Source organism: Mirounga angustirostris, unplaced genomic scaffold (assembly GCF_029215605.1).
Source record: "Mirounga angustirostris isolate CCGP_5_RB_7025 unplaced genomic scaffold, mMirAng1.0.hap1 SCAF_1, whole genome shotgun sequence".
Lineage (NCBI taxonomy): Eukaryota > Metazoa > Chordata > Mammalia > Carnivora > Phocidae > Mirounga > Mirounga angustirostris.
The window spans coordinates 127,146,863-127,291,041 of record NW_026991709.1 but is presented as its reverse complement, the minus strand read 5'-3'; the positions used below and the strand labels follow the sequence as shown (position 1 = coordinate 127,291,041).

Here is a 144,179-nt window from a genome sequence, read left to right as displayed (position 1 = left end):
GGCACTTCTGGATTCCACTTGAGGTGTCAGCTCCCTAACTGGTATGTTGTTTTGCCTTGGGCAAGCAAGATGACTTAGCTTCCTTTTTTTTTTTTTTTAAAGATTTTATTTATTTAGGGTGCCTGGGTGGCTCAGTTGGTTAAGCGACTGCCTTCGGCTCAGGTCATGATCCTGGAGTCCCAGGATCCAGCCCCACATTGGGATCCCTGCTCAGCAGGGAGTCTGCTTCTCCCTCTAACCCTCCCCCCTCTCATGCTCTCTCATTCTCTCTCTCAAATAAATAAATAACATCTTAAAAAATAGATTTTATTTATTTGTCAGAGAGAGAGAGAGCACACACAAGCAGGGGGAGAAGCAGGCAGAGAGAGAAGCAGGCTCCCCACTGAGTGAGGAGCCCGATGTCGGGCGCCATCCCGGGACCCTGGAATCATGACCTGAGCCGAAGGCAGAAGCTCAACTGACTGAGCCACCCAGGCATCCCTGTGATTTAGCTTCCTTATGGAAAATGCTGGTATTACTACTTTACCTCCCAAATTTGTTGTAAAAATTAAGTGAATATGTGTGAAAGTAGAAATATAAGGTATTTTTATGCTTAATTTTTTTTATTTCTTCATTCAATCTAATGGGATTTAGGAAGGGAGAACAGGTAAAGAGGACTTCTTGGTCAGCCATCTTGAACAGAAAGTTTCATTATTAATATTATTGACAGGTATGAAAAAAAATCCTATACCAAGAAGACAGCAAATGGATAAAAACTACCCATTTGGTGTTCCCCTAAAATATAAATTACCACTTTCATGTGTTGAAATCCCAACTCCAGGGACATCTGGGTGGCTCAGTCAGTTAAGCATCTGCCTTCAGCTCAGGTCATGATCCCATGGCCCCCCGATCGAGTCCCGCGTCAGGCTCCTTCCTCAGTGGGGAGCCTGCTTCTCCCTCTGCCCTGCTGCTCCCCATGCTTGTGTTCGCGTGCTCTCACTCTCTCTCTCTCTGACAAATAAATAAATAAAATCTTAAAGAAAGAAAGAAAGAAAGAGAAAGAAAAAGAAAGAAAATGATAATTAAGGTTAAATGAGATCATTGGAATGGGCCCTAATCCAATAAAGCTGCTATCCCTATAAGAAGAAGATATGCATGCATGGAGAAATGGCTGTGTGAGGACACAGCAAGAGATGGGGGGCCATCTGCAAGCCAAGGAGAGAGGCCTCCGAAGAAATGAACCCTACAGACACCTTGATCTTGGACTTGTAGCCTCCAGAGCTCTAAGGAAATAAATGTCTGTTGTTTAAGCCAAATATTTGTTCTGGCAGTCCTAGCAAACTAAGATAAATACAACGTGAGAGGTGTTCGTGAGGATTAAACGAGAAAAGGAAGAGAGGCAGGGGGACATAGACACCGAAATACTTGTCTCCCCATCCCTTTCCTGATGAAAATGGTGCTTCACCTGCAAGTTGGCTACATTTGGGTAGAAAAGTGTCAACTCAGTGAGAGGGCAGGATGTGACAAAAGTCCAACCCCTGGGCCACTCAACTCCAGAAAACTACCGTTACAGATTCCAAATAACCTAAGAAAGATTAAGAAACATTAGTGCAGAGACCGTTTCAGAAAAATTATGTTCCAATGTCAAAAGTTATTTATACTAGAATTTACATGACCCTCCGAACTAGTTGTTGATTTGCTAAAGTCTCTCCAGAAAAAGAGGAAAAGAAAAGAAAAGGTACACGTATGCTATTTGTTTCTACAGATGAAGAAATCATAACTTTTGAACTATTCCAGCTGGTATGGCTGAATCATCCACACCGCGGGACCCAGACCCCACGAATTTTGCAACATAACCCATTCTATTTCTGCAAACATTGTTTTGTTGTCCAGGGAATCACACCTGTATTAATTAGCATTTAGTGACTACTAGCAGCTGACCCAATCTTGTGCTAACCTCTGGGCCTGTGAATTCAACATGGAAAGACATAGAAAATCGGTATTTCATATTATTCCCAAGCCTCTGGCTCCTAAAGCAGTAGAAGGCCCATCAGCTGCCCAGTATTTAGTCCTTCCCAGTAACTGAGTAGCCAGGTGTTTAACTTCTTGGTTATTCTGCAACATGCTCTTGGCCTTGATGGTTTTCCTCCCTTAAAGGACAGTTTCCATGAATAACCCATAGATGGCACCAGTTGGCCATAATGAAATAGTTTCTTTTAAAAAATAAAAACTTTTTACTATGAAAATTTTCAAACATATATAGAGGCAATATTATAATAAATCCCCATGTACCTGTCACCCAATGTCAACAATTATCAAGTGGCCCAACTTGATGACCTACTCCATTCACTTCCCTACCTACTAGATTATTTTGAAATCTTGGACATCGTATCATTTCATCTATAAGTATTTTTATATGTATCAATAAGAGGTAAAGGTATGAAGAGCAGTTTTATCAGTTTGCAATCTGTCTGGATTTTTATTTTTGTCTTTTAAGCCACTAAAGTTTAATCCACAAAAAAGTTTTCAAATGAGGCCTTTCAGACTAGCTCCATTTCACAGGCTCTTAGCTCTTTGCTTTCTCTTCCTCCCCACATGCTGCCCTCCCTGCTTGCTTCTCTCACCTCTACACTTATATTCATCTCTGGCCCCTCAAGTGACCATGAAGTTAAAAAGGATGGATTTTGCATAGGCAACTTAGACTTTTGTTAAAGTTTTATTACATCAAGTTTGCTTGTTATTTAAAGAGAAGCATTAGGAAGCAGGTCAGTGAAACAGTTGTATTTCAAACTAAAACTATAAGTTTTAGGGGCTCCTGGGGTGGCTCAGTCGGTTAAGCATCTGTCTCAGCTCAGGTCATGACCCAGAGTCCTGGGATCCAGGGTCCTGGGATCCAGTCCCCCAGAGGACTCCCTGCTCAGTGGGAGTCTGCTTCTCCCTCTCCCTCTGTGCTCTCTTACCCTCTCGCTCTCTCTCAAATAAATAAATGAAATCTTTAAAAAAAATTATAAATTTTATATGTTGTTTAAAAACAACATATAATAGGGGAGCCTTGGTGGCTCAGTTGGTCAAGCAGCCAACTCTTGATTTTAGCTCGGGTCATGATCTCAGGGTCATGAGATCAAGCCCTGCCTCAGGCTCGTGTGGAGCCTGCTTAAGATTCTCTCTCTCCCTCTCCCTCTGCCCCTCCCCACCCCATTTGTTTGAGCTCTCTCTCTCTCAAAAAATTTTTTTAATTTAATTTTAAAAATAGCAATAACTTTCCATCCTAAGAGCTTTATGATGTACTTTCTGTAACTACTTGGGTTTCAACTCAAGCCCTGACCATACCTTCAGGCTTAAAGAAGCAGGGCTGGAAAACAGCATGGCAGTGGGAAAAAAACAGAATTGGAGACTATGTGGATCCTATCACTTATCACTATGGAACTTGGGCAAGTCACTCAACCTCTCTGTGCCTCAGTTTCCTCTTCTGCAACAGCGGAGTACTTGTACCTGCTCACCCCGTCTCACACAATCGTAGCAGAGATGGAGGGAGATACATGGGAAGGTGCATTTCCATTCACAAAGTGCCTCATACACTGCATGAAGTTAGGTGGTTCAGAGCAGGAGCTCAGGTGTCAGATCTGGGTGGGAGTCTCAGCTATGTTTGACCTTGGGCAGGTGGCTTTACCTTCTTGATCCTCTGCTTCAACATCTACAAAATAAAGACAGTTATAGAACCCCCATTATAATAAAGAAGATGTGGTCCATATATACAATGGAATATTACTCAGCCATCAGAAAGGATGAATACCCAGCTTTTACATCAACATGGATGGGACTGGAGGAGATTATGCTAAGTGAAATAAGTCAAGCAGAGAAAGTCAATTATCATACGGTTTCACTTATTTGCGGAACATAAGGAATAGCATGGAGGATGTTAGGACAAGGAAGGGAAAAATGAAGGGTGGGAATCGGAGGGGGAGACGAACCATGAGAGACTATGGACTCTGAGAAACAAACTGAGAGTTCTAGAGGGAGGAGGGGAGGGGGAGGGGTTAGCCCAGTGATGGGTATTAAGGAGGGCACGTACTGCATGGAGCACTGGCTGTTATATGAAAACAATGAATCGTGGATCACTACATCAAAAATTAATGATGTATGGTGACTAACATGACATAATAAAATAAAATTTGAAAAAAAAAAAGAACCCCCATTATAGGGTGATTTTACAGATTAAAAGACAGTGCTTATAAAGCACTTAGCAAGAGTATTTGACACACAGTAAGCAATCGATCTATAGCAATTGTTACTACTCTTATTACTTCATTTGTAAGCTGAAGGACCCTAGGAATACATAACAGCCAAAAGGATGGTAGAGAACGTTTCCAAAGAGAACCCTTTAGGGTTGCTCATTCAAGTCGTACACAGCTCTGTTTCCTGGATCAAATTCACCCCAGAGCCTCCCTAAACCTCAGCTGGCTCCTTGGATCCTGGCATTCCCAGCATCCTTTGATGGAGCCCCCAGGCTGAAGGTCAGGGAATTCATGTTCCTCCCTCAGTCTTCTTATTATCCCACACATGATCTCAGGCAATCCTGTCCAGGGGTTGCTGGTCTGTCACAGATGGTGATGAGTAATGATGTGAAAAGGCAGTGATTCACTAGCTCCCTAATCGCACTCACCTAAATGTTGACCTATCTGTCTCCGGAGAGGCCGGAGCTGCAGGACTGGGGGTTTTCCCAAGCACATGTCCTCTTCACTCTTAAGTGGGAGGATGTGGGAAGGAGCAGATGCTTTATATTCTAAAGCCTGCTCTTGGTTCTCACAAAAACCTGTGTGATTAGCTGCAAGGAATTAACACCAACCTGATCTCATCCTCTCATCGGTTGTTTAAAATCAACTTCCCACTAAGGAGTGATGCTTTACACTGTAGATGCTCTTAAAACTGGGATCTTCATGAAGAAAAGCTTGTCACAGATGCATGACTACTGCTTACATCATCGCTGGGGCACTTGGAGACCCACAAAGGAGCTTATGTTTGACTTGTGGAGTTTCTAAGAGCAATGGAATGAAGGAAGTTTTCTTTACAAATCTCCTGTAAAGCTCCTTGTAAACAAAATGTCACCAATAAATACAACTGTCTACTCCCTTTTTAAACAACAACCAAAACTATTAACCTCAGCCAGAGCCTTTGCCATTTATAGAAAACCTAAATGTGACAGACCTAAGCACTGATGAAGTAGAAACAGGAAGAGAGAGGTAAATGCTCCATTATAAGGAGAAAAAAGACACAAAGGAAGTCACCAGGGTTAACAGCTCTCTCCCACCCACAGAAACAACCCCAGGCCAGCATTTCCCAAACCCATCTGATCAAATGATACAGTATACTGGTAAATTATTACATAAAAATGAGAGTATTCCTTGGTAAAAATAAGTTCAAGAAATACTGAATTCAATAAAATTAATTAGGTCACATTACCGCAAGATTTCTCAGAGCCTTTAATGTCCCTGTGCGTTTGTAACACTCCAAGCAGGTGATGGATGTCTGAAGTATTTCCTAAACATGTTTTGCCATAAAACCTTGAATTCACCGATTAAGAAATTGGGGAAAACTCCCCTAGACTAATAAATCATTTTTTTTAAATCCCATGTGTTCAAAGTGCTACATTATCCCACAAAAGCAAAAGTAAACGTCCAAATATAGAAAAAAGCAAACCTCTTATAAGTTAAAGCGTTTATGTTCTGGATCTACCACTGGCTGGTTGGGTGCCTTCCCTGCTTCTGTTCCTTTAAAACATACCCCCACTCCATTTGCACACACATCAGGCATTTGCCATCCTTCTCAGCTTCAACCTCCAGTGGCCAGTAAAGGAAGTAGCTTATAAGCATGTGTTAATTATGGGTTGAATTGTGTCCCTCCAAAATTATGCTGAAATCCTAATATCCAGTACCTCAGAATGTGACCTTACTTGGAAATAGGGTCTTTACAGAGGTAATCAAGTTAAAGTGAGATTATTAGGGCAGGACTTAATCCAATATGACTGATGTCCTTATAAAAAGAGGAAATTGGGACATAGAGATCTGCATAGCAAAGATAATGGGAAGAGACAAAAGGGGGAGAGGGCCATCCATAAGCCAAGAAAAGAGGCCTGAAACAGATCCCTCCCTCACAGCCCTCAGAAGGAAGCCACTTTACCAATACCTTGATTTTGGACTTCTAACCTCCAGAACAGTGAGACAGTAGATTTCTGTTGTTTAGCCACCCCGTTTGTGGTACTTTGTTATGGCATCTCTAATAAACTAATACACCACCTTTACAAGCAGCTTTCATTTCATTTATTTATTTATTCATCAAATACTTACTGAGAAGTTATTAATTTCCAAGACTGTTTTAGGTTCTAGAGACACAATGGTGAACAACTACAAACATTTTCCCTGCCATTATAGATCTTACTGCCTATTGAGAGACCCAGATATGGAATCAAATAATCACTTTGAAATGTAAAATTACAAACTATTAAGATCACCAAAAAGAGACAACGAAGATGCTAAATCATCCACATAGACAGGAGCCTGACCTATTCTGAGGTGTCAAGAAAGCTTCCATAAGATGAGCTGTGAATTAAAGGATTGACAAGAATCCATAAGGACAAGAAGGATGTGAGAAGAATGTACCCATTGGAGGAAGCAACATATGCAAAATCAATTTTTACACAAAAAATAATAATAATAGCATATGAAAAAGGTCAGCACATTTTGTAGAGTTGAATTCTCCAGGAAGAAATGACTCCAAAGTCTAATAAAATATTTTTCAATTATATTAACAAAAATTGAAAGTAAAAGAGAAATGGAAAAAAATCCCCATCATAATGACAGATTTTAATACACTTCTCTCAGTCATTGATAGATTAAGAAGACAAACAACACTAAGGACATAAAAGATCTGAATAAACAATAAAGACACTTGATCTAATGGGGACAAATAGACATATATAGACTACTGCTACCAGATGCTTTGAAATACACAAGCTTTCCAAGCACACAGAGAACATTATGTACTAGGCCAGAAAACAAGTCCCAAAACATTTCCAAGAATTAGTGTCAAACATACTACAGTCTCAGATCAACGTGATTACATTAAAATTCAATACCCAAACGAAAACCACAAAAATCCTTCTGTTTGGAAATAAATATATACACCTAAATAATCCACAAATTAAAGAAGAAATCTTACCAGAATCTACAAAATACTTAGAAACGAACAATAATGAATATATCTCACTTTACAATTTATGATATGCAGCTAAAATAGTTAGAGAGAAATATATAGCCTTAAATACACAGACTTACCAAGGGTGGGGAGGGACTAAATAAATGATCTAAGTCTCTCTGCTGATTGCTTTCTGACACCAAGGGCAACATCTATCAGTTGCCCTTCTCTTATTCTATGCCGCCAAGAATCTCACCTCCAAGGACCATATTACCCCGGGTAACTTTCAACTGGCTTCTAGTTGGGTTTACCCAATGGATGACAGTGGCAGACATCAGAGGGTAGGAAAAGAAACAGGGTTACTTATCCTCCATTCCCTCCTTACTGACCCATGGAGTTGGCAGAGGCGACGTTGCTCTGCCTAAGGTCATATCTCTTTGGGGGCAGCTCCTCTGCCAAGGCCACTTGTCTCATGGTGGGGGAGGGGGGTAGCTTCTGAAAGTACTGCACCTTCCCTCACAACCTCAGACTAAGGAGTAATAATGGCTTCCTATTGTAAATTCTGGGTGCTTCACCTCTTGTTGGTTTCCTTAACCCTGACACATCTGCATAAGTACTCTCCTCATTAAACTATCTTCAGTTAGGGGCACCTGGGTGGCTTAGTTGTTGAGCGTTCTGCCTTCGGCTCAGGTCATGACCCCAGGGTCCTGGGATCAAGCCCCGCATCGGGCTCCCTGCTCCGTGGGGAGTCTGCTTCTCCCTCTCCCTCTGCCTGCCATTCCCCTTGCTTGTGCTCTCTCTCCTTCTCTCTCTGTGTGTCAAATAAATAAAATCTTAAAAAAACAAAACAAAAAAACCACTATCTTCAGTTAATCCTTTCTTTAAGTATGCATCTATTGCGTGGATCTGTCAAGAACCCTGACTGACAGAGTATCTAACTCAAGAAGTTAAAAAAAAGTAATAGGGGCGCCTGGGTGGCTCAGTTGGTTAAGCAACTGCCTTCGGCTCAGGTCATGATCCTGGAGTCCTGGGATCGAGTCCCGCATCGGGCTCCCTGCTCAGCAGGAAGTCTGCTTCTCCCTCTGACCCTCCTCCCTCTCATGCTCTCTCTCATTCTCTCTCTCGCAAATAAATAAAATCTTAAAAAAAAAAAAAAGTAATAGAATAAAGCCAAAGAAAGTTAATGGAAGAAGAAATTAAGTAAATAGAAATTAATGCAATATAAAACATACAGTAGAGAGGAATGACAAAAACAAAAGTAGATGAACCATTAGCATGATTGATCAAGGAAAAAAGCCCCCCAAGATAATATTAAGAATGAAAAGACATAGTATGGAGCCTGCTTAAGATCCTCTCCCTCTCCCTCTGCCCCTCCCCACCCTAGCTCATGCATGTTTGCTCGCTCTCTCTCTCTCTCTCTCTCAAAAAATTATCCTGGAGCCACCTCACACTGGAATCCAGGGCCAATTATTAAATATTAAGGAATTTTGTAAGCCAATTGTTAACTGTTGATAGATTGCTATTAGCCATAAAAGGAGTATATACACTATAGAAACCAGTGAACACTACAACCAGTATAGAATTAAGTTATTAATTAAAAATCTACCAAAAATAAAAACCTCAGCCTCCAATAACTTTACCATCAAGCTCTGCCAACCATTTATGAAATGAATAATTCCAGGCTTGTACAAACTCTTTCAGGGAATAGGTAAACAGAGAATCATTTAATGAGTTTAGCATAACCTTGGTGTCCAAACTGATAAATTGTGGATAAGAAACATAGCAGGACAATCCCATTCATTAATACAAATTACCAAAAATGGTAAACAAACTGCTTGCAAAGCAAATCCAATAATGTGTTAAAGATAAATGACTACACTTGCTGTGGTGAACACTGAGTAACATACAGGCTTGTTGAATCACTATGTTGTATATCTGAAACTAATACCAACATTGTATGTCAACTCTACTTCAATTAAAAAAAGATAATGTAAAAAAAAAAAAGATAAAGTAAATAAAACAGATTTTACCCAGAAATGCCAGGATTAGAGAATCTTTTAATTTCAAGGTGATTCTCCACCTTAAGAATCTTAGAGAAAACTATGTCATCTCAACAGATAAAAAAGAACCTTTGATGAACATCAGTAATATTCATAATTAAAAATTTTTTTTCCTAACATCAAGAATAGAGGAAATTTCTTTCACCTAATAAAGAGCAGCCCCCTCCCCTCCAGAGATAAAAGCAAACATGATAACATATTAAGATCATTTTTTATAAAATCAGAAATAACTCAAGGACAGTCAGACTCTTTTACCATTTCAATACAAAGTTGTACTGGTGGTTCTAGCTAGCATCTTAAGGCATGGGAAAGAAATAGTGTGTATGAAATAACAAGGCTTGTTGCAGTGTAAATAGAGCGTGGGAGAAGATAGCTGGTGCCATTTTCATGGAGGAAATTTAAAGCCAATATCATATCACGACAACTCTTGAAGGTGTAGGAGCCAAGGGTAGGCCACCCCAAAATGTGCCACCTTTGCATATTGATCATTTTAAATAAAAGTTACGTAAGAAATAGCCAGTGCAAGGACACTCAGACCCTCCTCTGTCCCCCTGAAAGCAGGAAATAAATCTCCCATATGAAAGTACTCTCCCTGCCCTAAGTAAGAAAACATCCTCATGACCAGAGAGGAACTTTAAAGCTGAGAAAGCTATAGAAAGGAATCTTACTACTTTTTTTCTAATCTACTACACCTCAGCCCAAATTCCACTTAGACTTCTTAACTAATTAAACCTTCCTAACATCTGTTTTCTTTATCCTGTTAATTCCTCACCGATGTATCGTCTCTTTGTCTAAAAAGCATAAAATCTGCCTGCCTCAGTCATTTCTTTAGGTCTCAGTTTCATAATAAAGCACATAATAAAGCTTTGGTTTTTTTCTCCTGTTAATCTGTCTCATATAAATTTAATTCTTAGTCCAGCTTGAAGACCTTGAAGGGTAGAGGAAGAATTTTTCCTTCCCTACCAAGGCAAGGAAAGAAGAGTTAAGGAGAAGATCCAAGAAGCTAGGAGAACAGTTTTCCTCCTTGCTGATGGAAATGGGCTGACATTTGATTCCATAACGATTGGGCTGACAGGTAAAGCCACCACTACCAGGCAATTATTAGAGGTTCCCTAGGATATCCCCCCACTCCCGGGACCACACACTCTGAAGCACAATGAGCAGGGAAGTCCCATTCCATCTTAGCCCACTCCCGCCTCTGGGCAACACAAGCCCAGGGTGAAGCAATGACTCCTTCCCTCCCAGGACACTGAATCCCCACTCACTTCTCACCCTGCATGGCTGCATGGCCGGTGCTTCCAGATCCCAGCATCCTCTAGTGAAAATTTTAAAACAAAACAAACAGAAAAACCTGATCTTTCACCTGGGGCACTTTTAAAATTCTCACTGTCCAGACCACAACCTATAAATATTTAAATGAGTCTTATGAGTCGTACTAGGCACCAGTTTTTTAAAAACAAAAACAAAAAAACCCAGATTATTCTGGTGTGCATGCAAGTTGAAGCCTTTCTCCTCAAAGTGTGTCTATTAAGGAAGTGAAGTAAGTAAAGAAGTCTCATTTAAAATGGGGTTAGCTATCAAGACAGAGAACAAATGGATGGTTGCCAGAAGGGTAGTGGGGTGGGCAAAATGGATGAAGAAGAGAGGGAGATCCAAGGTTCCAGGTATGGAGTGAATGAGTCACGGGAATAAAAGGCACAGCACAGGGAATGTAGTCAATGATATTGTAATAGCCTTGTATGGTGTCAGGTGGTAACTAGACTTGTGGTGAGCACAGGATAACATACACAGTTGAATCCCTATGCTGTACACCTGAAACTAACATAACACTGTGTGTCAACTATACTCAAATTAAAAAGAAAAAATTTTTAATGGAATCAGGAAGCCCTGAAGAGGGAACTGTCATGCAGGTACCGCTCACTGCAGCCTACATAAGCAGCAAGAAGGAAGATCATTCTGGAAGGAAGGAAGATCTCTCCCTGCCCAGCAACAACGCACTAACCACTGCTTGCAGCCATTTCCACAACCTCAAACTCTTGTGCTTCAGTGAACTTTTGTTCAAAACCATCCTCCCCAATTTCCTCCTATTATCTACTAAAAGCTGACCTTCCCTTTGTCTCTTGGGACTTGCCTACGGTTTGCCATAATTTGCTCGTCAGGAATTGTAATTCCTCTGCTATTCCTGAGTAAAAGGAACTGGGTAAAATAACTGGCTTTTTTTAAGGTAGACAGCATGACTGGGGAGCTCTTTAGAACTGCAGAAACTTGGACCACACTCAGACCTACTGATTTGCGTGCCCATTCATATCTGAAAAGGTTATATTTAGGGAAATAGACCAAGAGTAGGAATCCCTATGGAGGCCACCAGGGGACAGCGATTTTTCTGGAGAAGCAGTTTGAGCTGGGTGTTAATCACCCTGTTCCCATCCATCTTGCCCACTGCTGCCAAAGCGATCTTTCCTAAATTCAAATCCTATACTGCTCTCCTGTGGCCTGCACTGTTAAAGTCCCCGATCATGGGGCCCACTCACAACTCTTCTCTCCCATCCCCAACATTTGGTCTCTTCCCTATCTGCCAAACCCCTCCACACACACCCCATCCACACACACACTCCTGACACACTCATGCCTCTGCTAATTCTGCTCCTTTTGCCTAGAATTCTCCCCAGTCCCAGCCCAGTTTGTCTCACCCTCTTGCTCGCCTAAAGAACTCTTTTCCCTGCTTCAAAATCAGCTCAAATGTCTCCTCTAGGAAACCTGGAAAAAATCAGGCATTTCCTCCTCCAATTTCCCACACGTCTCTACAACAGTTGGAATATAGCTGAGATTACTGAGGGGGAATTATTTGTTTTTCAAGTCTGTCTTGCTCATGGCTTTGTGCTCTTAAGGGCAGGGACAGTGTTCTCTTGCCTACTGTCTGCCTCTGACCTCTCACATCGACTCTGTAGCTAAAGGCATCACAAATTTTGCAAGGACCATTAGCCAGGGGTCTAACTAGACCCCCTATTCCTCCTCGTAGTTCCCTCACCAGCTCATGGGATTTGCCCTTTAAGGCTCACATTCAGTTAACCATATACAGGAAACATTTAGTAAATGCTGCCTTGGGAATACAAAGATGAAGACGAACACATGTTGGGGGTGGGGACAAATGTTCCTCTACCTTTCAAAGGTTCTTCTGGCTGGTCGAAGAATTAAATTGACATGAGACATATTCACAAGAAAAAATCAAATTTAATTTTGTACATTTGGGAACTGCACATGCATGAGGAGTTCAAAGGCAGAAAGGTAAACTGAGGCTTATATGCCATCCTGAGCCAAGGAATAACATAGGGGCCTGGGGTGTCAAAGAGGAGGATGGAGATTCAGGGAGCAGTAAAAAGAGCTGGTGTATGGTAATTAGATGTTTGCCCTGCCACACAGATGGGTCACTCGGATAAAATGTATCTCTGATATTAACTCTTATTCTCGGAAGTTAACCAATTTAGATTCTTCTAGGTAGTTAAAGGAGGGGCAAAAGTTTCTCTGAACGAAAAGGGTTTCCATTGCCTTCAGCTCAAAATAGTCTACATGCCAAAGTGGCACATTTTGAGGAGACTTGTTCTGAACTCCTTCACACACTTTCTTTTCAGAAAATATCTTTGCGGGCGCCTGGGTGGCTCAGTTGGTTAAGCGACTGCCTTCGGCTCAGGTCATGATCCCGGGGTCCTGGGATCGAGTCCCACATCGGGCTCCCGGCTCAGCGGGAAGCCTGCTTCTCCCTCTCCCACTCCCCCTGCTTGTGTTCCTGCTCTCACTGTCTCTGTCTCTGTCAAATAAATAAATAAAATCTTTAAAAAAAAAAAAAAGAAAATATCTTTGCAACATGTAACTATTCTATCCTCCATTCCCACCCAGCAAGTACTGTGAAACTGGCAGCCCAATGGGAAGGTAGGGTGATGGCCCTCTTTATATTTTCAGCAGAGCTATCAAGAGTAAAGAATTAGATTAAAACATGTATAGACCATACACATGTTTGTATACATTCACCACCGTGTTGTATACATTCACCACCATGTTGTATACATTCACCACCGTGTTGTATACATTCATTCCCCACAAAGGCTGAGTTGGTGAATATACCCAACCATGGCTTCTAGGGAAAACACAGGGTTAGGTTCCCAAAAGCCTCTGATCATAAGATCTTCATCACTCGGTGGATATGTAACCTTGTTTTATGTGTGTTTCTGTTTAAAGACACCTCACCTAATATATGTTGTTGATTCAGTAACACTAAACTCATGGCCAACAGTACTAGAACTCACACCTGGACGAAGCTTATCTAACACATGCTTTCTCTGAAAGCCCCTGACAGTCTTCTGCACTTACGAACACCAAACAGCACTTCCACACTACGCCGGGCGAGACATTTTAAACAGTGGAGTCACCAACAAAAAGCACAAAAATGTGAAAAATGTGCCACTAAATAGACCTCGAAAAGGACAGTTGTTTGCAAGAGGAGAGCTAAAAGAAGGCGGATCATCACTTTGTTCAACATCAGCGGGGAATGTGTCCATAGAGCAAGTCAACTATTTCACTACCCTGCACATGTCCACAAACTACTGCAAAAGCACTATGAGTATTGACCTGAGGTTACAAATGGATTTTAGCGAGAAAGCACATTCACAAATGTAGACGCTACACATACAGATGATCAGCGGTATCTAACAAGTGGTAGGGCAGGAGCACCAACCAAATCAGAAAAGATGCAAACCACATTATTTAAGGCCCTGGAGGATCCTGATATGGCAGGAAAGGATACTTTTAGAGTTGTTGGGCACTGGGTCATGGGGAACTCTAAGGAGCTCCCACAGAAAGAGCTGGGTAGCCAGGGGAGGTGTGGAAACAACAGCTAATTACCAATCTATTATAGAATTACATGGAATTATTAATCAAATTGGCTCTATTGGCCCTTCCTAATGTCAACATAGTAACAGGCTAAGAAATACCCAATTTTTCCCATTACTCATTATTTTGTCAGTTGGCTCGACTCACTTATGCTGGAAATTGTATTACCCTTGCCTCAGACAAAAAAATGTAATTGTATCTTAAGCAAGAGGAAATCTTCTGACAAATAATTTTAATAGCAATCTATTGGCTACTGGCAAACCGATGATCTTTTAAGCGGCACCACCCTCCAACTTTGTGGACAGGAGCTGAGCCTGCTCTGTGAGAAACCTTGGTGCTGTCCAAGCTTGCAATATGCCAGTTCATAATAGCATCACACCAGTGAGGAGGGAAGTGGAGTGGAGCAGCCTGTGGATGTGAGTGAGATGGGAGGAGACCTAGCCCGGCCCTGGTTCAATGCCCTTCAACATCCAACCTGGTCTTGAGCAGCGCTTCACAAATGTGATGTACATACAAATCACCCGAGAATCTTGTGAAAGTGCAAATACTGATTCAACAGGTCTGAAGTGGGACCCAACACTGTACATTTCTAACAAGGTCCCAGGGGATGCTGAGGCTACTGGTCTATGGTCCACACTGGGAATATTAAGGGTCTAGACTGAAGCGGTGGTTCTCAATCACGCCTGAGCATACATCAAAATCACAGAATCTGCTAAAGTGTAGAGTGCTGCCCTAATCCACCCCCAGGTTTTCAGACTCAATAGCCCTGGGTTAGGACCTATGAATTTGCCTTTTTTATTAATCTCTTTTTTTAAGATTTATTTATTTATCTGAGAGAGGGAGAGAACAGGGGCAGGGGCAGAGGGAGAGAGAGAAGCAGACTCCCTCCTGAGCACAGAGTCCAATGCGGGGCTTGATCCCAGGATCCTGGGATCATGACCAGAACTGAAGGCAGACGCTTAACCGACTGAGCCACCCAGGTGCTCCTTGAATTTGCCCCTTTAAACAAGTTCCCAAGTGACAATAATGCAGCTGGTCTGGGGATCACACTTTGAGAATTATTGGTCTAATCTAATATTGTTTATTTATACACACAATAATGCTAGCTTTTCATCACGTTGGCCAAGAATTTAAGGTTCCTATAAAAGGTATCACTCTAGTGATGAAGTTCCTGAGGTCAGGAACCACATCTTATATTCATTTCATACAATATCAGTATACTAAGAACAAATTAATACAATCTGGATCTGTGACCATTAAATAATGAATTTTACTATCTGATGAGAACTTTTACCCTTCTAAGTGCTTTCTATTTCAACTGGCACAAAGCAAATCACCAGCTGCCAACTCTTACTCTCAATTCATTTTTACAAATTCCAGATTCCAAGTTTTACAAATTTCTTCTGTCTTTCTCTTTTTGCAAATGAAAAGCCCTAGAAAGAAAGCAACCGGGGAGTAGGGGCTATGGCTCCTTCACTGTGTATCTCCTATGCCTAAAACAAGGCCTGTCAACATGTAAGTGCTCAATAAATATTTGAGGAAGAGGAAGGAAGGGAGGGAGGGAGGAAATGTATGCCCTCAGTTCAATCCTTAGTTCAATGTACAGTTGGTGATTAGCAGGTCTTCAGAATGACTAAACTGAAACCCTTTCTAACAGCAGAATTTTAAGTTTACTTTTAGTTGTGCTTTTATTCCGGATGAAGTCCTTCTGGCAATAAAAATTCAAATGATTTCTTAATAATAATAATGGTAATAAGTATTAAGAGCCACTGTGTTACAATACCATTAGTTTATACAAAGCAGTTGGCAGCCAGGTCACTGGGAGGGCATAACCATGATCTATTCATCAAGTAAGAATATTTTCTTTCTTCTAACCAAGCTGACTGATCAGCAGAGTGCTCTGTCCTGCACAAAGATAGCAGCCACCAGCCAGAGAAAATCACGGTCTATTTATACAGCTCAAAAACTACGGCCGGGTGTTTGTCCACAGCAAGTCCACTGTCCCTTCACTGAGGTGTTCCAAGAACTGGTGAGGCCCATCTGCCTCCCTAGAGATGAGACCCATGTTCGCAGACATTTGCCAGGTGCCTGCCAGGTGGTGACGACTCTTGAGAGTCTGGAGGACATGAAAGGAGAATCAGGGGCCGTCTGTACCTAGAGGAGGTCCCCATTGATCTGGAGGCAAGGGAAAGTAAATAAGTGACTGTGTTGTCATAGAGACGTGCACAAAGGCCATGGGACAGAGCACATAGTGGCAATCCAACTCCTGGGGGAATCAGAAAAGACTTCGAGAAAGTATCAGTGACCCAGGCTCTTAAAGGATGTGAAAACGTGGACAAGAGCTGAAGGCAGGACACAGTGCATTCTTGGTGGACAACAGCATGCACAGATGTATGGGAGTGTACGCTTAGAGAAAAACAGGCATTGTTAAACCAGTGCGGGGTGAGGGAGTGTTTATCTGGTCTCCCAGCTTTGAGCACCTGCCACCTGGGTCCACCCAAGTCGACTAAATAGCTATTTATAACACTTGTAGGTATTGTTCAATTCAGGGCTTGAAGACAACAGTAAACAATTGGTTAAGAATGACTGAGCCCATTCTGCTGGGTGGGGAGCCTGCTTCTCCCTCTCCCTCTGCCTCTCCCCCTGCTTGTGCTCCGGGCTCTCTCTCGTGCTCTCTTTCTCTCTCTCAAATACATAGATAAAATCTTAAGAAAAAAAAAAAAGAATGACTGAGCCCAAAGATGGAATGAGAAGCACATACAGTTTACTCCATGGCTCCAGGAGCAAGAGTGATAGATCTACCGAAAAAGGTCTGGTATTTATTTCCAATTTCTCATCACAAAGAAAATGGTGAACGTCCTTAGCCACTGGGGCTCTGTTCCTCCAGATTTCTTCTCTTTTCTCATTGTTTGAGAGGTGCTGACCCACTTTTTGGAGTCTCCTGCCGTTTCATCCCAGCACCACCGACACTGTTTTCTCGGATGGGAACTTGTACTCTGTTTGCCTCGGCACAGATTCAAGGTGCATTGTCGTACAGAGATCTGGCGATAGCTCTGCATGGGGAATTCTCCTGCTTACTAGGTGAGTTATTGGTCCATAAATGGCCTCTGTCTTTGGTGACAGGGCCACAAACCAAGAAATGCAGGGAACCTCAAGGAATGGAAGAGCAAGAAGAATGCAGTTTCCCACTGGAACCTCCAGAAGGAGCACAACCCCACCAGCACTTTGATGTTAGCAAATAGATGAGACCTATTTCAGACTTCTGACCTCTAGAACTGTAATAATTGTTAATAAATTTGTGTTGTCTTAAGTTACCAAAACAAAAGCTTCTGTCATTTGTCACAGAAGACATAGGAAACTGGAGCACCTGGGTGGCTCAGTCGGTTAAGCACCTGTCTTTGGCTCAGGTCGTGATCCCAGGGTCCTGGGATTGAGTCCCGCATCGGGCTCCCTGCTCAGCGGAGAGCCTGCTTCTCCCTCTCCCACTCCCCCTCCCCGCTGCTCGTGCTCACACTGTCTCTCTCTCTGTCAAATAAATAAATAAAATCTTAAAAAAAATACATAGGAAACTAATACAGTATCCTTTAAAGATAAGATGGAAGCACAGAGAAGTTCACTAACTTGCTAGTAAGTGGCTAACTCGGGTCCAAACCCCAGATTCGCGTTAACTACATTAGAGCGAGATTCTGGATTTAAGACATAATATTTGGCAGGATTGTCGACTATTTAATATGCAAGGATTTAGGCGGTGAAGAAATCCAGGGTAACACCAAGGTTTCTTGGACCACTGGAGGAAGTGACCTCATTCATTGATGGGATTTTAAGAATCAAATGAGCAATCATGGAGAGGACTGAAACATACCTGTATTTACTCTGCATACTCAAATCCAGATTCTGCCAGTTGTGAAGCTAAACTATGGTAGTTCCTCCTAAGGAATAACATCGTCAATAGGATCTTCTCTGTGGCTCCTCATTCAAGTGCAAGGGATGCAGAGTTGGGATAGGAGGATGGAAAAACAGCATGAGAGAGCTTTTGACAAACAGGGTAAGTCCCTATCTTTCAAAAGAGGACCTCTCTGTTGTGTGAGAATTATTATTGGATTGGCACCTCTCTTCAATGTCATGAACGTCCCTCAAAATCAATTTATAAACCAGCAGTCTATCAAACATTCCTAATTCACAGTCCATTTTTCAATCCGCAATACAATATGAAGATCTGAGGAAACTCCTTTGGAAGAAGTTACTTAATGTTCAGAAGAAAATGTCCTACTGGCTAATCTGATAGACATTCCCTGCCTGAGGGAAGCGATACTGTGTAAGTGGAAACCCATAGGCTTTGGAATCACAGTGACCTGGATTTCAAATGCTGGTCTTACTACTCACTATCTGTGTGATCTTGGACAAATAACTTAACATCCCTGAGCCTTATTTGCTCATTTGAAAAATGAGGATATAAATCCTACCTATTTGGGATTATTAGGAGGATTAAATGAGACACATGTATAAAGTGCCTTGCACATAAAAGGCCCTTAACATTTCCTTTAGTTTTTAAAATCAGAAAGATCGGGGCACCTGGGTGGCTCAGTCAGTTAAGTGACTGCCTTTGGCTCAGGTCATGATCTCAGGGTCCTGGGATCGAGCCCCACATTGGGTTCCCTGCTCAGCAGGAGGCCTGCTTCTCCCTCTCCCACTCCCCCTGCTTGTGTTCCCTTTCTCGCTGTGTCTGTCTCTGTCAAATAAATAAAAAATAAATAAAATAAAATAAAATAACATCAGAAAGATCTACGGTAAAAAAGAAAGGGGAAAATTTCTTTCTGAAATATGTCATTACCTATTGTGGGAGGTCGCTTTTACATGGTACATTTTTATCACCTCTAAGATGTGGCTCAGCCTTGGCAACTACTTGCCAAGTACAATGAAGATCAATGTCATCACCAAAGAGCTCAGCTGATTTATTACCCAGATTCAAATTCTGGGCTCACAAGCTCTGCAGAGCCTGCTGGAGTGAATGACAGCTACTCTTAACACAGGAGAGCAGAGCTCAGATTTCTACTCTTCTTCTAGGGTCACTCATCCGCAAGCATAACCCATACCAAATAAGCTCCCATGAGGTCCAGTCTAATTCCATAGTTGTACTCAAAGAAATGAAGTTCAACAGGAAACATAAAATGGAAAAATCAAATATTTTCCTCTCTTCTCTGGCTCATCTCCTTCCACGACTGTTTATGAGCTATGCTCTTTCTCAGAAGACCATGTTTCAATCTCTTACTTTATTCATGTCTCTGCTCAAGTGTCACCTGTTCAAAGAAACCTCCCTAATGTCTTTTTCTAATAGCATTCTCTGTTTCTTTCCCTTCATCCTGCTTAATTTTTTTTTCACAGAACTTATTACTATCTGAAATTATACCATAGATTTATGTTTATTTGAGTATGATCTGTTTCTTCCACTCTAGGAAGAAAAGGGTCTTTCTCTGTTTTGTTATGTTGCTATTCACTGCTGTATCACTAGCACTTAAAACTGGTCTGGGCACATAGCAAGTGCTCAATAAATTTTTGTTCACTGGATGTCAAAAGATAAGTTGTCGGGCGCCTGGGTGGCTCAGTCGTTAAGCGTCTGCCTTCGGCTCAGGTCATGATCCCAGGGTCCTGGGATCGAGTCCCACATTGGGCTCCCTGCTCAGCAGGAAGCCTGCTTCTCCCTCTTCCACTCCCCCTGCTTGTGTTCCTGCTCTCGCTATATCTCTCTCTGTCAAATAAATAAATAAAATCTTTAAAAAAAAAAAAAAGATAAGTTGTCTAGGATAATCATATGTATTATTTATATTATTTACTGAGTCAGACCCCCTGGAATTCTATGAGTTAAGCACTATTATTATCATCCCCGTTTAATAGGTGAGGAAACTGAGATTTCATGAGCTCAAGGAACTTGCCCAGAGACACACGGATTGCATGTGGTGGGATCAGGAGTCAAACCTCCCCCTGTGCTCTGAATCCCTACACCACATCCCTGTCTGCAGAGTTGGAGTAGACGAGTAATGAGATTAATGGACCTTTAAGGCCACTTCCAAGTCTGGGGTGATGAGAAGACACTCAGAAGACTGTATGATGTGGCAAAAAAGTGAAACATTATAACTATTAGGAAGTAAGTTTGGAAGCTGCTTCCTGGAGCCTTAGCAGGAAATGGGTATGTAACTCAAGTACAAAACACTGAAATGCAATTTTTGTTCCTCTGAAAAATACACAAAAAAGTGTTGATATTCACTGACTCCAGGAAAGGTAAATAGTGGCTAAGGGACAAGAGTACCAAGAAATATTTTCACACCTATTGAATTTTGACTAATAATGATTGACATATTTTTTAATTAGTTAAGTTTAAGAAACAAATGGAAGCAATCAAGAGGGTGTGTATTGAATACACAATACATAATCTGGACAGTGCTGGGTATTATCTAGGCCACAAGATAAATCAGGCTTGGAATATCTCCTGTTCTGAAGAAACTAAGAGTCTTTCTGGATTTTTCTTCCTCCACATTCCACATTTAAGTTCTAACAGTTCTGAACCAATTTTTTTCTCGTTCCTAGGTGATCCCATCCACTCTAGTAGATTTAACTGTCATCAAGAGCCTGACTGGTCTCAAACATATGTCTCTAGCTTTGTGGCCACCCCTCAGTTTTACCCATGTGTAATCTGATTCTAGTTCATCTGGACAGAGAGTAGTTCCTACAAGAATCAACATGTCTAATCAATCATCTTCCCTACTCCCAGACATGGCCCCTGGAAGCCCCAAACCTGATCTTCCTCTCAAATTTCCTGTCTTTGGATTTTTCGTTCTGTGCTTGTTATTTACTATTATTAAAAGTAGTATCATAAATCCACAAAAGAGTTAATTTTTTTAAAAAAAGAAAGAAATGCTATTTTTGGTATATCAAATCATAGAGAGAGAAAGAGAGGAGGGAAGGAAGGAAGGAAGAAAATATTAAGGTGTGGAAATTTCATGCTTTCAACTGGGGTTTTATATATGGCTGGTGGTGATAAAAATTAAAAGAGGTTTCCTAAAAACAGTTTGGCAATATTATGAAAGGCATTTTAAGAAATCACAGACTTGGGGCACCTGGCTGGCTCAATCGGTAGAGCGTGCGACTCTTGATCTCAGGGTCGTGGGTTCGAGCCCCACATTGGGAGTAGAGATTACTTAAAAAAAAAAAATCAAATTCACACTCTTTGATTCAGTAGTTGCAGTTCTTGAACCTATTCTGAGGAAATAATAAAAATGACATAATATGTATATGTAATAATGTTCATTTCAGGATAATTCAAAATAAGAAAAAATACAAATGTTAAATTATTACATTATAAGAAATGCAGTAATTGTGGCATCTGGGTGTGGCTCAGTCAGTTAAGCGACCAACTGTTGTTTTTGGCTCAAGTCATGATTTCAGGGTCCTGTGATCAAGCCCCATGTTAGGCTCCCCACTCAGCTGGAAGTCTGCTTGAGATTCTCTCTCGGGCGCCTGGGTGGCTCAGTCGTTAAGTATCTGCTTTCGGCTCAGGTCATGATCCTGGGGTCCCAGGATCGAGTCCCACATCGGGCTCCCTGCTCGGCGGGAGGCCTGCTTCTCCCTTTCCCACTCCCCCTGCTTGTGTTCCTGCTCTCGCTGTCTCTCTCTGTCAAATAAATAAAATCTTTAAAAAAAAAAAAAAAGAAGAGATTCTCTCTCTCCCTCTCCATCTGCCCTTCCCTCGCTAGCTCGCTCTCCCTTTCTCCCTCTTTCTCTCTCTCAAAAAAGTTAATTAATTTTTTAAAATTAAAAAAAAAGAAATGCAGTCATTAACATAACTTTTAAAATATTTATAATATCTTAGGAAAATACTTAAGCTAATACTCAGGGAAAAAATAGTGGGAATATTATGTTTTTTGGAATTTGAGAGATTTACATGGAATTTTGTGATTCTAGTTATATACATGTGTATGTGCATATATATATACTATATTTTATGGATTACAAGATATATATTCTCACATTGTGAAATTAGGATCCATCTCAAACCGTTTTATTAGATTCTGTAAAATACTGTGGATTTATGATACTACTTTCTCTTATCCTCTTGTTGATGATACTATGGGTAACCCTTCTTTTCTTCTTTATAGTTTATTGTTTTCATAAATACGTAATGAATAGATTTTACTGTTTTAATAATATTTAGCAGGTAAATAATAGTAAATAATTGACTGCCTGATCAACCACGCTAGGGAAGAAGTGCTAACACATAAGTAAAAAAAAAACAATCAAATAGTCAAAGGAAGAGGAAAGAGGTATAAAGCAGTGCTAGTAGTAAGAACAGTTAGAAGCCATAGTTGGGCTGCCAGAAAGAGAAGGAGGAGGGGGATTATGGGTTGCATTATGTCTCCCCAAAACATGCTGGAGTCCTAACCCCCAGTACCTAACCCCCAGTACCTTATTTGCAAATAGGATCTTTGTAGATGATCAGGTTAAGCATGGTGATGGGTATTAAGGAGGGCACATATTGCATGGAGCACTGGGTGTTATATGCAAACAATGAATCATGGAACACTACATCAAAAACTAATGATGAATGTAATGTATGTGATTAGCATAACATAATAAAATAAAATTTTAAAAAATGAGGTCATTAGGGTGCCCCTAATGAATATGACTTATAAAAAGGGGAAATGTAGACATATGGACAAAAACACACATAGGGAGAATGCCTTGGGAAGATTAAGGCAAAGATTGGAGTGATGCATCTACAAGCCAAGAGACACCCAAAATTACCAGGAAACAACCAGAAACGAGGAAAGAGGCATGGAAGAGATTCTCCCTCACAGCCCCAGGAAGAACCAATCTTAATTAAGTAACCTTAATCTTGGACTTACAGCCTCCAGAACTATGAGACAATAAATTTCTGTGGTTTAAGCCACATAGTCTGTGGTACTTTTTCACAGTCGCCCTAGAAAACTAATATAAGGGGCAAGAATGAGAAGAGGGAGAGAAGAAAAGACACTAACTCTTATCAGCCTGGTAAACTGAGCTCTGGGAAAAAAAAAAAGGAAAATGTCTGCAAAAACCTAATTTGGTATGTTAAAATAGTCAATATAACCACAAGTTCCTAAAAATAATTAATATATGTTACCTGCATAGTGTTTCATTCCTGAGGAGATAATAGATCAGTGCAGACTGTCTGGATGACATTGTGTTTCCTTCCTCTGCATTAGAAATAGACTTCAGGGGCACCTGAGAGGCTCAGTCGTTAAGTGTCTGCCTTTGGCTCAGGTCATCCCCAGCATCCCCAGGGGGATTCTTTCAGAACAGTTTTAGAGCCTAGCAGCCTTCTGGTCCCCGGATCATTCTGTTGCCCAAGTAACAATTTCTGTATGTTTGATTGGTTGGTTAGTTTTATAGGGAATACATTCCCTACATTCTACATTTTTCTTTATGCTAAGAAAGGATCTAGAGATATCTGGCATCCTAACAGTATAACTGAAGCTATGGTTCAGGATATAGAAATTATGAATTCAAGTGGCTGGTTTATTATGATATATGAGTTGTTTTACTGATGGACAGGCTCAAAATGGGGGGAAGTTTAGAATACATATTGTAATATGAAGGAAAGGTCCAGCCATGTAATAATTGGGGTAAGTTTGCCACTAGGGTAGAGAAAAAAAATACTTAAAAATGGCCTCTATATCAAAATAGCGGTACAGTCCACAAAGAAGATCTAATTATCATAAATTGTTATACAGCAAATACCATAGCATATAAATCCATAAGGCAACACTTTCAAAAAATGCAATGAGAAGTGAGCAGAAACACAGTTACAGTTAGAGATTTTAGCTTACTTTTGAAAAGTAATAAAAATGAACAAAGTGCGGGGTGCCTGGCTGGCTCAGTCATTAAGCCTCTGCTTTCAGCTTAGGTCATGATCCCAGGGTCCTAGGATCGAGCCCCACATTGGGCTCCCTGCTCTGGGGAAGACTGCTTCTCCCTCTCCCACTCCCCCTGCTTCTGTTCTCTCTCTCGCTGTGTCTCTCTCTGTCAAATAAATAAATAAGATCTTTTAAAATTTAAAAAAAAATGACCAAATTGCTCTGTCATCAAAAAAATTTTGGAACTCCCACTTCGGTCAAATGAAACAACATGAAAGAAAGACAAAAGCAGAAAGCAATGAATTAAAAGGAAAAGAAAAAAGAGAGGCAGAGCCATAAATAACCCAAGAACTGAATCTAGAAACAATAACAGTGAAATAGCTCACTGGTTAATATAGTTTTTAAACAGGAAGTGTACAAATGAAGCAGTGAGAAAAAATGTACACCTACACATAAATATAAACGGAATTTAAAAATATGGTGAGGGGCGCCTGGGTGGCTCAGTTGGTTAAGCAACTGCCTTCGGCTCAGGTCATGATCCTGGAGTCCCGGGATCAAGTCCCGCATCGGGCTCCCTGCTTGGCAGGGAGTCTGCTTCTCCCTCTGACCCTCCCCCCTCTCATGTGCTCTCTCTCTCTCATTCTCTCTCTCTCAAATAAATAAAATCTTTAAAAATAAATAAATAAATAAATAAATAAATAAATAAAAATATGGTGAGAAAACTGGATGAAATGGATTATTTTAATATAAATTATCAAATTTATGTAAATACCAGTGATATACTAATATAAATAATTAACAGAGACAGCAAAAGAGATGGGGGAAAAAAGGAAACCAAATATCACAAACAGAAAATTGTCAAATAACCACCCTTTAAAATCCACTAAATCCAGACAATTTCACAGGGAACTTCAATCACCTTCTGTCAAACTTACAAGGAGCAAAGATTTCCAATGCTATTAAAATAGTTCCAAAGCATAAGAGAAAAGGAGGATATCCAAACAGTATTTACAAAGCCAGTATAACTTTGACACCAAAACCTGAAAACACTAAAGCAAACAGCTACAGACCAGTATTTTATGAATATTATTTAAAAATCCAAAATAAAATCACAGAAATGGAACTCAGTTGTGCATTAAAAGAAAAATGCACCATGACCAAAAGGGATTGACTGCAGGCATTTAAAATTAAAACTCAACATATTAAGAGATCAAAGGAGCAAAAATAGATAATTCTTTTCATGGATGTTAAAAAGGAATTTGTAAAGTATCCACTACATATTCAATATTTGCTTCTCAATTTTTGGAGACTTCTAATAAAGCAGGAATAGAGGAATATTTTTAATTCTACAAATTTGGGTGGGGGGAATGTCTGTTCATATCTATGTGTGTATGTGTGTGTGTGTGTATTAATTAAAAAGTCCAGCTTCTTGTCTAATGGTGAAACATTAGTATTCCCTTTAAAGTCAGAAATGGGCTAAAAATGCCCATAGCACAATTAGGATTTAAAATTACATTTTATGGGGTGCCTAGATGACTCGGTTAAGCGCCCAACTCTTGGTTTTGGCTCAGGTCATGATTTCAGGGTTGTGAGATTGAGCCCTGGTGTCCAACTCCACGCTCAGTGGGGAGGCTGCTTGAGATTCTCTGCCCCTCCCCCATGCTCATGTGCTCTCTTTCTCTCTCAAATAAATAAATCTTTTTAAAAATAATAATAAAATTACATTTTAAATACTATTACAATTAGAAAAGAGAAATAAGAGGTAAGAGGTAAAAAAAAAAAAACTGGAAAGGCATTCTTAATGATGTTGTGCTGGATAAAAGATAAACAAATAAAACAATGGGAGTAAAGGAATGTTGAGATACTATAGCCAAGACCTCACATGGGCCCCAGCACTGCCTGTTAATAAGCCTGTATTTTCTTTCTTCTTTCTTTTTTTTTTTAGATTTTATTTATTTATTTGACAGAGAGAGACACAGCGAGAGAGGGAACACAAGCAGGGGGAGTGGCAGAAGGAAAAGCAGGCTTCCCGCAGAGCAGGGAGCCTGACGTGGGGCTCAATCCCAGAACCCTGGGATCATGACCTGAGCCGAAGGCAGACGCTTAACAACTGAGCCACCCAGGCACCCCAAGCCTGTATTTTCATTGCATGTTCATTTCCCCACTATCCAGGACATGCGATTCCCAACCCATTGCTCCTGAGGTCTCTAAAACATTTTCCACTCTCCTTGCTTCCATTTTCCCAAGTGATGTTTCTTACTTTTTGCTGAGAATATAAAAGCCCACAGAAGGAGCACCTGGGTGGCTCAGTTGGCTGTGTTTGACTCTTAATTTCAGCTCAGGTCATGATCTCAGGGTCACGGATTGAGCCCCGAGTCAGGCTCCAAGCTCAACGTGGAGTCTGCTTGAGATTCTCTCTCCCTCTGCCCCCCACCCCGGTGTTCGCTCTCTCTCATAAATAAACAAAATCTTTAAAAGCTCTCAGAATACAATCGAGCCTCCTCCTATTAAGAAGTGTGAATTGGGGGGGTGGAGCAAGATGGCGGAGGAGTAGGAGACCTGGCTTTCGTTTGGTCCCAGGAATTCAGCTGGATAGGGATCAAACCATTCTGAACACCTACGAACTCAACAGGAGATCGAAGAAAAGAAGAGCAACAACTCTCTGAACAGAAAAGCAACCACTTTCTGGAAGGTAGGACGTGCGGAGAAGTAAATCCGAGGGGATATCTGGGAGGATAGACGCAGGGGAGGGGGCCTCTGTTGGCCGCTTCTGGCAAGTGATAGAGGCACGGAGCACAAAATCGGAACTTTTAGAAGTCTGCTTTGCTGAGGGACGTCGCTCCAGTGGATAAGCGGGGGTTGGAACCCTCACAGGACAGTGTGGTCTCAGGACCCTCGGGGTCACAGAAAGACCGGGGGTGCCTGAGTGCGGCAGAGGTCCCGGGTATTGGAGCGGGGAAGCCGGCTGCAGAGACGGAGCCAAGGTGCGGGCTCTCAGCTTGGGGTTGCCATAAACCATGATCTGTGGCACAGTCGGGCCACTGCTCCCCCAGCAGGGGCCCAACAAGTGGCAGATCTGGGGAGACTCCGCTTCCTCCCCTGGGAGGAGCGGCTCGGGAGCGCACTGCAGGGATCTGCTGGGTTTGGAGACTCCACACCGGGTCTGGTGCCAGAGATAGAAACACGCGGTCACAGGCCGGGTGAGCACAGAGTGCGGCCGGAGACCGGGAAGACGGGAGTGATTGACGGCTTTTCTCTGGGGGTGCACTGAGGAGTGGGGCCCCAAGTTCTCGGCTCCTCTGGGCGGAGATTGGGAGGCCACCATTTTCTCTCTCGGCCTCCAAAGCTGTACGGAAAGCTTGCAGGGAACAAAAGCTCCCAAGAGCAAACCCGAGCTTAGCCCGGACCAGCAAGGGCGGGGCAATTCCGCCTCCAGCAAAGACATTTGGGAACCACAGCAACAGGCCCCTCCCCCAGAAGATCAGTGAGAACAGCCAGCCAAGACCAAATTTACCGATCAATGAGAACAGCAGAACTCCAGCGCTAGGGGAATACTGCACATAGAATCCATGGCTTTTTTACCATGATTCTTTAGTCTTTCAAAGTTAATTTTTTTTAAATGTCTTTTTTTTTTTAATTTTTCTTTTTCCCTTTTTTTTTTTCTTTTTCCCTTTTTCAACCAACATCTTATCAATCCCTTTTTTAAAAAACATTTTTATTCTTCGTTTTTGGAGTCATATTCTATCCCTTCATAGTAGTTACCCTTATTTTGGGCATATATATGTAAGTTGTTCTCTCTTTAAAATTTTGAGATACAGTTTCTTCTAACAGACCAAAATATACCCTAAATCTCTAGTATATGGCTTTGTTCTAGTCTCCTGCCTGATCACATTCTCTCCGTTTTTTTCTTTTTTTTTAATCCTCTTCTTTCTTTTTTCAAACAACTTCTTATCTTATCAATTCGTTTTATAAAATATTTTATAAAGATGGCCAGTGGGGGCCCTCCTGGGGAAGCCCAAAGGACCTTTATTATCAAAATGATTCTTGTGAACCCAGCTGTGTCCCTGCCTGATCGTATTTTGGTGTTTTTTTGTTGTTTGTTTTGTTCTGGTTTTGTTTGTTTTTATCTTCATCTTTTTCTTTTTTCTTTCTTTCCTTTTCCCCTGGTTTCAGGTCTTTTCTGATTTGTTTAGAGTATATTTTCTGGGGACTTTGTTACCCTGTTAGCATTTTGTTCTCTCACTCATCTATTCTTCTCTGGACAAAATGGCAAGACGGAAAAAATCATCTCAACAAAAGAACAAGAGGTAGTACCGACTGCCAGGGACCTACTCAATATGGACATTAGTACGATGTCAGACCTAGAGTTCAGAATCATGATTTTAAAGATGCTAGCTGGGCTTGAAAAAAGCATGGAAGTTATTAGAGAAACCCTTTATGGAGAAATAAAAGAACTAAAATCTAACCAAGTCAAAATCAAAAAGTCAGTTAATGAGGTGCAATCAAAAATGGGGGCACTAACTGCTAGGATAAATGAGGCAGAAGAGAGAATCAGCGATATAGAAGACCAAATGATGGAAAATAAAGAAGCCGAGAAAAAGAGAGATAAACAATTACTGGATCATGAGGGCAGAATTCGAGAGATAAGCAATACCATAAGACAAAACAACATTAGAATAATTGGGATCCCAGAAGAAGAAGAAAGAGAGAGAGGGGCAGAAGGTATATTGGAGCAAATTATAGCAGAGAACTTCCCTAATTTGGGGAAGGAAACAGGCATCAAAATCCAGGAGGCACAGAGAACCCCTCTCAAAATCAATAAAAATAGGTCAACACCCCAACATCTAATAGTAAAACTTATGAATCTCAGAGACAAAGAGAAAATCCTGAAAGCAGCTCGGGAGAAGAAATCTGTAACCTACAATGGTAGAAACTTTAGACTGGCAACAGACATATCCACAGAGACCTGGCAGGCCAGAAAGGACTGGTTTGATATATTCAGAGCACTAAATGAGAAACATATGCAGCCAAGAATACTATATCCAGCTAGGCTGTCACTGAAAATAGAAGGAGAGATAAAAGTTCCAGAACAAACAAAAACTAAAGTAATTTGCAAACACGAAACCAGCCCTACAAGAAATATTGAAAGGGGTCCTCTAAGCAAAGAGAGAGCCTAAAAGTAACAAAGGTCAGAAAGGAACACAGACAATATACAGTAACAATCACCTTACAGGCAATACAATGGCACTAAATTCATATCTTTCAATAGTTACCATGAATGTAAATGGGCTAAATGCCCCAATCAAAAGACACAGGCTATCAGGTTGGATAAAAAAGCAAGACCCATCAATATGCTGTCTGCAAGAGACTCATTTTAGACCCAAAGACACCTCCAGATTGAAAGTGATGGGGTGGAAAACCATTTACCATGCTAATGGACACCAAAAGAAAGCTGGGGTGGCAATCCTTATATCAGACAAATTAGATTTTAAACCAAAGACTGTAATAAGACATGAGGAAGAACACTATATCCTACTTAAAGGGTCTATCCAACAAGAAGATCTAACAATTGTAAATATCTGTGCCGCTAACATGGGAGCAACCAACTATATAAACCAATTAATAACAAAAGCAGGGGTGCCTGGGTGGCTCTGATGGTTAAGCGTCTGCCTTCGGCTCAGGTCATGATCCTAGAGTCCTGGGATCGAGCCCCACATTGGGCTCCCTGCTCAGCGGGGAGCCTGCTTCTCCCTCTGCCTCTCTCTCTCTTTCTCTCTCTGTGACTCTCATGAATAAATAAATAAAACATTAAAAAAATAACAAAAGCAAAGAAACACATCAACAACAATACAATAATAGTGGGGGACTTTAACACCCCCCTCACTGAAATGGACAAATCATCTAAGCAAAAGATCAACAAGGAAATAAAGATGTTAAATGACACATTGGACCAAATGGACTTCACAGATATATGCAGAACATTCCATCCCAAAGCAACAGAATACACATTCTTCTCTAGTGCCCAGGGAACATTCTCCAGAATAGATCACATCCTAGGTCACAAATCAGGTCTCAACCAGTACCAAAAGATTGGGATCATTCCCTGCCTATATTCAGACCACAATGCTTTGAAACTAGAACTCAATCACAAGAAGAAAGTTGGAAAGAACTCATGGAGGCTAAAGAGCATCCTACTAAAGAATGAATGGGTCAACCATGAAATTAAAGAAGAATTTTAAAAATTCATGGAAACAAATGAAAATGAAAACACAACTGTTCAAAATCTTTGGGATGCAGCAAAGGCAGTCCTAAGAGGAAAGTATATAACAATACAAGCCTTTCTCAAGAAACAAGAAAGGTCTCAAATACACAACCTAACCCTACCCGTAAAGGAGCTGGAGAGAGAACAGCAAATAAAGCCTAAAGCCAGCAGAAGAGAAATCATAAAGATCAGAGCAGAAATCAATGAAATAGAAACTAAAAGAACAGTAGAACAGATCAATGAAACAAAGAGCTGGTTCTTTGAAAGAATTAACAAGATTGATAACCCCCTGGCCAGATTTATCAAAAAGAAAAGAGAAATGACCCAAATCAACAAAATCATGAATGAAAGAGGAGAGATCACAACCAACAGCAAAGAAATACAAACAATTATAAGAACATATGAGCAACTCTATGCCAGCAAATTAGATAACCTGGAAGAAATGGATGCATTCCTAGAGATGTATTAACTACCAAAACTGAACCAGGAAGAAATAGAAAACCTGAACAGACCTATAACCACTAAGGAAATTGAAGCAGTCATCAAAAATCTCCCAACAAACAAAAGCCCAGGGCCAGATGGCTTCCCAGGGGAATTCTACCAAACATTTAAAGAAGAATTAATACCTATTCTTCTGAAACTGTTCCAAAAAATAGAAATGGAAGGAAAACTTCCAAACTCATTTTATGAGGCCAGCATTACCTTGACCCCCAAACCAGACAAAGACCCCATCAAAAAGGAGAATAATTACAGACCAATATCCTTGATGAACATGGATGCAAAAATTCTCACCAAAATACTAGCCAATAAGATCCAAGTACATTAAAAGGATTATTCACCATGACCAAGTGGGATTTTTCCCTGGGCTGCAAGGTTGGTTCAACATCTGCAAATCAATCAATGTGATACAATACATTAATAAAAGAAAGAATAAGAAACATATGATCCTCTCAATAGATGCAGAAAAAGCATTTGACAAAGTACAGCATCCTTTCTTGATCAAAACTCTTCAGAGTATAGGCATAGAGGGTCCATACCTCAATATCATAAAAACCATCTATGAAAAACCCACAGTGAATATCATTCTCAATGGGGAAAAACTGAGAGCTTTCCCCCTAAGGTCAGGAACGCAGCAGGGATGTCCACTATCACCACTGCTATTCAACATGGTATTAGAAGTCTTAGCCACAGCAAGCAGACAACAAAAAGAAATAAAAGGCATCCAAATCGGCAAAGAAGAAGTCAGACTCTCACTCTTTGCAGATGATATGATACTTTATGTGGAAAACCCAAAAGACTCCACCCCAAAACTGCTAGAACTCACACAGGAATTCAGTAAAGTGGCAGGATATAAAATCAATGCACAGAAATCAGTGGCATTCCTATACACCAACAACAAGACAGAAGAAAGAGAAATTAAGGAGTCGATCCCATTTACAATTGCACCCAAAACCATAAGATACCTAGGAATAAATCTAACCAAAGAGACAAAGGATCTGTACTCAGAAAACTATAAAATACTCATGAAAGAAATTGAGGAAGACACAAAGAAATGGAAAAACGTTCCATGCTCATGGATTGGAAGAACAAATATTGTGAAGATGTCAATGCTACCTAGAGCAGTCTACACATTCAATGCAATCCGCATCAAAATACCATCCACTTTTTTCAAAGAAATGGAACAAATCATCCTAAAATTTCTATGGAACCAGAAAAGATCTCGAATAGCCAGAGGAATGTTGAAAAAGAAAAGCAAAGCTGGCGGCATCACAATTCTGGACTTCAAGCTCTATTACTGTCATCATCAAGACAGTATGGTACTGGCACAAAAACAGACACATAGATCAATGGAACAGAATAGAGAGCCCAGAAATGGACCCTCAACTCTATGGTCAACTAATCTTCAACAAAGCAGGAAAGAATGTCCCATGGAAAAAAGTCTCTTCAACAAATGGTGTTGGGAAAATTGGACAGCCACAGGCAGAAGAATGAAACTGGGCCATTTCCTTACACCACACACAAAAATAGACTCAAAATGGTTGAAAGACCTAAATGTGAGACAGAATTCCATCAATATCCTAAAGGAGAACACAGGCAGCAACCTCTTTGACCTCAGCCGCAGCAACTTCTTCCTGGAAACATTGCCAAAGGCAAGGGAGGCAAGGACAAAAATGAACTATTGGGACTTCATCAAGATAAAAAGCTTTTGGGGCGCCTGGGTGGCTCAGTCGGTTAAGCGACTGCCTTCGGCTCAGGTCGTGATCCTGGAGTCCCGGGATCGAGCCCCACATCAGGCTCCCTGCTCTGCGGGAAGCCTGCTTCTCCCTCTCCCCCTCCCCCTGCTTGTGTTCCCTCTCTCGCTGTGTCTCTCTCTGTCAAATAAATAAATAAAATCTTTAAAAATAAATAAATAAATAAAAAGCTTTTGCACAGCAAAAGAAACAGTCAACAAAACCAAAAGACAACCGACAAAATGGGAGAAGATATTTGCAAATGACATATCAGATAAAGGGCTAGTATCCAAAATCTATAAAGAACTTCTTAAACTCAACACCCAAAGAACGAATGATCCAAGCAAGAAATGGGCGGAAGACATGAACAGACATTTTTCCAAAGAAGACATCCAAACAGCCAACAGACACATGAAAAAGTGCTCAACATCATTCAGCATCAGGGAAATCCAAATCAAAACCTCAATGAGTTATCACCTCACACCCGTCAGAATGGCTAAAATTAACAAGTCAGGAAATGACAGATGTTGGCGGGGATGCAGAGAAAGGGGAACCCTCCTACACTGTTGGTGGGAATGCAAGCTGGTGCAGCAACTCTGGAAAACAGTATGGAGCTTCTTCAAAAAGTTGAAAATAGAGCTACCATACAATCCAGCAATTGCACTACTGGGTATTTACCCCAAAGATACTAATAGGGATCCGCAGGGGTACGTGCACCCCGATGTTTATAGCAGCAATGTCCACAATAGCCAAACTGTGGAAAGAGCCAAGATGTCTATAGACAGATGAATGGATAAAGAAGGTGTGGTATATATATACAATGGAATATTATGCAGCCATCAAAAAGAATGAAATCTTGCCATTTGCAATGACATGGATGGAACTGGAGGGTATTATGCTGAGGGAAATAAGTCAATCAGAGAAAGACATGTATAATATGACCTCACTGATATGAGGAATTCTTAAACTCAGGAAACAAACTGAGGGTTGCTGGAGTGGGGGGTGGGGTGGAGGAGATGGGGTGTCTGGGTGATAGACATTGGGGAGGGTATGTGCTATGGTGAGCGCTGTGAAGTGTGCAAGACTGTTGAATCACAGATCTGTACCTCTGAAGCAAATAATACATTATATGTTAAAAAAAAATGAGGAAGAAGATAGCAGGAGGGGAAGAGTGAAGGGGGGGAAATCGGAGGGGGAGACGAACCATGAGAGACGATGGACTCTGAAAAACAAACTGAGGGTTCTAGAGGGGAGGGGATGGGAGGATGGGTTAGCCTGGTGACGGGTATTAAAGAGGGCATGTTCTGCATGGAGCACTGGGTGTTATATGCAAACAATGAATCATGGAACACTACATCAAAAACTAATGATGTAATGTATGGTGATTAACATAACATAATAAAAAAAAAAAGATGTGTGAATTGTCCATTTCCTGTGCAACCCTTCCACTGTGTTCTGGATCCCATTCCCTCCTCCTATTCAAGGACTTTTCTCTATACTCTACTACATCATCATACAAACTCAACACTTCAAAGGCTCACAAACTCAGAAGGAGGAAAGCCCCCTTCTTCTTCCTCAACTTTTCCATCTGTCTCCCATTTTCCTCTCCTTTTCACAGCTAATATTTTCCAGAGTCGTTGGTTGTTGCTGCTTCTACAACCTCACTTCTCAGTGGGTTCTGACTCTACTACCATCTCCCCAACCCCACGGGCGCTGCTCCTTATCAAAGTCAACATGCCCTCATCTTGCCAAATCCAGTGGTCACTGCTTCTGTCCTCATCTTTCTTTTGCAAACACTCGGGGCTTTCGAAACCGTCAACCACTACCTCTGTGAAATTCTCTCTCTCCCCAGCGTCTGTGATTACACCTCCCTCTTCCCTTCCAAGTCCTCATCACACCTGTCCAGGCCCTCCTCCGTTTGCACTCCAAATATTGCTGTGCCTCAGGGCTCTGTTCTTCTTTTCTTACATCATTGAGGTATAATTATACCATAAAATTCATCCATTTTAAGCATACCATTCAATGATTTTTAGTAAATTTACAGAGTTGTACAATCATCACCACTATCCGGTTTTAGAACATTTCTCTTGCCACAATAAGATCTCTCTTGCTTAGTTATAGCTAATTCTGGTTCCTACATCCAGCCTAAGCAGCTACAAATCAACTTGCTCTATATATAGATTCACTTTTCCTTTTCTCTTTTGACACATTCTCTGTAGGTGATTTCATATACGCCTGTGGCTTTATACTCCATCTCTACATCCAGGGTAACCGGATTTATGTCAAGAGCCCCAGTCTCACTGCCAAACTCCAGACTCACATATTCAACAAGCATTCAACATCTCTACTTGGATTTTTAATAGACGTTTCAAACACTTCTAAAAAGGATTGTTGCTTATAACTCCACATGATATCGTAGCTGGGAGTGTGCCTGCAGCCAGACATCCAGGGTTTGAATCTTGACTTCTCACTTATTAATTGTGTGACCTTAAGCAAGTACCTTGATCTCTCTAGCTTTAATTCCCTCATCTATAAAATGGTGTTTAATAATGGTACCTATCTCATTGGACTGTTAAGGGGATTAAACAAATTAACCACCCCAAAACATTTTTAAACAGAGCCCTCAGTATAGTAAATCAGTGGCTCTCAAATTTTCCAGCACATTAGAATCTCTTGGGGCAGCTTTTAAAATTCTGGATGCCCAGACTACTACATCCCATAACAATTAAGTTAGAATTTCTGGAGGTGACACCCAGACACAGGTATTTTTTAATTCCCAAGTGATTTCAATGTGAGGTTCAATGTGAGAACCAGGGCCATAAGAGCTCGCTAAGTTTATATTAAATAAGTAAGATAAAACTGTTTCTCTCTCGGGGCGCTGGGTGGCTCAGTCAGTTAAGTGCCCAACTCTTGATTTCGGCTCAGGTCACGATCTCAGGATTGTGAGATGGAGCGCTACATCGGGCTCCACACTTGGGTTTCTCTATCTCTCTCTCTCTCTCTGCTCCTCCCCACAGCTCATGCTCTCTCTCTCTCCCTGTCTCTCTCTCAATAAAATAAAATAAGAAAAAAAAAAACCAGAAAACGTTTCTCTCTCAAGCTTAACTTCCTGCTCTACCCCTGTCCACGAATCTGTATCTGATACTCTTCTTGCTTACCCACAGCATCTGCCCACATTTTTTTCTTGCTAAAGGAATGCAAATCTTGTTCAGGTACCAGACAGTCAGGTGCTTCATGGGACTAGGCCCCTTCCCAGCTCCAGGGAACGACTCATGGTTGGTCTATGTCAATCATAGCGATCCTACCCCCTACCAGTGACTGGCTTAGGTGTGGTGTTGTTGATGTGATTTTAGTCAATAAAATATGGAGTTTTCGTCACTGATTAAGTGAGCCATAATGAATGAAATACCCATCCTTTTCTACGCCTGGCTGTTTCCACCTACGTGCTATGGGATCATGGCTATATTATAGTACAGCCACTATACCTACAGTGTGGTAGCCACTTTGAGACCATGAATAGAGCTCAACTAAAAGAGAAAAAAAAAAAGTGAAATAGTCCCAGGCTCTTGAAGACAGCCTTGAGACCCTAAATTAACCAACCCTGGAATATTCTACCTCTGCAGTACTTGTTATATGAAAATTCAGCAACTCATGGCCCAAAGCATGCTGATATGTGACCTTAGGAACAAGAGAACCATTCAACCAATTTCTCAAACCCAAGGCCTAGGAGTGCTCCTTGATTCCCCCACCCCTCACATCTCATATCCAAGACTGGTCAGCCCTTCCTGCCAAATATGTATTTTTCCATCCATCCACTTCTTTCCACCTCCCTTATGTCTACTCTGATCTAAGTCATCTATCTCCTGGGCCAGTGTCATAGCCTCTGGGCTCTTCTCTTTGCTCCTCCTTTTGCTCCTCTATAATCCATTCTAGACAAGCAGCCACAGTGATTTGTAACACATACCACTCTCTTGACTAAATTCTTCATTTGCCTTCCCATTGCATTGAGAATTAATCCAAACTCTTCACCACAGCAAACAAGACCTCTCACCTCTCCAACCTTCTCCCCTCCAGCCCTTCCCCATGTTCACTAATCTCCAGCCACACTGGTCTTTTCTTCTCTCTGATACAACAACCCCATTCCTGTCTCAGGGCACATCAGTCTCCACCTGCCATTCACTTTGCCCAGTCCACTCTGCTCCAGAGGCTGTTGTAGCTCACACCTTCACTCATTTAGGCCTCACCTCAGATGTCACCTGAGGGAAACCCTCCCGGGCCACCCATCTTAAGTCACCCCCCTCCACCCACAGGATTGCTCAGTGTCATATCACCTCATTTTATTGTACTTACAGTAATTATTACTATCTGAAAGCATCCTATCCATTCCTTTATTTATTTGCTTATCTGTCTCTCCTGCTAAAATAAAAGTTTCATTAAAGCAGGAACTCACCTGTTCACTGTTTTTGTTTTGTTCACTCCAGCATTCCAAGAACCTAGAACAGTGCCTGACACATGTAGATACTCAATAAACATTTGTTTGATTGAATGTGGAATGATGGGTATGTAACCAAAACCAAGCCAACTAGAGTTTTCCCCAGGAGGTTTGAACTGGAGTTGGAGAAGAATCCTTTCTTCTTGGATGAAGCTATGGTTCTAGTTTCAATTGGGTGGATGTTTGGTTTGAGAAATTGAAGCCACATGAAGAGAGGAGAAGAATGAATTAGATGAACCCCAGTGATATTTTTTAAAATATTTTATTTATTTATGAGAGCGAGAAAGAGGGAGAGCACATGCTCGGGGGGAGAGGCAGAAGGAGAGAGCATCTCAAGCAGACTCCATGCTGAGTGTGGAGCCCGACTCGAGGCTTGATCTCACGATGAGGAGATCGTGACCTGAGCCGAAACCAAGAGTTGGACACTCAAGCAACTGAGCCACCCAGGCACCCCTCCCCCAGTGACATTTTTGTTCTAAGCCCCCATTGACCTTTACCCTTCACTTTGTTCAGTTACATGAGGCAAAAATTCTCTTCCTTGCTTGAGATGAACAAATCGGTCACCTGCCACCAAAAGAATCTTGAGTACCAAGGTAGGTTGCAAGCTTCAGAGAGGGCTCTGAGCGCCCTCCCAAAGGAAGCTCCAACATCAGCCATTCAGACGGGGTGGGGTCCCCGTCAGGAGTCAGGTACCTTGACTGAGGCGCCACTCTCCCTCTCATCAACACCAAGCCAATGAGAATGGCCCTTCATTATCTGAAAAAGTAGCAGTAACAAAATTTCTGAGCACACGTGGCAGTGTGACACTCATATCTGCCTTCAAGAATAAACTTGCCAGAAATTCCAAGGAGCACCGTTCGCTAGCAGCCTCCTTTTGCACTACTTTTGGGATCCACTGTAACATTTGAGTTGAGGCCACATTCTTCTCAGGCAGCCCCCAGACAATGACTGAGCATGGTGGGATACTGAACTTTGGCCCAATTCAGGATTCCTCTATTGCCCAGGAGTCCCCATTTTGTAGTCTGAGCCACAGTTTGATGCTCTTTCTACCTAATCCTTCCATCCATCACTCCTTGTCCCAAGTATTGGACCTGCATCACAGTCTGAAGTCCTTCCCTGCCTACTCTTCTTCGTCTCCCCTCTAATAGGCATTATCCCCAATAAAGAGCTTGTGCTTCTAACTCTGTCTTGGCCTCTGCTTCCTGGAGGACGTAACCAACACATTAACCAAATGCAAGGCAAGGCGAACAGCCCTTATGCTATCTGAGGGCCAATATATGGAAGAAAGCATGAGATGTAGGCAGAATGGAAGGAGGGGAGGCTCCTGGAGGATCCACACCTTAATAGTTGCAGGGCAACAAGCTGCTTATGTTTGGCAGGCAGCTGAGAGCCTCTGTTGAAGGAAGGATAGAGAGAGAAGGAGCAAAAGACCATCAGTAGAAGCAGGGGTGGAAATAAAGCAGAGCTCAGCACCACCATCTCCCTGGGATCTTTCCCTCTTCTTCCCTTGTTGGGGCTGTGTATGGATAACCATGATTCAGATGTTTTTAATTCTGGATTCCTGCATTTTGCCTATAACACATTCCTTTAACTATCACACTGATTCTCATGCTGCTGGCGCTATGGGCACAGAGCTCTTGGCATTTCTTGGAAAGGAAGAGAATAATTTTCTTTCATCACAAGAGTGTGTTCTGTCTTTTGGACACCACAGACATTCCCCTTAGGAAGCTGCCTGGTCAGACCCTAACCTTTCCAGGTCCAGCACCTGTGGTCTTGCTTTCACACTGACGCTGCCCTGGCCTCAGGATCTGTCCGCTTACTTTTTGCTTCCAGTTATCCCTAGTCCACTACCCTGTAAATTTTCTGTCCTTCCTGATGAAATGAAAAGAGTAGGGATTTTGAAGTTAGACAGACCTGAGTTCACATTCTTACACTATACCCTTTAGCTATCTGCCTTTCAAGTGTGTTGTGGGGATTCAATGAAATAAGAGGTGCCTTGTGACTGGCAGAGTTCACAGCATACAGTAGGCACTCCATAAATGTTATTGCCCTTTCTTCCTCTCTTTTTTCTCTAAGGGGCACTTCTATTTCCAACATCTAGTGTTCACTCTCTGACCTTGACTTTATAATTACCATTCTTTACCCTTCTGTTTGAGCTCTTGCACAATTTCCCTGGCCAACCCACGCTTTCCCATAACTACACCCATAACTGGAGTTTTACAATCTCCCACCTGTCTCTCAGTCAGGATGTCCCATATTCCTCCTCCTCCAAAATGAGGAAATTGTAGTGATGCCATACTTAACAATGTAGTACTAATACAATGGTGGATCCAGTGGTGTGCTGGAGCCAGCTTCTACTGGCTTGTGAGAACCAAATGTTGACTTTTCGGGAATTTTGTAAGCTGGTTGCTAAGCTCAGCCATCATTAAAAATTAAACTATATAAACTTAAAATTAAGTAAGTTATATTAAAAACAAAGTTAAAGGGGCACCTGGGTGGCTCAGTCGTTGGCATCTGCCTTCAGCTCAGGTCATGATCCCAGGGTCCTGGGATCAAGCCCCGCATCGGGCTCCCTGCTCGGCAGGAAGCCTGCTTCTCCCTCTCCCACTCCCCCTGCTTGTGTTCCCTCTCTCGCTGTCTCTCTCTGTCAAATGAATAAATAAAATCTTTAAAAAAATAAAATGAATAAATAAAAACAAAGTTAAAGGCGCCTGGGTGGCTCAGTCGTTAAGCGTCTGCCTTCGGCTCAGATCATGATCCCAGGGTCCTGGGATCAAGCCCCACATGGGGCTCCCTGTTTGGCAGGAAGCCTGCTTCTCCCTCTCCCACTCCCCCTGCCTGTGTTCTGTCTCTCTCTGTCAAATAAATAAGTAAAATGTTCAAAAAAAAAAGTTAAGAAATACTCAAAATTCATCACTTCCAAATTATTTCACTACACTGTATTATTATCCATTCTCTTGAGGTTACTTACACTCATGGTGAGTGTACTAACTATGGTGGAAATACTATACAATGGTGTGCTTAGCTCTTCCCAGCTGCATATTCAGTGATAGCATGTTGGTAGCTTGAAATGGGCCGTGGTGGGAATATTTACACCATGGAAATTGGCAAATGCTACAAATCAGATTTTTTTTTTCAGATCCAGTTGCTAAACATTTACAACATATTCAATGGATCATTTGGAATATGGTCCAGCAATAATCACCAAATATACAAAAGTAGCTAAAGACATAAGGTAAGTTTTGAAAAGATGTTTTTACCCTCAAGATATCCCAGTCCAACTACTTGCAGTTCCCCAGAATGCATCATGTTCTCTGATTCCTTCATATCTTTTCTACTGACCTAAATACTAGGTTAATAATTTAAGCTTAAGTCAAGGGGTGCCTGGATAGCTCAGTCGTTAAGCGTCTGCCTTCGGCTCGGGTCATGATCCCAGGGTCCTGGGATTGAGCCCCACATCGGGCTCCCTGCTCTGCGGGAAGTCTGCTTCTCCCTCTCCCACTCCCCCTGCTTGTGTTCCCTCTCTCACTGTGTCTCTCTCTGTCAAATAAATAAAATCTTTAAAAATAATAATAATAATAATAATTGTTTAAGTCAATGTTCCTCTTCTTAGCATCCATGACATTCTGTGCATGTTTCACTGGCTTCATCACGTTACTATTGTTTGTCCTCCCCCACAAGATGGTATGCTCTCTGAGGGTGGGATTGTGCCTGCCCAAACTTGGTCTTCCCAGGGCCTGTTCATAATAGATACTCAACAAATTTTTTGAATCATTAGCCCGCCAGTAGCAACAATTCTCAAACATTTGAGGGTCTCAGGACCCCTTTATACGCTTAAAAATAATTGAAGGTGCTTAAAAGAGCTTTTGTTTGTGTGGTTTGTATCTACTGATATTTACTATATTCAAAATTAAAACTGAGGACATTTTAAAACACAAGAATACACAAGCACGCATTCGACTTGCCATCAGAGCAATGCTGTCATTACATGTTATGTAGACTTTGGAAAATTCCAATGAGTACTCATGAGAGACAGAGAACGAAAAAGAAAACAATATTTTAGCATTGTTATAAAAATAGGTTTGACTCCACGGACCCTCAGAAAAGATCTCAGAAATCTTCTGGAAGGATCTCAGGGATCCCCTGAAGGGTCTCAGAGTCCCCAACTTACACTTTGAGTACCACTGCCTACTGCCTTATGGTAAATATTCACCTGAACAAACTGATTCAGAAAAAAATACTCTCTGGGGCACCTGGGTGGCTCAGTCGTTAAGCGTCTGCCTTAGGCTCAGGTCATGATCCCAGAGTCCTGCGATCGAGCCCCGCATCAGGCTCCCAGCTCGGCGGGAAGCTGCTTCTCCCCTTCCCACTCCTCCTGTTTGTGTTCCCTCTCTCACTGTGTCTTTCTCTGTCAAATAAATAAATAAAATCTTTTAAAAAAATAAAGTAAAAAAATAAAAATAAGAAAAAAATACTCTGCCCAGATTGGGTGCTGTGGATTTGACAAAAGAGATGATGATTTAGGATGGAGCATAGCAGCTATGGCCCAGTGGGATCTTTGAGAAGAGGTGGAATTGGCAACCATTTGATGTGAATTATTGTTTTGTGGATTAAAAGATGGAATTTTATAAAGCCATAACATGGTGTTAAACACATCAATAAAATATACTTTTTGATAGGACTTCTCTAAGCTACTTTTTGTCATACAGACAATTTGTATTTTTGAGCAACTGTTATGTTGGGATATATTTTGTGACTCCTTACACTACTTTTCCATAATGCCAGTAGCCGCGCTAACTCTAAAATCCTTGAGCTACAAGGACCCTACCCTTCTGTTAGGCTTTTTGACAACAAAAAGAAGGGGCACATGAATGGAGACTCTTGTGACTTTCCTTTGAATTATAAGACTCTTCTGATTGAAACAATCATGTATAATCTGGTCTAATCCACTAATATCTATACATTACTGCAGTAATTTCCTTTAAGAATTTACTGTGTCGGGGCGCCTGGGTGGCTCAGTCGTTAAGCATCTGCCTTCAGCTCAGGTTGTGATCCCAGGGTCCTGGGATCGAGCCCCACATCGGGCTCCCTGCTCCGCAGGAAGCATGCATCTGCCTCTCCCACAGCCCGTGCTTGTGTTCCGTCTCTCACTGTGTCTGTCTGTCAAATAAATAAATAAAATCTTAAAAAAAAAAAAAAAGAATTTACTGTGTCATCCAAAATTGGGACAATAAAAATATTTTTGTTTCCTATATCTACATGATATCCAAAATTATAATTATATTGAATTTTTCTCATGCTAAGAGTAATATTTCTGTATTCAACATTATTTCTAATGACCAATGTCAAGTAAAGAATATGAACCCCATGTTACTCAATTATATTTGAACAAATGTAACCTGATAAATTTATTGAGAAGTGAAGAAGGATGAAATAGGGTAAAGTGGATATATTTAGAATGTTTTAGGAAGCCTACTCTCAATCTCACTATTATATAACAGGGGTCATCTTACTGCCTGCCACAAAGCTTCCCCATCAAGTATTACAAGGGGTCCTCATGTTTTCTTGCATGAATACCCCTTTAAGGATGATTAATGCCACACTTCCAGAGGGAGGTGTATTTATCCTGGGGTATGGATTCGTGTGTGTGTGTGTGTGTGTGTGTGTGTGAGAGAGAGAGAGAGAGAGAGAGAGAGAGAGAGAGAAAGAGACAGGACTGAAGAGGGTAAAATCATCATGGAGTGTGTGCCTCATGATAAGTAATTATTTTTTTCTTTTTCTTTACCCATCTTCCCACCTGCCTCCCCTCTGGTAACCATCAGTTTGTTCTCTATAGTTAAGAGTCTGTTTCTTGGTTTGCCGCTCTCTCTCTCTTTTTTTCCTTTGCTCATTTGTTTTGTTTCTTAAATTCCACATATGAGTGAGATCATGTGGTGTTTGTCCTTCTCTGACTGACTTCTGTCGCTTAGCATTGTACTCTCTAACTCCATCCATGTCATTGCAAATGGCAAGATCCCATTCTTTTTATGGCTGAATAATGCTCCATTGTGTGTATATACGACATCTTCTTTATCCATTCATCTTTTGATAGACACTTGGGTTGCTTCCATAGTTTAGCTATTGTAAGTAGGCTGCAATAGATATAGGGGTGCATATATGCCTTCGAATTACTGTTTTTGTATTTTTTGCATAAATACCCAGTAGTGCAATTCCTGGATCATAGGTTAGTTCTATTTTTAACTTTTTGAGGTGATAAGTAATTTAAAATATTTTTATTAAAATAAAGCACAAACATTATCACATAAAATGAAGTTATAATAATTTTTCACATCAAATATGGAATTCAAAAATATGTCTCCTTCATCTGTTTCCCCCAAAACACATCCCACTTGACAGAAATTAACAGAGAGCCTCAAGTCAGCAGTCAAATACTGAAGAAGAGGACTTAGAAAATCATAAAACTTTGAAAGTCTCAGAATCAAGAGATAAAGATTGACATGACTTTATTTATCCAAAGAAAAACCCTTCTGGGGGTGCCTGGGTGGCTCAGTTGGTTAAGCGACTGCCTTCGGCTCAGGTCATGATCCTGGAGTCCCTGGATCGAGTCCCGCATCGGGCTCCCTGCTTGGCAGGGAGTCTGCTTCGCCCTCTGACCCTATCCCCTCTCATGTGTTCTTTCTCTCTCATTCTCTCTCTCTCAAATAAATAAAATCTTAAAAAAAAAAAAAAACCCTTCTGGTAATGGAAGAAACAGAATACCAGTTTAGAGATATTATAAGAAAGTGTGAAACGTGTTGGGAAATTTTTTTTTTAGATAAAGGAATTGTTAGTTAGGATTCATTCATTCATTCATTCATTCAACAAATATTCACTAAACCCCTACTATGTGCCAGGTCTTGTTCTATCCAATGAGGACCCAGCAGTAAACTCTTCCACTCTCACGGAGTTTACATTCTAATGGAGGAGACAGACAATAAACGAACAAATAAATGTGTAACATAATGACAGGTATGAAAAGGGCCATAGCAGAAGTAAAGCAGGATGGTGTGACGGAGGTTGTTGGGAAGCTGCCAGTTTGACTGGGGTGGTCAAGGAAGGCCTGTGTGAAGAAGTAAAGTGAGAGATAGCCACATGTGAGAGAAGACTGTACCGGAGAGAGGGTGCTGTAAAATGCAAGGTGCGTGGAGTGGAACCTTTCCTGGCCTGCTGGGCGATCGATGTGGTTGATGTGACCAGAACAGAGTGAACAAGGGAAGAGTGAGAAGAGATAAGTTGAAGAGGTAGCAGGCTCCTTGTATGTCATGGAGGGATTTGGGATTTTATTCTAAGTATGGTGGGAAGCCAGTGGAGGATTTTTAATGGGCCACTGACATGATGTGATTCAGGGAATTCTTAAGGACAGACTGAGGACTTTCTAAATGGCTATTGCATTATCCTGGGATTTTCACGATACTACAGGAAGTTGTGGGATCTTTTTAATACAAGATACATCAAAAGACAAGACAGAAATTGGGACAGGAAAGAGAAGTTTTTCTCTCTTCGGCAGCTTAAGAATTGGCCCTATAATAGGAATCGTCAGGTGAACTATGCTATAAACTCAATGACCTTTCAGACCCACCTTCTATAACTCTGAGAGTACCAGGTAATCAAGTGAGAAATAGCATACCGCTCATAGTAGACATTTTAAAATTCCTATTCTGATTTTAATAAAAATATCTGTTCATTGTGAGAAATTTGGAAAGTAGAGAAGAGCAGAAAGAAGAAAGTAAAACCACTCACAATCACATCACCCAGAAAAAAAAGCACCATCAAAATGTGCACGTTTCTTCAACACATTACACAAAATGAGATAGGATAATATTTTTATAAGTGGTGAGTTCTTTCCCTTCCATGTTAAATACAGTAGAACCAATATGATGGTCAGTCTGGATGGCTGTATTAGAGGTGAAACAGTGGTAGGACAATATTTGCCTGGTTATCCCCGTGACCAGAGCCTTGGAATGACTCTCAAGATGGACGACGACACAACTGTCTCTCCTAGCAGAGCCTGAACAATTGAGACGCGCTCCTGAGGGATCATTTCAGACCCCATCCCTGTTCTTCAGAGCTCCTTCTCAGGCATGAGTCACTGTCACATCTTCTCTCAGGTGAGTTAGTTCTGAATGTGAGGAAAGTAGTGTTATCACAGGGATGAAGGAGTAAGCCAGCCGGATGCAGGTAACTACAGTCTGAGGAGTAGCTGAAGGTCAGCTTGGTTCAGCCTAACAGATAAAAGTCCTCTGTTCCTTTTAGTTCTTGATGTCCTTACCCTGCCCAAGCCTTCAATTCCCTGGAGACAGAACGAAAGGAAGTCAGATTATTTCATCTCAAAAGAAAAAAGAAGTTGTTCTCTCCCATGTTCCAATTCGTAGAGCCATGTCTGGGAACTAGGGTGAGGAGAGTGAGGCATTCACCTTGGGCTCATAACATAAGGGGATGCCCAAAACTTCTTAATGATGGTCAATAATATTTTAACACAGTAATTTTTTTAAAGATTTTATTTATTTATTTGACAGAGAGAGAGAGAGAGCACAAGCAGGGGAAGTGGCAGGCAGAGGGAGAAGCAGACTCCCCGCCGAGCAGGGAACCCAAAGCGGGGCTCAATCCCAGGACCCTGAGATCATGACCTGCGCCAAAGGCAGATGCCTAACCGACTGAGCCACCCAGGCACCCATATTTTAACACAGTATTTTGAAAAACAAAAATTAATGTAAAGCAATCTATCATTTAAAAAGATGTCAAAGTTTAGAGGTGCCTGGGTGGCTCAGTTGGTTAAGAGACTGCCTTGGGCTCAGGTCATGATCCTGGAGTCCCAGGATCAAGTTCCTCATTGTGCTCCCTGCTCAGCGGGGGGCCTGCTTCTCCCTCTGACCCTCCCCCCCCCCTCGTGCTCTCTCTCTCATTCTCTCTCTCTCAAATAAATAAATAAAATCTTTTTAAAAATAAATAAATAAAAAATAAAAAGATGTCGAAGTTTAAAATAAAGACAGGATCAGCATTACCAATTTTCCTTTTGCCTCAGGCTCCCATCAAGTTTGGCAGGGCATTGTCACTGATCTTACACAAATACACCCCCCCCCCCATACCACCAATGACACTGATATTGGACATTTACCTAAATATTCAAAATAAAATAGACATACCAAGGGCAAATAGACTTACAGACACTAAACACCTAAAATGATCAGTTGAGGGGAGAAACACTTCTATTCTAAGCCCCTCTTAGATTAAATTTGCCTCAGAGCAGGGTGCCTGGGTGGCTCAGTTGGTTAAGCGACTGCCTTCGGCTCAGGTCATGATCCTGGAGTCCCGGGATCAAGTCCCGCATCGGGCTCCCTGCTTGGCAGGGAGTCTGCTTCTCCCTCTGACCCTCCTCCCTCTCATGCTCTCTGTATCTCATTCTCTGTGTCTCAAATAAATAAATAAAATCTTTAAAAAAAAAAATTTGCCTCAGAGCAGCTAATTTTGTAACCAAGTTCTGACGCAACAATTTGCCCTGATGCTAACTATTGATCAATCATTACTAGTTAGTGCCCAATAATCCATAAGTCACTGAGAGTCAAATAATGCAATTGTGAAGGTCAGGGGGTTTAAACACAGCCTTTCTACTTGGTGAGCAACCAATATATCTACTGATGGATCTTAACTCCAACCCAGACTCTTGCTATCAGAGGCTCACTTAGTGCTTTTACAGCCCTTGATCTACCCAGAGTCGTGAATTCTTTCCCTATGAATAATTGTTCATTGTCAAGGATTCTGTGTAATATCACCCAAATCTCCCTTCATTAGCTGAAGGATTAATTCCCTCCAGCTCTTGGGACTTAGTTGTCTGACATTACTCAGCTGTCAATTCCTTTCAGAATTGCCATGGCAGAAGAAAGCCACCTTACCCACAGTCACACTCCCAGCTGGGAGCAGCCTACCTCCGAAGACTGGCTGAGGCAGGGGTGAAAAAAAAACCAGTGCCCTCACCCCAGTTCAGGACAACTCCAAAAGGCTATACCAGCTTCCACACTCTTAGCAGTGTCAGCTGAGGCCTTCTCCCTCTGCCCAACCCTGCTTATTTCTCTTCCCCCTTCTGTTGTTGATCCTGAGAACATTCCTAAATAAATTTCCTACATGCAAATCTCCATCTGGGAGTTGGCTTTCCAATGAACCCAACCTGCTCCACTTACGTGACTTCCTAACATTATGCTGTCTTAGTTACATAGAGGTGGAACACTTGCTATACAAGGAAACAAAAGTGATTCAGACACTAAGTTCTGCTAATCATCGACATGAAAATTATTGGCACCCTATATTGGGATATCAATAAAGACATCCCAATATTTTCTCAAGTCTCACCTTTTTTTTCCCTTTTATTTAAGACTTTATTTACTTATTTTTGCACACACGCTCACACAAGAGAAAGAGAGTGAGCATGAGTGGGGGAGGGAGGGAGGGGAGGGAGAGGGAGAAGCAGACTCCCACTGAGCAGGGAGCCCGCTGGGGGACGGGATCCCAGGACCCTGGATCCCAGGACTCTGGGATCATGACCCGAGCCGAAGGCAGACGCTTAACTGACTGAGCCACCCAGGTGCCCTGAAGTCTCACCTTTAATGCTACCATATCCATATGTTTATTCCAGATGACTCTTTTAAATCTTTGCAAAGGCCTAGGAGTTCAAGGTTCAAGAGACCAAAGAAGATTTTTAAATGAATTTTATCTGAGTTGAGGTTCTTTCAGACTCAACTTCATGGTGTTCAGATCTATATTTATGATCTTCTCCTCCCCTTATAATTTAATAATCAAAGTAGAAATTAACGTGGTGACTAGGGTGGAGAATAGAAGTATAAACCACTTATTCCAACTTGAATCAGTTTAAATGGAGATGTCTTCAACTTAATCAGCCTTTTTCTGGTTCTCTCTCTAAGAGTTGTTGGCCGCTTCTGCTGCTGTTGTTCCTACTGGGAGGGCTAAAAGGAGCCCAGAGGAGGTGATGCAGAGAAAGTAGGATCTGGGTCAGAAGAGGGTTCTATCCAACCTAGCAGAACATGGCATAGGTGGGTTAGAGAACCAGAGCCATTACCCGGAAGCACTAAGTCTATAGCCAGGCATCAATCCAGAGGCAGATAAGAAAGAAAACAAGAGGGGGCGCCTGGGTGGCTCAGTCATTCAGCGTCTGCTTAGGCTCAGATCATGATCCCAGGGTCCTGGGATCAAGCCCCGCATCAGGCTCCCTGCTCAGCGGGAAGCCTGCTTCTCCCTCCCACTCCCCCTGCTTGTGTTCCCTCTCTCGCTGTGTCTGTCAAATAAATAAAACAAAATTAAAAGAAAAAAAAAAGAAAGAAGGCAAGAGAATGAGGAGCCAGGCTGATCCTTGAAAAAACACTGAACACAATCATGTATCTGGCACAATTTAAGGCGTGTGGGTCAAGTGAAAGGTAAACGGGTTCTGGAGCTTCCTTGGTCAGGTTGCCTGGTGCATACGGCAGGGATCATCAATGTGGCAATTTCAAATCTGCCCTGCACGATCTCTCAGTCTTCATCCCCTTTTCCCTGAACCCATCTCCTCAAAATGTCACCCACTGAAAATGACAGTGGGGACTAGCAGGTGAAGCATGTGATAGCAAAGAGAGGGTCCCAAGACCCCTCAAATGTCTAACCCTACCACACATTCATTCATTCTTCACACACTGTTTTCCCACACCAAAAGAAGCAACCAGCCCCCCACACACCACATTCTAGGGCATCCTATGATCCCATGACCACAGAACCCTCCTGCCACAGGTATGTGCAATGTACCAGAGAACAGCTTATGGGACAAACCATTGCTCTCCCTCAGCTGATGGAGTGGAAGCATCATGACAGTTCAACCTACAATGGGGCTGGTGGGTTGAGATAAAAATGGAAAGCTACTCAGTCCGGATTATCCTCTTTTGCAGCGTCCCTGATGAGATCAGGGCTGGAGAAGCAAGGGTGTGGCTCACCCAGAATGCAGAACATAGGGCTCCTGGGCCAAGATGGTGACATAGAGTTATAGGTCAGTTTGTTGTTGCTGTCATTGTTTTTCTTTTTTTTTTTTTAAAGATTTTATTTATTTATTTGAGACAGAGAGAATGAGAGAGAGAGAGCACATGAGAGGGGGGAGTGTCAGAGGGAGAAGCAGGCTCCCCGCCGAGCAGGGAGCCCGATGCGGGACTCGATCCCGGGACTCCAGGATCATGACCTGAGCCAAAGGCAGTCGCTTAACCAACTGAGCCACCCAGGCGCCCTGTCATTGTTTTTCAATTGCGTCAGGTTAGGAAAGGTACTTCTAATCCTAATTTTGAGATGCCACGGATGAACCCCAAATACCTTAAGGTTGTCATTAAAAACTTTCAAAATAAAATTTCTCTTACTTTTCTTCAATTTAAAAACACCTCTCAAAAAAAAAAATAAGTAAAAATAAATAAAAACACCTCTCTAGACTACATGAGTTTTACAAAAGGAAGCCAAAATATGCCAGTACCCGCAATTCCTTCCATATTACTGTGCCTATATTCCTGGATTCCCAAAAGATTAGGAATCACTGGCCTAAGGTTTCCAAAGTCAAGGTAGATCCCTTTCCCAAGTGACAGGCACAGACCAAACACTCTATCACACCCTATCTAAAGAGAATGGTAAACTTAAAAAAAAAAAAATTTCCTAACATGCTCCGTGACCTTGAGCAACAGCTTTCCCCTCCCTGGAGCTCAGTGTTCTACCTTAAATCCAGAAGACTGTGCTCTCTCACACCCAGCCCCCAAATTATCTGACCAGACACTTGCCAAACCCCGCCCCAAACTACCTGGTGATCTTACTACTTCTGAGTCTGACTCCTCCCAGTGACTCCTTCCCTTTCTATCCCTTTGTTAAGTAGCTTCCCCTCTAATGGCTTTTGCTCTGGAAACAGCACCTCCGAACTCCTGCCCGAGACAGCACTCCCCGGCATGAGGGCTGCCCTGCTCCCCGTGGCCAGGGTAACAAACCTTTGCCTTAGCTGCTTGCTTCTGCTCTCCTGGGTAGGCCGAGGTGCGGTAGCTAAGGAGCTGAAGTTGGTGACGTTGGTGAGTAGGCTTTTCTCATTGTTTTTCCCTTAAAACTGTTACCAGCAGGGTCTGATACCCAAGTATCAGGTTTCACTTTACCCCTACCGCTGTCTCCCAGAGACCAAACTCAGAAAGTGAATCATCAAGTTTCGCAAGTTCCTCCTAACGAATACTTAACGTGTCCTGACAAAAAGTGTTTGCTTTGGTTATTTGTGCCTTTGCTGCTATTATTTATTTATTCACTTACCTCACAGCTGCCTTGAGTGCATTTCCTTCTGATAGCCACACGATGCTGCGGGGGAAGCCTCAGCTAGCCACGTTAGCACCAGGAGCTAACCAGGCTTCATTCAGTGTAATGATTATTTAAAAACAGTCATCTTCTGCATGAAGTAGCCCCTTCCCCTTTTCTTTATCAGGAAATCGGAAACTATATTTGTAAACAGATTTTGAAGCATAAAAGTGAAACTAAATTCGAGATTTCGAGGAGGACTTCCTGATATGTAGATTTGGTTGATCATTAAAATAACGTTTTCTCCACCCGGGGCACGTGTGACAAGTTATGGGAAAAGAGGGGTGGCTGGTGCGAGAGGTTAAGGAAAGAAAATATACTGTTGACGTTGCCTTCAAAATAGGTAGGAAGGGGGTTTGCCAAGTGAAGGGGATTTATTACTTTATCTGTATGAGTTCTGGGATTAATCCCTCGGTTTCTCTGTCTGTGATTTTCTCTGTTTCTCTACTTCTCTTGAGCTGTTTCACTCAGTCTCCTCCGCCTCTGACCCTCTCTTTGTCTTTCACACCCGCTCTCTCAATCTCTTTCTCTTCCTCACCTTTTTTTATTTGATAGTCTGAAAATATGCTGACAAATAAGTAAATTTTCTTACTGTAAGAATACTCAATTTATTTCTATAATTTGCAGGGAGGTCATCTTTTACCTAAAAATGAAACATGAAGTTCCTATTTCCTCAGCTTAGTGAATTCAGAAGTCCTTTCTTTCCCTTCTACAGAAACAAATTTCTGACCATATGATTATGCAAATTATCTTTACTAGGTCCTAAGTCAACACATGAGAGAGAATCAGAGAAACATATCATCAATTTATTTACAAATGATTTACCAGCTGTCACACTTCGGTGCTGAAAAAAAAAAATGTGTCATATCATGTACCTTCTGTAGAGAAATCCGTGCAAGTTGGACTTTTACTTATATTCATGGGTTCCTGGCCAACACGTGCATTAAGCAAGTGTGGGGACGCCGCGGAAATGGCACTGTCAACACTGTCAGCCTGTGGCAAGTTGGTTGAGAGGTAATCCTCTCTGAGATACTACCATGAACTTGCAGTTAACCGCATGTGGTCGATTCACTCCCTGTTTTACTCCAGCGCAGGCTCACTTCCCTCGACTACCAAACTGTTGTGGGCTTCCTTTCTCCCCCTTCATGCTCAGTTACCATGTGTTCAGGGACTACAAGTTAATTCTTCCCTAAGAAAAACCTGACAGGGGTGCCTGGGTGGCTCAGCCGGTTAAACATCTGCCTTCGGCTCAGGTCATGATCCTGGAGTCTTGGGATCGAGCCCCGCATGGGGCTCCCTGCTTATCGGGGAGCCTGCTTCTCCCTCTGCCTGCCACTCCCCCTGCTTGCTTTCTCTCTCTGACAAATAAATAAATAATATCTTTTAAAAAAAAGAAAAGAAAACCTTACAAAGATAGCTCTCCTGGAGCTAAAAGGAATAAATCACACAAGGCTAATGTTAATTTTTCCTACGAAGGCTTTCTTCCATTAATGGTAGATGAAGGGCGACTTAATACAAATTTCTTGGCCCTTACAAAACAATATCTAAGGACTTAAGCAATGAGATACTACTTTCTTCTTTTTATTGATTATGGAGAATATATGACTATAAATGGTTAAATTATATGCCCAGGCAAATCCTTAGAAAATCATTAGAACCGGAATAAAAGAAAGGTGCCTCTGCTCAAAGTGGTAACCTTTGTAACAATAACCAATCATTACTCAATGCTTATTATATGCCAGGCATTGTTCTGAGAGTTCGATATGGAAGATGTCACATTATCCTCCCAACAACCCTGTAAAGTAGGGTTTCTAGGAAAACACAGGATACCCAGTTACATTTGAATTTCGGGTAAACAAATAATTTTATAGTATAAAGTATGTTTCGTGCAATATTTGGGCATCCTGTAGTTTGGTTTGCTACATCTGGCAACTGTTCTATAAAGTTTTATAAAAAACCTTACTATCTTGGGCGCCTGGGTGGCTCAGATGGTTAAGCATCTGCCTTCAGCTCGGGTCATGATCCCAGGGTCCTGGGATCAAGCCCCGCATCGGGCTCCCTGCTCAGCGGGGAGCCTGCTTCTCCCTCTGCCTCTCTCTGTCTCTTATGAATAAATAAATAAAATCTTAAAAAAAAAAAAGCTTACTATCTCTATTTTATAGATAAAGAAATTGAGACACAAAGAGGTTAAACAACTTGGCCATAGTTACACGGTAACTATGGTGTAGTCAGGATTTGAATCCAGGCTGTACGATCGAGGAGGCTATGCCCCTAATCACTACACATATTCCATTCCTGCTGTGTGCATTTAAGCCAGCATATGGAGCTGAGATCTCCCCCTGGAGGTTAGGTGTACAGACTTAACACATCATCAGTAGGTAGTTTCCTCACTGTTTCTCTGTGATCCAAGAATAATAAATCTTTCCCACTTCTGTAAAGCTGTTCTTGGCAGAAAGAGGAGGAAACTGTCCTTGGTTCTTGTTCTGTCTCATGAACAGAGTTATCACACAATCTTTTAAAACAGGTTTATCAACATGTGTCCCACGGGATACTAGTTTGACAAGTTGTTAACAGGAGTTGCTTGGCTAAAAAAGTGGGTTTCAATAGTCAAATCCATTTTGGGAACAGAACAAGGGTTACACTGTATTTCAGGTCTCTAAAGGGCAAGACTCTTCAGTCTTTAATATTCTAATATGTGTGGGCACCTGGGTGGCTCAGTTGGTTAAGTGTCTGCCTTTGGCTCAGGTCATGATCCCGGGGTCCTGGGATCGAGCCCCGCATCGGGCTCCCTGCTCAGTGGGGAGTCTGCTTCTCCCTCTCCCTCTGCCCCTCTGTTCATGCTCTCTCTCTCTCTCACTCTCTCGCTCTCACTCAAATAAATAAATAAAATCTTTAAAAAAATAATAATATTTTAATATGTGCTGTAGCTTTAAAGGAAAGGATCTAGTAGTAAACTATATTTCCTAAACTTTGACCACAGAATCCACCTTCTTCTTTTTCCAGAGTGTCCCATTAGAAAACCCTTAGAGAATCATTATTTCTAACTTTTTAGAGAGAGACTAATAAGTATGGTGAGTATGGGAGGTCAAGGGAGACGTCTCTTGGTTGCCTTTTTCAGGAGGGACCTGAATTTAGTGACCGCCAGGATTAGAAGTAGAAGTAGGACATTCCAGGCAGATAGAACATCATCGCCCTGAGGCTAGAACAATGTATTGATGGAAGAGCAGGGTCTCTGTGGCTAAGTGTTTTTAGCAAGAGCGTAAGGTAGTAACATCGAGGTGGGCAGGGCCAGATCAGGTAGGATGATGTAACACACAGAATCTGCTCAGCCGACTTGATGGAGAAGGATCATTCATGGGGGTACCAAGCCATGGCTCTTTTTTTTAAAAAGTTACCTGTGATCTAAAAGGATGAAGTGAGGGGTGCCTGGGTGGCTCAGTTGTTAAGCGTCTGCCTTTGGCTCAGGTCGCGATCCCAGGGTCCTGGGATCGAGCCCCGCATCGGGCTCCCTGCTCCGTGGGAAGCCTGCTTCTCCCTCTCCCACTCCCCCTGCTTGTGTCCCCTCTCTCGCTGTGTCTCTCTCTGTCAAATAAATAAATAAAATCTTTTAAATAAATAAATAAATAAAAATAAAAGGATGAAGTGAATGTGATGTGGTGAGGAAAACAGTGGGTAGCAATCATGAAAACTAGGAGATCTGGACGGCTCATTCAATCTCTTTGAACCTCAGTTTCCTTCTTTGTTAGGACAGCAGTAGGGCCAGCCTGGCCTCACCGGAGTTGTGAAAATTGAAAGAGAGAGCAGGGAAAAGACTACAAAATGTGGAGGGTTGCAACCACGTAAGGGGTTGTTCTCCTGGATGTCTTCCTATTGCAATTACCACTAGGACTGCAAAATAGTCCTAGGGCTGACCCTATATGTTTAGGTTTCTAAAGGATTTCATAGAGTATGATTGTTGGACTGAGAACAGAAGTTATAAATTCGGCAGAGCTGCATTTAAGAAGTTTGCCTTACCACAGGCTTAAAAGAGCACCGAGGCGGGGCGCCTGGGTGGCTCAGTCGTTAAGCGTCTGCCTTTGGCTCAGGTCATGATCCCGGGGTCCTGGGATCGAGCCCCACATCGGGCTCCCTGCTCAGCGGGAAGCCTGCTTCTCCCTCTCCCACTCCCCCTGCTTGTGTTCCTGCTCTCGCTGTCTCTCTCTCTGTCAAATAAATAAATAAAATCTTTAGAAAGAAAAAAAAAAAAGAGCACCGAGGCACAGTCCAGAGGCTCCAGCTGAAACTCCAGGAGCTCAAGAATGCACGTGTGCACTTGAGCGTACTAACATATGCATGCAGGCGCATGCACCCGCACACATAGTGATTTCCAGCATCTGGGGGCAGGGAAGGGATGGTTTATTAATTGTCTCTGAGAGACACCCCTTCTGAAGAGCTCACAGCATGTGTGAGTCACTACCTCAAAAACCCTTAAAACCTACTACAGTATAAGGGAGTACAATTATTCCTGACCTGTAAGGACAGAGTAAGAAAACTTGTTCAAACCTGTGATTATGTTCCAGGGCTCTGCTGTTTAACCCTCCTCTAAGGGAACCATGCTTATTTTTCTCCCCAGCCTATACTGTCATTTAGATGCATAATCTCAGTTTTATTTTTTAAATAGGATTTGGGATTGTTTCTTACATCAAGGTTTTCCTCTAGTGCAACACCTCCCCCTCCCCCCGCAACACACAGAGCTTCCAATCTCAGAGGAAAAGACCAGAGTTTATAAAGAAGCCCCAGATCCCAGATCACCCACTGGTGTTGGGATGCTGAGGGGTGCATTTTAGCAGAGAAATGAGCCCCTTACACGGGTTAAGAATGCTGGCTTTGAAGGCACACGGTTTGTGTTTGGCTCTCTGCTGTGCCACTAACACGCTGTGTGACCTTGGGGAGGTCACTTACCTAGGGCTGATTTCCTTGTTTGTGAAATGAAGATAATAATCATAAATGCTTTGGGGGCGCCTGGGTGGCTCAGTCGTTAAGCGTCTGCCTTCGGCTCAGGTCATGATCCCAGGGTCCTGGGATCGAGCCCCGCATCGGGCTCCCTGCTCGGCGGGAAGCCTGCTTCTCCCTCTCCCACTCCCCCTGCCTATGTTCCCTCTCTCGCTGTGTGTCTCTCTGTCAAATAAATAAATAAAATCTTAAAAAAAAAAAAAATAATAATAATAATCATAAATGCTTTGGAGAACTGATGAATGGATTAAATCATGAGAAGCAGTTAGCACAGTTTCTGGGACACAGTAAGCATTCAAAAAACCTTGAGGAGTTATTGTGGTCATAGGCTGGTAGGAAGTGTTGTAAATTATTTTGCTGCAATGTCTCTCATCTGACTTCCCTTTGGCTAACTCAGGAGTTCTCAACCAGAGATGATTTTGCCCCCGATGGCACATTTGTCAGTGTCTGGAGAACTTTTTGGTTGTCACAATTAGGGACTGCTCCTGGCATCTAGTGTGCAAAGGCCAGGCACGCTGCTAAACATTCTTCACTGGACAGGATGGCCCCTCACAAGGAATTATCCAGCCCAAAATGTCAACAGTGCTGAGGTTGAGAAGCCCTGGAAACTAAACATTGTAGGATTTATAATCTACTGAAACCACGTAACAGTTTTAGTTACTCAGATCTAGGAAAGTATTTTGCACAATTACCTGGGATCTAAAAAGTCAAAAATATGTTTGGATTATACAAAGAGCACTAATGAGGGGCGCCTGGGTGGCTCAGTTGGTGTCTGCCTTCGCCTCAGGTCATAATCCCAGGGTCCTGGGATCGAGCCCCCACATCAGGCTCCCTGCTCAGTGGGGAGCCTGCTTCTCCCTCTCCATCTGCCCCCACACACACACACTCATGCTCTCTCTAATAAATAAATAAAAATCTTAAAAAAAAAAAGAGCACTAATGATTAGCCTTGATAATTTCTGAGATTATGCAGCCTTTCTTCCAGCCATGAAGGGACCATTCATAACAGCAGTTTCTTACCTGACCAAAATTATTTCTTAAGATCCACTACACCGGGGCACCTGCGTGGCTCAGTTTGTTAAGCGGCTGCCTTCGGCTCAGGTCATGATCCTGGAGTCCCGGGATCGAGTCCCGCATCGGGCTCCCTGCTCGGCAGGGAGTCTGCCTCTCTCTCTGACCCTCCCCCCTCTCATGCTCTCTGTCTCATTCTCTCTCTCAAATAAATAAATAAAATCTTTAAAAAAAAAAAAAGATCCACTACACCAGGGTCTCTGTTTGCTGTAGCCTGTTCTACTGCGATTTTTATTTCTCACCAGTTGAGGGGACCAAAAGATAAGTTTTCTTTAGACACCAGAGACACAGCCCAGGTCCTATAAGCCTCTCTCACTTCCTTGGAATCCCATCTGGAAGATGGCCAACATTTAGGACTGTTCCTTATTCCGTGTCTACCGGAGCATCTTAGCCAGGTGGTGTCAATGACAAGTGCAGGAAATCCCAAATAATGCAACGTGTTACGTGGCCCTCCTTTGTATTAAAAATGTTTGCTGGCATCATGGCATCAGGATAGACGTCATCTTGGATTTCTTGAGTGCTTTTCATGTCTTATCTTTCGCTTACAAAATAGCTTTGTATTTAGTTTGGTATTTTATTGAGAAAGCACATGGGAGTCATAAAATACCAAGGTTTTGGAAGTCCAGACTACTCTCCCCACAGAGGAAAATGTGCAATCAAAATAGCATGACATACATACAAATTCAGAAGTATGCTCTTAAAATATTAAGAATTAGCTTTTCTAATCTCCCTCTCCATAAATCCTTTATCTCTAATCTAAAAACTAATCATTGGCTCAAGATGGTCACAAATTATATGTGCCATTTAAATCTACTATTTTAGCATATGTAAAAATTTTAACACCATAATTGAGGAAGAATACTTCTCATCAGTCTGTCTGCAATAAAGTGATCTTGCTAAGCTTTGTGTTCCTTCTTGCCCCAATATACAAACCAGTCTCCATGAGTGACTCACCTGCTTTCTAAAGACTGACTGTCTTGTTACTTACATTACCTGAAACACGAGAAAGTGTTAGTGAGCTTAAAACAGCACTTCTTAACCTGAGATTTACCTGGGGAGGTCTTTTTTTGTTTTTTTTTAAGATTCTTTTATTTATTTATTTGAGAGAGTGAGAGCGAGAGAGCATGAGCGGGGGGATGGCGGATGGAGAGGGAGAAGCACACTCCCCGCTGAGCAGGGAACCCAATGCAGGACTCGATCCCAGGATCCTGAGATCATGACCTGAGCTGAAGGCAGACCCTTAACCGAATGAGCCACCCAGGCGCCCCTTACCTGGGGATGTCTTTAAAATCCTGATGCCCTGGCCACATGCCAAGGTTAAGAACCAGTGGTTTAGAAGAAAATCTATTAGGATGAGCTGAGGCAAAACACCTAAGTGAAATTTGTAATGTTACTGTCTTGATCTATTTTCAGGTATTTAGGCATGGAGACCGAAGTCCCATTGAAACCTTTCCTAACGACGCCATTAAGGAATCCTCATGGCCACAAGGATTTGGCCAACTCACTCAGGTTGGTTGGATTTTCAACTAAAGTTTGCTGATGAGTCTTAAGGGAAACTATGTGGAGTTTGTAATACATTGAAACCATATAACCACTTCAGTTACTCAGATCTGGGAGATTATTTTGCACAATTACCTAGGAACTAAAAGTCGAAAATGTGTTTTGATTGTGAAAGGCGAGGCACTAATGTTTAACTTCGACAATTTCTGATCATGACCAAGTCACCCCTAGTGACTAGTAACTGTAGGAAAATTGTATAAAATTGCTCGTTTTGATCTTTTTTTGCCCTGTTTGGGTTTATTAAAGCCTAAGAGCTGTGCATGGCAACAGATGAATACATTAGCTTAAAGATGCTGAGGAGAGCCAAGAGATACTTGGAAGCCTGCCCCCTGAGTTTCTCAGCCTCTTCCTGAGGAAGTAGAAAATAATATTATAATCGATAAACTGAATCGGCAGGGTTGGGAAGACAGGATCCCTCTGGAAGTGCTGATATCAAATTTTATTTTTAATCAGCTAGATATACTGGGATTGAGGCCTTCTTATAAATGGTCTTAAAGCCCTACTTCCTAAAGAGCACCAAAGGAGAAGGTGAAGACGGGGTTGGTGGGGGACAGAGGCATCTGTAGTCACTGCCCCCGTGACCCACTCCCTTCTCTTGCAAGAGTGGATGGCTCTTCTGTTTGGAGCCAGAGACCACGTGTGTTGCTTCTGTCCCGACCAAAGCAATGTTTAAATACATTAAGAAAATGTCATAGAATGTTTAGAGTTGAATGTCTCTAAACATTTAACCAAATATGTAACTAAGCATTTAAACTAATGGGTCTCAGTCTTGGCTAAACATTGAAATTATTTGGAGAGCTTTAAAAAATATCGATGTCTGTCTGCCTCCCAGACAGAGATTCTTATTTAATTCATCTAGGGTATGACCTGGACATTGGGATTTTTAGAAACTCCTTAGTTGATCAGTTGACTCTAATGTGCAGCCAAGTCTGAGAATCACTTCCCTAATTCAACCACAATGTTTCATAGAGGAGAAATCCCACAGAGGCTGTTTGAGGTCAGCATCTTTTGGCTCCGTGGTCAGAGCTCCTCCCACCATACCTCACTCCTACCCAGCTTTCGGCTCCTTAAACGAGAGAACATATATTATGAAATGATCACTGTTATAAATTTAGTCAACATCTGTCATTTCATAGAGATACAATAAAATGAGAAAGCAAAAAAAAAAAATATTTTTCCTTGTGATGAGAACTCTTGGGATTTACCTTCTTAACAACTTTCATATGTATTATAGAGCTATTTTATCCATAGTCGTTATGCTGTACATTAAATCCCTACTACTTATTACCTTGTAACTGGAAGTTTGTACCTTTTGACCACCTTTTCCCCAATCCTCTCCCCCCCATCCACTGCCTCTGGTAACCACAAATCTGATCCCTTTTTCTAGGAGTTTGGTTTTAAAAATTTTTTTTAGATTTCACATATAAATGAGATCATATAGTATTTGTCTTTCTCTGTCTGGCTTATATTATTTATATTATTTAGCATAAAGTCCTCAATGTTTATCGATGTTGTCATAAACAGCAGGATTTTATCATTTTTATGGCTAAATAATATTCCATTATGAGGGTGTGTGTGTGTGTGTGTGTGTGTGTCTACCAAACTGTATTCTGTATATCTTGAACTTATACAGTGATGTATGTCAATTATATCTCAATAAGACTTGGGGAAAAAAGAAAAAATGCAGATTCTAATTCAGCAGGTCTGACATAGGCCTAAGAGTCTTTATTTCTAATATACTCCAAGGTGAAGCCAGTGACGCTGGTACATGGCCACTCTTGAAGTCGCAAGGTTCTAGAGCTCAAATTCCTGCCCTTGGCCAGGTACTTGCAATCTACATAATGACAAGGTGATGGCTTTCTAAGTCAGTGGTTCTCAAAGTGTGGTCCCTGGACAGGCAACATCACCATTACTTGGAAACTTGTCAGAAATGTAAATTGTCTGGCCCTCCCCACTGAACCAGAAACTCTGGGCTTCATTTCTGGGAACCTTATTTTAATGAATCCTCCAGGTGATTCTGTGCATGCTGACATTTGAAAACCACTGCGCTATAGAAGATGACTCTTCAAAATTCAGCTGTAAGTTAGTACAACAAATTAGGCCCAAAGTACCTGCTTCTTTAGCTACCCATATCATCCAGGAAACTAGCAAAACTCAAAGCACACATTACTCTTTCCTCACCTCCTTCCCCATCCTAGGGGGGTGGTGATGATCATGGTAGCCAGGAATACAAGCAAAGGAAGGAGTCGGACCAAGCAGAGGTTATAGGGACCACATCCTCTCTGACTCCTGAAGTTCTAATAAAACTCGGTATTAAAGACAGACTTGAAGGTAGTGTTTCTCAAAGCATGGCACTCTGCTGCACGGATCTGAATCACTCGAGGCACTTGTTAAAATGCAGCTTCCGGGGCCACCCTGGGATCTAACAAGCAGGAAATCTCTGGGGGAAATGCTGAGGCATCTGCATTTCAACAAGCATCCCTAGGTAATTTTGCTTCTGATGCACAGTAATGCTTGAGGATCACTGAACTAAAGCAATATTTCTCAGTGATTACTGGCCATCAGAATTTTAATAAGCTTGTTAAAAAGGGGTTCCTGAGCTCCACTCCCTGCCAAAAATTCTGGCTCAGAAGGTCAAGGTGGGGCCTAAGACTTTGGTTTCTAACATACTCCCAAGTGATGCTAATACTGCTGATTCCCAGACCACACTTTGGGTAACAGATTCTAGTTTTTCAGGAACCAGGCGTAAATAAACTGTGCAGATAATAAATCATTATACCCAGGGGTTGAAAGTGATCTTCAGATTCATCAAGTCCAACCCATTATCAGATGGTTGAGTTTCTTCCACAAAACCTCCACCAAGTGGTCAACCAGCTCTCTTGAATGTTTCACCAACAAAGATGAGCCAGTGGTGTTCTACCACACCAGAGATGAACGATTTACTTAAATCAGATCAATCACCAGCTATTAACTGTGCAAAGCTCTATGTTAAGTGCTAATGAAGGTGCATGAGTTTTCTCAAGGAGTCATGGCTAAAGATTTATTACAACTGTTTTTTCTTGTTTTCATTTAAAAATGTCGTTGTCGAACTATTAAATTATACCATGGTTTGCTCTACACATTCAATAAGGAGAAATGAGACTCATACATGAAATACACAGAATTTACTTTCACTGATTTTTGCTTTTATTTGTTCCCATAGCTGGGCATGGAACAGCATTATGAACTTGGACAGTATATAAGGAAAAGATATAGAAAATTTTTGAATGAGTCCTACAAACGTGAACAGGCAAGTTGGGGAGCCAAGAGTGGGAACCTATTTCCTTGAAAGAATTTAACATAATGTTGCATTTATAAAAGTGCTTTTCCAGTTTCCCAAAGAACTTACACAAGTCAGAGATCTTATTTACAAATGTACTCCTCTTTTTTTAAAGATTTTGTTTATTTATTCGAGAGAGAGAGAGAGAATGAGAGCATGAGTCAGGGGGGAGGGGCAGAGGGAGAGGGAGAAGTAGACTCCCCGCCAAGCAGGAAGCCTGATGCAGGGCTCTATCCAAGGACCCTGGGATCATGACCTGAGCTGAAGGCAGTAATTTAACCAACTGAGCCACCCAGGCACCCTAAATGTACTCCTCTCTATACAAATACTTTGTTCCTAAGAAATTTATGAACATGACTAAGTGCAAAATTTTATGGACACCTATTGGCTTGGCAATTAGCCACCACTTAATCGGTCTCTTTGTCAGTTCAACTATTGACATACCAGATGGCATTCTCATAATACTGTCTCTTCTACAGTAGATATTATGATCATGATGCTACCACAATGTTTGCTAATGTTTTCATGTGAGGGTCCTGGCCTTTCTCAAATGTACTCTTTGCTCCATGGGGAAAAATGCACAGTTCCAATCAGTTGGAATCTCCTTTGATTTTCCCACTCTAGGTTTATATTCAAAGTACGGACATTGATCGGACTTTGATGAGTGCCATGACAAACCTTGCAGGCCTATTTCCCCCAGAGGGTATCAGCGTCTGGAATCCCAGCCTACCCTGGCAGCCCATCCCAGTGCACACACTCTCTCTTTCTGAAGATCGGGTGAGTATTCTGGAAAAACCTCCTATTTGGCCTAGGAGGAGGAAGGCAGGTTGCCCAGTACTTGTGGGTTTGGAGGTCTAGACACTGCTTGGTCTGTGCAATCTTAATCCTTTTCTAAATAAAGCTGCTAAGGACAAAGTAGGACATAGGAAGCCCCAGGAAGAGAGAGTAGGAACAGAATTTCAGTTTGGACCTTTATCATCCACTTTGTTTTGCCACCCTTTCAACAAATGGCAACATGGGGGCACCTGGGTGGTACAGTCAATTAAGCGGCCAACTCTTGGTTTTGGCTCAGGCTGTGATCTCCCAGTCATGGGATCGAGCCCCACATTGGGCTCTTTTGCTCCATGCTCAACGCCAAGTCTGCTTGAGTTTCTCTCTCCTTGTCCCTCTGCCCTTCCCCACCACGTGCTCACTCTCTCTCTCTAAAATAAATAAATAAATCTTTTTTAAAAAATGACAATTTGCCCCTCTCCATCTTCACACACACACACACACACACACACACAGAGTTCCCCTTGTTCTACTTTCAATTCCCAAGATTTGGTGCCCCACATAGGGTTCTCCTCCCTCCAGAATATTCTAAGACCTCTCTATCTACAAAATACCCCTCCCCACATGAAAACCCCCATTCTGAGGTAGGGGAAAAAAGAAAAGAGTTGAGGGCCTAGTCAGTGACCAGCACTTTGATATGTGCCACCATATTTACCTTTCATAACAACCTTCAATGGGCAATATTACTGTTCTCCTTTTATAGCCAGGGAAATATGTGCTCAGAGAAAGAAACAAAATAGGCCCAGTGCCGCAAAGCTGGTAAGCATCGCTACTGGGACTAGAACCAGGCCTATCTCATTCCAGAGCAATTTCCTTCCCTATAAACTAGTGGTTCTCAAAGTTATTATATTAGAATTACCTGAAAAAATTTTTTTCAAATCCTGGCACCTAGGGCACTCTCTATAACAAATCGGGATCTCTGAGGGTGGGATGCAGGCATAGTACTTTTAAAATAATCCCCCTGGATGATTCTAGCGGACAGCCATGTGTGAGAACCAGTACCGTAAACCAAGCTGCCTGAATGAGGCTATTTGAGAGAAACTCTCAAATTTATTTTGCACTGGGTAGGATGCACCAAAAGCTCTTCAATATTTTCAGAGGAATTGCTTTTGGTTTTAAATAGTATAAAATAAATCTAACTAATCTCCCAGGTGTGGAATTTAAGACTATATGAAGGAGGGGCACCTGGGTGACTCAGTCGGTTGGGTGTCCGACTCTTGATTTCGGCTTGGCTCATGATCTCAGGGTGGTGAGATCGAGCCCCGCTTCAGGCTCTAATGCTGGGCGTGAAGACTGCTTAAGTTTCTCTCTCTCCCTCTCCCTCTGCTCCTCCCCCTTCTAAAAAATAAAAATTAAGAGAAAAAAAAAGACTATTTGAAGGGAAAGTTTTGGGACAAGGAATCCGTGCTGATTCCCCTGCAGTCCCACTGTAAGCATGACCATGTCATCTCTTGGTAGCTGAGGTTTAGCATGACTTCTGCACTTGGACTGTTGCCCAGGGGCCCCTGGGGTAGGCTTCCAACCTCTTTGCCCTGCCAGTACTCCTAGACATTTGACTTAACTGTTGCATCTGATGACGTAAGAATCTTTCCCAAATACTTTGTAGAAACAGCCTGACCCTGTCAACCTCACTCAAGGTAAGTCTACTCCAACCACTTTTTCTGGTTTCCTGATAAGACAGGATGATTTGTTTGTACGTCTTTCCTTCACAGAATCAAGAGAGAAGTATTATGATGATCAGTATTCTTAGGAGTTTGTGAATATTTTCTTCCAAAAGAAAAAAAAATCACTTTGCTACAGCCTTTTCTGCATAGATAGACATGGACAGCAGCACCAAATTTAGCCAGTGTAGACCAAGGTAGATGTTTAATCCTTAATCCCGAAAGATAGTAATAAAATTATGTAGGAAAGAGACTATAGGAGCTATCAGAAGAGGAAAAGAGAGGGGCGCCTGCGTGGCTCAGTCAGTTAAGCGTCTGCCTTCGGGTCAGGTCATGATCTCGGGGTCCTGGGGTCGAGCCTGCTCCCTCTCTGCTTCTGCTCCTCCCCCCTGTTCGTGCACACTCTCTGTCAAATCAATAAAATCTTAAAAAAAAAAAAAGGAAAAGAGAAACAAAGGGGAATGAGGAAGAGAAGCAAGATTATCTACCCATGGCTTCCAGCTATGTCCTCACTAAGATAAAAACAGTTCTAACATCAACTAAGAAACCTAACAAACATCCATCAGTCAACACACAGTTATTCCCAGAGCTGTGCTAAGTGCTGTAGAGAAACATGAGGCCAGGTTTCTTCCCTAATTTATCACCCATTTGATGAAAACAGATTTGCATGTGTGACACGTGTAGACCAAGATACCAAGTGGTGGGCGATGAAGCAAGGACAAGCTGCACCTGCTCGAGGAGCTCACAAAAGGACGCCCGTGGCTCTACCACAGGGCAGCCATTCCAGTCTTCACGGAGAGAGTGAGAGCTTGAACCAGACCTCGGAGGAGGGAAGGAAAGGAGAAGAAGGCAGCCCAAAAGCATGGCAGTGGGTGAATATACAGAGGGCTTGCCCTTCTGTGTCCAGAGTTCTTATTTAGAAGGAATGAAAATGTCTGACCATGTTGGGCACAGACAGGAGAAACTAAATATTTCAGGACGACTTGTGAAAACCTGGTTAAGAAATGGAAGACCTTTTGTGAATTGCAAAATGCCGGTCAAATATTGAGATGATTATCCCACTTATTTTCAGCCTCTTTCAAGATGTGGGATGGGAAAACAAAAGTCTAGGAAGGCTGAGTAATTCACTAAAACCTAGACCTTTAAATGGAGAGTCCTGTGCCCATTCCTCCGCAGTGCCGTTCCTTCGGTGGGAAAGTTGGAAGGCCATGCAGGGAAATTGAGCTGTAAAGCCGCGGACATGAAAAGAACCTGTGCACGTTCGTTCTTCAGTCCTGTGCACACATGATGAGCCGTGCTCCGAGGCACCTGTCTGACCACGGTTTGGAAGGAAAGGATACTGGAGCCTCGGAGAACACCTGTTGAAGCCGTTCAGGAATGAGGAAACGAAGGTTCGAAATTAGATGGTAAAGACATGAGAGGAAGGAAAGAAAAGTAAGGCAAATGATAGAATCAGGAAGCAACTTATTTTTATTTTTTTAAGATTTTATTTATTTGAGAGAGAGAGTATGAGTGGGGGGGAAGGGGCAGAGGGAGAAGCAGACTCCCCACTGAGCAGGGAGCCGGATGCAGGGCTTGATCCCAGGACCTCAGGATCATGATCCGAGCCAAAGGCAGACGCTTAACCCACTGAGCCACCCAGGTGCCTCAGGAAGCAACTTATTTTGAAAAAGTTTTCAGAGCAGCTACAAATATGCCAGGCTCTGTTCTAGGCACTGACAACACAGCAATGGACAAGACAGACAAGATTCTGGCTGTCCTTGAGATGACATTTTATAGGAAATAGATGATAAAGTAAAAAATAGTAATAATCTCAAATGGCAGTGAGTTCCCCAAAGGAAATAAAGCAAGGTAATGTGATCATGGCTGGGCCTGAGTTAGAAGAGCCTGGTGGGAGTCACCAGGGGCAAGGTCTCGGGCAGGGAACAGTCTGCAGAGCCCCCAAGCCTGTGAGTTCAGGGGACAACAAGGAGGCCCCAGTGTTGCTGGAGAAGAATAAGGGGGCAGTAGCAGGAAAGCAGGACAGAGATCTCTAGGGTTAACTGAGTTTGGATTTTATTCCAAGTAAGATGAAAGCCTGTGAAGGTTATAAACTACAAAATGGCATGATCTGATTAATGCTTTAAAAAGATTTGTATTTATAAAAATAAAACAAAAAGGATTAGGGTAGCTATGGTATGGAGAATGAATTGTAAAGATGGAAAGAATGGATGGATGCCTACTGACCAGATAGAAGGCTCTTACATTAGTCGAAACACAGGTTATGATGGTTTGAACTGGGAGGGAACAATGAATATGATGAAGAGGAGTCTATTCTGGATATATCTTGAAAGTAAACAAGCAAAACTGATTAGTCTATGAAACAGGATGATAAATTTTACCATTGGCCAAAGTAGATAGATTACAAAATGGTTAAAAATGAAGTTGACTTCAGTTTTGTACATGTTAAACTTGATGAAGCAAAGAAACATCCAAGAAGTGATGTCCACTAAGGGCTGGAAAGAGAAGACCAGCCACAAATGGAAAGTCAGAGCAACAAAATAAGCTGAGGAGTCACTAGCCTAGAGATAAGGTTACAGAGGATGAAGATTGTCCAATTTAAACTCACCCCTTTGTCCTCATAATGGGTTTTAATAATATTATTAATATTAATATTAATATTATTAATAATAATGCCCTTATTTGGACTGGAATTTAAGTCAATGAATGGTTAATCAATCTCTATCCAGAACCTCTTTTTCATTTCTTTTTTTTTTTTTTTTTTAAGATTTTATTTATTTGACAGAGAGAGAGACACAGTGAGAGAGGGAACACAAGCAGGGGGAGTGGGAGAGGGAGAAGCAGGCCTCCTGCAGAGCAGGGAGCCCAGTGCAGGATTTGATCCCAGGACCCTGGAATCATGACCTGAGCCGGAGGCAAACGCTTAATGACTGAGCCACCCAGGCACCCCCTCTTATTCATTTCTCTATAGTCGTGTGCATGGGGTGGAGGGGCAGGATGCCTTTGCACACACATGTGTATCTCATGCTAGAAATATAAGAGGTCCAGTAGGAATCGAGATAATAGTTATATCAACATGGAAAACCAGGAAGTGTGAATATTTACCAACAAAGTCCTATTTAGGCAAGTTCATGAAAAGGGGGGAGAAAAAAGCTTTTCAGTTCTGGGTGCATATCCTACTATGTAAGACTTACAGACCATTTATCTCTTTTTCCTCAATTTTAGAATTTCCATTCAGCTCAAACACATTTGAATCTTTTATTCAGATCACTTTGCACCTAATGAGGCTTAAAATATGGCTGCAGCTTCTTTAGCAAAGTTCTTCTGACTAATAAAGAATTTGTGGTTTTTCTTTTGTCCTCAGTTGCTATACCTGCCTTTCCAGGACTGCCCTCATTTTACAGAACTTAAGGAGGAGACTCTCAAATCGACGGAATTCCAGAAGAGGTTGCATCCTTACAAGGTTAAAAATCATGTCATTTAGTGTTGCACAGGAGGGTGAGGGTCAAGAAAAAGGATGAAGCTCCAGCTTCTTAAAAAGTGTGGGAGGAATGTGTCTGCCCGTGGCCGGTTAGAGCAGTGGGTTAAAACATTTAATGACAGTCATCACTGTCTGGTCCCCGTCCCTGCGTGGGGCCACAAGCCAGTAAAGAAGCCAGTCCCTTTCTAATCCTATACCCATGTGCCAGAAGGAACCAGACGAAAGTGCATGGCTGGGTCAGAATAAATGCAAGGCTAAAATGATCTGCCCTAATGACGCTGAGGGGCTGGGACCATTGATTTCATATATAAAGGATAGTCTTTTTTATTTTGTTTCCACTTTGCAAAATACCCCTTTTTAAAAGACGATGCTTAAAAGGTAGATATAATGCTTTGTGTTTTTAAAAAACAAAATTTTGAATCTCTAACACGTTTCCATGGTTCAAAAATTTAAAAAATATAAAAAGGAATACAGTGGAAAGTCTCTTAATGACCCCACAGGTAACTGATGGCAGCATTTTCTTATATAGTCTTGCAGTTTCTTTATGCATATGCAAATAAATATGAATATATTCTGGTAGTATCCCCTTTGCTACACAAAAGTAGTATACTGTATTCACAGAGTTGGACACCTTGGGTTTTTTTCATTTAACAATATATCTTAGAAATATTACTCAATCTGTACGTAAAGAGTTTCCTCATTTTTTATAACTGCATTGGAATTCGTGGACGTACCATACTTTCTTTAACCAGTCTATATTGATGGACAAGTGAGTCATTTCCAATCATTTACAGTCTGTGTGAGTATCTTGTGCATCTAAATAATTTCACAAGAATATCTGTGGAATAATATATTATAATAATAATTAACTTGGAGAATGCACAACTCTATGATGTTGAGTATTCCTTTCTTGGTACATTATCCTATTTGTTCTTCAAGAATTTTTTAAGATGGGTGCCTGGGTGGCTCAGTTGGTTAAGCGACTGCCTTCGGCTCAGGTCATGATCCTGGAGTCCCTGGATCGAGTCCCGCATCGGGCTCCCTGCTCGGTGGGGAGTCTGCTTCTCTCTCTCTCTCTCCCCCTCTGCCCCTTCCCCCAATGTGTGAGTGCTCTCTTTCTCTCTCTCTCTCAAATAAATAAGTCTTTAAAAATATATATATAATCAAGTTATTTTTCTCCTTGGATCAATTACTAAGGTTAATTATATTCGTAGATTTGCTACTAATGAGCCATCTTTACATGTCTAGACTCGGGCCCCTTTTTTGGATATTGAATTATTTGTTAATATTTTACTCAGACCTTTTGCATTCATATTCAAAGTATCATTGGACTATAGTTTTCTTTTCTGGCCAGTATTTTGTCAGTGTCTGTGTTGCCCTTAGTTCATAAAAATATTTTGGAAATTTTCTTTTTTTTTTTTTCCCTATACTCTATAACAGTTAAAATAGCATTAGAATAATTTACTCTTGAAAATCTTGGTCGAATTTCTCCATAAAGTCATCTGGCCCTGGGGCTTTGGTTTGGTTAGGCTTGGTTTGGGGGAAGATCTTCAACAATTATATTTATTTTGTGGATATCTGTTCAGGTTAAATTGGCAAATTATATTTTCCTAGAAAATTTATCCATTAAATAATATCTTCCACAAGGATTCCCAGAAATTGCTGCCAAATTCATCAGGCAGATAGCTGAATAGTGGGTCTCATTACCATGACAATCCAAGAATAACACAGAACCTAGAGAAATGTTTGCATCCCACCCAAATTTCAAATGTATAGCTAGATAGCAGGTCCAATTTCTGTGGTATATTCCTGAGGTGCTTTGGCCTAAGACATGGTTTCCCTTCTCATCTTGATCAGTCATTTATGTGTGAGTTCTACCCCACCTACTTCCCCCAAAATTTTGAGGTAGTACACTTGGCCTGATTCCAGGACAAACCAGGAACACGTGGCAGTAAGCCAGCGTGCACCCACATTTTTACTGTAATCATGAAAAATGATCAATTAGTGTTTGTGAAATTCTCTGGGTTCATATTACCACAGCCAATATTCCCGCTGCACTTTTATGTGAAGAACAGTGTTCTCAGTGGGGGCAGATTTGCCCCACAGAGAACACGGGCAATGTTTGGAGACACTTTGGGTTGTCACAACTGAGGGATTAGGGATGATGCTCATGATCTGGTGGGTAGAGACCGCGGATACAGCCAAACACGCTACAAAGCACGGGGCACCCTCCACAACAAAATTATCCAGCCCCAAATATCAGTAATGCTGAAATGGAGTGACTCTAATGTGGAAATGTTTTCTCTGTCCGTGTGTGTTTCAGGATTTTATAGAAACCTTGCCAACATTTACAGGATACCATACCCAGGACCTTTTTGGAATGTGGACTAAAGTCTATGACCCTTTATTTTGTGAGGTAAAAGAAAAAAATATCAAAAATTAACTTGCAATCTGATTTTTTGACTTATGCCTATTTTGAAACAGATGAATACACTTTCTTACACTTTTTGGCAGATATATTAATTATGCTTCCTTTGACATTGAAACATAATTCAAGACTTCTTTACATTAAATTGAAAACTGACTTTTTCTCTCCATTATTTATGTTTTCACACTTTCAAAAATTGCAGGCAAAATTGCTTTTCTTCTATGTCTTGCCGTTTACTTATTTTTCAGTCACTCAGGAATGCTGGGCTCCTGTTACGGATTTTAATGAAAAAAAGCAATGTTATTATATAGACAGAGCCAAAAAAAAGGGGGGGGGTACCTGATTTCTGGATATAGAAATAAGCAAGACAACTTTAAGCCAGGCTATTGAAATTGGTTTATTGGGAATCTCTTCCTTGCCATACATGCATATGAAATAACCTCTGAAACTCACTTACCATTGGGGTTTTCAAGGCTAACTTGGTATTTTTCACTCACTATGCACCACCTACTGGCCAAAAGGAGTACTCTGTAATCCTGTTTTCCTGACTGGGTTCACTGAATCCTGGGGCAAAATTCTGACCACCCACAGGACTTATATCCACCTCTGATCTTGAGGTCATCATAAGGGCCTGGGGGCCAGCAATTATTTTCACGGTTCCGTGTCAGTAACAAACGACACAATTTGCCCCCCTCCATAACAGTTTATTGACCTTCACATGACCTTCCTGATATTTTCACTTTATCATTAACATCTGTTTCAAGGAAGACTTATTAGCCTTATAAAAGACTCTTGAGGGGCACCTGGGTGGCTAGTCGGTTAAGCATCCAACGCTTGGTTTAGGCTCAGGTCATGATCTCAGGATTATGAGATTGAGCCCCATGTCAGGCTCTGCCCTGGGTGTGGAGCCTGCTTGGGATTCTCTTCCTCTTCCTCTGCCCCTACCCACCCCACCACACCCCCCACCAAATAAACAAATCTTAAAAAAAAAAAACCTCTTCAATAGAGACAAGAGCCCATATTTTGGTTCAAGTCTTAATTTTTTTTTTTCCTTCCTTACTACGGGTTGATATGAGCTGTTGCATGATGTGGCCATGGTGCATGGTTTCCTTTTCACTTCTTTCCCACTTATTTCCTCCCTGGGTACTCCACTTTGATCTCCTCTCTCAAGTACTCTCTCTCTCTCTCAATCCTACCTTTGAATCTGGATTCTTAATCAACTTTTCATAGCAAGTAAGAAATATCGGCAGGAAGTCTACACCAGTCCGGCTGTCTAGCTTATTCATCCATTTAATACATATTCACCAAGATCCTACTGTGTGTACAGGGCACATTCCCCAGAAGGCAGTAAACTGGAAGCTGATGGGAGTGGAGGGTCTGGTACTGAAGGCTCCAGAAATACATTGCCTCTCCCAGTTGTCCTCTAAGGGCACTCACTCAGCTTTGACAGAAACATCATCTAAGCCTGTCAGTGTCACCTTCCCCCTAGGTTCATAGATCTCTAAACCTTTCATAAAGGAATGAGGTACATTCTTGCCCTACCTCACCCTTACTCTGCAAAATAGGAATCTCCCTTTGCATACACAGTTCAGCCAAAAGCTATGGACTTGGTAGGAAGGAGCAAATCAGTCTCTGTGAATTTCCCTTCTGAAAATCAATACCACTACTTATCACAAAATAGTTTTCCTAGGGATGCCTGGGTGGCTCAGTTGGTTAAGCGTCTGCCTTCGGCTCAGGTCATGATCCCAGGGTCCTGGGATCGAGTCCCACATCGGGGCTCCCTGCTCAGCAGGGAGCCTGTTTCTCCCTCTCCTGCTCCCGCTGCTTGTGCTCTCTCTAATAAATAAATCTTTTAAAAAATAAATAAAAAATAAAAAAATAAAGTTTTCCTAGAGAGAAACAACAAGATAAGGCTAGACCCAGTAGTTCTTGTGGGACAAAGAAGACAAAAAATCATTTAAAAATACACATTTTCTTCCCTTTTTCTTTGCTACAGAGTGTTCACAATTTCACTTTACCCTCCTGGGCCACAGAGGACACCATGACTAAGCTGAAAGAATTATCAGAGTTGTCCATCCTGTCCCTCTATGGAATTCACAAGCAGAAAGAGAAATCTAGACTGCAGGGGGGTAAGTATATAAAAAAGTAAAAGGACTGTGCTAGATTTGTGGTGGAGTGATGGGGGCCTGAGTGTCATCCCACCACTAATCAGCTGTGTGACCTTGGACTGGTCCCTTCATCGCTCCTACACTGGTTTCCATTCTTCAAAATGGGGATAATAATGATACCCTCCTCACGGGTTGTAAGGATTAAAATAAATGTGTGTATTCAAAAGGTTTGGGACAAACAGTACCTGGTACATAATACACTGTCAATAAACATTATGTGTTTTCATAGTCATTAACGTTACCCACTCTGGGCCTTAGTTTTCCAATCTGGGAAATGGACGCTTTGGGATAAAGCTAAAGGATCCTTTTCATCCTTTCCAGATCAAACGATTAAGGATTTTGTATCTAAGCCCCACGGAAAGCAATTGTGTCTGGCGGCCTATAGGATGAATTTTTCAAGTGGGAAGTATGACAAAAGGGGCCCATTTTCCTGAGGTAGCAATTGTTAAAGTTAGTAAAACATATTTTGCAGACTAATTATGTTATGTAGATTAATACATATTACAATAGGTAAATTTATGACACAGCTTAAATTTTTCCATTGGTGTTGAAAGGCATTTATTTCTCAGTGATGCCTCCTTTCAGCTGGATTTGGCCCTTCATAGCATAGGACATCCTATCATAATAAAAGTAGACCTGGGCAAGAGGCTGCCAAGCCCTTCTAATCAGGATAGGTAGGTGGAAGAGAGAAGGTAGAACCAGGCAGAACAGCAAGAGACGCTGATGCCTCTGAGGTCAATTGCGCTGTAGGCCAAGACATCAAAGGGGGCGTCACCTCTAGGGGCTGTTAATGTAGACATTAAAAGTGAGGATGGAGAGCAAGAGGAGGTCCATTATGTCAGGTTGACATTACAGTGAGGAAATTCTCAGCCACAGGAGATGTTCCAAGTCATAGACTCTGGACAGTTGGAGAAAAACAGAGCAATCACATCAAGACTCCGACCATTACCAGACCCTCTTCACTGTGGGGTCAGGACCAGTTCAGCAGAGCCCCAGGAGGAGACTTAGAGGCAAAGCATCCTGGCTATGACCAGACTGGGCAGATGTTCACTGGACATGGCCCAGGCAGCAGCCCAACCTGATGTGTAAACAAAAAAGGAGGCAGAGGGTGGACGTTGGTCCCCATTGGCTACACATACACCAGGTCTTAATCCTGAACCACCAGGTACCAGAGGTAGGACCCAATCCCAAGTCACATCAGAGGGTGGAGACAGGGCTCTTGATTGAGTTCCCCCACCCCAGTCAAGATGGTCTGAGCAATTCAGCCCTCACTACTCAACATGCCGTCCATGAAGCAGCAAGAGCATCCCCAAGCCTCTGGTTGGAAATGCAAAATCTCAGGCCCCACCCCAGATGAGCTGAATCAGAATCTGCATTCTCCTGAAATCCCTAGGCACCTCACGAAACATGAAAGTTCAGAAGCACTTCTCTAGATGCAAGAAATGCTGAAGAAATAGTCAGGGAGAGCCAGGCAGAAACTGAGAATAGTCTAATAACAGATGCAGGAGTCTGCATAGGAAGAAAAACTGGGGGATTTCCTCGCAGTTTGTTCATGTTTCCTCTTCTTGTTTTCCTTTGACTACTAGACATTGCATTTCAGGGAAGTAACTTCTCGCTCAATCCGGTTTCCCTCTCTTATGAGTGTGTTAAACTAGATTCTGTCTATTAAGAGTCCTTCCCTAAGCTGTTCTTTCAGTCTCAGACTCCAAAGGCAGGTATTTGTGTGAATGCACCTGTCCTATTTTCTGGAGAAGTCCAGGCTATTGACTGGCCAGGAAATTGTTTCCTGAGTGATCCCTGCCAAAACCCGAGTTCAGCCTATTGTTTGGATCTGGCTAGGCCAGGGAGGTTTGGCAACTGCATGCTTGTTGGATGATGAAGCCACTAAACACAATCCTACAGAGAAAACCTGTATAGTCTGGGTGACACAGAGTCACACAGGAACATCAGGATTTTGGCACATTCCGATCTGTGCCAAAACTTTTGTTCAATCAGTTGGTTTTAGGGATGACACAGTTTGGTACTCTGTACTCCTCCACCCACCTCCTTCTACACAGACACACACACATCACAAAAATTCCTAAGGTTCATTTAGGAATTTTTGATATATGGCTGGTCATATCTGTATTAATGCAAACCTCTCCTTGCTGTGCTCACCAGGTTGGTGTAAGCTACTGCCTGCAAGCCAAATCCAGCCTGCTGCCTATTTTTTATAAATAAAATATGATTGAAACTCAGCCACATTCATTTAGGTAGTGCTATGGCTGTTTTGGGGCTTCGCCCCGAGAGGGAACTGTTATGGCTGACCATAGGGTCCACAGAGCCTAAAACACTGACTGTCTAGCCCTTTACAGAAAAAGTATACCAGCCCCTGCTGTAGCTCAAGAGTGTGGGAAGGGAAGTTTTTGTCTTCCAGTCAGTGATATTTTGTCTAGTGTATGCAGTCAGTAAATGATGCAACAGGGAACTCAGAAACTAGCCTGTGTTACGGGGTAGTCAAATGATTAAGACATGCTGGGTTCAGAGACGTTCAGCCCCTCTGTGCACAGGGTGTGGAATCTTGGGCATGTTGCTGAATATCTCTGAACCTCCGTGCCCCTCCCATAAAACATAATTATTGGCACGCCAGAGCCTGGGGGTAACTGTGGTGGTTACCCCTTGGTTCTTCTGGGGCAAGGTGGACAACCACCCCCAGAACCAAGAGCTGATCTCATATCCCATTATCAACACCAAAGGCTGCTGCAGAGGCACCTGTCGAAGGACAGGTTGCTGATGGGTGATGGTGTTGTCCCTAAAGGACGCTGAGAAAGCCACCTTCGCTGAAGCAGAGTGATGTAGACCTGTTGGAGATGTGGCTTCCAGGTTCTTCTATTCTTAGTCAAGGGAGTCCCAGCATCTGCAGAGAGAGCAGACCGCCTCCCTTCTTAATTAACCCTTTATGGTGCCTCTTGGTAGACAGATGAAAAAACAGTCTCTTTGTACTATTTTAGGAGCTTTTTGAGGGCAGGAGTCTGATTCACCTAGCATAGCATCTGACCCATGGTAGCTGCTCAGTGTGTTTGCTGAGTGGACCACAGAGTCGGGAATGACAGTCTGTTAACATCAATGCCCTGCTCTTTACAAAAACAAACTGGTCATTCTGAAGCCAGGAGAGTACACATGTAGTAAAGAAACCACCGGGGTGCCTGGGTGGCGCAGTTGGTTGAGCTTCTGACTCTTGGTTTCGGCTCAGGTGGTGATCTCCAGGTCGTGGGATCGAGCCCCACATCCCGCTCCACATTCAGCATGGAGTCTGTTTCAGACTCTCCCTCTGCCCCTCCCCCTGTGCTCTCTCTCTCTCAAATAAATTAATAAACCTTAAAAAAAAAAAACCCACCAGAAATATAAGGAGTCTTCAGGTGATGGTTGTGGAAATCCCTGGGGCACCATGTCCTCAAGCCAGCACCTGCCACCCCAAGATACCACTCAGCCTTCAGTGTCTGCCAAGAGGATGGAGACTCTGAGTTGTGTGCCTGCCCTTCACCACCTCAGGAACAACAACATGAAGGGCAAGAGCTCTCCTCTATGGAGCCCTCAGATGGAAGATGCTGGCTTCCCCTTAATAGTGATCCCCAGGGTAACCTGGAGAAATAGTCCACAGAAAATATTCCATGACCTCTACAGACATCCAGAGAGCTGCTTTCTCCCATGGCCTCCCAATGGTTTGACTCCCAGAGAGTAGAAGCAAGAGGGATGAAGACAGAATAGATGCCAGGCTGTCATTTCAGGGCGGCCCTGGAGAAGAGCACTAGCTAGCAACTGTCTGAAAAATGCCATTTGTAATTCCTTCCAAGTTCCTCAACCTCCTATCTCAAGCTTTGACAAAACCTGGGGATAGTAAGGTCCTCGTGTGTCAATCCAACTCTCCTTGCCCAGTCTGTATATGAGTCACTGTATGTCGCCGGGCCTCAGCTTTCCCACTGTAAATGGGGGATAGAAGTCGGGATTCAGTAAAATAACATAAAGCAAGACCAAAGTAATTTCTTTCCCTTTCTTAAGTTTTAAGAATCATGGCAGGGAGAATCACGAAGTAGGAATTAACAAAAAGTTTAAGCCCATGTTTGGTTCAGCTCCTTTGTTGATCTGTCTTTTCTAAGGTGTCCTGGTCAGTGAGATCCTCAATCACATGAAGAGTGCAACTCAGCCATCAAACCGCAGAAAACTTGTCATGTATTTTGCAGTAAGTGTTTTCACCTCCGCTCAACATCCATTCAGTCAGACAGTAATCTCTTTAAGGCAGGAGCCTCATTTTCTTCATCATCATTTCCCTATTGCCCAGTAGATGGTAGACATTTTAGATATTGATTCTTCAGCTCTCCTAAATATGTGTATAGATGACCACCTATGTGGTTGGCATTTTTAAATTATATTTTGTTTTGTTTTTATTTTAAATTTTAATTTTAAAATTAGATACATAATTCTGGCCCTTGAGGAGCTTACAATCTAAGGACTGACGAGAAGTCATAAGCACCATGCAGAGCAGTATAGAAATGCAGCGCAAGCAAGTGCTTTGGTGACACAGAGAAGGGAAGCATCACTTCTGTTCCAAACTAAAAGCAGAGCATGAACGGGATGCGGTGATGAATGGGATGCAGGCAGGGAGAAACGATGTGGAGGTAAAACCACAGACGAAGGCCATGTTTCAAGCCTCCAGGACTGGGAAGAGAGTGGAGCCATTAACTGAGGTGCTCTTGGGCCAGGGGAATGTAACGATTTAGACAACGGGTTTGAAATGCTAGGGAACTTCCAAATAGAAATCTCCAGGAGGCAAAGGGACTAGAAGAGAGAAGGGGAAAAAGAGCCGCAATGTGAAGTTAGAGCCAAACTGGGTGCAGAAAGAAAAAGGGAGGTCTCGGAGAAGACTTCAGCCTTGGGAGCAGAAGCCAGGGAAAGAGGCACAGTTCAGGGGGGCCAGGGAGATTGGGGGGCACGGAGATTCAAGGGGTGCATTGAGCACTGAAATGGCTGTCCGTGGAGTCTGCAATGAGCAGGGAACCCGGACACACAGTATGGGAACTCGGTTTCCCACCCACTTCTCTAGGACAGAGGATTTCTCGGATGTGGTTTGGCTGGAGAAAGCCATGTTTTCATTCTGCAGGAAGATGGATGGGGTGACTCCAGATACAGGGAAGTTTGTTTATCAGCAGAGGTTCTGAATGGTATAAGACAAAGAGCTCATGGACGGAACAGAGTGTGGTCCTTCCTGGAGAGGGGCTTCTGGAAACCAGTCCGTTCTGCCAGTTTCTTTAGTTTCTCATCTGGTTTCCCGTTCTAACTTGTATGATTTCTGGCAAGTTATAAATCTGTAAGTCTAGTTCTTTCTCCAATAAATCAGTTCTGAGCCCTTTTTAATATGTGTATACTGCCATATAGTTTAGGCAACCAGATGTTATGCCCATTTTGTAGATATAGAAGCTGAGGACTTTCAAAGATTATGTAATTAATTAGTGGCCAAACTGGGACTGAAAACCAGCCCTATGCCTTCCAGCCACTCTGGAATAAACAATTAACAATTATTTTTCAGCTATGCGCTCTATCTCCTCACATTTTAACCTCTCTATCATTTATAATCTTATATGTTCTTCCCCAACTTTACTTTTTTAAGATTTTTTAATTCATTTCTTTGAGAAAGAGAGACAACACAATCAGGGAGAGGTAGAGGAAGAGGGAGAAGCAGACTCGACACAGGGCTCGATCCCAGGACCCTGGGATCATGACCTGAGCCAAAGGCAGATGCTTAACCGGCTGAGCCACCCAGGCACCCCTTTTCCCCAACTTTAAAATCACACATTATTCTAATCTGCAGAAGAAATATAATCTAGCATTAATATGTTCCAAAATATTTTAAAATATAATGAAAATCAATGAAACAAGCTAAAACAGAGATGTTCCACTGGGAAAAAGCATGGTTCAAAACCCGAACACTAGACTCAAATTTACTTTCCTCCATTTTAGGGTTATATGACATTAAGCAAGTTACTTAATTTATCTGGGTTTGTTCATCTTTTTAATGGGAATAATGATAGGTAAAAAAAAAAGCGTACTGCCTCGCACACAACAGATGCTCCACCAAAATTAGTTCTTCCCTTCTAACATGGGGGTATGGCAAATTTAAGTGAATCAGAAACCATAGTTCTCTACAAGTGCTTAATACTACCCTTGGAATGTACATCTGAACCAGAGGTAAAGATCAAAAATGATTTATTTCAAATCCCCACAGCATGACACTACCGTGAGTGGCCTACAGATGGCACTGGATGTTTACAATGGACTCCTTCCTCCCTATGCTTCCTGCCACATAATGGAATTGTATCTTGAGAATGGGTAAGTATCTAAGAGGTGCTTTTCTTTCTTTTCTTTTCTTTTTTTTTTTTTAAGGTTTCATTTATTTGACAGAGAGAGATACAGCGAGAGAGGGAACACAAGCAGGGGGAGTGGGAGAGGGAGAAGCAGACTCCCTGCTGAGCAAAGAGCCCGATGCGGGGCTCGATCCTAGGACATTGGGATCATGACCTGAGCCGAAGGCAGACGCTTAACGACTGAGCCACCCAGGCGCCCCTCTAAGAAGTGCTTTTCACAATTAATACCACTGGCCCCCAGGTTTTATTATTATTATTAGCTTAAATTTTTAAAAAATATTTAATTTTCAGTTAGGTACATAAATTTAAAATCATAAACTGAACATAATAAAAAATAAATAAATAAAATCATATACTATGTAAAGTAATTCCCTAAGTTAAAAATATTGCTACTTTTCCACTTTCAAATTTCATGAAACAATTTATCCAAACTCTTTGTATGCATCTTAATTTGTGTCTTCACCATTAGGGCCAATTTGAGTCCCCTAAAACTGTTTTCCAGATATATTAACTAATAAGGGTAATTTTGGCTGCTGTACAAATGAACCTCAGGTTCTCAGAGGCTTATCCCAATGGACATTTCTTTCTCATTCATCTAATACTCCAATAGGGATGTCCCTCACTTGTGGCGCCTGATGGCTCAGTTGGTTAAGCGTCCAACTCTTGATTTTGGTTTAAGTCATGATCTCAGGGTTGTGAGATAAAACCCGACATCAGGCTCAGCACTGGCCATGGAGCCTGCTTTAGATTCTCTCTTTTCCTTTTCCTCTGCCCCTCCCCCCCTAAAAAAAAAAAAGAGAGAGAGAGAGATGTCCCTGGCCATTAGGAGGTGACTCACCCATGGTGTAATTTGGGGACCAAGGTTCCATCTCTTTAAGGTCTATAGTAAGGCTTTAACTGCCATAGATACACTAGTGATTCCTCTTTTTTTAAAGATTTAATTGATTTTTTTGAGAGAGAGAGAGAACATGAGCCAGAGGAGGGGCAGAGGGAGAGGGAGAAGCAGGCTCCCCACTGAGCAGGGAGCCCGATGCAGGACTCAATCCTAGGACCCTGGGATCATGACCGGAGCCGAAGGCAGACGCTTAACTGACTGAGCCACCCAAGTGCCCCTAGTGATTCCTCTCTGATGGATTTGGGCAAAGTATATTGAAAGGATTCACAATTTTAAATCCATAAGAACATTCATGATTCAGGGGAAGAAGTCAAAATATCAACATTAACAGAAGTTTGGAAGAAGTTGATTCCAAAGCCCTTGTGGATGACTTAGAGGGATTTAAGACTTCAGTGCAGATGTGGTAGAAATAGTGAGAGAACTAGAACTAGAAGTGGAACCTGAAGATGGGACTGACTTGCTGCAATCTCATGATAAAACTAATGGATGAGGAGTTGCTTCTTATGGATGAGCAAAGAAAATGGTCTCTTGAGATGGAAACTACTCCTGGTGAAGACGCTGGGAACATTGTTGAAATGACAACAAAGGACTGATAATATCACATAAACTTAATTGTTAAAGCAGCAGCAGGGTTTGAGGGGATTGACTCTAATTTTGAAAGAAGTTCTACTATAGGTAAAATGCTATCAAACAGCATCACATACTACAGAGAAATCATTTGTGGAAGTAAGAGTCAGTCAATATGGCAAACTTCACTGTTGCCTTATTTTAAGAAATTGCCCCAGCCGCCCCAGCCTTCAGCAACCACCACCCTGGTCAGTGAGCAGCCATCAACACTGAGGCAAGACCCTCCCAGCAAAAAGATTACCACTTGCTGAAAGCTCAGATGATGGTTAGCATTTTTTTTAGCAACAAAGTATTCTTAATTACAGAAATAACACTATTGTACACTTAATAGACTACTATATAGGATAAACATAACTTTTATATGCACTGGAAAACCAAATAATTCATTTGATTCACTTTATTCTGATATTTGCTTTATTGTGGTGGTCTGAAACAAAACCCACAATATCTCCAAGAAATGTGTGTAGTCACTTGGTCCCACCTACATGCAAGGGAATCTGGGAAATGTCACTTTTCAGCCATAACTCTATTATATGTAAAGAGAATCATGAATTTTGATAGACTATTAGTCATCTTTGCCGTATCATCTTGAGATAAAAGATGCTATTACTGGGAAAGTCATCCCAGGGTATAAGTAGTCATTCACATAATAGTTGGAAGTTTTTAAAAACACATCTCTAAATGAATATTTGTGGTTACTACTGTGTATGTGGCTTTTAAAAGCAAAGTTTTTTTTTTTTTATTTTTTTTAAGATTTTATTTATTTGAGAGAGAGGGAGACAGCGAGAGAGGGAACACAAGCAGGAGGAGAGGGAGAGGGAGAAGCAGGCTTCCCGCTGAGCAGGGAGTCCGAAGCGGGGCTCAATCCCAGGACCCTGGGATCATGACCCAAGCCGAAGGCACATGCTTAATCACTGAGCCACCAGGCACCCCAAAAGTGAAGTTTTTTTTAAAGATTTATTTATTCATTTTAGAGACAGAGCACAAGCAAGAGGGGCAGAGAGAGAGGGAGAGAATCTCAAGCAGACTTCGCATCTAGCGCCGAGCCCGAATGGGGGCTCCAGTCCCATGACCACGAGATCATGACCTGAGCCGAAACCAAGAGTTGGATGCCTAAACAACTGCACCACCCAGGCGCCCCTGAAAGTGACATTTTAGAAGACTTGTTTGCAGTTGTGAGGTTACTACCCCAAGAATGATCACTAAATCCTACTACCGTTTCTCTCCTGCCTCTTTGGCAAATAAGTCCATAAGGCCCTCATACTAGTTTTATAAGGTTGGCATACACCTTGTTTTTTCAAATAAAGTATCAAATAATGAGGGAGTATAAGGACTTAGGTATACACCCACACTCTCTTTCTGAGGTGTAATTTTGACAAATCTGGATGTATATTTAAGCACATGTGTTAAATATTGCTCAGTTCCAGGTTTATTGCCTGGATAAGGAAAGCAGAGATACTTTCATTCAGAGGAAAACCTAAAAGAAATCCTGAGAGGAAAAGAGAAAATGAAGCAAATGAGAATCATGAAGGGGAGAGAATAAGAGAAGGAAAACCCAATACCCTACCTGCCCCCCACTTCTTACTCAGAGGCTCATCAGATCACCCCAATTCCCCCAACCATCGCCTCTCAGCTCCCTCTCCAATTAAGTATCCTGGTCCCCACCTCTTTTGCCCCTGGTTATCTAACAAACCAGCCCTCCCATTTCCACCCTCTGGATCTGGCCAACCTGCCCCAATCTCCCCACTCCCACACTTAAGTTAGCTAATATCTACTCCTGTAAATTCTTCTCCTCTTAACTTGTGTCTTCTTAACTTCTTTTTTTTAAGATTTTATTTATTTGAGAGAGAGAGTGCGTGCATGGGGAGGGGGGAGGAGCAGAGGGAGAGGCAGGCTCCCTGCTGAGCAGGGAGCCCAATGTGGGGCTTGATCCCAGAACCCTGGGATCATGACCTGAGTTGAAGGCAAATGCTTAACCGACTGAGCCACCCAGATGCCCCTAACTTCTTAACTTCTAACTACAGCTGACATAGGCCAGGTGGAAAATAATTCAATGGCAGTTCAACAACACAGAACTAACAGCTCCGTCTTCTACCTTCCTCCACCAGGGAGTACTTCGTAGAGATGTACTACCGGAATGAGACCCAGCATGAACCATACCCCCTCACATTGCCAGGCTGCACTCCCAGCTGTTCTCTGACGGAGTTTGCTGAGCTGGTTGCCCCTGTGATCCCCCAAGACTGGTCCACGGAGTGTATGCCCACCAGCAATGACGAAGGTACTGGGGATGTTATGGATTAGAAAGGCAGAATACCCTTTCTCCAGGCAGATGGTGGCTTTGAGAATATAACTCGGCCATCACCCCCAGCTTTGAAGGAAATGGGCTTGGGGTGATAATTGTCTGTTTCAGGGACCCCCAATTTCAGTCAACTCCTACCTCTCCACCAGGTCCTGTCCCCACTTGGCCTAAACTTTGACTTGGTTTTTTCAGTGTTAATAGAAAAAGACGTGTCAAAAGAGAATCAGAGATAAAGTTTAGATCAAATTTCATGGGGCTGCCATGAGCTATATGATTGGCCACATAGAATGTTTTGGGTTTGTTTGTTTTTTTTTTTAAGAACTCCCAGCTATCACTTGAGCAGGATTAAATGAGGTTGTTCTTTAAGTGTCGGAATTGAAACAGATTTCAAACAAAATCCACAATCTAGAGTGAGAGCAAGGAAGGGACGAAGTTAATCCTAGGCAGATGGGCAAAGGACCAGCTTATCTATTAGTTCCAGCCTTCTCACAAGGAGAGGCAGAGAAATGGATACAGTGGAGCGATCCAGAGAAATCATCTACACTGGGAAACTGGTACTATCTTTTTCTACTTATGTTAAAACGTATTGGGTAGGAAATCTGAAAAGTAAATACCTCTTTGTGTCCTTTAGCCCTGGAAAATCCATGTTACTTTTGAAGAAACCAAAAGCAAACTTGCCAGAAAACTTTACTGTCTATAATATATACGGCAGCTCTTGGGGCACAAACATCCTAGCGAATAAGTAATTTTATTTAGGTGCACAACACATCAGAGATGAGAGCCCTACGTCAGTGGTTTCTCTTGAAGATGGTAAGAGATGTTGACTCTGGAGTGGATTTAAGAGAGAAAGTACAATGACACATATCAGACTGGAACAGAATTAGAAATGTAAGAATGTTCTAAATGCCTCCACGATCAAAACTCACTGGAATGTCGAAGGTATGGCTGTGTGATAGCTTTTCTGGGGACAAAAGGGATGTGTAAGGCTTTGATCCTGAGACCTTCAGAAAACCTAAGCAAGCTCACAGGTCCTGCGGAAACTACTCACCGTACGAGAAGAAATCGTGTGCAAAGGACACTCTTTAGAGTCCTGTAGATTTGCCAGGTGGCAGATGCAACACGTCTAGAGAACACCGTGCCACGTTACTGTTACAGATAAAGATGAAATGGTTTCTAGAGATGGTTTCTACCGGATGCCAGAGTCCAGAGCAAAGCCATTCCCTTGCCTAGTGGGTTATGGGATGACTGACATTAGACAGTGATTCATATATTTATTTGTATTATTTTTTTCCCAAGTAAATATTTGCCCCAGCGCTACCATCTAATTACCCTTCCTCCCCCGTGCATGTACCTTTCCTCCAGCAGTAAGCCAAATGTAAAAGAGTGAATAAAGTCACTAGTAGGGAGTTCGAAAACATTACTTTTATAATGAACTGTGAAAAATGTGTGTGTGTTTAATTAGAATAAAATCCCGGAAGGACAGATTTGAGGGGTTCTAGTTTTGTTTGGGGATTTTATTTTAATGTAACCAGAGGGAAAATATTAATGTAAAGTAAAAATGATTTTGACTGGCTTAGATGAATATTTTACATTGAAAATGTATTTAGTTTGGACTTTACTGCTTCAGAAAAAGGCTAAGCTGATGGATGGCTCTACTTCATCTACTAATGGGGAACTTGCAAGAAAACACCCTTGGAAAATGTGCAATGTAGCGGGGAAGCAAAAAGATACAGATTACACAGAATAACAAGGCTTATATCTTATGACTACAAGAGTTGCTAGGAGACAAGAGTTAACTGGATTCAGAGGGAGGGAGTCAGTAAGGAATGGCACAAAAGGCTACCTGTAAGAGGTAAGAGCTGCACCATCTGAAATCAGTTTGGATGGCGGTTTCTAATGGTGTGGTACAAGGTATTAGAAAGCCATTTATCAAATGTCTTAGTGGCTTGAACCTGGAAAGGATAGGGGAGTTACTCAGCAGAAGATTCTGGGTCGGGGCGCCTGGGTGGCTCAGATGGTTAAGCATCTGCCTTCAGCTCAGGTCATGATTCCTGGGATCGAGCCCCACATCGGGCTCCTGGCTCAGCAGGGAGCCTGCTTCTCCTTCTCCCTCTGCCTCTCTCCCTGCTCATGCTCTGTCTCTCTGTATCTCTGTGTCTCAAATGAATAAATAAAATCTTTAAAAAAAAAAAAAAGAAGAAGAAGAAGAAGATTCTGGGTCCAAGGAGATTCCCACAGGTTTCCCTCAAGGGGCCAATTCTAATAAGATAAAATATCATCTCCACAAAAGCAAGGATGTTTATCTGTTGTGTTCTCTCTTATATCTGTCCTCAGAAATACCTGTGCCTGACATGGATTAGTGCTCAATAAATATTTGCTCGAAGAATGTATAAATTACTTACCCTTCCTCCCTGAACCTACTGTCTTGTCTCTATCTTGATTAGTAGTAATCCCCAGTAACCCGGGAGTTACTTTGAATCTCATCCTCTCCTTTATTCTCCATAGCCAATCCATCACCTCCTCTTATCAAACCTATGTGTAGAGTGTTTATAAAATTCTTTTCAAGACACCAGTATCAGGGCACCTGGGTGGTTCAGTGGGTTAAGCATCTGCCTTCAGCTCAGGTCATGAGCCCAGGGTCCTGGGATCGAGCCCCACATTGGGCTCCTTGCTCAGCGGGGAGCCTGCTTCTCCCTCTACCCCTCACCCCACTCGTGCTTTCTCTCGTGCGCACTCTCTCTCAAATAAATAAATAAAACCTTCAAAAAAAAAAGGATACCAGTATCAACAACTCAGTATTCAAAAAGAGTGAAACTAATTACAAAATATGTCAATAAAAAGAAAACTTAGGGATTGTGCTGGAGCCAGAGCTTACCAACCTCAGGAGTGGAATGTGCACATCCCTTCCCAACTCTGAATCCAAAGACTTGACTTCAACAGTGTGAAATTGGTCATGGTGTCAGAGCAGGAGCATTTTCACCACAGAAATCAGCATATGCCACAAGTCAAAGTTTTATTTTTTGTTTTTGATCCAGTTTACTAGCACACCACTGGTTTTAGCTCATAGGGAGCATATTAAGAGTCTATAACATGAGGGGCACCTGGGTGGCTCAGTCCGTTAAGCGGCTGCCTTCGGCTCAGGTCATGATCCTGGGGTCTTAGGATCGAGCCCCACATCCGGCTCCCTGCTCAGCGGAGAGCCTGTTTCTCCCTCTCCATCTGCCTGCCACTGTGCCTACTTGTGCTCTCTCTCTCTCTCAAATAAATAAATAAAATCTTTAAAAAAAAAAAAAAGAGTCTATAACATGAGGTGGTCTCCAACAAAGTGAATTCAATAACTGAACTCCTTTAAGGAAAAAGGATTAGATTTGTTCCGTGGTCTCAAAGAGTGATGCTTGGGGCAGCAGGTAAAAATTTCAGAAAGACTGTGATCAGTGTTGGGTAAAAATTTCAGAAAGACAGACTATGATCAGTGTTGGGAAATTCCTGGAACAAGAAGTCCTATTTGCCTTGACAGAGACACCATTAAGCAGGCCAAAGTACACAAGGTTATAGGCATTGAATGATTCCTTAGTAGGGCCACAAAATTTAGCAAATAAAAGTATAGGGTGCTCAGATACATTTGAATAATAGCTTTAACTGCTGGATTTTTATATGTTGTGGGGGGGAAAGATGGTTACAGAACATTTCGGGTGTCCTGAGAGAGCCAATACAGAAAGCAGGACAGACCATTAAATACAGGACAAATCTTGGACATGCAGAATGCCTGGCAACCCCGCCACCCATGAAATCCTACCCATACCTGTAAGCAGTGTTATTCACCAGTTCTAGTAGACCCAATCAATTTCATTCTTCTATCAACTAAATTAAGCAGAATCTTTCCTGGGAAATTCATAAGTCTAAGTTCCATACTATGTTACTTGAAAATGATAAAATTCTTTCTTTAGAAAATACGTCCTTGGGACTTTCTTGGGTGGCTCTATTGTTAAGCATTTGCCTTCAGGTCAGGTCATGATTCCAGGGTGCTGGGATCAAGCCCCGCATTGGGCTCCCTGCTCAGTGTGGAGTCTGCTTCTCCCTCTCCCTCTGCCACTTCTCCTGCTTCTCTCTCTCTCTCAAACAACTAAATAAAATCTTTTAAAAATTTTAGAAAATACTCCCTTAATTCCAAAATTTTACTGATACTGTCAGACTTTCTTTGCTAGCCATCTCCCAAACCCTCTCTCAATCTCCAACATCACATATTTAGTGGGAAGGAGAATTAGTGGTGGGAAGCTCTAGTTTCCCCTTATAAAATTTGTAAAGCTGAGACTCTGCAGTAAATATGCACATGCCCAAGGCAAGATCCAGACCTTTTTCCTCCTTGACTCTTCAGACAATGCCTAGAATCTGGTACCTTCAGTCAAAATTTACTAATTGAATAAATGTTCAGCCCTGGGTTGTCTGGGTGGCTCAGTTGGTTAAGCGTCCCACCCTTGATTTCGGCTCCGGTCATGATCTAAGGATTGTGAGATCCAACCCCAAGCTGGGCTCCCTGCTCAGCAGGGCATCTGTTTAAGATTCTCTCTCTCCCTCTCCATCTGCTTCACCCACCACTCTGTCTCTCTCTCTAAAAATAAATAAAGTAACCTTTAAAAATAAATAAATGTTCAGCCCTTCATACTTAGCCTGACCTCTTCATGGCTGGACCCAGATACCAGAAGCCTAGAACCTAATTGTTCAATAAATCGGGGAGAAAAGCTATTAATGAGCCTCAAATGTGACTGTACTATAAAGACCCAGTCACTGACTACATATACATATGTATATGCCAATTTGTCTGTGTTATATGGTTGTTTTCCACATAGTTACCTTGGCATTCTCTTGTTCCCCCATTGCTATTTAGAGCCCCTGTTCCATGATACCCCTTCCAGCACTTCCCCTCCCTCAGAGAGAAGGCCAATCAGAGCACCTGTTTCTCATTCTTGTTGCCACCATCATCAGTTTCCCAGGACATGTGTCATCATTCATTAATGACATTGGGAACTTGCTTTGGTATACACCAACTCACTCCTCACTCCCTGTCCTCATCTAGGCAATTCTGATATCACAATAGTGGTCCATCCCGTACCCTGCCCACCACAGCAATATCCAACCTAGATTAAACCAACCACACAGTTTCTGCATTCTGACCGGCTGAGTGAAGCAGAAGCCTATTGTTACCACTGCAAATTAGGAATATTGAAATTTCTTTTCCAACCCCAGCTGGATCTTTCAACACTGCTTGGCAAACGTATTCACCCTTACGGGACTCTTTTCCTATATTCTACAGGAAAGCCTTGTTATTTTCCCCAAACTTTTAATTCCATCTTGGCTTCTTTAATTCTTATGAGATATCCTGAGAAGAGCAAGATAGTCCATTGAAAAGTCTTTTAGGTTCTCCTGTCACTACCTCAAAATATCTTAGTAGCCCAAACCTGCCTTTTCTGCTGCCCCTCAGGAAAACATGTTCCTCCTTGAGTTACCTAACTCCTTTCCTCATGCATATGATCCCACCCCTCATCTCCTGGGACCTCGATGAATCTTAGCTTCATTTTACTTCCTCTGCACTGGCTTCCTTCTACTAGGAACATGCCCAAATCTCTCATCAAAGAACAGCTCCAAGCACCTGCTCTCACTCTCTTCAATCCCAATTTTCTTGAACTAATCATTTACATTCTGTATTTCCTCACCTCTCACTCCTGAACTTTTCGAAACAATGACGTTCTTCCCTCCATCTCTCTTTGGAAACATCCCTTTTGAAAGTCACTGGTGCCTAATTCAGCAACTTGTCTTCATTTTCCTACCAATATCACATATCCCCATTTTACAGAGAAGAAAACTGAGCCTCAGAAAATAACAGAGCCTCAGGATTCAAGCCTCACACTCGTTAACACCATAGTTCTACTGTATCATCTTCCTTCTCCATCCTACACTGGCTTGTTGACTATCCATCCCCCTGGGACAAAATTCCCAAAAATTAAATTAGTGGATCAAAGAATATGTAGCTATTTTTTGAGTACCTATTATGTACCTAATAGGTGCCTATGGAGGAAGCACTAAGTCTGCTGAGGAAACAGCAACAAGACAAGAAAATTGTCCCCATGTGACCTAGACCCCTTGGCGAGGTGGGGGAGGGAGGCAGGCAAGGAGGACAGGGGGATAAAGAATTAAACAAGCCCTAATGGTTTTAAGTATGGTGAATACTATAATAAAGGACATATGGGAAAGGCAATTCACTTAAGTCTAAAAGGTCAGAGAAGACATTTCAAAGGGGGTGATGTTTAAACCAAAGCCTGAAGGAGAGAAAGAATTAACTGGATGAGTGGAGGTGAGGAAAGATGAAAATGTTACAAACAAAAGAAAATGTGTAGAAGCCCAAAGGCTAGAGACAGCATGGGGCATTTTAGGAATTAGAAGGAGTATGTCTGGTTAGAGCGCAAAGATGCTGAGGAGGTGGGCATTAAGTGTCTCATGTCAAGTTGAGTAGCTCTGGCCATTAAAAGGTTTTAGGCGGATAGGAGCACCTGGGTGACTCAGTCGGTTAAGGTCATGATCCCAGCGTCCTGGAATGGAGCCCCCAAGTCAGGCTTCCTGCTCAGCGGGGAGTCTGCTTCTCCCTCTCCTGCCCCTCTCCCTGCTTCCTCTCCCTCACTCTATCTCAAGTAAATAAAATCTTTAAAAAAAAAAAGAAAGAAAGGTTTTAGGCAGAGGACCTATGACGGGACAGGCTTCTTGTTTTAGAAAGACCTCTGCCTTCAGTGGGGAGCGTGGACTGGAGAGCAGTGGGACTGCAGGCAGGGAGCATGGCTGGGAGGCTATTGCAGTCATCCAAGGATGAGAGTGAGGGCAGACTTATTCAAAGGGGAAAGAGGAAGTGTAGACAGGACTTGGGGAGTAACAGCAAGAGGAAAAGGCTTTTAATACTTATTGCCAAAATAGTTTTCAGAAAAGTAGTGCTGATTCACACTGCCTTCAGCAGCCTTCTCGTGCTCCCATGTGGTGAGAGGGCTTTCAGTCATTTCCAGCACTGTCTCTTTGCAGTAAGATACGACGGATCACTCCCTCTTTTTCTCAGATTCTAGAACATTACTCTGTCAAACTCACAAAATCCTTCACAGTACAAGGTAGTGTATAATTTAAAAAATTAAGGAGAGAGAGAGAGAGAGAATCTCTCCTGAGTGTTTTCTATGTCCTCAGACTCATACCTTCCTCCAGCCCCCTAAATGATCAGGTCCTTGGTGCCCTCACTCCACCCTCCCCATGGGCCACTATTACCCAGGCCTTCATCTTCTACACCTACAATCCTTATTTCCATGTCTCCATACAGAAGACCTGTTTTTTCCAGCGGCCTATTGACCCTTTCTACGAGGATAATAAGCCTACATTTGAAATGAAATTTTATGTTACCTCCTCCACTCCAAACTGACCCTTTTTAATGTGTTTCCAATCTCAGTTCATAGCCTAATCATCTTCTTCACCCAAACTAGAACCCATGAGTGGTAGTGATTCCACTTCTCTTTGACCAGTACATTTATCCATGACAGAGCCCGTCGGTTCTACTTCAGGAGTATGCTAGAATTCCCTCATCCACATCGTCAGGACCACACGTCCAGCACTGAGCCCTCAGTATCTTGTCAAAGACATTTCTATAGGCAGCAGGCCTAGAGTGTCTCCACCATCCTATCTTTCTCTGCAGTTGTTTTCTTGTTTTATTTTTTTTTTTTAAGATTTTATTTATTTATTTGAGACAGAGAGAGAGCACATGAGAGGGAGGAGGGTCAGAGGCAGAAGCAGACTCCCTGCCGAGCAGGGAGCCCGATGCGGGACTCGATCCAGGGACTTCAGGATCATGACCTGAGCCGAAGGCAGTCGCTTAACCAACTGAGCCACCCAGGTGCCCTGTTTTCTTGTTTTAAACACAAATTGGGCCATGTCACTTCCATGTGTCATACTTGTTGATGATTTCCACGTGCCCCATGACAAACCAGACCTTCAAAGACCTAGGCCCCAACCTACCTCTCTGGTCTCAACTCACCAGGAACTATACTCCAGCCACGTGCAGCTGCTCATTGGCACTCTTGTGCAACTCATTCTGTCTCATGGCAAAGTCTTATTTACTTCAAAGTCCAGCTCAAATCTTAGCATTTTCTGAGAAGCCTTTCCAACCTCTTTCTCTTCTAAATAGAAAGCTTTGTATTAATCTCAGCTTTTTCTCTACTCCAATGGCAAGTCTTTTACACTTTTATTTTACTATTTATCACATGATCTCATAATTGTCTATCTGGTTCTCCCACTAGATATTGATGATCCCAAAAGCAGGGATCATGGAACCCCAGAACCCAATACTGGGTTAGGCCAATAGGTGGCCTAGCATATGGTGTGTGCCCACTGCATGTCTGGGAAAGAATGAAGGAGGAAAAAAGATTGAGAAAGCATATTCCATGGGACTACTATGACAACATAGCCAAAAAAATTGAAAATAAATTTCCAAATACAGAAAGTCACCCATGAACATTAATTTTAAAGATTCATTAGTCTCTGCCTTCTTCCCTCATTTCCATTTATTCCTTTCCTTCCTTCCTCAAGTCTATTCAGTTCCCTCCACCTTTATATTAACTCCATTCACAGTGGTAATGGCACCAGGATCTAATTTTATTAATATTCACCTTCTCATGATGCTAAGAGGCATCCTGACATCATGAGAAAAGCACTGAACTACGAATTGAGAACCTGTGAGTTCTAGATCATTAATTCTTTCCACAAATATTTATTGAGCACCTGCTATGTGCCAGGTACTATTCTAAGTGCCTGGGATATATTCATGAACAAAAAAGACAAAGATTTCTGCCTTCATGAAGCTTATGTTCTATTAGAGGGAGAGAGGGATGGGTAATAAATAATAAACATAATAAACAAATACTTTGGAAGGTGAGAATCCCAAGTGCCAAGCTGAGGGTGGGTGTGGGGAAGGGGCATATTGGTTGCACCTTTAAATAGAAAGCCCTCACTGAGAAGATGAAATTTGAGGAGTGCCTGGGTGGCTCAGTTGGTTAGGCATCTGACTTTTGATTTCAGCTCAGGTCCTGATCTCGGGTTTGTAGGATTGAGCCCCACATCGAGCTCCAGTTTCAGCAGGGAGTCTGCTTCAGATTCTTTCCTTCTGCCCTTCCCCCTGCTCACTCGCTCTCTCTCCCTCCCTCTCTCTCTCAAATAAATAAATCTAAAAAATAGAAGAAGATGAGATTTGAGCAAAGAAGGTGATGGAGTTACCTAAGCAGAGATTCATGAGCAGAGCATCTAGGCGATGGTAGCAACTACTGCAAAGGCAGTAAATGGGGGTTTTCTGGCATGTCTAAGGAACAACAAGAAGGCCCATGTGGACAAAAGAGTAAGTGAAAGGAGAGTGGTAGGAGAGGAACTCCAAGAGGTTAATCAGGCCAGATGATATAGAGTCTCATAAACTGTTATCATTAGGACTTTGGCTTTCATTCTGAGTGAGATGAGCATTCATTGCAGACTTTGTTTTAAGTAGAGGAGTGTCGTGATTTGACTTGAAGTCATTTGGCTGCTGTGTTGAAAATAGATTGTAGGGGAGAAAGGATAGAAACTAGGGAACAAGTCAGGAGGATGTTGTAATAATTCTGGCAAAAGTTGATTATGGTTCAAAACAGGGCGGTGGCAGAGAAGAGGAGAAATCCCTGGTTTCTAGATATAGTTTTTGGTAGAACCAACAGGATTTCCTGACAGATTGATTACAGAATGTGAGAGAAAGAGAGGAGTCAAGGAAGTTTCCAAGACTTTGGGGCTGAGACGCTAGAAGAAGGAAGTTTCCATCAACTGAAATGGGGAAGGCTGCAGGAAGAACAGAGTTTGGGGTAGGGGAGGACACAAGGGAATCAGGAGTTTAGTTTTTGGACTTGTTGAGATTGAAATGCCTATTAGATGTCCAAGGGAATATGTCAAGTACACAGTTGGATATATGAGTCTTGAGTTTGGGGAAGATTTAAATTTGGAAGTCATTAGTGAACAGATGGTTTTTTAAATCATGAGACTGATAAGCCCACATATTCCAATCCAAATACAATTATTTGCTTATCCTTAGCCAAATTATCTAATCCCTCTATTTTTTTTTTTTCTCATCTCTGCAATGATAAGGTTAGGTTAAATAAGTGATTTTCAACTGTGTTCCATGGAGCACTAGGGCTTCTGTAGACAGAGCTGCCAGGATCAGAGAGATGTTTGCTCTCCTACTGTCTAAGCCAACAAGCAATCCTTTATTTTTAGTGAAGATCAGACATACATTTAGAGATGGTACAAATTTATATTTGTGATGTATACAGTATCATGGACTAAGGTGTATGTGTGTGTAAGGTAATTTTCCAGATAAAAGAATGAATAGCATCTCATAAAAAATGACCCCATATATCTTTCCATGACTGGTCAGCTATGAAAGGGATATGTATAAATAAAGGTACAGATTAGCAATAGTACACAGTTATCCCAAAAATGCTTGCCATTGTTAACAGGTACTCAAGGTTTCCTCTCTAAAAGATATTTACTGAAAATCATATTCAGAAGCTAGAAGATGCTATTCCATTTCTTTTAGACCCAATTAATGATAGTATTTCCTTTGACCCTGAGACCATGAGCAATTGATCATTTTAACTGTATAAAAATGCATGAAGTTAATGCTGGGAAAGGACCTTAGAAATACTTTAATCAAAAAAAAAAAGGCCAGAGAGGGGAGTGCCTGGGTGGCTCATCAGTTAAGCATCTGACTTTGGCCAGGTCATGGTCTCAGGGTCCTGGGATCCAGCCCTGCATCAGGCTGTCTGCTCAGTGCGAAATCTGCTTGTCCCTCTCCCTCTGCTCCTCCCTCTGCTTGTGGCCTTTCTCTCTCTCTCTCTCTCTCTCACATAAATAAATAAATCTTTTATTTATTTAATCTATTTTTGTGAAGATTTCATTCATTTATCTAAGAGAGAGAGAAAGCATGAGCGGAAGGGCAGGACCCTGAGATCATGACCCAAGCCAAAGGCAGATGCCCAACCAACTGAACTACTCAAGCACCCCTAAATAAATCTTAAAAAAAAAAAGAAATCGGGGCACCTGGGTGACTCAGTCATTAAACGTCTGCCTTCAGCTCAGGTCATGGTTCCCAGGGTCCTGGGATCGAGCCCCACATCGGGCTCCCTGCTCGGTAGGAAGCCTGCTTCTCTCTCTCCCAATCCCCCTGCTTGTGTTCCCTCTCCTGCTGTGTCTCTCTCTGTCAAATAAATAAAATCTTAAAAAAAAACAACAACACTATGCTGATTTCAAGGTTGCTTCAGAAATGCCATTGAAGTTTACAATCAAGGCACTGATGTGTGCTCTTCCTATTTTGCTCACCTATTAATTTTACAATCTTTATATATTCCTAATCCATTAATTTTACATTATTGCTCTTCCAATTTTTCCACAGTTGTAAGGGTCACCCTTGCCGTTGCCTTTTGCCTGGTGTCTGGTGTCCTGGTGGTGCTGCTGTTTACCCTCCTCCGCCACGGGCCCTGCTGGCACAGGGACCCCTATCGGAACATCTGAACAGATGGCTGGCTAAGGGCAAACACACCGGACCATCCTCCTGGGACACAGCATCTCTCAGTGATGCCTCATTCGAAGGACAGCCTTTCGCCATGTGGACATCACCCTCCCCACACCCTTCCTTTCGAGCCTCTCTAGAGCAGGGTCTGAGCTCATAGGGACTGAAGAATGAACCCCAGGTTACCTGGTTAGGTCTCCTGATGGTTACACTCTTCATTGTAGTGCAGGCTTCTCATTCTCGGCTAGAAGGAGGCTCTTCTGCAAAGGATAGTTACACTCTCTGGCATGGATGTCTAGAAAGAAAGAAGAAATCGAACTCCAATCAGCTTTTTTCCTGCAAAGAGCAAAAGCTTACAATGTGTGACAAAGACATAGATTAAAGAAGACTGGAAAATGAGGACAATTAAACTAGAAGTAGTATCATGTAGGATGATTCTTAAGAAGTAAGACCCAATTAGAAGGTATAAATAAATCATTTCTTTAGCTGTTAAGTAGATTTAATACAAACATGTACACACTCCTGAAAAGAAACTCCTACCCAGTGTTTGGTAGCTAACAGATTTCTGTATGTGCGTATATGTGCTAAGACACATACATGCACATAGCTGTATTGAAACTGCCTTAGAGAGAGGTATTTCATTCTCAGAACCTGTAATATCAACTACTGTAATGGTAGCTCGGGTCATTTTCCCCACAACTTCTATAATGGGAAATAACTAGAAATTCCAGGCAGCCACGTTTCTTCTTTTTTACCTCTACCATCATCAGACCTAGATACTTTTATAGTTCCGATTTCTTTATTTTATCTTAAAAGTAAGAGATTTACTTTGATGAGAACTCTTCAATGCCATGATGAAATATAATGTATTTGATCACCACAAATAGATCTGAATTTCTCAAGTGACAAACTAGAAAGAAAAGTGAGCTGAAGGTTGATGACACCCTGCCTCAGCTCTGCCCTGGCTTCAGACCAACAACTTGGAACAAGCTATTTTAAGTCTTAAACCTTGGTTTCGTAATCTAAAAATGAAGAGTCTGGACTAGATGAACATAGAAGTCACATCTAGTTCTCATGTTTGGTGAACACCTGTTCATTTCATGCTATGGACTGGTCATTGTCCAAGCAAGCACTTTCATAAATGATACCATTGCATTTAGCCTGAAATGTATTCTAAACAATCTTATCCCACGCTGAGCCTTTAACCATCCAGTTGGTGGAAAATTCAGTCTCATTCATTGGTAGGGTTCTTCACCTTCTCAGGTATTACTAAAGGTCCCAGAACATAATTGGTGGGAAGAGTTGGATAAGGGTCCTAGTCTAGGCTGCTGTCCACACTGGTCTCCAGTAAACACACTGTCCATTCCCACATGGTCTCCTGAAGGTAGGCAGAGGACATCTGTGCATGGCTTCCAAGGCCACACACTTGGACTTCACCATCCTGACATTGTCCAGTCCCCTTCCTGGGGTGATGCCTATAAACCAGAAACCTTCCTAGAACCCTGCCCCATCTCTTAGTCTCAGGAATCTTCCTCTCCCCTTGGATTCCACAGCTTTCTCCTGTAAACTTAAAGCACTTACCTCTATCACTTTCTATATAATTCTCCCTGAGCCAAGGCTATTGCAAAAAAAAAAAAAAGCCTGCGAAGGAGGAAGTTGTGTTCTCTTGCCTGGCAACTGCTGCTTCCTCCTGCAACACAAAAGGCACCTAGGCAAAGAAATGCAAGATCTGGCTTCATTCTCAACCTGAGAAGGGGAAAAACATGTATAGCAGCAAGAACAAAGGACAACTTACTCTCTCTGTAAAGTAGCCAGCCATTTTAGTAACGAGACCATAACATCTTACGCTAATAAGTCATGAGATTTGAAAATAGAAGTAGAAAATAGAACCATAAGTCATGGATTTTCTTACTTACTTAACAAACATTGATAGAGGACCTATTTGCTAATCACTGACCTAAATGCTAAATTGTCCATCCCTAATGTGATTATTAAGGTGTTTGACCCCAACAACAGCCTTATACAGGGTTGATAGAATGTAAAAGTGTTCCCAACCTTTTCCTGATATCATCTTTTAATACTGGCAATGGCTAAAAGGACCCCTACTTTCTATTGTTTCTGGAATTTTTTTTAAGATTTTATTTATTTATTTGACACAGAGACACAGCGAGAGAGGGAACACAAGCAGGGGGAGTGGGAGAGGGAGAAGCAGGCTTCCCGCTGAGCAGGGAGCCCGATGCAATGCAGGGCTCCATCCCAGGACCCTGGGACCACGACGCCAGCAAAAGGCAGACGCCTAACGACTGAGCCACTCAGGTGCCCCTGGATTTTTTTTTAATATCCCCTATTTCTCTTCCTTTACCATCTCTTGATTATTGTAAAGAAAGCTCTCACTTCCAACTTAATTGTTTCTTTTACCTTCCACAGAGCTGCTCTGTTGGTAAACACTGTAATTGTTTTTCATAGTCCATGACAGAATAAAAATCACAAGTGAGAAATGATCTACAGTGACAAAGAAGAGAACACAAATGCACTGTAACATTCCTCAGGAAATAAGCTAATCATCCATCTTTTGCCAGAAAAATATGCAAATTCCCTCTACTGATAAAAGTGATCTTTTCAGATGGGTCAGAGAAGCTCTGTTGACACGAGGATAAATATTGTTTGAAAGATAACTACTAGGATTGAGATAACTTCTGCTCTGCAATGTATTGCCCACTTTGGGCAATTTGAATCAGTATAGAGGCCTTTGTACAGGATTAGAATAATGTAGTAATTACCACATCAATGTAGGAAAATGACCTAACATAAAAAATATCAATATACATGTAGAAAAGTTCTAAGGAAATTGTAGGTAGAGAATTCCTAGCTAGAATGGCATTGCATAAAGAAATTATTAAGAGAAAATGATTATAAAAAGAATAATTTATGGTATTAAAAGAGTACAAGCCTTAGAAGCAAACATTTTATTGGAAGTCATTCAACCAACAAACTTTTTTATATTAGAAATGGCATTTCTTCTCCCTGAATTCAGTCATGTTCCCTATTCTCCCAACTTCCTGTTCTCACTCTGTCTTGTCCTAATATTGCTAGCATTGATCCTTTCTTCATTGCCAGGGGAGTTTCTTGGCAAGTGAAAGCCAAAATGTGAGTTTTCTCCTTCAAAACTCTCTTTATAGAAACCCCCTTTGAGTAGTAATGGATGTGTGCACATATTGATGCTTTAGACCAGGGCTGAATAATAGAAACACAATGCAAGCCACAAATAAGGACCACATATGGGTTTTAAAATAAACATAAAATTAATTCTAATAAAATTTATTTAACCCAGTGCTCTGAAAAAAAAAAAAAACCACTTCAACATGTAATTAGTCTTTTAAAAATTATTAATGAGATATTTTTCAGTTTTTTTTTAAAGTATTTGAAATCTGATGTGTATTTTACCCTTGCAGCATATCTCAGTTTGAACTAGATACATGTCAAGTTTCAACAGCCGTATGTGACCGGTGGCTACCATATTAGACAATTACACTTTAGACCACAAGATGACAAACTTTTTGAAGCAGAAAGTTTTGGATTGGTTTTTTTTTTTTTTAGTTTTTTTTTAACTTGCAAGATTCACTTTCAGGTTATTGTGAAGAAAAGAAAGTCATCTTTCTTATATGTATACATCTGACTGTTTTTGTATGTGTGCTGAATTGATCAAGGATTTTTCTGAAATGTTTTATTTGCAGACCTGTCTTAACAGCAGCACCCCAGACTTGTTCCAAAACCATCCAATACTAAATGAACTAGTTCATCTTCTTATAAAATTTCTAAAGAAGGAATCTGACAACACACTTAGAATATAAGTACTGTTAGATTGGGGGAGGAGTGCCTTTTAAATTTTTTATTAAATTTTTTGTTACAAGTGATTGTACTTAAAACAAAAATAAAATCATTAATACAGAAAGGTATAAAATACAAGGTAAAAGTTCTTTCTACCCACTTGCATTCATCAGAGGCAATCCTGTCAACAATATCTGGTTTTAGTTCTTCTAGTGACTAGCATGAATTTTATGAGCTATACTTATACCTAGATTTTCTGAAATTTCACATTTTTCACTGCTCTTACAATGCATGGTGTCCTCTTTCTTGTACTATTTTTTTTTCATTTTCTTGAAGTAATTTTTTTTCTTTTTTTTTTTTTAAAGATTTTATTTATTTATTCGACAGACAGAGAGAGACAGCAAGAGCAGGAACATAAGCAGGGGGAGTGGGAGAGGGAGAAGCAGACTTCCCGCGGAGCAGGGAGCCCGAAGCGGGGCTCGATCCCAGGACCCTGGGATCATGACCTGAGCCTAAGGCAAACGCTTAACGACTGAGCCACCCAGGTGCCCCTCTTGAAGTAATTTTTTAAAGGATACTTGAGCACTAAGCTTTCTGATTCTGACATGTCCAAATATGTGTGTATTTTGCCCTTCCACTTACCTATCAGTCAGCAAGGTATACATTCTCAGGTTGAAAACCATTTTGCCCCAGAATGTGAATGTAGTATTCTGTTGTCTTCTAACATACAGGACTGCTGATGAGAAGTCTGATTGGTATCATTCTCATCCAAAGTAAGTAATCTGGTGTTGTTTCTTTCTCTTCTTTTTTTTTTCTAAATCTTTTTAAGATATTCTTTTTATCCATGGAATTCTGAAATTTCACTAGAATGTATATAGGCATGTGTATCTGTTTCCTGTCTAATTAAATCTGGCTTATACTTGTCTTTGACTCAAGAAAATTGTATTCTTGAACTTGAAATTCCTGGATTTATCCTCCATGCTCAACTTCTCTCACCTGTTTTCCAGCTTTTTAATATTTCTCTACATCCTAGGAAATTTTATTTTCCAGAACACTAATTTAGTCTTCAGCAACTCCGTTCTTTTTTTATTTCTAAGAATACGTTCCTATTTATTGATTGCTCCTTTTTCATAATGGCCACTTATTTTATGAATGTAATCTATTCTTGAATCCTTAAGAATCCTACTTGGGGGGCGCCTGGGTGGCTCAGTTGGTTGGGCATCTGCCTTCGGCTCAGGTCATGATCTCAGGATCCTGGGATCAATCCCCGTGTTGGGCTCCCTGCTTAGCAGGAAGCCTGCTTCTCCCTCTCCCTCTGCCCCTCCACCCGCTTGTGCACGGTTTCTCTCAAATAAATAAATAGAATCTTTTTTTTTTTTTAAGATTTTATTTATTTATTTGACAGAGACAGCGAGAGCAGGAACACAAGCAGGGGGAGTGGGAGAGGGAGAAGCAGGCTTCCCGCTGAGCAGGGAGCCTGATGTGGGACTTGATCCCAGGACGCTGGGATCATGACCTGAGCCGAAGGCAGATGCTTAACCGACTGAGCCACCCAGGCATCCCTCTCTCATATTTTTCAAAGAGAATCTTAGCTCAAGGAAAGGTTAAGTACCATTGTGCCGTTATTTGATATAAGGAATACAGTACTAAATTATTTGTAGACCCTGCCTTCATAAAGCTCACAGATACATAATTTCTTTAAGTGGGTTTTCTGTTTTTACTAGCTTATATTATTTTTCCTTCACAGTGCCTCAAGTACTTGGCCCTTCCTTTGTAGTGCTGTCACCAAATTTTACCCTTCCGTATATGTCTGGTTTTAAACCACATGGCCTCCTCGTCCTTCCAGTTAATTTTGCACAAAACGTACATATTCCCCCTGAAGGTCGCTGTAGAAGTCTGGACTGTCTTACCAAGAAGGGGCCTGGTGGGCTGCCAGGGTATCCCCCAATATGAGAAACCTGGGAGCCTTGATGACTGGTGAACGAACACAGGACCCCATAGGCAACTGTTCCAAATGGGGACTGATGTCACCAGCTTAAAGTTACTGTCTCAGAAAGAGTTTTGGGAGGTGGGTTCCCTCCACCCCGGGGGTTCTGCAGCTGGTTCAGGACTGATTGAAACTCTGCAGGCCTGGAGACAGCTGACAAGATGTGTTCCAGTGGAGCCAGGGACCTAGAACAGAGCACCTATAGGGAGAGGCAGGACCACAGGAGTACGTGCATCTGCCTAACCCAAGCCGTAACCAACACAAATGTGCATTTTCTCCCTGAAGGCCAAGCTGGAGAAATCTGGACTGCCTTGCCAGAGTTGGGGTGCACAGGATATCCTCCAGTAAGAGACACTTGCTGGATCGAGAAGCCGATACCCCATTGAACAGCTAGTCCAAACTGGGGCTGTTGCCAGTTTAAAGCTGCAGACTCAGAAAGCTCTGGGGGAGTTGGCCTCCCTCCTCCCTGTAGGCTCATTCTGGAGCTCCACAGGCCTGGAGTGCCCCACAGGCTAAGGCCAGCTGACAAGGTGTGGTTTGGGCCTGCACACACCACACAGTTCTGGGGAGCCAGCGAACTGGAAGAGGGCAGGTGTAGGGGTAGGCTGGGTCAAAAGAGAAGGCTGTTCCAGGTATCCGGCATCTTCCGAATTCCAATCTTAACCTACACAAGTGCACATATTCTCCCTGAAGTTAAAGCTGGAGGAATCTGGACTGCCTTTCCAGAATGGGGTCTGGCGAGCAGCCGGGGTATCCTTCACTAAGACATACCCGGGAGCCTCGATTATTGGTATAGACCTTATCCAGCAGCCAGTCCAAATGGGGGCTGCCTGTGGGCAGTCTAAATTGCCTCCCTCAGAAAGAATTTTGCACAGTGTGCTCCCTCCACCCTAGAGGCCATGCAGGTGATTCTGGACTGGCTGGGGTCCACAGGCCTGGAGGGCTCAGGGTTCCCAAGGCAGGCTGACGAGGTATGTACAGTAACAAGGGCCAGAACTGGAAGAGGGCAAGTGTTTGGAGAGGCCAAGTCTCATGGGAGCAGGCTGTTGGGGGTACAAGACATCTGCCTAATTCCAAGTCTTAACCAACACATATTCATATGCAGGCATACCTCGGAGATATTGGGGTTCAGTTCCGGTTACTGTAATAAAGCAAATACTGCATTAAATGAGTCAATTGAAATTTTTGGTTTCCCAGTGTATATAAAAGTTATATTTGGGGCACCTGGGTGGCTCATTTTATTGAGAATCCAACTATTGATTTCAGCTCAGGTCATGATCTCAGGGTTGTGAGATAGAGCGCCGCATTGGGCTCAGACTGCTGAGTGTGGAGCCTACTTAAGATTCTCTCTCTCCCTTTGCGCCTCCCTGCTCACGCTCTCTCTCTAAAAAAAAAAAAAAGGGTATATTTATACTGTACTGTAGTCTATTAAATGTGCAGGAGCATTATGTCTAAAAAAAATGTACATACCTTAAAGAACACTTGATTGCTGAAAAATGTTAACCATCATCTGAGCTTTCAGCAAGTCATAACCCCTGATCACAGATCACCATAACAAATATAATAATGAAAAAGTTCAAGATATTGCAAGAATTACCAAAATGTGTGGGGCGGCTGAGTGGCTCAGTCATTGGGCGTCTGCCTTCGGCTCAGGTCATGATCCCCGGGTCCTGGGATCGAGCCCCGCATCGGGCTCCCTGCTCGGCGGGGAACCTGCTTCTCCCTCTCCCACTCCCCCTGCTTGTGTTCCCTCTTTCGCTGTGTCTGTGTCAAATAAATAAATAAAATCTTTAAAAAAAAAAAAAAAAAGAATTACCAAAATGTGACACAGAGACACAAAGTAAGCAGCCAATGTTGGAAAGATGGTACCAATAGATTTGTTCAATGCAGGGTTGCCACAGACTTTCAATTTTTTTTTTTTTTAAAGATTTTATTTATTTGACAGAGAGAGAGACACAGCGAGAAAGGGAACACAAGCAGGGGGAGTGGGAGAGGGAGAAGCAGGCTTCCCGCGGAGCAGGGAGCCCGATGCGGGGCTCGATCTCAGGACCCTGGGATCATGACCTGAGCTGAAGGCAGACACTTAACGACCGAGCCACCCAGGTGCCCCTAGACTTTCAATTTTTAAAAAATACAGTATCGGGGCACCTGGGTGGCTCAGTTGTTGGGCGTCTGCCTTCGGCTCAGGTCATTATCCCGGGGTCCTGGGATCGAGCCCCACATCGGGCTCCCTGCTCAGCGGGCAGCCTGCTTCTCCCTCTCCCACTCCCCCTGCTTGTGTTCCCTCCCTGGCTGTGTCTCTGTCAAATAAATAAATAAAATCTTTAAAAAAAATAAAAAATACAGTATCTATGAAGCACAATAAAATGAAGTACGCCTGTATTCTTAAGATTCCTTTCGGACCCTTGTTCAAGAATATACATTGGTTTGATTCAAACTGCATTCTCTATAAATACTTGTTGATTTACCGAACCGATATTACTTTGGGTGCTAACTGTATCACCTTTTGACCAGTTTCAAGCCGGAGGGGTTTCATGAAGCCCCACCTCAAATTCATTGATTACAGAGACATTGCCAAACTATAACTAAACCAGTAGTTCTCAAAACTTCAGTGTGCGTAAGAATCTACAAGGATGCAGGGCGCCTGGGTGACTCAGTTGGTTAAGTGGCTGCCTTCGGCTCAAGTCATGATTTCAGGGTCCTGGAATCCAGCCCCGCATTGGGCTCCCTGCTCAGCGAGGAGTCTGCTACTTCCTCTCCCTCTGCCCTTCTGCCCTGCTCATGCTTTCTCTCTCTCTCTTAGGAGCGTGCACTCTCGCACTCAAATGAATAAATAAAAAATCTTTTTAAAAATATTTTTTAAAAAAGAATCTACAAGTATGCTTGTTAAAAATTCAGATTCCCAGTCCTCAATCCCAGAAATTCTGACTTAGTAAACCTAGAAATTTGCCTTTTTAGCAGTTATCACATCTGATTCTGCTATAGGCTGTTCCCGACCTTGCTTTGAGAAACCCTGCTCTAAACTATGCAGTAAAGCCCTCAGGCTGAGCAGAACACTTACCTGCTACTTAGGTTTATCTACTCCATCAAGAGTCTGTGAAGTAGGGCATCTGGGTGGCTCATTCAACTCAGGTCATGATCTCAGGGTCCTGGGATGGAGTCCAAAAAAAAAAAAAAAAAAAAAGAGTCTGTGAAGTAACTCAGAGGTCTAAACTGCCTTAATTAAGTAGACATCAAAAATGTATTTTCAAAAAAAGAATCATAGAAGAAGTTGGAAACAAGCTCACATTTTGAAATGCAGTTTTAGTAAGTCTCACCTGAAGAATAGAGAAAATTAAAGAATTAAGGCCTATTAAAATTGTGGTTTTAAGAACAAAGAGTGATGGCTCTTCAAAAAGGTCAGCCATTCACAATTTGTGGTTCCCAAAATAACTGATTGTGTTATTAAATGAATAGAAATATGTTTACAGTGATCATATTCCCAGGCCCAAGCACAGGAAAAATAAACTTACAATGCAATAAAATATTTGAAACAGTAACTTCCCTGAAAAAATCTGGGGCAAATAGTAACCTTACCAAAGCTAAGTAAGTAACATACCAAAGAAAATTTAAAGCCAAACTTTATTTTTTTTATTTTTTTGAAGATTTTATTTTATTATTTGAGACAGCGAGCGCAAGCAGGAGGGAGGAGGAGGGGAGAGGGAAGAGGGAAGTTGGGGAGGAGACAGAGGGAGGGGAGAGGAAGAGGGGAAAGTGGGAGGGGAGTGGGGTAGAAGCAGACTCCCGGCTAAGTAGGGAGGGAGACCGACAGGAGGCTGGATCCCAGGCCCCTGAGCTCATGGCCTGAGCCAAAGGCAAATGCTTAACTGACTGAGCCACCCAGGTGCCCCTAAAGCCAAACTTTAATATGTAACTCTTTGTTGTCGTATCTTCTAAAAGAACTTGGTGGTACTTGTTAGTACCACCGTTTCCTGTCTATCTTCCATTCCCCTTACATACGTTGTACAAAGTAAATCATACTTGAATAAGATAGATGGGGGAAAATAAAACACATATGTCCCTTCTTCAGTCTTTATAAGTGTATTTTTTCCTTTTTTTTTTGGCAATGTCTATTCACATATATGTCTGATCTACCTATAATCAAATTATTTTAAAATTTTATAGAAGAGGAGCCAAGTCTTTTAAACCAAATTTTTGTCAAGTACTTATGTGTTAAATGTTACTATTCTTGGGGCGTGTGGTGGCTCAGTTGGTTGGGTGGCCAACTCTTGATTTTGGTTGGGGTCGTGATCTCAGGGTCCTGAGATCAAGCCTGTTGTCAGGTTCCGAGCTGGGTGTGGAGCCTGCTTAAGATTCTCTCTCTCCCTCTCTGCTCCTACCCTCCTCTAAAAAAATAATAACAATAAAATTTAAAAATGAAAAAAAGGTACTATTTTTCGTGAAGTGACTCAAGGAGAATATTATTCAATACCATTATCAAACATGGGGAACAAAAGAGAATAAGGTAGTGGAGCCAAATTGCGTGGGTTCAAATCCATGCTCTGCCACTTACTAGCCATATGATCCTGGGCAAGTTATTTAACATTTCCATGCCTCAGTTTCCTCATCTGTAAATGGGAATAATTATAGTACCTACCTCAGAGAATTGTTATAGGAATAAACAGGTTAATATTTGTAAAGCACCAGAAACAGTGCCTGGCACATAGTAAACACCATATAAGGGTTTGTTAAATAAAATATTGAATGAAAAGACAGGAATTTATCATTCCCAGCTAAAAATTTATGATTTTGAGTTTTATAAAGTTAAAAGAAATAACCATGAGATGTCATTTTTCATTAACTCTCTGTATAATCTTGAAAGCAGGGGTTTTTTTTTCCCCAATCTTCTTATACCACATCTTGAAATGACAACTATTATTAAAATGATGAAAAGTTTCATTTGGTGGAAGAATAAGAAAACTCGAGATCTTATTAAAAATATTACTTTGGTTGGGGATTTATTTCTGAGAGAATATAATATTCTTAATGTTCTCCGGAAAAATCAAAGCAACTAGATTTTAGCACAAGGTGAACTGTAATAGAATGCATAGAAAATAAAAGTCATGAAAACATGAAGATTCCACAGTGAGGCCAGCTTAAGTTATTACCAATTCAGTGGGAAAGTAGATACTGAAACAAACCAAAAACAAGCAAATGAGTGGTTTTCTAAAGATCTGTTATATTGTTAATGATAGAATAATTTCAAGTAGACTAATATTGAATATAGGTGGTAGATAGCTTTCTTTCTTTAATCTCTTGCTATAGGTTAACTTCTTTCTTATAATTATAAATGTGAATTACCTCCTCTGTGCCCAGGCTTCAATGACCTCAATGAAGCAGACATGACAATGTCTCCAAAATTGAACAGACTGCTGGTGAATGGGGGCCCTTCAGTAACTTGGTGATTTCAGGCAGGATCTAGTCATCCCCATGATCAGACGGTGAAGCAGCTTTTCCAGGCAGCGTTTGTGTTCTCTCTCCAGTGAGTCCGCAGAAAATCATGAATGGTCCTTTCTCACAGCATGGAAATCCTGGGTAGAGTAGGCTACCAAGTTACTCAAACAGTCACTTTGTTCATCTTCTTTTTCCTTTCTACACAGATCATATTCCTGGCCTCTTGAGGGTGACATTCAGTTCATATCATTCATCATGTACAAAATTACCTCCCTTGGTTTTCCAAAAGACTGACGGGGACAAATGGAGATGAGAAAAACATTTATAATGCTTTTAATGCAATGAAGTTTCCAAACATAAGACATTAAGAAACTGTTATTTTCATAATTTAAACATTTTACCTTTATATATATGCAATTCCTAAGAAGTTATTCTTTGTTAAAATGTGGAAAAGTACCCGTATGAATGGGAATTTGTGAACTGGGAACACCCTAGTTTCACTAAAGTAATTGATGAAACATTCCTGAAACATTCCTGTGGTCAAAAAAGAAATTTTGTACATTCGTTTAACGAACACTTATATGGCACTTACTATGTGCTAGTCCTGTGAGGTAGGTACAAATAGTAATATCATGCCCATTACAGATGGGGAGACTGAAGCTAAGTGATCTGCCTACAGTCACAGAGCTGGAATGTGGCAAGGATGGGATCTGAGCCCAAGATGTCCTCTTCTAGACAGCACGTTTTTAAACTGCTAAACCATACTACCTTCCTTTGAGGAAAAGTACTCAGGTAAGATTCTCAGAAAATCACATCACATTCTTATTTTATTTTTGTTGTGTTTCTTCTATCCAAAATGTCTCACGTGTGCGACGTTAATGCCTAAAGGAAATGACCGCTAAGATGATATGTGAGTCCCATTCAAGTAGAATGTCGTTTTATTTTGGTAATTTCAAACTTGATGTCTCTTAATGAAATTGAGTTGGGTGTTTTTTAATTTTTTTAACTTTATTTAGGATAATAACATTCCTATCTGGCCATTTCAAAATCCCTGAAAGATTTAGGAAGGAGCTCTATCTATACTCACAAAATATGTTATTCTCCTGATTCAATCTGACCTGCCACAATCACATAGACATGACCTTAAAGTGCAATAGGATATGAAGATAAGATCAGATACTCTCACGATTTTATGAATGACATTTTGGGGCTAAGATATTCAAGTTAACGATCTAATATGTTGATGAAATAATCAGATACGTGTTAATAACTCAGCTCTCCCTTAGCTCCACTTAACAAAAAATTAGTGCTGAGAACTCTGAGTTGTTAGATCTCCCCCTCATTTCCAGGCTGCAAAAACACTGCCAAATCGTATCTTCACAACTGAACAGCTGATTAGTATTGCAAGTCCATTATAAGCCCCTCAGAGTGCTAAACCTTGACACCAAATAAATAAATAAATAAATAAATAAATAAATAAATAAATAAGGACAAGTTTCCAGAAACCAGAGCACATGAACCAGAGCACATGACAATAGTTAGTCAACCTGATGAGAATTTACTTTTACCAAATTAACACAATAACTTTGGAGACCAGTGTTTTGTAGACCATAATTAATGATCCTTTTTGGGGAAACACGCTGAAATGAAAATATTACTGCTGCCCCATTAAAGATACATTGTCCTTTTAGAAGGCAGATATAGACTCTAAATAGTGTTGCCTATTTTAGAGCGGTCAAACATAAAATAAATTAATGCAAAGAACTGCTAGCCCTGGACGCTGGTCAAGTGACTATGAATAAGTGACTCCATTTCTTTTTTCTTTTTTCTTTTTCTTTTTAGAAAGAGAGGGTGGGGAGGGGCAGAGGGAGAGGGAGAGAGGTCTTAAGGTGGCTCCACACATCCAGCTCGGAGCCTGACTCGGGCCTCAATCTCACAACCCTGAGATCATGACTTGAGCTGAAATCAAGAGTCAGAAGCTTAACCCACTGAGCCATCCAGGTGCACTTAAATGACTCCATTTCTGTATTCCTCTCTCCTTTGTATTTGCAACCTCTACATGCCAATTTCAAGCATTTTAGCTTCATCTTCACCATTTGGGCCATAGGTATAGCATTCACGGCCTAATGTAGCTTTTAATTGACCCCTTTTAAAATATTATACGATACTATGTGTGAACCCAGAAATGTTTGCCATAAATATTCTAATATACAAGCCAAATATAAACTACTATAACCATAAAGAGTTGATTTGCGCACTAAAATCACATGTGGCACATATGTATTTTAGGAACCATTTAAATAATTCAGCAGTCACTGAAAATATTTCAAGAGAGATCCATTTGGGGGCATCTGGGGGCTCAGTTGGTTAAGTCACCAACTCTTGATTTCAGCTCACATCATGATCTCAGGGTCCTGGGCTAATCTGAAATCTTGGGAAGCAGGCTGGGTACCTTAAGAATCATAGGCCAGGGGAGACTGGGTGGCTCAGTGGGTTAAGCATCTGACTCTTGGTTTCCGTGGAGGTCATAATCTCATGGGTCCTGTGGTGGGCTCCTCTCTCAGAGGGGAGACTGCTTGAAAATTCTCTCCCTCTGCCCCTCCCCCACTCATGCACTCACATGCTCTATCCCTCTCTCTCTTTCTGAAGTAAATAAATAAATATTTTTTAAAAGATTTTATTTATTTATTGAGAGCAAGAGAGAGCATGAGCATGGGCTGAGGGAAGGGACAGAGGCAGAGGGAGAAGCAGACTCCCCCGCTGAGCAGGGAGCCCGACACGGGGCTCGGTCCCAGGACCCTGGGATCATGACCTGAGCTGAAGGTAGATAATCAACTGACTGTACCAACCAGGCACCCCAATAAATAAATCTTTAAAAAAAAAGAATCATAGGGCATTTATTGGACAATATACTTTGATTCTATGATGTTACTCCCCATAGTTCTTTAATGACAACAAAATGCCATGCAAACCTCGTTATGTCAAGAATTCCAGAGTTCCCCTTCTCTGCCTGTTAATTTGCGAATTAATGTGAAGGATACAAAAGACATGTGGAACATGGTCATGGTCCTCAGTTCTGTTACTCTCTAATGACCTTCCCCAAATTTCAGTGGCTTGAGACAGCCATTTTATTTTGCCCACAATTTTATAGGTCAGGGATTCTGGAACAGTTCAGGGGAGAAACTCACCTCTGATCCACATGGCATCAAGTAAGATGGCTAAGACTGAAGGATCCACTTCCAATATGGCTTCTTCACCCAAGTGTCCAGTACTTCAGTGTTCCTTGGTGACCTTTTCTCTCCATATGGCATTTCATCCTCCAGGTCCTCTTCATAGAGCTTAGTTAGGTTTTTTACAGCATGGTGGTCTAGGTTAATTGCACTTCTTACATGGTGTCTTGCTTCTATGAGGAATAAAGTAGAAGCTGACAGATCATTTAAGGTCCATGCTCAGACTGGTATAGCATCACTTCTAACATATTCGGTTGGTCAAAGCTGTCACAGGCAGATTCAAGGGAATGGAGAAAGAGTCTACCTCTTGATGGGGGAATGCCAAGGTCATATACTGAAAGAGCATTGTAGGGGTGGGAACACCCCTGCCACCTTCTCAGGAACGGGCAGTCTGCCACACCTCAAAGAGCTTTTACTCTAAGGGAGGGATTCATAAATAAGAGGCCCTGCATAAAATTCAGGAGGTCTTTGAACTTAGAAGGGGAAAATTATATTTTTAGTTTCCCTAGTCTCTAACTAAACTTTAGCACTTTTGTCCATTTTGAATACAAGCACAGATTACAGTACTTAGAGCAACACCTGTGATTTTGTTACCAATAGAAAGCACATATATTTTTACAGCACATTTGGTTGTTACAAATATCTCAAAATATCATTTACACTCATCACTATTTTGAAATAATAGTGGCTATAAAATCCTCCACTAGATCTTACTTAAAGTGTTAATAAAGAAGCAATATAGGGCCGCCTGGGTGTCTCAGTCAGTTAAGCATCCAACTCTTGATTTCGGCTCAGATCATGATCTTAGGTTGTGAGATCGAGCCCCGTGTTGAGCTCAGCACTGGATGTGAAGCCTGCTTAAGATTCTAAGATTCTTTTTTTTTTTTTAAAGATTTTATTTATTTATTTGACAGAGAGAGACATAGCGAGAGCAGGAACACAAGCAGGGCGAGTGGGAGAGGGTAAAGCAGGCTTCCCGCGGAGCAGGGAGCCCGATGCGGGGCTCGATCCCAGGACCCCGGGATCATGACCTGAGCCGAAGGCAGATGCTTAACGACTGAGCCACCCACGCGCCCCAAGATTCTAAGATTCTCCCTCTCCCTCTGCCCCTTCCCTCCTCTCTCCCTCTCTCAAAAAAAAAAAAAAAAAAAAAGTAGCAATATATTATTCTATTACGATTTTGGTTTTTAGCATTTTGGTAGCTATATTTCAATGTAAAAGGTCTCTTTTATAATCTTATGTATTTTATTTTAAACATTTAAAAACATTACTCTGGAAAGGGGTCTACAGACTGCACCAGAAAGCCAGAGGGTTTCATGGCCCAAAAGAAAGGTTAAGAATTCCTACCTTGGATGAAGATCAAAGCATTAAACACACAAATGCAAAATAATTAGAGAAGCCCTACATTAATGGTATAATTTAATGTTGAATGTTGTAGCACAGGCTTTAAGTACAAGATTTCTTCCTCCTGGTGCTACAATTTGATTCAAGATACCATGTTTTTTGATGATATTTGACAGTTGTATACACTCATGTAATCATGATCACAGGAAGAATCAAAACAAAAACAACCTAAACAGTGGCAGATCTTCAAGAAATTTCTTAACTGGGATACCTGGGTGGCTCAGTCGGTTAAGTGTCTGCCTTCAGCTCAGGTCATGATCTCAGGGTCCTGGGATCGAGTCCTGCATCAGGCTCGCTGCTCAGCGGGGAGTCTGCTTCTCCCTCTCCCTCATCCCTTCCTTCTGCTTGTGCTCTCTCTCTCCCAAATAAATAAATAAAATCTTAAAAAAGAGAAATCTCTTAACTCTTAGCATCTAGAGAGTATCCTAAGATTCCAGAGAGGGGAAAAATATGGCCTACAAGGGAACAAGAATATGATTTCATCTTAGAATCCCTTAGAACCCTCTGAGAAAAATAATTATGTTTTTTTTAATTTTTATTTTTTTATTTATTTGAAGAGAGAGACACAGCGAGAGAGGGAACACAAGCAGGGGGAGTGGCAGAGGGAGAAGCAGGCTTCCCGCCGAGCAGGGAGCCCAATGCGGGGCTCGATCCCAGGACCCTGGGATCACAACCTGAGCCAAAGGCAGACGCTTAACGACTGAACTACCCAGGCGCCCCGAGAAAAATAATTATGAACTTAAGATTCTATACCTAGTAAACATGTCAATCAAGTGAGAAGGAAAAATAAAGTCATTTTCAGACATGTAAAAATTCAGAAGTTTTATTTCTTATGCACCCTTTCAAGAAAATTACTTGAAGATATTCTCAGCTATAACAAGAATAAAATCCAAAAAAGGTAAAAATTTGAGATCTAAGAACACTGGCTTCAACCCAAGACAAGGGAAAAAGGAAGTCAGGATGACAGGCTGGCATCCAGCCCAGAGTGCTCTCTGGTCCAGATTGGAATAAGAAGGCAGAAGTTTCTGGGAAATATATCTTTAATAATTATATTGCATCTCTTACCATGGATGGAGTATGAAGATAGATGATCTTAGTGACTTGATGAAGACATATGACAAAAAAAGTAAAATAAAATAAAGACACTTTAGAATCATAGAATAATGAACAATATTAACACAATCACAATAATGGAAATACTATGTATTGGTATTATCAATTTTAGCTTCAACCAACAGACAAAGCATGCAAGGATTAATTATGATTACAGAAGAGATGATGAAAGTTCTCAAATTTGGAGGAGGTTACAGATAGAAAAGTAGAAAAAGAGGCAGAGGGAAGAATGGAGTCCTAACTTACTCATGCTATTAATAATAGCTAACACTGAGGAGTTACCATATGCTCATCCTGAGAGATAACATGAATTAATTCATTTAATTTCCCACAATGAGGACACTGAGGCACAAGGAAGTACCTAACTTTCTAACATTCATTGCTTCTTACTTCATGGAAAGTCAAAAAGTACAAGAGACACTTTGTGATGGATCAAGAAAATAGGAGATTTATATATCTTATTTCTAGAAACCATAATGTATGTACCAAAGGCATAATGGCAATGGCACAAAAATGGGTATGTAGATGGCAATGGTGATTTTTATAAGTCCATAGGAATTAAATCAGTTTTGTACAGGTTCATGAATAGATAGTCCAATGAGAGGGAAAAGAATATAAATTCCAGAAATATGCACAAATGATATAAATTAATATACAACACAGGTGGTATTTCAGTGAAGAAAAGAGAGGGCTAAGCAACTGGCTATCTATTTAGAAAGAATATAAGAAATAAATTTCAGTTGAACTACACATTTACATTTTTAACTGAAATCATATATAGTATACCAAGAAAACATCTAAGATTATACAGATATATGCATATAATTTGGGGAATAGGAGTTTTTCCAAAGGCTTTCACTTAGAAGTGATAATCTATGAGATTAATAAATAAAACTACATATGTATTAAAAATTAGAGCATGGGGGGGCCCTGGGTGGCTCAGTCGGTTGGGTGTCTGCCTTCGGCTCAGGTCATGATCCCAGGGTCCTGGGATGGAGCCCCATGTCAGGCTCCCTCCTCAGCACGGTGCTTGCTTCTCCCTCTGCCCCTCCCCTGCCTCATGTTCTTTCTCAAATAAATAAATAAAAATCTTTAAAAATAAATATATAATAAAAATAAAAATTAGAGCATGGGACAAAATAGCATAAGCAAAGTTAACAAACAACAAATAACAAATCTGGGAAGAAAATGGCAACATGAATGATAGTAGGCTTTTTTCTTTCCTTTGCAGGTAAGGAGCTCTTAGAAATTAGTAAGAGGAAGGTCAACCACCCAGTCAAAAAACTGACAGAGGACAATACACAAAAAAGAAAATGAAAATCACTCCCAAAGGGAAAACTTACTGAATGATATGCAGTTTGAAATGCAACAAACTGTACAGGGATTTAAGAAGTGTTGTTTACATTAGATTCTACAGTTGAACCAACATTAACAACCCTCCTGAGAGCACTTTTAGTGATTTGGCAGGACAAAGAACAAATCAATGGGATGATGAACTAATGGGGCATAAGGAAGTAAAAGTGAAGAATGTAAAGAAGGAAAAGGGAAGGAACTGGACAAGACTGGAGGTCACTGGGTCAAGGAAGAAACAATCAGCCCAAGAAACATTTCAAGCTATAAAAAAGAGGGGCTGAATTAAGAAAGTCAAGTAGTTAATTGTGAATTTCAAGCTGGACAAGGAAAGAGAAGTGCGAAGAATGTGCAGCTGACACCAAAGGGAAGATGGAGAGACCGAGGGGATCTGAGGTTTTTACAAGGCTAAATGAAGTGTGAGCATGAAAGAGCTAGGACAGAAGATTTGGTCGGTAACTGGGATTTTAGACTTTGATTTCTAAGATGGATTAAACTCCCACATACAAAATGTGACCCATTTAATGGGTAACTGAACTGGAGAGGAAGTAGTCATTGGAGTTGAATTTGGGCAAGATTAATATTTTGGATGGACGATCTATAACACCTAATATCTATAACACCACTGAGACCTGAGACCCAACAGTGGACATCGTCAGAATGGCCAACAAATGACATAGAGGAAAGAGCTGTTAGCAGGCGTACTAAAGGAATACTCGTAGGAGCGGAGCAGGAGTGAGCACCCTGGGCTTTGCAAGGTCATGGTGTCTAGGATGTCAGAGCTGGAAATGAACTGAAGAATCACAAGTTTCGAGCAATTAACAGATATACTTATAATAGCTATTTCATAAAGATGTTGTGACAATCCAATGAGATGACATATGTAAATAGCCTGGTGCAGTGGTGGCCAGGATTATAATTAGCATAATTAGCCTTATTATGTATTCCTGGGAGCAGAGAGGAAATACGTGTAATTAATCACATCTCACATTTTCATTTGGGAGGTGGAATACTGGAAAGCAGACTAAGGGACCTGCTAGGTCATGCCACCATTCTGTGATAGAAATTCTAGATTCTGGGGCGCCTGGGTGGCTCAGATGGTTAAGCGTCTGCCTTCGGCTCAGGTCATGATCCCAGGGTCCTGGGATCGAGTCCCGCATCAGGCTCTCTGCTCCTCTCTCTCCCTGTCTCTCATGAATAAATAAATAAAATCTTTAAAAAAAAAAAAAAAAGAAATTCTAGATTCTGGAACTGGTTCCTTATTCCCAACGCTGAATTAGTTCATTCTGGGGAAGAAAAAAAAAAAAGTTGCATTCTTCAAAAACTTTCTAAATGCATATGGGTAAACAGAAATCTGCTTTCAGTCTCACATGGGCAACAGAAAATATAAAACGGGGAGCATGGGTGGCTCAGATGGTTAAGAGGGGAGTCTGCTTCTCCCTCTCCCTCTGCTTGTGCTCTGTCTCTCCCTCTCTCAAATGAATAAATAAAATCTTTAAAAAAAAAAGAAAATATAACAAATCCAATGAGTAAAATAAAATGAGTCCTTGAATAATTTTAGGGAAATATAGTACACTACTTCAAGAAAGGAAGATACAGCTCAAAATTGTTTTATTGGCCAGTTTATCATCTTGATATAAAATACCACTAATGGAAACTTAAAAAGAGCATGCCTGTTGAATTTTAATGAATTTCAGTGAAATGTAGTTACAATTTGAAGTTACATAGATAAACAGATTGTTGGAATAAAGGTCTATATACTCATATATGTCCATTAATAAAACTGTTTATTATTAATCTGTTAGTTAAGTTTTTGACAAATTGCAATTATGTTTTTGTGTGATAGACCTAGTTCATGGACCCAGTTGTATATGATACAGATAAATACCAATTGATAGCTCAACAACAATCATTTATTTTTTAAGGCATAAAACTCTTCAACCATGTGTCCATAGAAGACGTTTTTCTTTCTTTCTGTTTTTTTTTAAGATTTTTTTTTTTTTTTGATAGAGAAAGAGACGAGAGAGGGAACACAAGCAGGGGGAGTGGGTGGGGGAGAAGCAGGCTTCCCGCTGAGCAGGGAGCCCGATCCCAGAGTCCTGGGATCATGACCTGAGCCGAAGACACACGCTTAATGACTGAGCCACCCAAACGCCCCAGAAGGCATTTTTAGTGGAACAAGATCGAGAACTGAGCAAAAGATGATGCTTCTGATTGAGGGGGTAAAGTTTGGCTCCAACCTCCTCCTTTTCCTCAAGGACTTTTTAAAAAGATTTTATTTATTTATCTGAGCGAGAGAGAGCACGAGCATAGGTAGGGGGTGGTGAGTAGAGGAAGAGGGAGAAGCAGACTCCCCACTAAGCAGGGAACCTGATCCGGGGCCTCCATCCCAGGACCTCAGGATCATGACCTGAGCCAAAGGCAGATGCTTAATCGACTGAGCCACCCAGGCACCCCCTTCAAGCACTTTTTAAAGGAAAGGGACATTAAGAAAATTTTATGTTATTTTTTTTCTTTTTAAATCTTATTTTCAGTAAAATTGCCCTTTTCTTGTGGTGTACAGTAGTATGAATTTTAATACATGTATAGATCCATGTATTCACCTCCATACTCAGGATACTAAACAGTTTCTTCACCCCCCAAAATCCCTTATCTCTCTCTTTTTTTTTTAAGATTATTTATTTATTTATTTGACAGAGAGACACAGCAAGAGAGGGAACACACGCAGGGGGAGTGGGAGAGGGGGAAGCAAGCTTCCCACCGAGCAGGTAGCCCAATGTGGGGCTTGATCCCATGACCTGGGATCATGACCTGAGCCCAAGGCAGAAGCCTAATGACTGAGCCACCCAGGCGCCCCACCTTGAGTTATCTCTTAATGGTCACTCCTCCCCCTACCCATAATCCCTGTGAATTTCTAATCTGGTTTTCATCTTTGTAGTTTTGCCTTTTGGAGACAGTCATATAAATGAGATCACACAGTATGTAACCTTTTGAGACTAACTTCTTGCACTCGGCATGCTTTTAAGATTCATCCAAGTTGTTATGTGTATCAGGAGTTCGTTACTTTTTTTCTTTTTTTTTTAAATTATATTATGTTAATCACCATACATTACATCATTGGTTTTTGATGTAGTGTTCCATGATTCATTGTTTGCATATAACACCCAGTGCTCCATGCAGAACGTGCCCTCTTTAATACCCATCATCAGGCTAACCCATCCTCCCACCTCCTTCCCCTCTAGAACCCTCAGTTTGTTTTTCAGAGTCCATTGTCTCTCATGGTTCATCTCCCCCTCCGATTCCCCCCCTTCATTCTTCCCCTTCTGCTATCTTCTTCTTTTTTTTTTAACATATAATGTATTATTTGCTTCAGAGGTACAGATCTATGATTCAACAGTCTTGCACAATTCACAGCGCTCACCACAGCACATACCCTCCCCAATGTCTATCACCCAGCCACCCCATTACCACACTTAGTTTATCTATTCACCCACTGAAGGAACTTTGTGTTGTTTCTAAATGTAGGCAATTACAAATAGAACTATGATAAACATTTGTGTACAGATTTTTGTGTGGATATGTTTTCATTTCTTAAAGCAGTTACCAGGAGTGGAATTTTTGGGTCATGACAGTAAGTTTATGTTTATAAGAAACTATCAGTTTTCCAGAATGGCTATACCATTTTGCAATAGAACCTGGTGTTGTCAGTAATTCTTATTTTAGCCACTCAGAAATGTAATGATACCTCACTGATTACTGGAGTTTCCCTACTAGCTAATGATGTTAAACATTTTTTTTCATGTGCCTCTTTGACATCCATTTTATCTCTATGGTGAAGTATCCACTCATGTCTTTGGAGGATTTTTAATTGAGTGTTTGTTTACTTATTGTCGACTCCTGAGAGTCCTGTATCTGATCTAGATAAAAGTCCTTTATCAATATGTGATTTGCAAATATTTCCTTTCCTCCCAGTCTGCAGCTTATATTTTCATTCTCCTAACAGTGTCCTCTGCAGGGCAAAAAAAAATTTTTTTATTATGACGAAGCTCAATTTATCAACTTTATTTTTTATTTAAGGAGAATACTTTTGGTGCCATAAGTAAGAATTCGTCACTAAATCCAAAGTCTTCTATGTTTTTTTCTAAAAGTTGTACAGCTTTTTATTTTGTATTTAGGTCTCTGGTATATTTTGAAATAATTTTTGTGTATTGCATAAAGTTCTGGTTGAAGTGCTTCTCTCTCTTTTTTTTTAACGCATGGATGTCCAATTGTTCCAACACCACTTGTTGAAAGACTGTTTTTATTTATTTGTTTGTTTGTTTGTTTGTTTTAAGTAATATCTATGCCCAATGTGGGGCTTGAGTTCATGACTCCAAGATCAAGAGTCACGTGTTCTACCAACTGAGCAAGCCAGGCGCTCCCAAGACTGTTTTTAATACTCTAAGTGGCTTTTGCATCTTGTTAAAATTATAAATTATATGTGTGAGTCTATTTCTGGATTCTCTATTCTGTTCCACTGATCTATGTGTCTATCCCTTCAACAACACCACACTGTCTTGATTATTGTAGCTTCCTAGTGAGTTTTGAAATCAGGTAGTGTGGTTTGTTAAAACAATTTTCAGAAAAAGGTAAAATCATGACTCAAACAGATGTAAATGAACACATGTTAAGTATTTTACTTTACTTGCTACTAAGGGAACCGAGCAGATGTTATAAATCATTCAAAGGAAAGGTCAAAAGAGCACACATTTATATGGAGTAAAGGAATATTGAAATGAATTGCACATGGAGAAGAAACTGGTTTTTCCAGAGTGTGAAGGAGCACATTTGAGCCTCCACCAAATGAAACAAAATGCCTATCTGTCTTACACAGTTATAAAACAGCTCCCGTAGAATCAGAATCTGATTAAGTAGAAAAGTACATTTAGAGACAATGCATAGTTTTCCACTGAAGTACAAAATGTTCTTTCTACAGATTGCTCCAAATTTATTCTTCCTTTAAAAACTTGTTTACCTCTTCTAGTTCCTTTGTTTTTTCATATAAATGTTAGAATCAGCTTGTCTGTATCTACCAAAATTCCTGCTTGTCTTTGGATTGGTATTGTATTAAGTCTATAGTTCAATTCAGGGAGGAAATGATATCTTTGCTTTGCTGAGTCTTCCAATTCAAGAATATGGTACATTTTTTCATTAATATGTCTTCTTTGATTTCTTTTATCAGCATTTTGTAGTTTTCAGCATACAGATTCTGTACATGTTTTGTTAGATCTAGACCAAGGTATTTAATTGTTTGAGATATTGTAAATGGTATTTTTAAATATTTGCTTTCTAGTTTTACATTGCTAGCAAAAATTTATTTTTGAGCATTGACCCTGTGTTGCAACCCTGCTAAACTCTTATTAATTCCAGGAGTTCTTCTGTAGATAGTTTGAGATTTTCTACTTGCAGAATCATGTTATCTGAGACTAGGAACTGTTTTGGTTTTTTTTCTTTCAATCTGTATGTCTTTTTTTCTTCTTCTTCTTGCCTCATTGCTCTGGGTTAAAATTTTCAGTACAATGCTGAATTAAGAGTGGTGAGAGCGGACATCCTTAACTTATTCCCGAGTTTGGGAGAAAGCATTTAACCATTAAGTGTGATATTAGCTGTAGGTTTTCTTTCTTTCTTTCTTTCTTTCTTTCTTTCTTTCTTTCTTTCTTTCTTTCTTTCTTTCTTTCTTTCTTTCTTTCTTCTTTTTTTTGTAGATAATCTTTAGCAGGTTGAAGAAATTCCCTTCTAATCCTAGTTTGCTGCAAGTTTTTGTTCAGAATGATCTTTGGATTTTATCAAATGCTTTTCTGTATCAATGCATATGCTCATAAAGTTGTTCTTTATATTGTTGATACGGTGGGTTACATTGATTGATATCTGAATGTTGAACCTTCCATCCTGGGATAAACTCCACTTAGTATGATATATTATTCTTTTTATATATCCCTCAATTCAATTTGGTAATATTTTATTGAACATTTTTACATCCATCTTCATGAGAAATATAGGTCTGTAGTTATTTTTCTTTTCTTATCTTTTCTTTGTCTACTTTTGGTATCAGAGTAATGCTAGCCTCATAAAATGACCTGGGATATGTTTGCTCTTTTTCTATTTCATGAAGGTTATTGTGTAGAATTGGTGCCATTTCTCCTTTAGATGTTCCTAGAATTCATCTGTGGAACCATCGGGGTTGGGCAATTTCTTTTTGGAAGGCTTTTAACTACAAATTTAATTTCTTTAATAGTTATAGGACAACTCAAGTTATAGATTTTTCTTGGTTGAGCTGAAATTAGTCCATTTCATCTAAGGTATTGAATTTGTGTGCATAGAGTTGTTCATAATATTCTCTCTCTCTCTCTTTTTTTAAAGATTTCATTTATTTATTTGACAGAGAGAGACATAGCAAGAGAGGGAACACAAGCAGGGGGAGTGGGAGAGGGAGAAGCAGGCTTCCCGCCGAGCAGGGAACCCGATGCGGGGCTCGATCCCAGGACCCTGGGATCACGACCTGAGCCAAAGGCAGACACTTAATGACTGAGCCACCCAGGTGCCCCATATATATATATTTTTAAAGATTTTATTTATTTGACAGAGAGAGACAGCAAGAGCAGGAACACAAGCAGGGGGAGTGAGAGAGGGAGAAGCAGGCTTCCCGCAGAGCAGGGAGCCCGATGTGGGACTCGATCCCAGCACCCTGGGACCATGACCTGACCCGAAGGCAGACGCTTAATGACTGAGCTACCCAGGTGCCCCCATAATATTCTCTTATTAACCTTTTAATGTTTACAGAGTCTGTACTGATCTCTCCATTTTTAGTCTGATATTGGTAACTTGCATCTTCTCTCTGTTCCTGCTAGAAGTTATTTAATTTTATTGCACTCAGAAACCAGCCTTTAGTTTAATTGATTTTCTCTATTTTCTGTTTTAAATTTTATTAATTTATCGTTTCATCTCATTTTCCTTTGTTATCGTCGCTTTGGGTTTAGTTGCTTTTCTTTTTTCTAGTTTCTTAAGGTAAACATAAGTAATTGATTTGATTATTTTTTCTTTTCTAATATAAACATTTTAATGCTATAAATTTTCCTCTAAGGACTCCTTTAGCTGCATCCCACAAATTTTGATGTTACATTCATTTTCATTTCATTCAAAATATTTTATAACTTACCCTGAAGCTTCCTTTTTCAGCCATGGATTAATTGGGAGTGTATTGATTAGCTTCAAGTGCTTAGAGATTTTTCTGTTATATTTCTCTTATTGATTTATAGTTTGATGTCATTATGGTTTGATGATACACTTTGTATACTTTGAATTTTTAAAAATTTGTTAAGGTTTGTTTAAAGATTTGGAATATGGTCTATCTTGGTAAATGTTCCATGTGCACTGAAGAAAATGTTTTCTTCTGTGTTTGGGTGGAATATTTTTCAAATATCAGTTGGTTGCCAGCTTTATTCAGTCACTCTATATCCTTGATATTCTATTAGCTCTATTACTGAGAAAGGAGTGTTGATATCTCCAACTCTAATTATGGGCTTGTCCTTTTTCTTCCAATTCTGTCAGTTTTTGCTTCATGTATTTTGAAACTCTGTTGTTACACACACATCTAGGATTGTGACGGTTTCTTGGTTATCTAACCCTTTTTATCACCAGTAATTTTCTTTTCTCTGAAGTCAGGTCTGACAACAATACAGCCACCTCAGCTCTCTTGACTAGTGTCTGCATGGAAAATTTTCTTCCATCCTTTTACTTTAATCTATGTGTATCATTCCATTTGAACTAAGTTTCTTATAGATGGCACTGAGTGGGGTAATGTTCCTTAATCCATTCTGAGAATTTTTTTAATTGGAACATCAGATCATTTACATTAATGTTATTATTGATATATTTAGATTTCGATTGATGGTACTCCAAATTCTGGTGTTTTTCCCCAATGTGCTATTTGCTTTCCAGAGTCTTCAAGTATTATCCCATGCACTCTGTCCAGGTTTTGTAGTTATACTCAGTGAAAGACAAGATATAAACTGTGCTTACTCCATCTTATTTATAACTGAAATTCTGAGAATAATTATTTTTAGAGCTCCCCTTAATCTGGGGATTTGAGTCCAAGTTTCTGACTGTCGTGTTAAAATTCCTATTCGATCACAGGATCTCAAATTTCCCATGAATCCAACATACTTACATAAGTATTTTCCTTTGGCAGTTAAAAAACAAAACAAAATTCCCAGGATTTCCTAGGAAGGGCTGCTAGAAATGTACCCCTGCTGACTCAGAAGCTCCCCTTAGGTCAGAGATGCTTGGGGTGAGGACCCACATGTTGTAGACCTTTCTAACACCAAACCAAACAGAATCTCTAGGCTGGCAGATGGTTGATGTCTCAAAACCATGCCATGTAGAGAAGGGTCGTTTTTGAAGGTTTTACTGCTTTTTCCTGACATACTGCTTAAGTACACTACCTATGTCTTTCAACTAGAGAGTGCTAAGGACTTCAAAGACTCCACCCACCTTCTTTCAAAATCCCTAATTTAAGACAAGTGTCAGTGTCTTTTAGCTCCACCTATGGTAGCTTAGATCCTATAGGACTGAGGTTGGGATGTTTCAGTCACTAAAATATTCTTTCTCAGGGCCCAGAGCCTCTGAGATGTCTATTTACTGTGAGGAGGTACTTTCAGTGGCACCAGAATACCAGAATCATTCCAATATTTGTATATATCCTTCATATATATATTGAATATATATATTGAATGGTCTAATCTTTGTGATTCAAGAAGCTGGGGCCAGCTCCTTTCCCAAATAGTTGAGGCTGCAGAAGACTCAACCGCTAGTTTGTAGGGATAGTCTGCCACCTACTGTCCAAAAATGGTATTTGCATGCTTGCTTTCATAGCTTAAAAATATGATTCAAAATGCAAATTATATGTTTTAGTGTTTCTTATGAATGAATGAGACAGCAAATCTGGATTTTTGTAATCCACAATCTAATGATCTGCCTCCTCCATTCTAAACACTATATCTAGGTAAAAATCACCATGTCTATTCCCTTAATATTGGGCCAGAACTTGGGCTTTAATTGGTCTGCAGAAGAAATATTATTAAGGGAGTGGGTTATAGCAATCAAATTCTGGGGTATTTTATTGCCTATGCATAGTTTGATGTTTGATTAAGGTCTCCAGCTGCTTTGGGGGAAAAAAACAACTTTTCCTCATCTAGATTTAAATTTTGTGGTCAGAAATGTAGAAGAGGTAGAAAAAGAGCAGACCAGACCTTGGCAATTTCATTTCTCTTTTCCTGGAAACTTCTGCCCCCACGTCTTCCCTGGTTTCCCTCCTTGTCAACATTCAGATCGCAATTCAAATGCTTCCTAGAGAGCCTTTCCAGACCACCTGGGTAAAGTAGCCACTCTGCCACCCCCCCACCCCCATCACTCTGTAGCCCATTACCCTGTTATTTCTTCCCAACACTTATCACTAACTGAAACTAATTGATTCATTTATTTGTGAATGTGTGTATTGTCTTTCTTCCTTCCCCACCCCCACACCCACTAGAGGTAAGGGCCATTTTCTTGTTGACTGCTACAGCCCAAATACTCAAAACAGGATCCAACCCACAGTATTTGGTGAAAAAAAATAATAGATACAATTATTTTGTGATACCAGCCATCTTGCTAGCCTAGAGATTCTGTCTGGTTTGGTCCTGGAAAAGTCTACATTATGAATACTTGCCTCAAGCATGTGCTAACTCTGGAAAACTTGAGTCTGCAGCAATGAGCTGGGAAGGGTTTTATCAGTAGTTCATCCTGAGAGTCCTTAGGAGTTTTTTGGGTTTTCTTAATTGCTGAAGGAAGATACCTATATAAGTATGTTGGATTATGGCAAATTTGAGATTCTGTGATCTGATAGGAACATTAAAGTGACCATCAGAAACTTGAAATCTGGCCCTCAGGTTTAAGGGGAACTCTAAAAATAATTATCCCCAAGTTCCAGTAGTATGTAGATGGATTAAGTGTGCTTCATACATTGTCTCCCACTGAATATAGCCATAGAACCTGGACAGAATGCATGCAATAACTATGTGAAGACTCTGGAAAGTAAATAGCAACAGGCAGATTGCAGGGTGGGGATTTGGGAGGGTGGGTCCCATCCATGTTGATGTAAAAGTTGGGTATTCATCTTTTCTGATGGCTGAGTAATATTCCATTGTATATATGGACCACATCTTCTTTATCCATTCATCTGTTGAAGGGCATCTCGGCTCTTTCCACAGTTCGGCTATTGCAGACATTGCCGCTATGAACATTGGGGTGCATATGGCTCTTCTTTTCACTACATCTGTGTCTTTGGGGTAAATACCCAGGAGTGCAATTTCTGCATCATAGGGTAGCTCTATTTTTAATTTTTTTTTTTTTAAGATTTTATTTATTTATTTGAGACAGAGAGAATGAGAGAGAGAGAGCACATGAGAGGGGGGAGGGTCAGAGGGAGAAGCAGGCTCCCCGCCGAGCAGGGAGCCCGATGCGGGACTCGATCCAGGGACTCCAGGATCATGACCTGAGCGACAAGTAAAAAGCAGGAATTCTTCTCACCCACTAGTCAAAAAACATGTTCTTCAAAGCTTTTCCACTGTTCTTGGATAGTTACAAAAATTACTTTCCACCTGTCTCGACTTGGACAAGCTCTCTAATCCCAGTTTCTTTATCTGTAAAATGTGAATGATAACATTATCTATTTCATAGAATTTGTTGTAGATTAAGTGAGTTGAAGCCTGCAAAACACCTATTAAATATCTGGCATGTGGTAAACACAGAAAATAGCAAATAATATCTATTCTTAACAAGGATTCCATAATGTAAGTCTTGATCTGTTTTCAGACAATTTCTGAGAAGCAATGTTAAAGTTCATAGTCTTGTGATGAGTTCAGTAATGTGTAAAAACAGATATTAATTGCTACGTTAGTGGAGAAATGTAGTAGGATAGTAAATGGAAGTGCTGTCGTGAGAAGTAAATTAAATGTACACGAAGAAATATGCTTTGTTAAGGAAATGAAGGCAAGCAGAATCATAGATCACTTTCCCTTTTTAGAGTATTATCTCTAAGCCTGGGTTCTACACCTTAAAAAGGCCCAGAATAACAAAGAAGGAACAAAGAGATAATATATAATTTATGGGTGATGTATATAAATCGTATCTATTACACGTGAATAATATATAAAAATTATATGCAAATAATAGCATTGATTTAAGACATAATTTTTGTCACTTTACCATACAACTGAGCAATTCCACACTGAGGCATTTACCCAAGAAAAAGGAAAACCTGTCCAACTAAAGATTTGTACAAGAATGTTCACAGCAGCGGGGCGCCTGGGGGGCTCAGTCGTTAAGCGTCTGCCTTTGGCTCAGGTCATGATCCCAGGGTCCTGGGATCGAGCCCCGCATCAGGCTCCCTGCTCAGCCAGGAGCCTGCTTCTCCCTCTCCCACTCCCCCTGCTTGTGATCCCTCTCTCACTTTGTCTCTCTCTGTCAAATAAATAAAATCTTTAAAAAAAAAAAAAAAAAAAAAGAATGTTCACAGCAGCATTATTCGTATTCACCAAAAGCTGGAAACAATCCAAATGTCCATCAGCTAGTAAAAGAACAAATTGTGGTGTATCCCTACGATGGAATACTTCTAGGAAATAAAAAGGAATTAATTGCTGACAAATGCAATGACATGGGTAAACTTTTTAGACATGCTAAAGAAGCCAGACACAAAAGACTGTATGTTGTATGATTCTATTTATATGAAATTCTAGAAAAGGCAAATCCACAGAGACAGAAGGCAAATCAGAGTTAGCCTAAGGCTAAAAGTGGGAGCAGGGAATTACTGCAAATGGAAATGAAAAAACTTTTTGGAGTGATTGAAATGTTCCAAAATTGGACTGTAGTGATGGTTGCATAACTGTATGAGTTTACTCAAATACATTGAACTGTGCAATTAAAATGGGTAAGTTATTATATGTAAATTATACATTAACAAAGCTGTTAAGAAGCTAGCAGGGAAAAAACACTGTGGGTTGGAAAATAAAAACTAATAAAGACCAACAGTACTGGAATTCTTTAGATTGGATCTGACAAGACTGAGACTCAATTAAGTAATTACTGTCCAACACTGGTCCCCAAAGTATAAAGTACCCAATTTATTCCAACGACAAATTTAAATGCAGGAGAAAATAAATCCCATATATAAAAATTTGTGATAATATAAAATCAAAGTTACCTTTGTTTCAGCTTTTACCTTTGTTTCAGCTTATACCTTTATTTTTTTAAAAGATTTTGTTTATTTATTTGACAGAGAGAGACAAAGAGAGAGAGGGAACACAAGCAGGGGAGTGGGAGAGGGTTCCCGCTGAGCAAGGAGCCCGACGAGAGATTCAATTCCAGGATCCTGGGATCATGACCTGAGCCAAAAACAGACGCTTAATGACTGAGCCACCCAGGCGCCCTCAGCTTATTTATACCTTTAAACAATGGTAAGAATCCTGAAAAGTAGCAGATAATTCAAATATGCTTAAATGGAAATGAATTTTCTTACGACAAAGTAAAAGCACTCACTACACCTGAATAGATTGGAAAAATCCGATCAAATAGGACAGTGCACCCAATGTTCATAGCAGCAATGCCCGCAATAGCCAAACTGTGGAAAGAGCCAAGATGTCCATTGACAGATGAATGGATAAAGAAAATGTGGTCCATATATACAATGGAATATTACTCAGCCATCAGAAAGGATGAATACCCAACTTTTGTATCAACATGGGTGGGACTGGAGGAGATTATGCTAAGTGAAATAAGTCAAGCAGAGAAAGTCAATTATCATATGGTTTCACTTATTTGTGGAACATAAGGAATAACATGGAGGACATTAAGAGAAGGAAGGAAAAAATGGGCGGGGGAATTGGAGGGAGAGATGAATCATGAGAGACTATGGACCTGAGAAACAAACAGGGTTTTGGGGGGGGGGATTGGTTAGCCGGGTGATGGGTATTAAGGAGGGCACGTACTGCATGGAGCACTGGGTGTTATACGAAAACAATGGATCGTGGATCACTACATCAAAAACTAATGATGTATTGTATGGTGACTAACATAACATAATAAAATTTAAAAAAAAAAAAAAGGACAGTGCAAAGAGTTAACTGACTAAAAGCATACCTTGTATGGTGCTGTAAACAGTATGACAACTGCATTTGTCCATCGCCTGACCTTGCATCCAACCTATTTGCTTGCAGGAGGACCAATTTTTAGTAAGCAATTTAGACCAAGTTCTTTAAAATTTCATGTGTGTAATTTTTTTCAAATATAAGAAATAAGAAAGTGTATGATAGCATTGTCTGGAATGGCAACATCCTGGAAAAAAACTAAATATCCATCAATAAGGGAATAGAATTCTGGTGCAACTTATTGTAGAATAATGTGAAGCTCTCAAAATTACTAAGTTAGATTTATATGCATTGAGCTGGAGGACTGTGATATGCTGGGGAAAAAGCAAGATTTAAAGGCATGTATTTAGTGTCCCACTTTTGTAAAAAATAAAACTATATTTGTCCAGATGTATGTAGGTGTTGGTAAAAGTACAGAGAAAAGCTTGGAAGGATAAACAGCAACAGGATGTTAATAACCTCAAGTGGCTGGATTTGGAGAAAGGTGGGTGATATATCTCTGTATTGATTTTGTTTTGATACATCTCTGTATTGTTAGACTGGTTACAATGAACAAAAAATTAGTTTGCAATTTCAAAAAGTCAAATAAAAGAATTGCTTTTATTTTTATTTCATTGCTTTATTCTCAAGATAGCGTCAACCCAGAGAAATGGAGGGGTGGTTGTACTGTTTGAAAAAATGGAGGTGAATATATCATAGGAAAATTGCACTCCGAGGACTGGATTGGTTTTAGTCCCTCCTCCGTCTTCTCCCCACACTCAGCCAAATTCTGCATGTTGATATAGAGGACTTGGAATGAAATAAAACCGCAGAGCTGATTTCTTTCCTAAATGTTTTAGGAAGCAAATGATAGCCACACCTGATCTCCTCAATGAACTTGGGTATTGCCGTGTGTAGATCAGCTGGCATTTGTAGATGATTTACTGCCGAATTTCAATGTCAATTATTGATTTTTCCTGTTACTACATTCCATTTTGTTTTGGTTTGATAAATTGTTTTTGGTAAACCAATTAGGCATATAAATCTATGCTGGAAGAAACTGATAGGTAATACTTCAAAAATAAGCAAAATGGAAGTATGGCAATCTAATTTTATTCCGTAACATAGGGGTTCCACAGTCTCAGTAGAATCTCAGTAATTAGAAATCAGCTTAAACAACATGTGTTTCAACCTATTATTATTCTTTACCAGCCCTGTCTGTTGAGTTCAGGAACAGTTGAAGCCAAAATGAAAGAAATGAGGAAGGGGGCGCCTGGGTGGCTCAGTCAGTTAAGGGTCTGCCCTCGGCTCGGGTCATGATCCCAGGGTCCTGGGATCGAGCCCCGCCCCTGCATCGGGGGGGTCCCTGCTCAGTGGGGAGCCTGCTTCTCCCTCTGCCCCTCCCCCTCCCCGTGCACTCTTAGGCACGTGCGCGCACTCTCTCAAATAAAATCTTAAAAAAAAAGAAACTAGCATCAAAGAATGTCTAGTCCATTTTGAACTGTTAACACACTAATGAATGTATTTGCAAGAAACGTATTTTGGGGCTCCTGGGTGGCTCAGTAATTAAGTCTGCCTTCGGCTCAGGTCATGATCCCAGGGTCCTGGGATCAAGCCCCGCATCGGGCTCCCTGCTCTGAGGGGAGCCTGCTTCTCCCTCTCCCACTCCCCCTGCTTGTGTTCCCTCTCTCGCTGTCTCTGTCAAATAAATAAATAAAATCTTTAAAAAAAAAAAAAGAAAGAAAGAAAGAAAGAAGGAAGCAAAAAAAATCAAGTAGTCAATTGGGGTTAAAAATTGAAACTTTTTTTAAAAAAGTATTTTCTTTATAAAGTGAAATGGTTACAAGTATTAGAACTGAATACTGGCTCTGTCTGTGTAGGTGATTTGGGACAATTCCTATCTGTAAAATAAGAACTAATAATTCCATTTCTCTCCTAAGGTTCTGAAAAATTAAATAAGATGATGCATGCATAGTGTTATTAGCACAGTGTCTGAAAAGAGTAAGTATTAAATAAACATCAGCTGCTGTTATTATTATTTAGGGTTATTCTATGGTTAGGTATGAAGCTGAGTCTTAGCAATGCCTACCATGAACTTAATGCTCATGGTTGAACTTCCTGATACTTCTCAACCTATATCATGCTCTCTTTTTTTTTTTTTTAAAGAGTTTGTTTATTTATTTGACAGAGACAGAGATAGCGAGAGCAGGAACACAAGCAGGGGGAGAGGGAGAGGGAGAAGCAGGCTTCCCACTGAGCAAGGAGCTGGATGTGGGGCTCGATCCCAGGACCCTGGGGTCATGACCTGAGCAGAAGGCAGACGCTTAACGACTGCGCCACCCAGGCGCCCTATCATGCTCTTTTTTTAATGCAGTTGAATATAATCCTTTTTCCTATGGGAGTTTATATTTGTGTTTTCTTTTTTTTTTAACACATATATATTTAACATATATATTTTAATATTTTATTTATTTATTTGAGAGAGACAAAGATAGTGACAGAGAGAATGAGCAGGAAGGAGGGGGAGAAACAGACTCCCCAATGAGCAGGTAGCCCCAATGCGGGGCTCCATCCCAGGACCCTGAGATCATGACCTAAGCCGAAGGCAGACGCTTAACCATCTGAGTCACCCAAGCGCCCCTATATTTGTGTTTTCAACATTGATTATTTATATTGAATTCCACAAGATTGCTTTACTGCTGTTGGAAATTCCTTTGTCTTTAAAATGTTTAGAAGAAGTTTCTTGCTTTTGGAGATAGCTAAAAGAAGAAAAAAAGAAAAACACAGTTCACCATCTTCATTTCTGGAGCTAAAAACAATAAAATATAGGATATGAGAGATGATCAAGGGATATAGCAAGTGAGTTCAACCTCAAGAAGATTTAGGATAAAACATGACCGGAGGCTGTAGTCATTAAGGGATAGGACACTTAGATCACAGGATTGAAACTTAAAAGAATCAATATCAGAACTGGGAATCATTGTTTTCAGGAAATCTTTACAGACATTACCCATGTGTTCATGTACTTTATTTTTGCGACATGCATGGCATATGTAATATAACATATTACATGTGTTAAAATATTATGTGTACATATTACAAAAATAAAATAACTGTAGAAATATTCTAAGCCACAGGAAGGCTACAATTTATTGCAGAGTGAGAAAGAATTGTACCAAACTGAATAATAAAAAAGTCAAGAGATATGCTTGCACATTTTTTTCTTGCACATTTTTTTGAAATAACCTATGTCCAGTGATGTTCATTCCAGCCTTGTTTGTAAAAGCAAAAGATTGGAAACAACCTAAATGTCCATCGATAGGAGAGAAGTTGAATTATGGTTCATCTGTACAATGGAATAATTTCCAGTCTTCACAAAGAATGAGACAAATCAAACCAATTTTGAAGATATATTGTTAATCAAAACTGTAAGATATTGAACTGTGGGTGTGGTTTGCTACCACTGTGTCAAAATTAAGTATATATACATACATGTATATATACATATACACACATGTCTATCCATTATACATGTATACATCTGTTTATCTCTGCGTGTAAGATACGCAGAATCATGGAATGGTCCTGATGCTCTCTAGTTCTCATTCTTTTTTTTTTTTTAAAGATTTTATTTTTATTATTTATTTGATAGAGAGACACAGCGAGAGAGGGAACACAAGCAGGGGGAGTGGGAGAGGGAGAAGCAGGCTCCCTGCAGAGTGGGGAGCCTGACGCGGGACTCGATCCCAGGACCCCAGGATCATGACCTGAGCCGAAGGCAGTCGCTTAACCGACTGAGCCACCTAGGCGCCCTCTTTTTTTTTTTTTTTAAGATTTTATCTATTCATTTTTGTGAGAGAGAGAGAGACCGCATGAGTGGAGGGGAGGGGCAAAGGGAGAAGCAGAGCCCAATGTGGGACTCGATCCCAGGACCCCAGGATCAGGACCTGAGCCAAAGGCAGAGGCTTAACTGACTGAGCCACCCAGATGCCCACTAGTTCTCATTCTTGTAACATCCTAGAAGAGCTGGGATTTAAAAAAAAAAAAAAAAAAAAAAAAAAAAAACAGAAAAATTGAAATGCTATCAGATTTTTAAGTGACATCTTTTTAGGGAGCTGAGTTTAGCCTTCCTGGTACCTCAATGAAACAAATTATCATTGCAACTGTAGTCCTAACAGTAGCCGCCCCAGAATTGACTGTGTTCTTGCTGTGTTCCAGGTACTTTTCCATGCACTATAGATGTGCATAGAAATCTTCACTGTAACTCTATAAGGTGTGTGTTCTTTTTACTCATTTTAAGATGAGGAAACAGAGGAGAAAGACTGGAGTAACTTGCCTAACTCTCTCCCTCTCGAAAGTGAAATGTGGACTGCACTGGTGGTCTTCATTCATCAAGGAGGAAATATAGCCAGTATCATTCTTATCATCAAAGTTCTCGTCTGATTTTAGCAAGACCCCTGCCAAGATGAATTCCTGAGTCACTCTGAACATAGCACTCAAAATGCCTGCCTCACCCTACCTCACACAGCTTTAATGAGCACTGAGAGGTGAACCTGTGTGAGATGGGTTAACATTTTTCTTTAAGAAAAATGACATATATTCTTTTATTTCTAAAACACTTAAGCTAGAACAAGGAGGTAACATTACCATTTACCTAGCTGGTCTTTTCTACAAGAAAAGTCCCTTTGTTTTCTGGATCTCATGTATTTTAGGAAAGCTATTGCTCTTTTTACATAAGTCTAAGGGGTGCCTGGATGGCTCAGTCAGTTAAGCATCTGGCTTCGGCTCAGGTCATGATCCTGGGGTCCGGGGATCGAGTCCTGCGTCGGGCTCCCTGCTCAGCGGGGAGCCTGCTGCTCCCTCTGCCTCTCTCTTTCTCTATCATGAATAAATAAATAAAAATCTTTTTAAAAAATAATAAAATAATAAAAAAATAAATAATTCTAAAAAAACTTCCAATTGAGGAAAATTGCGGCAGAAATCTCCACGCGAGGGCACTGGGGACAACAGACAATAAGGAACAACTAATGAAAGAGAAGGAGATGACAAAGGAAACCCTTGACAGCTCCTACTGGCAAGCGGTAAGAAAAAAAAATCTATTCAAGCTGAACTGTTTCCCAGCCTTCCACTTCTAATAAGAACAGAGCTGGCTCAGAACAGGCAGAATTCTGAAAATTATGAAATATGCTAATGCTGATACTGTGTCTTTTATGGGAGATTATCAAAACATTTTCCCCAAAGAGAACAAGTTGATGACCTCTATATTCTCCAGAGCAAACCTGTTGCCCAGGATATTGGAGGTTTTACAAGAGCTGGTACAAAAGCAGAGGGAGACTTTGCCCTTTGTTTTGGGGCTCAAACTTCCTCTCCTCTAGAAAACTGGGCTCATGAAATGCACAGCATTGACACTTTAGCCAAACATAAGCAAGAAAATGGTAGACCCTATAGTGAGAGGGCGTCGTGCCTCGATGGTGGAAAGCCTTTTCTCAGCAACGTCAGCTCTGAACTGGAAGCCAAAGTACTGCTTACCGCAGCAGGAAGTTTACAGAGCAGTAAACATCTTTCCTCTCTAATAAGTCTGGCTTATAAAAAGAATAATTGCGTTGAGCAGATAACATGGAATACAGCGGAAAGTGAAGAGAGTCTGGAGCAGAACAGGGCAGAAGTGAAGAGCCGGGAGAAAAAACAATCATTGATTTTACTTATTTATTGTTATGGATTTTGTTTTTAAGTCTAATACCCGAGAAAGGACCATAGTCTTGGTCTGGCTACCCTAGACTTCCCAATGCCAGAAAAGGGTGGAAAGGAGAGAAAACACCTCCCTTTTTTGCATTAGAAAGAGAAATGTCAGCAAAAGGTATTGGTTTGTTTTCTTTGTTCTTTTTATCAGCAAAGCCAGTGTGCTCTATTGTTTGCTGGCCTAACAAAAATGAAATCAAGGCTTTCACTGAACAGCCTTCTATTCTTCTGCCAAATGCTGAATCAACAGCCCAGCTTCTGCAACAGCTTTGCTCTAATGATCCTAGACAGTTTCTGTTCATGTCATGCACTGGGTCACAAAGAGGAAAGAGGGGTAACAGAAAGCAGAATGGGACAGAGACAAAATAAGCGCTTTGAAGGCTCTTTGGACTGCTATCAAACCAGTTCCTCAGAGAAGTGTAACTGGAATTATTTATTAGCTTCCTACTACATATGTTTTGTAGTTATGTCATGTAGCGTGGTAAAAATTAATGTTTTGTGAAATCTCCATCCTTCTCCTTCAACGGAGTACACTGAACTGTTTTCAACAAATCCTCTTGCGATCTTCAGAACTTCTCTGGAAACTTTGTTTTATGGATTCTGAAATCTGTGGTGACACCATCTGACGGGCAGAATCAAGGCTCGATGCAAATTGAGATAAGCAGCCTCCAGCGCAGAGGCTTGTTAGGGTCTGGGGGTGCTGCAGGATTCCCTCTGGCCCTTGCCCTGTCAGAACTCCAGATCCGGTCTCACGGTCCCAATTGCTGGAGGGTTGAGTGAGCCCCCAGGGCTATGAGTTCACAGGAAAGACTTGTAGTAACAGTCTTGGCATTCTGGGCCAGAGGAAGTCGGGCTTTCTTTTCAGTTGCTCAAGCTACCACCCCCTCCCGTGTGGTTTGTGGCACCGGATTTGCCATCACCCAGAACCCCTGCCGCGGGAAAGATGTTCAAGACCCCAGTCATGAAGGGACAGCAGCAAGGAATGATTTGTTGCCTCTTTCGACGAAAGAGTAGGAAGCTAATAATCTGAAATTGTATAATCAAGCGCCACCTAAGTCGATGCAGATTCTTACAAACAAGGTTAATCAGGGTGTTTTTGTAGTAAATGTTGCCTAAGTAACAGACTCTGTGGGAGGCCTCTTCAACTCCGTTGATGGCTGAAGGCCTTTTGGTGATTTTTTTTATGTTAAAGTCCCATTGAGTGAAGTTGGGGGAGTGATTAAAAAGTGAAGTAAAAAGAAAAAAAAAATATGGCTGGAGAAAGAGAGAAAAAAAGAGAGGTCAATTAAACATGTTTGAAGAGAAAAATCAGCTTTCCTTGCTCATCCTTTGGGGGGTGTCACCACCATTAAGGGCTGTGGTAATACTATTCATCTGCTCACTTTTTTTTTTTTAATAATTCTGCATTTTTTTCCCCAAGAAATTCAACATTTATTGAGCAAGGGCAGAGTCCATGCAAGAAATCTTTTATGATTTTTGTCTATGAACTAAGATTCTAAGAATTGTACTGAAAGTAACACCTTTTAAAAAGTTCTAAGACTGGCTTCTTGAAAACAAAAAATCAATTTTGAGGTTATGGTGCTTCAAAACACCAAAAGTGGGGGGCGCCTGGGTGGCTCAGTCGTTAAGCGTCTGCCTTCGGCTCAGGTCATGGTCCCAGGGTCCTGGGATCGAGCCCCACATCAGGCTCCCTGCTCAGCGGGAAGCTGCTTCTCTCTCTCCCACTCCCCCTGCTTGTGCTCCCTCTCTCGCTGTGTCTCTCTCTGTCAAATAAATAAAATCTTAAAAAAAAAAAAAACACCAAAAGTGGGTTGGCAATGATAAGAGGGTTAGTAGTTTTATTGAATTATGTTCTTTATAAACATAACAGGTATTTAAATGCAAGGAGTAAAAATGTACAATTCATTTCTGAATTCATCTCACTTCTTAAAATATTGGGAGATGGTTCCCAATGTTGAACTAGTCCTCTTCCTTTTCCCAAGACAGCTTTTGCCAAATGGAAGAACAGGTGAATGAGTTAAGGAGTAAAACTAAGGGAAACAAAGAAAAGAACCAACAGTTTACAGGACCTCATTTCTTGATATACCTAATACCAGATAGATGTGGAACTCTGGGTGCAAGTCAACTGATAATGTAATAAATTAACTCAAATCCTAAGATACAGCCATTTTACTTCTTTTTTCTTAAAGAAAAACATGAAAATGTCCTCCTTAATCCATCAGCTTTAACCCTATGCTGTTTAATTTCAGTTGATTTTGGATTATTTTGCAGTTTCACTTCCCCCTTGTCATTTATTTGTCACTAGAAATAGACTATTTGCTTTCCATTTCTTTACTCCTCTTTTTTTTTTTAAAGATTTTATTTATTTATTTGACAGAGGGAGAGAGAGAGAGCGAGCACAAACAGGGGGAGCCGCAGGAGGAGAGGAAGAGGGAGAAGCAGACTCCTCGCTGAGCAGGGAGCCCGATATGGGGCTTGATCCCAGAACCCTGGGATCATGACCTGAACAAAAGGCAGACTCTTGACTGACTGAACCACCAACTGATCGACCCAGGCGCCCGCATTTCTGTTACTCCTAATTTAAGCTATTAATGGGCTGGAACTGAGGGATTGGTGCAGATGAGGGTAAGTTATATTTTCTGTTATTTAAAATTACGGGCACAATGTTTTTTGAGGAGCTAATTTACCTATAGGTCAAATTTTAATAAAAAGATAACACAGTATTATAAAATTGATGTTAAGAATAAGACATCAGGCTAGGGGGGAAAGATGGCGGAGGAGTAGGGGACCCTCTTTCAACTGGTCCCTGGAATTGAGCTGGATATCTACCAGACCACTCTGAGCACCCACGAAACCAGCCTGAAATGTAAGAAAATCTGGATCTCTACAAACAAAGTATCGCAGGCGGTTGGTTTTGAGGTACAAAGCGGAGAGCCGTGATTCCGCAGGCAGATATCAGAGGATAAATGGCAGCGGGAAGGTGCCTGGCCATGGGGATCCTACACCGCCGGTGAGTGACAGCCTCGCGCGCTGCGGACGGGCACAGACTCGCAGACCGGTAGCGTCGGGAAAGGACTTTAAGGCAGCCCCCGGGGTGGAGGGCCAGACCGCGGGTCGCGCACATGCGAACCGCAGCCTCCGAGACGGAAACCCGGTGCGCCGGGGTCCCGCCGGTGAACTGCAACCTCCGGGGTGGAAACCCCGAGCAGCGGAGTCACGCACACGCGAACTGCAGTCCCCGGGACAGGACCCCAAGTGGCGGAGTCGCGGGTGCATGAACTGGGAGCAGCTGGCGGTTTTAGAAGCACAAAGGGCAGAGACATGCCCCGACCGGAGGCAGGACTGGGAGCGCTGCGGAGGGGCGCACAACCCAGGCCGCTGCAGTTTATAGCAGCTCGGACAGAGACGGAGACGGTGTGGCCTGGAGAGCTCACTGAAGAACGGACTGAGGTCTCTCTGCTCTGAGGCAGAGGGTTGGAAACGGTCTCTTCTGCTCTGACTCACGGAAGAGACACGGAAAGCCAAAGCCGCCAGGGAAAGGCGCCAGAGAACAAAGCCCCAAAGACTGATTCCCACTGAGCCATCCCCCACCACAGGGGTGCAGGGCAACTCCAACCAAACAGGGTTGCCTGAGTAACAGCGCGGCAGGCCCCTCCCGCAGAAGACAGGCTGGGAAAACAAGAGGCCAGCAACCCTAAGGTCCCAAGAAAACAGGTGCATCTTGCTGGGTTCTGGTCAATAATGTGGACTCTATACATTCCCTCAAACACCCATCAACAGAATGACTAGGAGGAGGAGCCCCCAAAACAGAAAAGACTCAGAGATTATGACTTATGCTGCAGATTTACAAATGGATGCAGACATAACCAAGATGTCGGAGATGGAATTCAGGCTAGCAATAGTGAAGACAATGGCTAGAATGGAGAAATCAATTAATGGCAACATAGAGTCTCTAAGGGCAGAAATAAAAGGGGAATTGGCAGAACTTAAAAATGCTATCAATGAGATCCAATCCAATCTAGATAATCTAACAGCTAGGGTAACTGAGACAGAAGAGAGAATAAGCGATCTGGAAGACAGTATAATAGATAAAAAGGGAAAAGAGGAGGCCAGGGAAAAACAACTCAGAATCCATGAAAATAGAATCAGAGAAATAAGTGACACCATGAGGCGTTCCAATGTCAGAATCATTGGAATCCCGGAGGGAGTGGAGAGAGAGAGAGAGGGCTAGAAGATGTATTTGAGCAAATCGTAGCTGAGAACTTCCCTAATCTGGGGAATGAAACAAACATTCGAGTCCTAGAGGCAGAAAGAACCCCTCCTAAGATCAAGGAAAACAGGCCAACACCCCGGCATGTAATAGTAAAACTTGCAAATCTTAGAACCAAGGAAACCATCTTAAGGGCAGTTAGGGGGAAGAGATTCCTTACGTACAGAGGGAGGAACATCAGAATAACGTCAGACCTATCCACAGAGACCTGGCAAGCCAGAAAGGCCTGGCAAGACATATTCAGGGTACTAAATGAGAAGAACATGCAGCCAAGAATACTTTATCCAGCAAGGCTTTCATTTAGAATGGATGGAGAGATGCAGATCTTCCACGACCAGCAGAAGTTGAAAGAATATGTGACCACTAAGCTGGCCCTGCAAGAAATATTAAGGGGGGTTCTATAAAAGGAGAAAGACCCCAAGAGTGATCTACAACAGAAATTTACAGGGACAATCTATAAAAACAACGTCTTCACAGGCAACATGATGACAATTAATTCGTATCTTTCAATAATCACTCTCAACGTGAATGGCCTAAACGCTCCCATAAAACGGCACAGGGTTGCAGATTGGATAAAAAGACAGGACCCATCCATATGCTGTCTACAAGAGACTCATTTTGAACCTAAAGATACATCCAGACTGAAAGTGAAGGGATGGAGATCTATCTTCCATGCCAGCGGACCTCAAAAGAAAGCTGGGGTAGCAATTCTTATATCAGACAAATTCGATTTTAAACTAAAGTCTCTAATAAGAGACACAGAAGGACACTCTATCATTCTTAAAGGGTCTATCCAACAAGAAGATCTAACAATTGTAAATATCTATGCCCCCAACATGGGAGCAGCCATCTACATGACCCAACTGTTAACCAAAATAAAAAGTCATATTGATAACAATACGTTGATTGTAGGAGACCTCAATACTCCACTCTCAGCAATGGACAGATCATCTAAGCAGAAAATCAACAAGGAAACAAGAGCTTTGAATGATACATTGGACCAGATGGACCTCATAGATATTCACAGAACATTCCACCCTAAAACAACAGAATACTCATTCTTCTTGAGCACACATGGAACTTTCTCCAGAATAGACCATGTACTGGGTCACAAATCAGGTCTCAACTGATACCAAAAGATTGAGATTATTCCCTGCATATTCTCAGACCACAATGCTCTAAAACTGGAACTCAATCACAAGAAAAAATTTGGCAGAAATTCAAACACTTGGAAGCTAAAGACCACTCTGCTCAAGAATGTTTGGATCAACCAAGAAATCAAAGAAAAACTTAAACAATTCATGGAAATCAATGAGAACGAAAACACATCGGTCCAAAACCTATGGGATACTGCAAAGGCGGTCCTAACGGGGAAATACATAGCCATCCAAGCCTCACTCAAAAAAATAGAAAAATCCCGAATTCACCAACTAACTCTACACCTTAAAGAACTAGAGAAAAAGCAACAAACGACACCTAAGCTACGCATTAGAAGAGAAATAATTAAAATTAGAGCAGAAATCAATGAATTAGAAACCAGAAACACAGTAGATCAGATCAATGAAACTAGAAGTTGGTTCTTTGAAAGAATTAATAAGATTGATAAACCACTGGCCAGACTTATCCAAAAGAAGAGAGAAAGGACCCAAATTAATAAAATTATGAATGAAAGGGGAGAGATCATGACCAACACCAAGGAAATAGAAACAATTCTTAGAAATTATTATCAACAACTATATGCCAATAAACTGAGCAATCTGGATGCAATGGAGGCCTTCCTGGAAACCTATAAGCTGCCAAGACTGAAACAGGAAGAAATCGACAACCTGAATAGGCCAATAACCAGGAACGAGATTGAAGCAGTGATCAAAAACCTCCCAAAAAACAAAAGTCCAGGGCCTGATGGATTCCCTGGGGAATTCTACCAAACATTCAAAGAAGAAATAATACCTATTCTACTGAAGCTGTTTCAAAAAATAGAAACAGAAGGAAAACTTCCAAACTCATTCTATGTGGCCAGCATCACCTTAATCCCCAAACCAGGCAAAGACCCCATCAAAAAGGAGAATTTCAGACCGATATCCCTGATGAATATGGATTCCAAAATCCTCAACAAAATCCTAGCTAATAGGATCCAACAATACATTAAAAGGATCATCCACCACGACCAAGTGGGATTTATCCCCGGGATGCAAGAGTGGTTCAACATTTGCAAATCAATCAATGTGATAGAACACATTAATAAGAGGAGGGAGAAGAACCATACGGTCCTCTCAATTGATGCAGAAAAAGCATTTGACAAAATACAACATCCTTTCCTGATTAAAACTCTCCAGAGTATAGGGATAGAGGGAACATTCTTCAAGCTCATAAAATCCATCTATGAAAAACCCACAGTGAATATCATCCTCAATGGGGAAAAGCTGAGAGCCTTTCCCTTAAGATCAGGAACACGTCAAGGGTGCCCACTCTCACCACTGTTGTTCAACACAGTACTAGAAGTCCTAGCAACAGCAATCAGACAACAAAAAGAAATAAAAGGTATTCAAATTGGCAAAGAAGAAGTCAAACTCTCTCTTTTCGCATACGACATGATACTTTATGTGGAAAACCCAAAAGACTCCACCCCCAAATTACTAGAACTCATCCAGCAATTCAGTAATGTGGCAGGATACAAAATCAATGCACAGAAATCAGTTGCTTTCTTATACATTAACAACGCAACTGTTGAAAGAGAAATTAAAGAAATGATTCCATTTACAATAGCACCCAAAACCATAAGATACCTCGGAATAAACCTAACCAAAGAGGTAAAGGATCTATACTCTAGGAACTACAAAACACTCATGAAAGAAATTGAAGAAGACACAAAAAGATGGAAAAACATTCCATGCTCATGGATTGGAAGAATAAACATTGTTAAAATGTCTATGCTACCCGGAGCAATCTATATCTTCAATGCCATCCTGATCAAAATTCCAATGACATTTTTCAAAGTGCTGGAACAAACAATCCTAAAATTTGTATGGAATCAGAAAAGACCCCGAATCACCAAGGAGATGTTGAAAAAGAAAAACAAAGCTGGGGGCATCACGTTGCCTGATTTCAAGCTATATTACAAAACTGTGATCACCAAGACAGCATGGTACTGGCACAAAAACAGACATATAGACCAATGGAACAGAATAGAGAGCCCAGATATGGACCCTCAACTCTATGGTCAAATAATCTTTGACAAAGCAGGAAAAAACATGCAATGGAAAAAAGACAGTCTCTTCAATAAATGGTGCTGGGAAAATTGGACAGCCACATGCAGAAGAATGAAACTCGACCATTCTCTAACACCATTCACAAAGATAAACTCAAAGTGGATGAAAGACCTCAATGTGAGACAGGAATCCATCAAAATCCTAGAGGAGAACATAGACAGTAACCTTTTGACATCGCCCACAGCAACTTCTTTCAAGATACATCTCCAAAAGCTAGTGAAACAAAAGCAAAAATGAACTTTTGGGACTCCATCAAGATCAAAAGCTTCTGCACAGCAAAGGAAACAGTCAACAAAACAAAGAGGCAACCCACAGAATGGGAGAAGATATTTGCAAATGACACTACAGATAAAGGGCTGGTATCCAAAATCTATAAAGAACTTCTCAAACTCAACACCCAAAAAACAAATAATCAAGTCAAAAAGTGGGCAGAAGAGATGAACAGACACTTCTCTGAAGAAGACATACAAATGGCTAACAGAGACATGAAAAAATGTTCATCATCATTAGCCATCAGGGAAATCCAAATCAAAACCACACTGAGTGGGGGGTGGGAGGATGGGTTAGCCTGGTGGTGGGTATTGAGGAGGGCACATTCTGCATGGAGCACTGGGTGTTATGCACAATGAATCATGGAACACTTCATCTAAAACTAATGATGTAATGTATGGGGATTAACATAAGAATAAAAAAAAACACACTGAGATACCACCTTACACCAGTTAGAATGGCAAAAATGGACAGGGAAAGAAACAACAAATGTTGGAGAGCTTGTGGAGAAAGGGGAACCCTCTTACACTGTTGGTGGGAATACAAGTTGGTACAGCCACTTTGGAAAACAGTGTGGAGGTTCCTCAAAAATATAAAAATAGAGCTACCCTATGACCCAGGAATTGCACTCCTAGGTATTTACCCCAAAGACACAGATGTAGGGAAAAGAAGGGCCATATGCACCCCAATGTTCACAGCAGCAATGTCCTCAATAGCCAAACTGTGGAAAGAGCCGAGATGCCCTTCAACAGATGAATGGATAAAGAAGATGTGGTCCATATATACAATGGAATATTACTCAGCCATCAGAAAAGATGAATACCCAACTTTTACATCAACATGGATGGGACTGGAGGAGATTATGCTAAACGAAATAAGTCAAGCAGAGAAAGTCAATTATCAAACAGTTTCACTTATTTGCGGAACATAAGGAATAACATGGAGGACATTAAGAGAAGGAAGGGAAAATTGGGCGGGGGAATTGGAGGGAGAGATGAACCATGAGAGACTATGGACCTGAGAAACAAACAGGGTTTTAGAGGGGAGGGGGGAGGGGGGATTTGTTAGCCTGGTGATGGGTATTAAGGAAGGCACGTACTGCATGGAGCACTGGGTGTTATACGAAAACAATGGATCGTGGATCACTACATCAAAAACTAATGATGTATTGTATGGTGACTAACATAACATAGTAAAATTAAAAAAAAAAAAACCATAATCCATAGACCATAAAAAAAAAAGAATAAGACATCAAAGTATTTCTTCTGTGTTATTTTGAGGAAACACACCATAAACAAAGTGTAGAAGAGTTTTCCTTCATTTAAAAATGTCTAATATACATTTTGATAGAATTATAAACAGAAGTGACACCTTAACAATCAAGGAAAGAGGAAATCATGGCTAGTAGAGCTCATGAGTTAAATGAAGCTAATTGGTTTAGAGCATAGATTTTGAAATCGTCTGGAAAGGCCCTGCAGCTTTTAGTGATAAGATATTGGGAAAATTGGGGCACCTGGGTGGCTCATTCATTAAGCGTCTGCCTTCAGCTCAGGTCATGATCCCAGGGTCCTGGGATCGAGCCCTGCATCGGGCTCCCTGCTCCGCAGGAAACCTGCTTCTCCCTCTGCCTGCCGTTCCCCTTGAAAACTGGTCCAAACTTAACTAAAATTGTGGATTGACTGGAGTATCTTTTCCTTAGCCTTTTGAGATAGTATAGAAATCCTTAAAAACAAATTAAGCACTTTTTGGAAGGGGAAGGTGCTAAATAATGATTTAGCACATTTTGCTTGTTTCAGACTTAAGGCACCGTAGAGCCACCATCTATTTGAATTTCTCACTGTATTATTCACTGGGGACATTTTTGCAAAACCTGGGCTTATTCATATTTTAGAACCAGTTTGGTTGTTGACAGAGATTTAGATTTAGACATAAAAGCTATTTTGTTTTCATATTTGTAAATAATCTTAAATTGTTTAACATATATCAGTGTAGAGCTATCTTTCGGCAAACATAGTTTTCTAATAGTTGCATAGCTTTTCAAGTAATCAATATTTACACACAGACACATAGGTTAATGATACTAGTAAGGTTTTTTTAAATTGTCTTTATTATTAGGTACCTTTTATTTTGCTTTACATTGATTTACTATTTATTTTTTTGCCAAATCCACAGTATGGATTTGAGAACCAGTAGCTGAGCTTGAAATACTACTTCCTATATTAGTTTTATTTTCCTTCATGCTAAGTAAGTGGCTGCCACCTCATTTACTGCTGCTCAGAAGGAAAAAAAAAGTCATTTTTCTTGACAAAATTAGGTTTCACATAGAAATGGCAGTCATATCATCTTCATATGCACAAAGTCAGAAAGAATTTAATTGTGTAATTAAGTTTTATGTTCTTAGATGAACATAATATGAACAAGTCATTACCCAATATCAACAGATAGACATCTTTTCCTTGTAGTTGAGATAAATTTTGATGAAATCCATGGGAAGTAGAAGCTTTTATTGCACCTAATTAACTTTAGAGGATGTTTTCTCACCTTGATTTCTGTGTGAATGGGCCATTGGCATTCTAAGAACTTCACGATCAAATTTTGGCTCATTACTCAAATGTTCTATTGCACAAACACTGCATGCATCTAGCTCTTTTTGTGTTGTACATTGATGTATGACTTTAGCAAGGCGACTCTGTGTTCTCTTGTAAGAAATAAAGAAAATAAAGACACATTTTTGGCATGAACTGTTTTATGATTTTTCATGATAAGAGTATTCAGATACAGTTGTTGAGAAATTGAACCTCTCCTGTTTTGTGAATAATAGTTTAAATGTCTGTTTATCTTGTCTTAGACGGAGGAAACTCAAACACAAGGGTTATATAAACCACCTGGAGATCCTGAGATTAACTATAGTGAGAAAATCAGCAGGTACCAAGTGGTTGGTAAATAGGTGCTCCACAAAGTAATTTTAACTCTCACTACCATCTCTCAAGATACCAATATCCCTAGTTTATGGATGAGGGAACTGAGGCTTAAAGAGGATCAAGAACTTGCCTATAAAGGGGCACCTGGGTGGCTCAGTTGTTAAGCGTCTGCCTTCGGCTCGGGTCATGATCCCAGGCTCCTGGGATCGAGCCCCGCATTGGGCTATCTGCTCAGCAGGAAGCCTGCTCCTCCCTCTCCCACTCCCCCCGCTTGTGTTCCCTCTCTCGCTGTGTCTCTCTCTGTCAAATAAATAAATAAAATCTTTAAAAAAAAATTAATTAAAAAAAAAAAGAACTTGCCTATGATCTTTTACTACCTTATATTTCCTTAAGGGCTGATGACTAAAAATATCTGACTATAATAATTTCATAGCAGATTGGAAATATTGTTCACTTCAAAACCTTTATGAAAAACATATAGAAGCATCTAGATTTTTCTCAAATATGGTAATACTGGAAGTGTTTGCATTGACTAGTAAGAACATATGAATTAGAAAATCCTCAACAGGGAGCCTGGGTGGCTCAGTTGGTTAAGCGACTGCCTTCGGCTCAGGTCATGATCCTGGAGTCCCAGAATCGAGTCCTGCATTGGGCTCCCTGCTCGGCAGGGAGTCTGCTTCTCCCTCTGACCCTCCCCTGTCTCATGCTCTCTATCTCATTCTCTCTCTCAAATAAATAAAATAAATAAATAAAATAAAATAAAAATAAATAAAATCTATAAAAAAAAACTTAAAAAAAAAAAAGAAAATCCTCAACAATGTGTATATTACCAAAAAAAGAGAAAAAAAAAGTCTTTGGAATTAAGTTTAACAAAAGAACACAGAAAGGCCTCTTCCTTAATCAATTAATATTTTAATAATGGTTTCAAAGTGTTAAATGACAGACCAGGTATTTCATTTTCCCTCTTGATCCAACCCTGAAAATATGGTCAGAACTGAATAATTTTCTGTAATCAAATGAAAGAATGTTTTTGTTAATATAAGTTCAAAATCCTTTATATAACTTAATTATCCTTTATATTTTTTTAAATTTTATTTATTTGACAGAGAGAGAGAGCGAGAGAGGGAACACAAGCAGGGGAAGTGGGAGAGGGAAAAGCAGGCTTCCCGCCGAGCAGCCCCCGCCCCCATCACGACCCGAGCCAAAGGCAGCTGCTTTAAAGAATGAGCCACCCAGGCGCCCCTAATTATCCGTTTAAAAAGGCATTTTCATTCATATTAATTGATGTAGTTTTTGAATGTTGGTGAGGTCCGGAGCTGACGACGAAGAAAGAATTCTTGAGACGTCTTTGGTGCAAAATGGTGGTTTTATTAAAGCACGGGGACAGGACCCGTGGGCAGAAAGAGGTGCTGCCCCAGGATTCTGATTATATACTTTGGGATTGGGGGAAGTAAAGATAAAGGAAGTTTCAAAAGAATTTTCATATGCTAAAGAAGACTCCTGGGATACCAGAGGCCTTGCAAAACCAAGGTTATTTTTCCCTCTAACAAGACATTAAAAGACATTAAGACGGTTGGGAGCTTCCTGGAAGAACATTATACTCTGCCTGCCTCAAGTATTTGTCAATGGGCTGCAGGTTTTAAGGACATTTAATTTTATCTACATTTCCTTCTGCCTTTGTTTCCCACATCATTAATAATAAAATTAGAGTTCATAGGGTAGGATTAAGTGAGCAGGGGAAACCAGACTAAGATTTATTATTTTTTTAATGTGGGAACTATGTATGTACACAAACATATGTATATGCACCAAAGAATCCTTGTGTCATCACCATTTGTCACATGTTGGCAAAAAATGCAAGTCTATATAATTATTAGAATAGTATAGAGGAACACAAAAAACTATATGTGGTGAGATAAACCTTGAGAAACACTGACAAACAAAAAAACAACCACATAAAAAATTAAAATTAAGTCCAGTAGGAGATGACTCTGTGGGAGCTTCAAGCTTGCCAACTCAACTGGAAAGTATTTTCTGACTGTGTGTTTGCACACAGCACTGTCCAAGAGAAATATAATAGGAGCCACCTATAACATTTTATGTTTTCTAGTAGCTACATTTTTTTAAAAAGAAACAAGTGAAATTAAATTTAATAATGTATTATTTTTAAGATTTATTTGAGAGAGAGAAGGAGAGAGAGCGCAAGCACACCAAGTGAGCACAGGGAGGGGCAGAGAGAGAGGGAGAGAGAAACTCCAGCAGATTCCTTGCTGAGCGCAGAGCCCAACGCTAGGTTCCATCTCACAACCCTGAGATCATGACCTGAGACAAAACCAAGAGTGGGATGCTTAACTGTGCCACCCAGGCGCCCCTTTAATACTGTATTTTATTTAACCAAATATATGTCCGAAATATTATTTCAACATGTTATTAATACATAAATTATTAATGCAATATTTCACTATTCTTCATATT

At 41.2% G+C, this 144,179-nt stretch overlaps 1 protein-coding gene and 1 long non-coding RNA gene across 3 annotated transcripts; one reads left to right on the top strand and one right to left on the bottom strand.

The window, feature by feature from the left end:
• Window positions 1-43,243: 43,243 nt before the first annotated feature.
• On the bottom strand, window positions 43,244-50,130 carry LOC129045390 (uncharacterized). Its single transcript, XR_008505068.2, has 2 exons — window positions 50,015-50,130; window positions 43,244-45,315 (listed from the first exon to the last, which is right to left on the bottom strand). It is a non-coding gene; the product is annotated as an uncharacterized LOC129045390 (long non-coding RNA).
• On the top strand, window positions 49,884-97,637 carry ACP3 (acid phosphatase 3). Of its 2 annotated transcripts, none has more exons than XM_045903787.3 (11): window positions 49,884-50,092; window positions 57,839-57,934; window positions 61,188-61,274; window positions 61,929-62,081; window positions 67,161-67,259; window positions 69,601-69,693; window positions 71,702-71,834; window positions 76,010-76,092; window positions 78,133-78,236; window positions 81,902-82,071; window positions 93,575-97,637. In XM_045903787.3, exons 1-11 carry the CDS (start codon window positions 49,976-49,978, stop codon window positions 93,691-93,693), a joined length of 1,254 nt encoding a protein of 417 aa, XP_045759743.1. In that variant the 5' UTR covers window positions 49,884-49,975; the 3' UTR covers window positions 93,694-97,637. The 2 variants fall into 2 exon arrangements, with proteins under 2 accessions (XP_045759743.1, XP_064443942.1); XM_064587872.1 differs by lacking the exon at window positions 93,575-97,637 and adding an exon at window positions 82,724-83,569.
• Window positions 97,638-144,179: the final 46,542 nt, after the last annotated feature.

What these genes read in the sequence shown, in the direction of transcription:
- ACP3 (XM_045903787.3), top strand. Translation starts at nt 49,976, where the DNA reads ATGAGGGCTGCCCTGCTCCCCGTGGCCAGGGTAACAAACCTTTGCCTT. An exon ending in AGTCCTACAAACGTGAACAG is followed by an intron (nt 61,275 to 61,928) that starts GCAAGTTGGGGA and finishes TTCCCACTCTAG; the next exon opens with GTTTATATTCAAAGTACGGA. An exon ending in TCTCTCTTTCTGAAGATCGG is followed by an intron (nt 62,082 to 67,160) that starts GTGAGTATTCTG and finishes TTTTGTCCTCAG; the next exon opens with TTGCTATACCTGCCTTTCCA.